The sequence below is a fragment of the Cherax quadricarinatus genome, chromosome 23, assembly GCF_038502225.1.
Source record: "Cherax quadricarinatus isolate ZL_2023a chromosome 23, ASM3850222v1, whole genome shotgun sequence".
NCBI classification, from domain to species: Eukaryota; Metazoa; Arthropoda; class Malacostraca; order Decapoda; family Parastacidae; genus Cherax; species Cherax quadricarinatus.
Window position 1 is genome coordinate 19,582,500 of NC_091314.1, and position 118,538 is coordinate 19,701,037.

At 43.1% G+C, this 118,538-nt stretch overlaps 2 protein-coding genes across 5 annotated transcripts in view; one reads left to right on the top strand and one right to left on the bottom strand.

Annotated features, from left to right (window-relative positions):
• The window catches only part of LOC128685582 (sporozoite surface protein 2-like), a 35,465-nt gene extending 26,771 nt beyond the window's left edge, over positions 1-8,694 (bottom strand). Inside the window, exon 1 of the mRNA XM_070088001.1 lies at positions 8,557-8,694. Within this exon, the coding sequence (XP_069944102.1) occupies positions 8,557-8,583 (27 nt within the window). The 5' untranslated portion in view covers positions 8,584-8,694. The remainder of the gene's footprint in view (positions 1-8,556) is intronic.
• A 47,692-nt stretch (positions 8,695-56,386) lies between these two features.
• mRF1 (mitochondrial translation release factor 1) lies at positions 56,387-110,963 on the top strand (the record flags this gene model as incomplete). 4 transcript variants are annotated; one of them, XM_070088003.1, is given in 6 exon segments in its annotated part: positions 56,387-56,522; positions 73,475-73,992; positions 77,111-77,245; positions 77,501-77,684; positions 92,458-92,621; positions 110,850-110,963. In XM_070088003.1, coding segments are annotated over 5 exon segments (1,029 nt in total), but the record flags the coding sequence as incomplete, so codon positions are not given.
• Between the last annotated feature and the right edge of the window lie 7,575 nt (positions 110,964-118,538).

The following is a 118,538-nucleotide window of genomic DNA, read 5'->3' on the forward strand; positions in this document are numbered from 1 at the left end:
GTAGTGGTAGCAGTAGTGTACATGTGTAGTGGTAGCAGTAGTGTACATGTGTAGTGGTAGCAGTAGTGTACATGTGTAGTGGTAGCAGTAGTGTACATGTGTGGTGGTAGCAGTAGTGTACATGTGTAGTGGTAGTAGTAGTGTACATGTGTAGTGGTAGCAGTAGTGTACATGTGTAGTGGTAACAGTAGTGTACATGTGTAGTGGTAGCAGTAGTGTACATGTGTAGTGGTAGCAGTAGTGTACATGTGTAGTGGTAGCAGTAGTGTACATGTGTAGTGGTAGCAGTAGTGTACATGTGTAGTGGTAGCAGTAGTGTACATGTGTAGTGGTAGCAGTAGTGTACATGTGTGGTGGTAGCAGTAGTGTACATGTGTAGTGGTAGTAGTAGTGTACATGTGTAGTGGTAGCAGTAGTGTACATGTGTAGTGGTAACAGTAGTGTACATGTGTAGTGGTAGCAGTAGTGTACATGTGTAGTGGTAGCAGTAGTGTACATGTGTAGTGGTAGCAGTAGTGTACATGTGTAGTGGTAGCAGAAGTGTACATGTGTAGTGGTAGTAGTAGTGTACATGTGTGGTGGTAGCAGTAGTGTACATGTGTGGTGGTAGCAGTAGTGTACATATGTAGTGGTAGTAGTAGTGTACATGTGTAGTGGTAGTAGTAGTGCACATGTGTAGTGGTAGCAGAAGTGTACATGTGTAGTGGTAGCAGAAGTGTACATGTGTAGTGGTAGTAGTAGTGTACATGTGTAGTGGTAGTAGTAGTGTACATGTGTAGTGGTAGCAGTAGTGTACATGTGTAGTGGTAGTAGTAGTGTACATGTGTAGTGGTAGTAGTAGTGTACATGTGTAGTGGTAGTAGTAGTGTACATGTGTAGTGGTAGCAGTAGTGTACATGTGTAGTGGTAGTAGTAGTGTACATGTGTAGTGGTAGTAGTAGTGTACATGTGTAGTGGTAGTAGTAGTGTACATGTGTAGTGGTAGTAGTAGTGTACATGTGTAGTGGTAGCAGTAGTGTACATGTGTAGTGGTAGCAGTAGTGTACACGTGTAGTGGTAGCAGTAGTGTACATGTGTAGTGGTAGCAGTAGTGTACATGTGTAGTGGTAGTAGTAGTGTACATGAGTGGTGGTAGCAGTAGTGTACATGTGTAGTGGTAGTAGTAGTGTACATGAGTGGTGGTAGCAGTAGTGTACATGTGTAGTGGTAGTAGTAGTGCACATGTGTAGTGGTAGCAGTAGTGTACATGTGTAGTGGTAGCAGTAGTGTACATGTGTAGTGGTAGCAGTAGTGTACATGTGTAGTGGTAGTAGTAGTGTACATGAGTGGTGGTAGCAGTAGTGTACATGTGTAGTGGTAGCAGTAGTGTACATGAGTGGTGGTAGCAGTAGTGTACATGAGTAGTGGTAGCAGTAGTGTACATGTGTAGTGGTAGCAGTAGTGTACATGTGTAGTGGTAGCAGTAGTGTACACGTGTAGTGGTAGCAGTAGTGTACATGTGTAGTGGTAGCAGAAGTGTACATGTGTAGTGGTAGCAGTAGTGTACATGTGTAGTGGTAGTAGTAGTGTACATGTGTAGTGGTAGCAGTAGTGTACATGTGTAGTGGTAGCAGTAGTGTACATGTGTAGTGGTAGCAGTAGTGTACATGTGTACTGGTAGCAGTAGTGTACATGTGTAGTGGTAGCAGTAGTGTACATGTGTAGTGGTAGCAGTAGTGTACATGTGTAGTGGTAGCAGTAGTGTACACGTGTAGTGGTAGTAGTAGTGTACATGTGTAGTGGTACCAGTAGTGTACATGTGTAGTGGTACCAGTAGTGTACATGTGTAGTGGTAGCAGTAGTGTACACGTGTAGTGGTAGCAGTAGTGTACACGTGTAGTGGTAGCAGTAGTGTACACGTGTAGTGGTAGCAGTAGTGTACATGTGTAGTGGTAGCAGTAGTGTACATGTGTAGTGGTAGCAGTAGTGTACACGTGTAGTGGTAGCAGTAGTGTACATGTGTAGTGGTAGCAGTAGTGTACATGTGTAGTGGTAGCAGTAGTGTACACGTGTAGTGGTAGCAGTAGTGTACATGTGTAGTGGTAGCAGTAGTGTACATGTGTAGTGGTAGCTGTAGTGTACACGTGTAGTGGTAGCAGTAGTGTACATCAACACAGTACCACCACTACACTGTGGTTGTCGCTGCCACCCCCTACAATGCACCAGTCTCAGTTTTGGAACATTCAAGATCATTATCACAATATACAGGGAAATAGTTCAGAGATAATTAAAATATGTATTTGTTTAGAAAGTTGGCCAATAAACAATACATTGACGTTTATCTGGCGTCAAAAAATATTTGCATATACTGCGAGAAATAGAGAATTATATACAAGTACGATGTAATCTTGATTTTAACATTGCAATAAATTTTAAAATTAATCTCTTTGCCCGAGTAAAATGTATATTTGCTCCTGTAAGTTAGCTTAAAAACTCTTAAACGTCGTAGATACACATTAAAGTTTCTTTGTGGCAGTTCATATTGGAGCGCAGATACAGACTTTCTTTGTCCAGACATTGTTGGAGGGAGAGGCTGGGGAGGGGCGAGTGATACTTGTGAAGGAATAATGAATTTGAGGTACCGTCCCCTTGCATGGATCACAAGACATAATGAAGGAACGCTACAGTAGTCCTAGTGGTCCAAGCTAGGCAGGTCTAACTCACACCCAACATTAGCCATGAGACATGCAACATATGGGAATCTTTACTGAGGAAACGTTTTGCCACACAGTGGCTACATCAGTCCAGTGCAGATCTGATCTGTATTGGACTGGTGAAGCCACTGTGTGACGAAACGTTTCCTCAATAAAGATTCCCATATGTTACATAAGTGTCTCAGTCTTCAACTTGTCGGTTTTTAAATCATTTATCACATAGCCATGAAGCCTGGTCACAGACCGGGCGGCGGGGGCGTTGACACCCGGAACTCTCTCCAGGTATACTCCAGGTATACAGCCATTTGTATACCCGTCCAATCTTAAAGCTACCCAAAGTTTTCTTTCAGTGATTCTGCTTGCGAGTTTCTTCCACTCATCTACAACTCCAGTGCCAAATCAGTACTTCCCTACATCCTTCCTAAACCTAAATTTACTTAATTTGAATCTGTTGCTGCAGATCATATCTTGGTCAGATTCTTTCAACACGTTATTTATATATCCCTTATTCCTTTTTTCCATTTGTACACTTCACATCCTCCCTACTTCTACATCTTTCCAGAGAGTGCACATTCAGTGCCTTCAGTATATCTTCGTAGGATAGATTGTTGACACATGGGATCAACGTCATCGTTCTTTTTTTCAGCTTATTTCCACAATGAGCATCATAATGTAAATGAGGCCTTATCGAAGATGTGTGAAGCTGTGATTCTTGATATGAAGCCGAGAATCCTGTTAGCTTTATTGCAAACACTTGTAATGGGCGTCAAGTGGGGACACGTTAGTCTAATGGATTCAAGTAAGGTCGCCGTCAACAGAATTTGAACCTGTTTCAATATTATATTAAAAAAAATGTGCTAAACCCTTATAGGTTATATAGTCACTTTCTACCAACATTTCATAATCCACGAGTCAATGTAATAATTTTGAGAATCTTGTCATCGTTGCCTCACACTGACCAAAAATAATGTTAGTAGAGTATAATAAATGATAATTACAGCACCGGAGAAGGCAGTGTTGTGTGGTCCACACCTGAATGACACCACTGAGTGTACTCACTTAATTGTGGTTGCAGGGGTCGAGTCTCATCTCCTGGCCCCTCTCTGTTGGCTGTTACTGGTTTCACTCCTGGCTGCGTGAGCTCTATCATACCTATTCTGCCTCTGGGTAGTTCCACTTCCTGTCCACTCTAAGGCAGAAGTATTTCCTAACATCCCTATGGCTCGTCTGTGCCTTTAAACTTCCAATTGTGACCTCGTGAACCCGAGACCCGCCTCTCAAACACACTCCCTGTCCGCCCTCTCAATTCCTCTCATTATTCTGAACGTCGTAATTATATCACCTCTGGTTCTTATGTCCTCTAGTGTCGTCAGCTTCAGCTCCTATAGCCACTCATCATATTTCATACCCCTTTGCGTGCATTACCGGTGGCCCGGTGGTCTGGTGGCTAAAACTCCCGCTTCACACACGGAGGGCCCGGGTTCGATTCCCGGCGGGTGGAAATTCCGACACGTTTCCTTACACCTGTTGTCCTGTTCACCTAGCAGCAAATAGGTACCTGGGTGTTAGTCGACTGGTGTGGGTCGCATCCTGGGGGACAAGATTAAGGACCCCAATGGAAATAAGTTAGACAGTCCTCGATGACGCACTGACTTTCTTGGGTTATCCTGGGTGGCTAACCCTCCGGGGTTAAAAATCCGAACGAAATCTTATCTTATCTTATCTTATCTTACCAGACGCGGATTCCACACTGGCGCTGCGTACCCCAAGATGAGCCTATCTTGCCCACACTGGCGCTGCATACCCCAAGATGAGCCTGACTTGCCCACACTGGCGCTGCATACCCCAAGATGAGCCTGACTTACCCACACTGGCGCTGCGTACCCCAAGATGAGTCTATCTTGCCCACACTGGCGCAGCATACCCCAAGATGAGCCTGACTTACCCACACTGGCGCTGCGTGCCCCAAGATGAGCCTATCTTGCCCACACTGGCGCTACATACTCCAAGATGAGCCTAACTTGCCCACACTGGCGCTGCATGCCCCAAGATGAGCCTGACTTGCCCACACTGGCGCTACATACTCCAAGATGAGCCTAACTTACCCACACTGGCGCTGCGTACTCCAAGATGAGCCTAACTTGCCCACACTGGCGCTGCGTACTCCAAGATGAGCCTAACTTGCCCACACTGGCGCTGCGTACTCCAGGATGAGCCTAACTTGCCCACACTGGCGCTGCGTACTCCAAGATGAGCCTAACTTACCCACACTGGCGCTGCGTACTCCAAGATGAGCCTAACTTGCCCACACTGGCGCTGCGTACTCCAAGATGAGCCTAACTTGCCCACACTGGCGCTGCGTACTCCAAGATGAGCCTAACTTGCCCACACTGGCGCTGCGTACTCCAAGATGAGCCTAACTTGCACACACTGGCGCTGCGTACTCCAAGATGAGCCTAACTTGCCCACACTGGCGCTGCGTACTCCAAGATGAGCTTGTCTTGCCGTGTACCAGTATAAGGTTGTGAATGCTTCCTTGTTGATGTTCCTGTAAACTGCCCGTAAATTTGGCAGTTCTGCGTTTACTGCAGCGATTTTGTTCGGATTTTTAATATATACCTGGAAAGTACTTGACAGCCTTGTCCTAAATATGCACACTTGCCGTAACAACATACTGGAGTGAGATATATAGGAGGAAGTGCAAAATAAACCCAGTGGAAAGCAGAAATGCAGTGGGCACAATAAGGGAACACTGTATCAACATCCCTGGCCCCAGACCATTCAACATATTACCAGAAGATAGAAACACTACTGGGATAAGTATAGAAGTCTTCCAGAGGAAACTGGATGAGTATCTTCACCAAGTGTCAGATCAACCAGGTTGTGATGGATATGTAGTTCAGCGGGCCACCAGCTGCAACAGTCTTGTTGACCAAGCAAGCGCCAGATAATCCGGCTCATGGCCGGACTTCGGGAGTAGAAAAACTCTCGGAGCTCATTAAAGGCAACGGTAAAGGAAGGGTAGCCACGCAGGATAACACAGTAAAGTCAGCGCGTCATCTGGGACTCTTATTTCCAGTGGGATCCTTTAATCTTGTCTCCCAAGATGCGACCCACAACAGTCAACTAACACCCAGGTACCTACTTACTGCTAGGTGAACTGGGGCAGCAGGTGTAAGGAAACATGCCCAACGTTTCTACCCGTGTCGGGATCGAACCACAGACAGTATGTAAGCTAAGTGCTCTATCAACCAAGCCACGGGCGAAATGTTAGGAAGTGTGCTCACCTCGAGGCCCACCACTTCCAGGGAGGTTTGTAGCTTGTGTGAAGGCAGTGTTGTGTGTTCTCAGGTCTAAGATGATAAGTCACACAGAAATCATACTTAAGAGGCACGTAAATTCCCCCGTCCTCTAATAATATGCTTATTTTTCCATAGTAATTATGGACAAGGTAGATTATAGTGGAAAATGAAAATATTAAAAGACAAGGGTACTTACGTGCCCCTTAAAGATTCTCTACTACTGTTTCATTCTCCTCTTTATTCTCTAATTGGGATGATTGTTCATCCTTCGGAGGGAGAGGGCCTTGATGTTGGTGGAATTGGAACCATTTCTCGCCTTCCTCGTATTAAACCTGATTACCTCCCATTCCCCTGCTGTATGTGTGTCCCATTCACTTCAAGGGTGTGCCTTGATATTGAAGGGCTCTTGATTCGAGGACTTTGTATTACCCTTCCCTTGAAACAAACATGATTACTCCCCCACTTCCATAGGCGCTGTACAACCCGTACAGGTTTATCGTTTCCCATATACTACTACTAATAATGTCAACATCGTATTATTATTCATGAGGGAGCGCTAAAGCTGTAGGGGTCCTATAGCGCCTAGAGGAGTGCGAAGCACTCAGATTCGAGCCAAAGAAAGAATAAGTCCAATCCCTTAAGTCAAGAACCCCTCACCACCATCAAGGACTGAGAGATGTAAACCTCCTATAGGTAGACCATCAACCAGGATTCCTGGTTGATGGTCTACCAATAGGATGGTTTACTAGTAGGGTGGTCTACCAATAGGATGGTCTTCCAGTAGGGTGGTCTACCAATAGGATGGTTTACCAATAGGATGGTCTACCAATAGGATGGTCTACCAATAGGATGGTCTGCCAATAAGATGGTCTACCAATAGGATGGTCTACCAATAGGATGGTCTACCAATAGGATGGTCTGCCAATAAGATGGTCTACCAATAGGATGGTCTACCAATAGGATGGTCTACCAATAGGATGGTCTGCCAATAAGATGGTCTACCAATAGGATGGTCTACCAGTAGGATGATCTACCAATAAGATGGTCTACCAATAGGATGATCTACCAATAAGATGGTCTACCAATAGGATGGTCTAACAATAGGATAGTCTAACAATAGGATGGTCTACCAATAGGCTGGTCTACCAATAGGATGGGCTACCAATAGGATGGTCTTCCAGTAGGGTGGTCTACCAATAGGATGGTCTACCAGTAGGATGGTCTTCCAGTAGGGTGGTCTACCAATAGGATGGTCTACCAGTAGGATGGTCTACCAGTAGGATGATCTACCAATAAGATGGTCTTCCAGTAGGATGGTCTACCAGTAGGATGGTCTACCAGTAGGATGGTCTACCAGTAGGATGATCTACCAATAAGATGGTCTTCCAGTAGGATGGTCTACCAGTAGGATGATCTACCAATAAGATGGTCTTCCAGTAGGATGGTCTACCAGTAGGATGGTCTACCAATTCGAACAAATCTTAGCTTTTATTACTCGGAATCCACACAGAAAAAACTTCTACTATAGCTGTCCTTCTAATGTCACTTACTGTACCTACCCGTAGTCGATTCCAGGGGTCATCGCGGGGGCGATGACCCCTGGAATCGACTACAGGTAACTACAGTAAGTGACACTACAGGGACAGCTGTAGGAGAAATTTTTTCTGTGTGGATTCCGAGTAATAAAAGCTAAGATTTGTTCGAATTTTTAACCCCGATAACCAAGATAACCCAAGAGAGTCAGTGCGTCATCGAGGACTGTCTGTCTGTGTATAAGGTAGACTCATTTTGTATACAGAGATGTATACCTCTTGGTATACATACCCTCTAAGCAACTCGGTAACGAAATTCACGATTTCACAATCAACTTAGTCTTTGCAAATTGAGTACAATGTTGTGTTGTCATTGGAAAGCGCTAAACCCGTTGCGGTGTCATACCATGTCCAGGCAACGGGAGGTAACCAGGTTTAATCCTAGAGGGAGGAGGAGGGCAATTCCTGCTCCTTGGATCAAGAGCCCTTCAACAGTGTATGTATATTCGTGTTCTTGCATCGACGTACGTTTTCTAACGCGTCTATGTGCGTCCACTTCTGAATGATTTAAGAAACAGGTTGAACTAAAGTAATTTTTAGTGTAATGTGTGTAGTGATGGAAGGTGGATGATGGTGGAAGGTGGATGATGGTGGTAGATGGATGATGGTGGTAGATGGATGGTGGTGGATGATGGTGGAAGGTGGAAGATGGTGGTAGATGGATGGTGGTGGATGATGGTGGAAGGTGGATGGTGGTGGTAGATGGATGGTGGTGGATGATGGTGGAAGGTGGATGGTGGTGGTAGATGGATGGTGGTGGATGATGGTGGAAGGTGGATGGTGGTGGTAGATGGATGGTGGTGGATGATGATGGTAGATGGATGGTGGTGGATGATGGTGGTAGATGGATGATGGTGGATGGTGGTAGGTGGATGGATGTGGTAGGTGGATGGTGGTGGAAGGTGAATGGTGGTGGATGATGGTGGTAGGTGGCTGGACAGGTGTAAGAGGATAGTTAGAAAGACTGACCGTCAAGAATGGTGTCCAGGGTGCCATGATCGTCGCTTACACCCACACTGCTGCCGCCTCACACACTCACTTCACATATATACCGCACTTTCACTGCGGCCGCGGGAGGAGCAGGTACTGCGAGCCCTCTGGTGGTACAGCAGAAGGTGCATGTTGGAACAGTACAGGTATGTGGAGAGCCAGGGAGTGAAGGAGGCAGACAGACAAATGGGTAGGCAAGCTGGCAGACAGGCAGGCAGGCGGACGGACAGAGATAGGCAGGCAAGCTGAATGGGCGAGCGGATAAAGCTCCAGATAGACAGGCAGGCAGGCGAATAGGGCTGCGGACAGGCAGGCGAACGGAAGAGCGATTAGAAGCAAGCAGGCAGGCGATCGAGGAAGTAGACAGACAGACAAGCATTCAGGCGAGCGGACACGCAGCCTGTGTGATTGGTAAGCAAGATGGCGGGCGGATAGGGCTGCGGGCTGTATAATCCTACGAGTTTAGCGCTCCCCATGATTCTAATAATAGAGCTGCGGATAGACAGGTAGGCGAGCAGGCGGACGAACGAACAAATGAATAGAAAACCGGGCAGACAGTCGGGCAAGCGGACAGATAGACGGAACCAGCCCGGCGAGCGGATAGGCAGCCTGTCTGGCAGGCGAGCAAGCGGGCGGGCAAACTGGTAGACGTATGTACACAGGCAGGCAGGAGGGTGGGCAAGCTGGTAGACGTATGTACACAGGCAGGCAGGAGGGTGGGCAAGCTGGTAGACGTATGGACACAGGCAGGCAGGAGGGTGGGCAAGCTGGTAGACGTATGTACACAGGCAGGCAGGAGGGTGGGCAAGCTGATAGACGTATGGGCACAGGCAGGCAGGAGGGTGGGCAAGCTGATAGACGTATGGGCACAGGCAGGCAGGAGGGTGGGCAAGCTGATAGACGTATGGGCACAGGCAAGCAGGAGGGTGGGCAAGCTGATAGACGTATGGGCACAGGCAGGCAGGAGGGTGGGCAAGCTGATAGACGTATGGGCACAGGCAGGCAGGAGGGTGGGCAAGCTGATAGACGTATGGGCACAGGCAGGCAGGAGGGTGGGCAAGCTGATAGACGTATGGGCACAGGCAAGCAGGAGGGTGGGCAAGCTGATAGACGTATGGGCACAGGCAGGCAGGAGGGTGGGCAAGCTGATAGACGTATGGGCACAGGCAGGCAGGAGGGTGGGCAAGCTGATAGACGTATGGGCACAGGCAGGCAGGAGGGTGGGCAAGCTGATAGACGTATGGGCACAGGCAGGCAGGAGGGTGGGCAAGCTGATAGACGTATGGGCACAGGCAGGCAGGAGGGTGGGCAAGCTGATAGACGTATGGGCACAGGCAGGCAGGAGGGTGGGCAAGCTGATAGACGTATGGGCACAGGCAGGCAGGAGGGTGGGCAAGCTGGCAGGCCGGTAATTCCTTTAAATTTTAATAAGACGAAATCGCTAAACCCATAGGGAAAAAGGGAGGCATTCAGATTCGATCCAAGGAAGGGGAGGATAAGTTCAGTTCCTTGGAACAAGAGCCCCCCCTCCCCCACCAACATGAAGGCACAGCCACTGAGGGGAGGCAGGTGGGCAGAGTACTCAGAATTCTGGGTTCTCAGTTTGTTTAATTATTATGCTCCCCATACCCATCCTGTGGGCGGTAGTCAAAATATTACAGCTGTACCTGGACCCATTATGGGCCCTCAAGTGTTGATAACTGAAGTTACAAAGGTAATGAACTTTAGATAGATCTGATCACAATTATGTTCTCAACGCTGACCACTTTGTATATATATTCACTGCTCATGTTTGTGTGTAAATCGTTCAAAGTTTTATTTGCGTATTATCCTGCGAGTTCTGAGAATTCTGTTCATGTTGCAGTCAGTAGGTACCTAGGTGTAAACCATCTGTTCTGGGTGGCATCCGGGGGGAGGGGGTAGTATATCCTACATGGGGTTGGTGCCTTAAAATTAACTGTAATAGAATAACATCCTTTTAGCCTGTATCCCCTCAAGGAAGGTTCCTTGATGTTGGTGAGGGGCTCTTGATTTAGGGAATTGGATCTGTGCTCCAGTTCCCCGAATTAAGCCTGAATGCCTTCCACATCCCCCCCCCCAGGCGCTGTATAATCCTCCGGGTTTAGCGCTTCCCCTTGATTATAATAATAATAATAATTTTAGCCTGTATACCAATTTTTTTTTAAGGGAATTAATGTTTACAATACCTATAATTTCTGATGCATCTTTAAATGTTACTATCACACGTATCGCTGTTTACTGTTATAATTCTTCATTATTCGCTGATTCGATGATATTTTTTTTAAGTTTTCTTGGAGTGGTTATTGTAACTCAGTGGAGAGGCAATACTCCAATAGAAATATGTCACTGACTCTTTTTGGGAGTTATCCTAGGTAATTTGCTCTACGTATGATATTTGTACTTATGTGTACCTGTCCCTAAATAAACTCTCTCGCTATCCGTGGTGTACTAGGTCGACACTGTGGTTAACTGTGGGGCGCAAAGGATATACACACCCAGAGGTGTATGTCTGTATATATATGCTAAGGGTTTACTCAAGTCCCTGTTTGTGGTATTAACGAATTTTAGACTTGTGGTGAACAGGTTATGTGCATAATTAATTAATGACCCCTTTCACCCTCGTCGGGTGACCAGCTTGTTACACCAGTTACTGCTGAATTACCCCTACGGATTTATTTTTTTTTTTTTTTTTTTTTTTTTTTTTGTGTGTGTGTGTGTGTGTACTCACCTAGTTCTCACCTAGTTGAGGTTGCAGGGGTCGAGTCCAAGCTCCTGGCCCCGCCTCTTCACTGGTCGCTACTAGGTCACTCTCCCTGAACCATGAGCTTTATCGTACCTCTGCTTAAAGCTATGTATGGATCCTGCCTCCACTACATCGCTTCCCAAACTATTCCACTTCCTGACTACTCTGTGGCTGAAGAAATACTTCCTAACATCCCTTTGATTCATCTGTGTCTTCAGCTTCCAACTGTGTCCCCGTGTTGCTGTGTCCAGTCTCTGGAACATCCTGTCTTTGTCCACCTTGTCAATTCCTCTCAGTATTTTGTAAGTCGTTATCATGTCCCCCCTATCTCTCCTGTCCTCCAGTGTCGTCAGATTGATTTCCCTTAACCTCTCCTCATAGGACATACCTCTTAACTCTGGGACTAGTCTTGTTGCAAACCTTTCCACTTTCTCTAGTTCTTTACATGCTTGGCTAGGTGTGGGTTCCAAACTGGTGCCGCATACTCCAATATGGGCCTAACGTACACGGTGTACAGGGTCCTGAACGATTCCTTATTAAGATGTCGGAATGCTGTTCTGAGGTTTGCCAGGCGCCCATATGCTGCGGCAGTTATTTGGTTGATGTGCGCTTCAGGAGATGTGCCTGGTGTTATACTCACCCCAAGATCTTTTTCCTTGAGTGATGTTTGTAGTCTCTGGCCCCCTAGACTGTACTCCGTCTGCGGTCTTCTTTGCCCTTCCCCAATCCTCATGACTTTGCACTTGGTGGGATTGAACTCCAGGAGCCAGTTGCTGGACCAGGTCTGCAGCCTGTCCAGATCCCTTTGTATTTCTGCCTGGTTTTCGATCGAATGAACTCTTCTCATCAACTTCACATCATCTGCAAACAGGGACACTTCGGAGTGTATTCCTTCCGTCATGTCGTTCACAAATACCAGAAACAGCACCGGTCTTAGGACTGACCATTGTGGAACCCCACTCGTCACAGGCGCCCACTCTGACACCTCGCCACGTACCATGACTCGTTGCTGTCTTCCTGACAGGTATTCCCTGATCCATTATAGTGCCTTCCCTGTTATCCCTGCTTGGTCCTCCAGTTTTTACACTAATCTCCTGTGTGGAACTGTGTCAAACGCCTTCTTACAGTCCAAGAAAATGCATTCTACCCACCCCTCTCTTTCTTGTCTTACTTCTGTCACCCTGCCATAGAACTCCAGTAGGTTTGTGACACAGGATTTCCCATCCCTGAAACCGTGTTGGCTGCTGTTGATAAGCTCATTCCTTTCTAGGTGTTCCACCACTCTTCTGATAATCTTCTCCATGACTTTGCATACTATACATGTCAGTGACACTGGTCTTTAGTTTAGTGCTTCTTGTCTGTCTCTTTTTTTAAAAATTGGAACTACATTTGCTGTCTTCCATGCCTCAGGCAATCTCCCTGTTTTGACAGATGTGTTGAATATTGTTGTTAGGGGTACACATAGCACCTCTGCTCCCTCTCTCAGGACCCATGGTGAGATGTTATCCGGCCCCATCGCCTTTGAGGTGTCTAGCTCGCTCAGCAGCCTCTTCACTTCTTCCTCAGTTGTATGTATTGTGTCCAACACTTGGTGGTGTACCCCACCTATCTGTCCTTCTGGAGTTCCTTCTGTCTCATCTGTGAACACTTCTTTGAATCTCATGTTGAGTTCCTCACATACTTCGTGGTCGTTTCTTGTGATCTTTCCTCCTTCCTTCCTTAGTCTGATTACCTGGTCCTTGACTGTTGTTTTCCTCCTGATGTGGCTGTACAACAGCTTTGGGTCAGATTTGGCTTTCGCTGCTATGTCATTTTCATATTGTCTTTGGGCCTCCCTTCTTACCTGTGCATATTCATTTCTGGCTCTACGACTGTTCTCCTTATTCTCCTGGGTCCTTCGCCTTCTATACTTCTTCCCTTTCTTAGCACACTTGGTTTTGGCCTCCCTGCACCTTTGGGTGAACCAAGGGCTCATCCTGGCTTTTATATTATTACTGTTACCCTTGGGTACAAACCTCTCCTCAGCTTCCTTGCATATTGTTGTCACATTTTCTATCATCTCGTTTACTGACTTCCCTGTCAGCTCTCTGTCCCACTGAGCCCCGTTCGGGAAGTTTTTCATTACCGGCGTAGTCCCCTTTCTTGTAGTTTGGCTTTATTCGTCTGGCTTTTCCTGCTTCTCCCTCCACTTGTAACTCTACTGTGTATTCGAATCTTTAGACCACATGACCTCTGGCCCCAAGGGGTTTTTCGTATGTGATGTCGTCAATATCTGCACTACTCAAGGTGAATACTAGGTCCAGTCTCGCTGGTTCATGTTCTCCTCTCTCTCTGGTAGTGTCCCTTACGTGTTGGTACAAGACGTTTTCCAGTACCACCTCCATCATCTTAGCCCTCCACGTTTCTTGGCCCCCATGTGGCTCCAAGTTCTCCCAGTCGATTTCCTTGTGGTTGAAGTCACCCATGATCAGGAGCATTGCATTGCTCGCATGAGCCCTTCTTGTCACTGCACCCAGTGTGTCAACCATCACTTCATTACTCTCATCATACTCTTGCCTTGGCCTCCTGCTGTTCTGTGTGTGTGTGTGTGTGTGTGTGTGTGTGTGTGTGTGTGTGTGTGTGTGTGTGTGTGTGTGTGTGTGTGTGTGTGTGTGCCAATATAATCTGGGAGTGCTTGTGAACAGGGTGGGTTTAGAGCCGGGTGTCCGCCAGGTCAACCTGGGGCATAAGTTTCTCTTGAGTAACGGGACAACTTAACTACCGCTTTTATTTGTTTTTTTACTTTGTGCCGCCTGAGTGGCTAGTGTATTACGCACCCTGTGTTCCTCTGGTGAGTGGTAGCGCCCTGTGTTCCTCTGGTGAGTGGTAGCGCCCTGTGTTCATCTTGTGAGTGGTAGCGCCCTGTGTTCATCTTGTGAGTGGTAGCGCCCTGTGTTCAACTTGTGAGTGGTAGCGCCCTGTGTTCCTCTGGTGAGTGGTAGCGCCCTGTGTTCCTCTGGTGAGTGGTAGCGCCCTGCGTTCATCTTGTGAGTGGTAGCGCCCTGTGTTCATCTTGTGAGTGGTAGCGCCCTGTGTTCATCTTGTGAGTGGTAGCGCCCTGTGTTCCTCTGGTGAGTGGTAGCGCCCTGTGTTCCTCTGGTGAGTGGTAGCGCCCTGTGTTCCTCTGGTGAGTGGTAGCGCCCTGTGTTCCTCTGGTGAGTGGTAGCGCCCTGTGTTCCTCTGGTGAGTGGTAGCGCCCTGTGTTCCTCTGGTGAGTGGTAGCGCCCTGTGTTCATCTTGTGAGTGGTAGCGCCCTGTGTTCATCTTGTGAGTGGTAGCGCCCTGTGTTCATCTTGTGAGTGGTAGCGCCCTGTGTTCATCTTGTGAGTGGTAGCGCCCTGTGTTCCTCTGGTGAGTGGTAGCGCCCTGTGTTCCTCTGGTGAGTGGTAGCGCCCTGTGTTCCTCTGGTGAGTGGTAGCGCCCTGTGTTCCTCTGGTGAGTGGTAGCGCCCTGTGTTCCTCTGGTGAGTGGTAGCGCCCTGTGTTCATCTTGTGAGTGGTAGCGCCCTGTGTTCCTCTGGTGAGTGGTAGCGCCCTGTGTTCCTCTGGTGAGTGGTAGCGCCCTGTGTTCCTCTGGTGAGTGGTAGCGCCCTGTGTTCCTCTGGTGAGTGGTAGCGCCCTGTGTTCCTCTGGTGAGTGGTAGCGCCCTGTGTTCATCTTGTGAGTGGTAGCGCCCTGTGTTCCTCTGGTGAGTGGTAGCGCCCTGTGTTCCTCTGGTGAGTGGTAGCGCCCTGTGTTCCTCTGGTGAGTGGTAGCGCCCTGTGTTCCTCTGGTGAGTGGTAGCGCCCTGTGTTCATCTTGTGAGTGGTAGCGCCCTGTGTTCATCTTGTGAGTGGTAGCGCCCTGTGTTCATCTTGTGAGTGGTAGCGCCCTGTGTTCATCTTGTGAGTGGTAGCGCCCTGTGTTCATCTTGTGAGTGGTAGCGCCCTATGTTCATCTTGTGAGTGGTAGCGCCCTGTGTTCATCTTGTGAGTGGTAGCGCCCTATGTTCATCTTGTGAGTGGTAGCGCCCTGTGTTCATCTTGTGAGTGGTAGCGCCCTATGTTCATCTGGTGAGTGGTAGCGCCCTGTGTTCATCTTGTGAGTGGTAGCGTCCTGTGTTCATCTTGTGAGTGGTAGCGCCCTGTGTTCATCTGGTGAGTGGTAGCGTCCTGTGTTCATCTGGTGAGTGGTAGCGCCCTGTGTTCATCTTGTGAGTGGTAGCGCCCTGTGTTCATCTGGTGAGTGGTAGCGTCCTGTGTTCCTCTTGTGAGTGGTAGCGCCCTGTGTTCATCTTGTGAGTGGTAGCGCCCTGTGTTCATCTTGTGAGTGGTAGCGCCCTGTGTTCATCTTGTGAGTGGTAGCGCCCTGTGTTCATCTTGTGAGTGGTAGCGCCCTGTGTTCATCTTGTGAGTGGTAGCGCCCTGTGTTCATCTTGTGAGTGGTAGCGCCCTGTGTTCATCTTGTGAGTGGTAGCGCCCTGTGATCATCTTGTGAGTGGTAGCGCCCTGTGTTCATCTGGTGAGTGGTAGCGCCCTGTGTTCATCTTGTGAGTGGTAGCGCCCTGTGTTCATCTGGTGAGTGGTAGCGCCCTGTGTTCATCTTGTGAGTGGTAGCGCCCTGTGTTCATCTTGTGAGTGGTAGCGCCCTGTGTTCATCTGGTGAGTGGTAGCGCCCTGTGTTCATCTTGTGAGTGGTAGCGCCCTGTGTTCATCTGGTGAGTGGTAGCGCCCTGTGTTCATCTTGTGAGTGGTAGCGCCCTATGTTCATCTTGTGAGTGGTAGCGCCCTGTGTTCATCTGGTGAGTGGTAGCGCCCTGTGTTCATCTTGTGAGTGGTAGCGCCCTGTGTTCATCTTGTGAGTGGTAGCGCCCTGTGTTCATCTGGTGAGTGGTAGCGCCCTGTGTTCATCTTGTGAGTGGTAGCGCCCTATGTTCATCTTGTGAGTGGTAGCGCCCTGTGTTCATCTTGTGAGTGGTAGCGCCCTGTGTTCATCTTGTGAGTGGTAGCGCCCTGTGTTCATCTTGTGAGTGGTAGCGCCCTGTGTTCATCTTGTGAGTGGTAGCGCCCTGTGTTCATCTTGTGAGTGGTAGCGCCCTGTGTTCATCTTGTGAGTGGTAGCGCCCTGTGTTCATCTTGTGAGTGGTAGCGCCCTGTGTTCATCTTGTGAGTGGTAGCGCCCTGTGTTCATCTTGTGAGTGGTAGCGCCCTGTGTTCATCTTGTGAGTGGTAGCGCCCTATGTTCATCTTGTGAGTGGTAGCGCCCTGTGTTCATCTTGTGAGTGGTAGCGCCCTGTGTTCATCTTGTGAGTGGTAGCGCCCTGTGTTCATCTTGTGAGTGGTAGCGCCCTGTGTTCATCTTGTGAGTGGTAGCGCCCTGTGTTCATCTTGTGAGTGGTAGCGCCCTGTGTTCCTCTGGTGAGTGGTAGCGCCCTGTGTTCATCTTGTGAGTGGTAGCGCCCTGTGTTCATCTTGTGAGTGGTAGCGCCCTGTGTTCATCTTGTGAGTGGTAGCGCCCTATGTTCATCTTGTGAGTGGTAGCGCCCTGTGTTCATCTTGTGAGTGGTAGCGCCCTGTGTTCAACTTGTGAGTGGTAGCGCCCTGTGTTCATCTTGTGAGTGGTAGCGCCCTGTGTTCATCTTGTGAGTGGTAGCGCCCTGTGTTCATCTTGTGAGTGGTAGCGCCCTATGTTCATCTTGTGAGTGGTAGCGCCCTATGTTCATCTTGTGAGTGGTAGCGCCCTGTGTTCATCTTGTGAGTGGTAGCGCCCTGTGTTCATCTGGTGAGTGGTAGCGCCCTGTGTTCATCTTGTGAGTGGTAGCGCCCTGTGTTCATCTTGTGAGTGGTAGCGCCCTATGTTCATCTTGTGAGTGGTAGCGCCCTGTGTTCCTCTTGTGAGTGGTAGCGCCCTGTGTTCCTCTTGTGAGTGGTAGCGCCCTGTGTTCAACTTGTGAGTGGTAGCGCCCTGTGTTCATCTTGTGAGTGGTAGCGCCCTGTGTTCATCTTGTGAGTGGTAGCGCCCTGTGTTCATCTTGTGAGTGGTAGCGCCCTATGTTCATCTTGTGAGTGGTAGCGCCCTATGTTCATCTTGTGAGTGGTAGCGCCCTGTGTTCATCTTGTGAGTGGTAGCGCCCTGTGTTCATCTGGTGAGTGGTAGCGCCCTGTGTTCATCTTGTGAGTGGTAGCGCCCTGTGTTCATCTTGTGAGTGGTAGCGCCCTATGTTCATCTTGTGAGTGGTAGCGCCCTGTGTTCCTCTTGTGAGTGGTAGCGCCCTGTGTTCCTCTTGTGAGTGGTAGCGCCCTGTGTTCATCTTGTGAGTGGTAGCGCCCTGTGTTCATCTTGTGAGTGGTAGCGCCCTGTGTTCCTCTGGTGAGTGGTAGCGCCCTGTGTTCCTCTGGTGAGTGGTAGCGCCCTGTGTTCCTCTTGTGAGTGGTAGCGCCCTGTGTTCCTCTTGTGAGTGGTAGCGCCCTGTGTTCCTCTGGTGAGTGGTAGCGCCCTGTGTTCCTCTTGTGAGTGGTAGCGCCCTGTGTTATTCTTGTGAGTGGTAGCGCCCTGTGTTCCTCTTGTGAGTGGTAGCGCCCTGTGTTCCTCTGGTGAGTGGTAGCGCCCTGTGTTCCTCTTGTGAGTGGTAGCGCCCTGTGTTCATCTTGTGAGTGGTAGCGCCCTGTGTTCCTCTGGTGAGTGGTAGCGCCCTGTGTTCATCTTGTGAGTGGTAGCGCCCTGTGTTCATCTTGTGAGTGGTAGCGCCCTGTGTTCATCTTGTGAGTGGTAGCGCCCTATGTTCATCTTGTGAGTGGTAGCGCCCTGTGTTCATCTTGTGAGTGGTAGCGCCCTGTGTTCATCTTGTGAGTGGTAGCGCCCTGTGTTCATTTTGTGAGTGGTAGCGCCCTATGTTCATCTTGTGAGTGGTAGCGCCCTATGTTCATCTTGTGAGTGGTAGCGCCCTGTGTTCATCTTGTGAGTGGTAGCGCCCTGTGTTCATCTTGTGAGTGGTAGCGCCCTGTGTTCATCTGGTGAGTTGTAGCGCCCTGTGTTCATCTTGTGAGTGGTAGCGCCCTGTGTTCATCTTGTGAGTGGTAGCGCCCTATGTTCATCTTGTGAGTGGTAGCGCCCTGTGTTCCTCTTGTGAGTGGTAGCGCCCTGTGTTCCTCTTGTGAGTGGTAGCGCCCTGTGTTCATCTTGTGAGTGGTAGCGCCCTGTGTTCATCTTGTGAGTGGTAGCGCCCTGTGTTCCTCTGGTGAGTGGTAGCGCCCTGTGTTCCTCTGGTGAGTGGTAGCGCCCTGTGTTCCTCTTGTGAGTGGTAGCGCCCTGTGTTCCTCTTGTGAGTGGTAGCGCCCTGTGTTCCTCTGGTGAGTGGTAGCGCCCTGTGTTCCTCTTGTGAGTGGTAGCGCCCTGTGTTCATCTTGTGAGTGGTAGCGCCCTATGTTCATCTTGTGAGTGGTAGCGCCCTGTGTTCATCTTGTGAGTGGTAGCGCCCTATGTTCATCTTGTGAGTGGTAGCGCCCTGTGTTCCTCTTGTGAGGGTAGCGCCCTGTGTTCCTCTTGTGAGTGGTAGCGCCCTGTGTTCCTCTTGTGAGTGGTAGCGCCCTGTGTTCCTCTGGTGAGTGGTAGCGCCCTGTGTTCCTCTTGTGAGTGGTAGCGCCCTGTGTTCCTCTTGTGAGTGGTAGCGCCCTGTGTTCCTCTGGTGAGTGGTAGCGCCCTGTGTTCCTCTTGTGAGTGGTAGCGCCCTGTGTTCATCTTGTGAGTGGTAGCGCCCTATGTTCATCTTGTGAGTGGTAGCGCCCTGTGTTCATCTTGTGAGTGGTAGCGCCCTATGTTCATCTTGTGAGTGGTAGCGCCCTGTGTTCCTCTTGTGAGTGGTAGCGCCCTGTGTTCCTCTGGTGAGTGGTAGCGCCCTGTGTTCCTCTTGTGAGTGGTAGCGCCCTGTGTTCCTCTTGTGAGTGGTAGCGCCCTGTGTTCCTCTGGTAAGTGGTAGCGCCCTGTGTTCCTCTTGTGAGTGGTAGCGCCCTGTGTTCATCTTGTGAGTGGTAGCGCCCTATGTTCATCTTGTGAGTGGTAGCGCCCTGTGTTCATCTTGTGAGTGGTAGCGCCCTGTGTTCATCTTGTGAGTGGTAGCGCCCTGTGTTCATCTTGTGAGTGGTAGCGACCTGTGTTCATCTTGTGAGTGGTAGCGCCCTGTGTTCATCTTGTGAGTGGTAGCGCCCTATGTTCATCTTGTGAGTGGTAGCGCCCTATGTTCATCTTGTGAGTGGTAGCGCCCTGTGTTCATCTTGTGAGTGGTAGCGCCCTGTGTTCATCTTGTGAGTGGTAGCGCCCTGTGTTCATCTGGTGAGTGGTAGCGCCCTGTGTTCATCTTGTGAGTGGTAGCGCCCTGTGTTCATCTTGTGAGTGGTAGCGCCCTATGTTCATCTTGTGAGTGGTAGCGCCCTGTGTTCCTCTTGTGAGTGGTAGCGCCCTGTGTTCCTCTTGTGAGTGGTAGCGCCCTGTGTTCATCTTGTGAGTGGTAGCGCCCTGTGTTCATCTTGTGAGTGGTAGCGCCCTGTGTTCCTCTGGTGAGTGGTAGCGCCCTGTGTTCCTCTGGTGAGTGGTAGCGCCCTGTGTTCCTCTTGTGAGTGGTAGCGCCCTGTGTTCCTCTTGTGAGTGGTAGCGCCCTGTGTTCCTCTGGTGAGTGGTAGCGCCCTGTGTTCCTCTTGTGAGTGGTAGCGCCCTGTGTTCCTCTGGTGAGTGGTAGCGCCCTATGTTCATCTTGTGAGTGGTAGCGCCCTGTGTTCCTCTGGTGAGTGGTAGCGCCCTGTGTTCCTCTGGTGAGTGGTAGCGCCCTGTGTTCCTCTTGTGAGTGGTAGCGCCCTATGTTCATCTTGTGAGTGGTAGCGCCCTGTGTTCATCTTGTGAGTGGTAGCGACCTGTGTTCCTCTGGTGAGTGGTAGCGCCATATGTTCATCTTGTGAGTGGTAGCGCCCTGTGTTCCTCTGGTGAGTGGTAGCGCCCTGTGTTCCTCTTGTGAGTGGTAGCGCCCTGTGTTCCTCTTGTGAGTGGTAGCGCCCTGTGTTCATCTTGTGAGTGGTAGCGCCCTGTGTTCATCTTGTGAGTGGTAACGCCCTATGTTCATCTTGTGAGTGGTAGCGCCCTGTGTTCATCTTGTGAGTGGTAGCGCCCTGTGTTCATCTTGTGAGTGGTAACGCCCTATGTTCATCTTGTGAGTGGTAGCGTCCTGTGTTCCTCTTGTGAGTGGTAGCGCCCTGTGTTCATCTTGTGAGTGGTAGCGCCCTGTGTTCATCTTGTGAGTGGTAGCGCCCTGTGTTCCTCTTGTGAGTGGTAGCGCCCTGTGTTCATCTTGTGAGTGGTAGCGCCCTGTGTTCATCTTGTGAGTGGTAGCGCCCTGTGTTCCTCTTGTGAGTGGTAGCGCCCTGTGTTCCTCTTGTGAGTGGTAGCGCCCTGTGTTCATCTTGTGAGTGGTAGCGCCCTGTGTTCATCTTGTGAGTGGTAGCGCCCTGTGTTCCTCTTGTGAGTGGTAGCGCCCTGTGTTCATCTTGTGAGTGGTAGCGCCCTGTGTTCCTCTTGTGAGTGGTAGCGCCCTGTGTTCCTCTTGTGAGTGGTAGCGCCCTGTGTTCATCTTGTGAGTGGTAGCGCCCTGTGTTCATCTTGTGAGTGGTAGCGCCCTGTGTTCATCTTGTGAGTGGTAGCGCCCTATGTTCATCTTGTGAGTGGTAGCGCCCTGTGTTCATCTTGTGAGTGGTAACGCCCTATGTTCATCTTGTGAGTGGTAGCGCCCTGTGTTCATCTTGTGAGTGGTAGCGCCCTGTGTTCCTCTTGTGAGTGGTAGCGCCCTGTGTTCCTCTTGTGAGTGGTAGCGCCCTGTGTTCATCTTGTGAGTGGTAGCGCCCTGTGTTCATCTTGTGAGTGGTAGCGCCCTGTGTTCATCTTGTGAGTGGTAGCGCCCTATGTTCATCTTGTGAGTGGTAGCGCCCTGTGTTCATCTTGTGAGTGGTAACGCCCTATGTTCATCTTGTGAGTGGTAGCGCCCTGTGTTCATCTTGTGAGTGGTAGCGCCCTGTGTTCATCTTGTGAATGTTAACGCCCTATGTTCATCTTGTGAGTGGTAGCGCCCTGTGTTCATCTTGTGAGTGGTAGCGCCCTGTGTTCATCTTGTGAGTGGTAGCGCCCTGTGTTCATCTTGTGAGTGGTAGCGCCCTGTGTTCATCTTGTGAGTGGTAGCGCCCTGTGTTCATCTTGTGAGTGGTAGCGCCCTGTGTTCATCTTGTGAGTGGTAGCGCCCTATGTTCCTCTTGTGAGTGGTAGCGCCCTGTGTTCATCTTGTGAGTGGTAGCGCCCTGTGTTCATCTTGTGAGTGGTAGCGCCCTATGTTCATCTTGTGAGTGGTAGCGCCCTATGTTCCTCTTGTGAGTGGTAGCGCCCTGTGTTCATCTTGTGAGTGGTAGCGCCCTGTGTTCATCTTGTGAGTGGTAGCGCCCTGTGTTCATCTTGTGAGTGGTAGCGCCCTGTGTTCATCTTGTGAGTGGTAGCGCCCTGTGTTCATCTTGTGAGTGGTAGCGCCCTATGTTCATCTTGTGAGTGGTAGCGCCGTATGTTCCTCTTGTGAGTGGTAGCGCCCTGTGTTCATCTTGTGAGTGGTAGCGCCCTGTGTTCATCTTGTGAGTGGTAGCGCCCTGTGTTCATCTTGTGAGTGGTAGCGCCCTGTGTTCATCTTGTGAGTGGTAGCGCCCTGTGTTCATCTTGTGAGTGGTAGCGCCCTATGTTCATCTTGTGAGTGGTAGCGCCCTGTGTTCATCTTGTGAGTGGTAGCGCCCTATGTTCATCTTGTGAGTGGTAGCGCCCTGTGTTCCTCTGGTGAGTGGTAGCGCCCTGTATTCCTCTGGTGAGTGGTAGCGCCCTGTATTCCTCTGGTGAGTGGTAGCGCCCTGTATTCCTCTGGTGAGTGGTAGCGCCCTGTGTTCCTCTGGTGAGTGGTAGCGCCCTGTGTTCCTCTGGTGAGTGGTAGCGCCCTGTGTTCCTCTGGTGAGTGGTAGCGCCCTGTATTCCTCTGGTGAGTGGTAGCGCCGTGTGTTCCTCTGGTGAGTGGTAGCGCCCTGTATTCCTCTGGTGAGTGGTAGCGCCCTGTGTTCCTCTGGTGAGTGGTAGCGCCCTGTGTTCCTCTGGTGAGTGGTAGCGACCTGTGTTCATCTTGTGAGTGGTAGCGACCTGTGTTCCTCTTGTGAGTGGTAGCGCCCTATGTTCATCTTGTGAGTGGTAGCGCAATGTGTTCCTCTGGTGAGTGGTAGCGACCTGTGTTCATCTTGTGAGTGGTAGCACCCTGTGTTCATATTGTGAGTGGTAGCGCCCTATGTTCATCTTGTGAGTGGTAGCGACCTGTGTTCCTCTTGTGAGTGGTAGCGCCCTATGTTCATCTTGTGAGTGGTAGCGACCTGTGTTCCTCTTGTGAGTGGTAGCGCCCTATGTTCATCTTGTGAGTGGTAGCGCCCTATGTTCATCTTGTGAGTGGTAGCGCCCTGTGTTCATCTTGTGAGTGGTAGCGCCCTGTGTTCATCTTGTGAGTGGTAGCGCCCTGTGTTCCTCTTGTGAGTGGTAGCGACCTGTGTTCATCTTGTGAGTGGTAGCGCCCTGTGTTCATCTTGTGAGTGGTAGCGCCCTGTGTTCATCTTGTGAGTGGTAGCGACCTGTGTTCATCTTGTGAGTGGTAGCGCCCTGTGTTCATCTTGTGAGTGGTAGCGACCTGTGTTCATCTTGTGAGTGGTAGCGCCCTGTGTTCATCTTGTGAGTGGTAGCGCCCTGTGTTCATCTTGTGAGTGGTAGCGCCCTGTGTTCATCTTGTGAGTGGTAGCGCCCTGTGTTCATCTTGTGAGTGGTAGCGACCTGTGTTCATCTTGTGAGTGGTAGCGCCCTATGTTCATCTTGTGAGTGGTAGCGACCTGTGTTCATCTTGTGAGTGGTAGCGACCTGTGTTCATCTTGTGAGTGGTAGCGCCCTATGTTCATCTTGTGAGTGGTAGCGACCTGTGTTCATCTTGTGAGTGGTAGCGCCCTATGTTCATCTTGTGAGTGGTAGCGACCTGTGTTCATCTTGTGAGTGGTAGCGACCTGTTTTCCTCTTGTGAGTGGTAGCGACCTGTGTTCATCTTGTGAGTGGTAGCGCCCTGTGTTCATCTTGTGAGTGGTAGCGCCCTGTGTTCATCTTGTGAGTGGTAGCGCCCTGTGTTCATCTTGTGAGTGGTAGCGCCCTATGTTCATCTTGTGAGTGGTAGCGCCCTGTGTTCCTCTTGTGAGTGGTAGCGCCCTGTGTTCCTCTTGTGAGTGGTAGCGCCCTGTGTTCCTCTTGTGAGTGGTAGCGCCCTGTGTTCCTCTGGTGAGTGGTAGCGCCCTGTGTTCCTCTGGTGAGTGGTAGCGCCCTGTGTTCCTCTTGTGAGTGGTAGCGCCCTGTGTTCCTCTTGTGAGTGGTAGCGCCCTGTGTTCCTCTGGTGAGTGGTAGCGCCCTGTGTTCCTCTTGTGAGTGGTAGCGCCCTGTGTTCATCTTGTGAGTGGTAGCGCCCTATGTTCATCTTGTGAGTGGTAGCGCCCTGTGTTCATCTTGTGAGTGGTAGCGCCCTGTGTTCATATTGTGAGTGGTAGCGCCCTGTGTTCATCTTGTGAGTGGTAGCGCCCTATGTTCATCTTGTGAGTGGTAGCGCCCTGTGTTCATCTTGTGAGTGGTAGCGCCCTGTGTTCATCTTGTGAGTCGTAGCGCCCTATGTTCATCTTGTGAGTGGTAGCGCCCTATGTTCATCTTGTGAGTGGTAGCGCCCTGTGTTCATCTTGTGAGTGGTAGCGCCCTGTGTTCATCTTGTGAGTGGTAGCGCCCTGTGTTCATCTGGTGAGTGGTAGCGCCCTGTGTTCATCTTGTGAGTGGTAGCGCCCTGTGTTCATCTTGTGAGTGGTAGCGCCCTATGTTCATCTTGTGAGTGGTAGCGCCCTGTGTTCCTCTTGTGAGTGGTAGCGCCCTGTGTTCCTCTTGTGAGTGGTAGCGCCCTGTGTTCATCTTGTGAGTGGTAGCGCCCTGTGTTCCTCTTGTGAGTGGTAGCGCCCTGTGTTCCTCTTGTGAGTGGTAGCGCCCTGTGTTCCTCTGGTGAGTGGTAGCGCCCTGTGTTCCTCTTGTGAGTGGTAGCGCCCTGTGTTCCTCTGGTGAGTGGTAGCGCCCTATGTTCATCTTGTGAGTGGTAGCGCCCTGTGTTCCTCTGGTGAGTGGTAGCGCCCTGTGTTCCTCTGGTGAGTGGTAGCGCCCTGTGTTCCTCTTGTGAGTGGTAGCGCCCTGTGTTCCTCTGGTGAGTGGTAGCGCCCTATGTTCATCTTGTGAGTGGTAGCGCCCTGTGTTCCTCTGGTGAGTGGTAGCGCCCTGTGTTCCTCTTGTGAGTGGTAGCGCCCTGTGTTCCTCTTGTGAGTGGTAGCGCCCTGTGTTCCTCTGGTGAGTGGTAGCGCCCTGTGTTCCTCTTGTGAGTGGTAGCGCCCTGTGTTCCTCTGGTGAGTGGTAGCGCCCTATGTTCCTCTTGTGAGTGGTAGCGCCCTGTGTTCCTCTGGAGAGTGGTAGCGCCCTGTGTTCCTCTTGTGAGTGGTAGCGCCCTGTGTTCCTCTGGTGAGTGGTAGCGCCCTGTGTTCCTCTGGTGAGTGGTAGCGCCCTGTGTTCCTCTGGTGAGTGGTAGCGCCCTGTGTTCCTCTGGTGAGTGGTAGCGCCCTGTGTTCCTCTGGTGAGTGGTAGCGCCCTGTGTTCCTCTGGTGAGTGGTAGCGCCCTGTGTTCATCTTGTGAGTGGTAGCGCCCTATGTTCATCTTGTGAGTGGTAGCGCCCTATGTTCATCTTGTGAGTGGTAGCGCCCTATGTTCATCTTGTGAGTGGTAGCGCCCTGTGTTCCTCTGGTGAGTGGTAGCGACCTGTGTTCATCTTGTGAGTGGTAGCGCCCTGTGTTCATCTTGTGAGTGGTAGCGCCCTATGTTCATCTTGTGAGTGGTAGCGACCTGTGTTCCTCTTGTGAGTGGTAGCGCCCTATGTTCATCTTGTGAGTGGTAGCGACCTGTGTTCCTCTTGTGAGTGGTAGCGCCCTATTTTCATCTTGTGAGTGGTAGCGACCTGTGTTCATCTTGTGAGTGGTAGCGCCCTATGTTCATCTTGTGAGTGGTAGCGCCCTGTGTTCATCTTGTGAGTGGTAGCGACCTGTGTTCCTCTTGTGAGTGGTAGCGACCTGTGTTCATCTTGTGAGTGGTAGCGCCCTATGTTCATCTTGTGAGTGGTAGCGACCTGTGTTCATCTTGTGAGTGGTAGCGACCTGTGTTCCTCTTGTGAGTGGTAGCGACCTGTGTTCATCTTGTGAGTGGTAGCGCCCTGTGTTCATCTTGTGAGTGGTAGCGCCCTGTGTTCATCTTGTGAGTGGTAGCGCCCTGTGTTCATCTTGTGAGTGGTAGCGCCCTATGTTCATCTTGTGAGTGGTAGCGCCCTGTGTTCCTCTTGTGAGTGGTAGCGCCCTGTGTTCATCTTGTGAGTGGTAGCGCCCTGTGTTCATCTTGTGAGTGGTAACGCCCTATGTTCATCTTGTGAGTGGTAGCGCCCTGTGTTCCTCTTGTGAGTGGTAGCGCCCTGTGTTCATCTTGTGAGTGGTAGCGCCCTGTGTTCATCTTGTGAGTGGTAGCGCCCTGTGTTCCTCTTGTGAGTGGTAGCGCCCTGTGTTCATCTTGTGAGTGGTAGCGCCCTGTGTTCATCTTGTGAGTGGTAGCGCCCTGTGTTCCTCTTGTGAGTGGTAGCGCCCTGTGTTCCTCTTGTGAGTGGTAGCGCCCTGTGTTCATCTTGTGAGTGGTAGCGCCCTGTGTTCATCTTGTGAGTGGTAGCGCCCTGTGTTCCTCTTGTGAGTGGTAGCGCCCTGTGTTCATCTTGTGAGTGGTAGCGCCCTGTGTTCCTCTTGTGAGTGGTAGCGCCCTGTGTTCCTCTTGTGAGTGGTAGCGCCCTGTGTTCATCTTGTGAGTGGTAGCGCCCTGTGTTCATCTTGTGAGTGGTAGCGCCCTGTGTTCATCTTGTGAGTGGTAGCGCCCTATGTTCATCTTGTGAGTGGTAGCGCCCTGTGTTCATCTTGTGAGTGGTAACGCCCTATGTTCATCTTGTGAGTGGTAGCGCCCTGTGTTCATCTTGTGAGTGGTAACGCCCTGTGTTCCTCTTGTGAGTGGTAGCGCCCTGTGTTCCTCTTGTGAGTGGTAGCGCCTTGTGTTCATCTTGTGAGTGGTAGCGCCCTGTGTTCATCTTGTGAGTGGTAGCGCCCTGTGTTCATCTTGTGAGTGGTAGCGCCCTATGTTCATCTTGTGAGTGGTAGCGCCACGTGTTCATCTTGTGAGTGGTAACGCCCTATGTTCATCTTGTGAGTGGTAGCGCCCTGTGTTCATCTTGTGAGTGGTAGCGCCCTGTGTTCATCTTGTGAATGGTAACGCCCTATGTTCATCTTGTGAGTGGTAGCGCCCTGTGTTCATCTTGTGAGTGGTAGCGCCCTGTGTTCATCTTGTGAGTGGTAGCGCCCTGTGTTCATCTTGTGAGTGGTAGCGCCCTGTTTTCATCTTGTGAGTGGTAGCGCCCTGTGTTCATCTTGTGAGTGGTAGCGCCCTGTGTTCGTCTTGTGAGTGGTAGCGCCCTATGTTCCTCTTGTGAGTGGTAGCGCCCTGTGTTCATCTTGTGAGTGGTAGCGCCCTGTGTTCATCTTGTGAGTGGTAGCGCCCTATGTTCATCTTGTGAGTGGTAGCGCCCTATGTTCCTCTTGTGAGTGGTAGCGCCCTGTGTTCATCTTGTGAGTGGTAGCGCCCTGTGTTCATCTTGTGAGTGGTAGCGCCCTGTGTTCATCTTGTGAGTGGTAGCGCCCTATGTTCATCTTGTGAGTGGTAGCGCCGTATGTTCCTCTTGTGAGTGGTAGCGCCCTGTGTTCATCTTGTGAGTGGTAGCGCCCTGTGTTCATCTTGTGAGTGGTAGCGCCCTGTGTTCATCTGGTGAGTGGTAGCGCCCTGTGTTCATCTTGTGAGTGGTAGCGCCCTGTGTTCATCTTGTGAGTGGTAGCGCCCTATGTTCATCTTGTGAGTGGTAGCGCCCTGTGTTCATCTTGTGAGTGGTAACGCCCTATGTTCATCTTGTGAGTGGTAGCGCCCTGTGTTCATCTTCTGAGTGGTAACGCCCTATGTTCATCTTGTGAGTGGTAGCGCCCTGTGTTCCTCTGGTGAGTGGTAGCGCCCTGTGTTCCTCTGGTGAGTGGTAGCGCCCTGTGTTCCTCTGGTGAGTGGTAGCGCCCTGTATTCCTCTGGTGAGTGGTAGCGCCCTGTGTTCCTCTGGTGAGTGGTAGCGCCCTGTGTTCATCTTGTGAGTGGTAACGCCCTATGTTCATCTTGTGAGTGGTAGCGCCCTGTGTTCCTCTGGTGAGTGGTAGCGCCCTGTGTTCCTCTGGTGAGTGGTAGCGCCCTGTATTCCTCTGGTGAGTGGTAGCGCCCTGTGTTCCTCTGGTGAGTGGTAGCGCCCTGTGTTCATCTTGTGAGTGGTAACGCCCTATGTTCATCTTGTGAGTGGTAGCGCCCTGTGTTCATCTTCTGAGTGGTAACGCCCTATGTTCATCTTGTGAGTGGTAGCGCCCTGTGTTCCTCTGGTGAGTGGTAGCGCCCTGTGTTCCTCTGGTGAGTGGTAGCGCCCTGTGTTCCTCTGGTGAGTGGTAGCGCCCTGTATTCCTCTGGTGAGTGGTAGCGCCCTGTGTTCCTCTGGTGAGTGGTAGCGCCCTGTGTTCATCTTGTGAGTGGTAACGCCCTATGTTCATCTTGTGAGTGGTAGCGCCCTGTGTTCATCTTCTGAGTGGTAACGCCCTATGTTCATCTTGTGAGTGGTAGCGCCCTGTGTTCCTCTGGTGAGTGGTAGCGCGCTGTGTTCCTCTGGTGAGTGGTAGCGCCCTGTGTTCCTCTGGTGAGTGGTAGCGCCCTGTGTTCATCTTGTGAGTGGTAGCGCCCTGTGTTCATCTTGTGAGTGGTAGCGCCCTGTGTTCATCTTGTGAGTTGTAGCGCCCTATGTTCATCTTGTGAGTGGTAGCGCCCTGTGTTCATCTTGTGAGTGGTAGCGCCCTGTGTTCATCTTGTGAGTGGTAGCGCCCTGTGTTCATCTTGTGAGTGGTAGCGCCCTATGTTCATCTTGTGAGTGGTAGCGCCCTGTGTTCATCTTGTGAGTGGTAGCGCCCTGTGTTCATCTTGTGAGTGGTAGCGCCCTGTGTTCATCTTGTGAGTGGTAGCGCCCTGTGTTCATCTTGTGAGTGGTAGCGCCCTATGTTCATCTTGTGAGTGGTAGCGCCCTATGTTCATCTTGTGAGTGGTAGCGCCCTATGTTCATCTTGTGAGTGGTAACGCCCTATGTTCATCTTGTGAGTGGTAACGCCCTATGTTCATCTTGTGAGTGGTAGCGCCCTGTGTTCATCTTGTGAGTGGTAACGCCCTATGTTCATCTTGTGAGTGGTAGCGCCCTATGTTCATCTTGTGAGTGGTAGCGCCCTGTGTTCATCTTGTGAGTGGTAGCGCCCTATGTTCATCTTGTGCGTGGTAGCGCCCTATGTTCATCTTGTGAGTGGTAGCGCCCTATGTTCATCTTGTGAGTGGTAGCGCCCTATGTTCATCTTGTGAGTGGTAGCGCCCTATGTTCATCTTGTGAGTGGTAACGCCCTATGTTCATCTTGTGAGTGGTAACGCCCTATGTTCATCTTGTGAGTGGTAACGCCCTATGTTCATCTTGTGAGTGGTAGCGCCCTATGTTCATCTTGTGAGTGGTAGCGCCCTATGTTCATCTTGTGAGTGGTAGCGCCCTGTGTTCATCTTGTGAGTGGTAACGCCCTATGTTCATCTTGTGAGTGGTAGCGCCCTGTGTTCATCTTGTGAGTGGTAACGCCCTGTGTTCATCTTGTGAGTGGTAGCGCCCTGTGTTCATCTTGTGAGTGGTAGCGCCCTATGTTCATCTTGTGAGTGGTAGCGCCCTATGTTCATCTTGTGAGTGGTAACGCCCTATGTTCATCTTGTGAGTGGTAGCGCCCTATGTTCATCTTGTGAGTGGCAGCGCCCTATGTTCATCTTGTGAGTGGTAGCGCCCTATGTTCATCTTGTGAGTGGTAGCGCCCTATGTTCATCTTGTGAGTGGTAACGCCCTATGTTCATCTTGTGAGTGGTAGCGCCCAGTGATCATCTTGTGAGTTAGCGTGTTCAGTGAGTAGCGCCCTAGCGTGTTCATCTTGTGAGTGGTAGCGCCCTATGTTCATCTTGTGAGTGGCGCCCTATGTTCATCTTGTGAGTGGTAGCGCCCTATGTTCATCAGCGCCCTATGTTCATCTTGTGAGTGGTAGCGCCCTATGTTCATCTTGTGAGTGGTAGCGCCCTATGTTCATCTTGTGAGTGGTAACGCCCTATGTTCATCTTGTGAGTGGTAGCGCCCTGTGTTCATCTTGTGAGTGGTAGCGCCGTATGTTCATCTTGTGAGTGGTAGCGCCCTATGTTCATCTTGTGAGTGGTAGCGCCCTATGTTCATCTTGTGAGTGGTAGCGCCTTGTGTTCATCTTGTGAGTTGTAGCGCCCTATGTTCATCTTGTGAGTGGTAGCGCCCTATGTTCATCTTGTGAGTGGTAGCGCCCTATGTTCATCTTGTGAGTGGTAACGCCCTATGTTCATCTTGTGAGTGGTAGCGCCCTATGTTCATCTTGTGAGTGGTAGCGCCCTATGTTCATCTTGTGAGTGGTAGCGCCCTATGTTCATCTTGTGAGTGGTAGCGCCCTATGTTCATCTTGTGAGTGGTAGCGCCCTATGTTCATCTTGTGAGTGGTAGCGCCCTATGTTCATCTTGTGAGTGGTAGCGCCCTATGTTCATCTTGTGAGTGGTAGCGCCCTGTGTTCATCTTGTGAGTGGTAGCGCCCTATGTTCATCTTGTGAGTGGTAGCGCCCTATGTTCATCTTGTGAGTGGTAGCGCCCTATGTTCATCTTGTGAGTGGTAGCGCCCTATGTTCATCTTGTGAGTGGTAGCGCCCTATGTTCCTCTTGTGAGTGGTAGCGCCCTGTGTTCATCTTGTGAGTGGTAGCGCCCTGTGTTCATCTTGTGAGTTGTAGCGCCCTGTGTTCATCTTGTGAGTGGTAGCGCCCTATGTTCATCTTGTGAGTGGTAGCGCCCTATGTTCCTCTTGTGAGTGGTAGCGCCCTGTGTTCATCTTGTGAGTGGTAGCGCCCTGTGTTCATCTTGTGAGTGGTAGCGCCCTGTGTTCATCTTGTGAGTGGTAGCGCCCTGTGTTCATCTTGTGAGTGGTAGCGCCCTGTGTTCATCTTGTGAGTGGTAGCGCCCTATGTTCATCTTGTGAGTTGTAGCGCCCTGTGTTCATCTTGTGAGTGGTAACGCCCTATGTTCATCTTGTGAGTTCTAGCGCCCTGTGTTCATCTTGTGAGTGGTAACGCCCTATGTTCATCTTGTGAGTGGTAGCGCCCTGTGTTCCTCTGGTGAGTGGTAGCGCCCTGTGTTCCTCTGGTGAGTGGTAGCGCCCTGTGTTCCTCTGGTGAGTGGTAGCGCCCTGTGTTCCTCTGGTGAGTGGTAGCGCCCTGTGTTCCTCTGGTGAGTGGTAGCGCCCTGTGTTCATCTTGTGAGTGGTAGCGCCCTGTGTTCATCTTGTGAGTGGTAGCGCCCTGTGTTCATCTTGTGAGTGGTAGCGCCCTATGTTCATCTTGTGAGTGGTAGCGCCCTGTGTTCATCTTGTGAGTGGTAGCGCCCTGTGTTCATCTTGTGAGTGGTAGCGCCCTGTGTTCATCTTGTGAGTGGTAGCGCCCTATGTTCATCTTGTGAGTGGTAGCGCCCTGTGTTCATCTTGTGAGTGGTAGCGCCCTGTGTTCATCTTGTGAGTGGTAGCGCCCTGTGTTCATCTTGTGAGTGGTAGCGCCCTGTGTTCATCTTGTGAGTGGTAGCGCCCTATGTTCATCTTGTGATTGGTAGCGCCCTGTGTTCATCTTGTGAGTGGTAGCGCCCTGTGTTCATCTTGTGAGTGGCAGCGCCCTATGTTCATCTTGTGAGTGGTAGCGCCCTATGTTCATCTTGTGAGTGGTAACGCCCTATGTTCATCTTGTGAGTGGTAACGCCCTATGTTCATCTTGTGAGTGGTAGCGCCCTATGTTCATCTTGTGAGTGGTAACGCCCTATGTTCATCTTGTGAGTGGTAGCGCCCTGTGTTCATCTTGTGAGTGGTAGCGCCCTGTGTTCATCTTGTGAGTGGTAGCGCCCTGTGTTCATCTTGTGAGTGGTAACGCCCTATGTTCATCTTGTGAGTGGTAACGCCCTATGTTCATCTTGTGAGTGGTAGCGCCCTGTGTTCATCTTGTGTGTGGCAGCGCCCTATGTTCATCTTGTGAGTGGTAGCGCCCTATGTTCATCTTGTGAGTGGTAGCGCCCTGTGTTCATCTTGTGAGTGGTAGCGCCCTATGTTCATCTTGTGAGTGGTAGCGCCCTATGTTCATCTTGTGAGTGGTAGCGCCCTATGTTCATCTTGTGAGTGGTAGCGCCCTATGTTCATCTTGTGAGTGGTAGCGCCCTATGTTCATCTTGTGAGTGGTAGCGCCCTATGTTCATCTTGTGAGTGGTAACGCCCTATGTTCATCTTGTGAGTGGTAACGCCCTATGTTCATCTTGTGAGTGGTAGCGCCCTATGTTCATCTTGTGAGTGGTAGCGCCCTATGTTCATCTTGTGAGTGGTAGCGCCCTGTGTTCATCTTGTGAGTGGTAGCGCCCTTTGTTCATCTTGTGAGTGGAGTGTTCATCTTGTGAGTGGTAGCGCCCTGTGTTCATCTTGTGAGTGGTAGCGCCCTATGTTCATCTTGTGAGTGGTAGCGCCCTATGTTCATCTTGTGAGTGGTAGCGCCCTGTGTTCATCTTGTGAGTGGTAGCGCCCTATGTTCATCTTGTGAGTGGTAGCGCCCTATGTTCATCTTGTGAGTGGTATGTTCGTCTTGTGAGTGGTAGCGCCCTATGTTCATCTTGTGAGTGGTAGCGCCCTATGTTCATCTTGTGAGTGGTAGCGCCCTATGTTCATCTTGTGAGTGGTAGCGCCCTATGTTCATCTTGTGAGTGGTAACGCCCTATGTTCATCTTGTGAGTGGTAGCGCCCTATGTTCATCTTGTGAGTGGTAGCGCCCTGTGTTCATCTTGTGAGTGGTAGCGCCCTATGTTCATCTTGTGAGTGGTAGCGCCCTATGTTCATCTTGTGAGTGGTAGCGCCCTATGTTCATCTTGTGAGTGGTAGCGCCCTGTGTTCATCTTGTGAGTGGTAGCGCCCTGTGTTCATCTTGTGAGTGGTAGCGCCCTGTGTTCATCTTGTGAGTGGTAGCGCCCTGTGTTCATCTTGTGAGTGGTAGCGCCCTATGTTCATCTTGTGAGTGGTAGCGCCCTATGTTCATCTTGTGAGTGGTAGCGCCCTATGTTCATCTTGTGAGTGGTAGCGCCCTATGTTCATCTTGTGAGTGGTAGCGCCCTGTGTTCATCTTGTGAGTGGTAGCGCCCTATGTTCATCTTGTGAGTGGTAGCGCCCTATGTTCATCTTGTGAGTGGTAGCGCCCTATGTTCATCTTGTGAGTGGTAGCGCCCTATGTTCATCTTGTGAGTGGTAGCGCCCTATGTTCATCTTGTGAGTGGTAGCGCCCTATGTTCATCTTGTGAGTGGTAGCGCCCTGTGTTCATCTTGTGAGTGGTAGCGCCCTATGTTCATCTTGTGAGTGGTAGCGCCCTATGTTCATCTTGTGAGTGGTAGCGCCCTATGTTCATCTTGTGAGTGGTAGCGCCCTATGTTCATCTTGTGAGTGGTAGCGCACTATGTTCATCTTGTGAGTGGTAGTGTTCATCTTGTGAGTGGCGCCCTATGTTCATCTTGTGAGTGGTAGCGCCCTGTGTTCATCTTGTGAGTGGTAGCGCCCTATGTTCATCTTGTGAGTGGTAGCGCCCTATGTTCATCTTGTGAGTGGTAGCGCCCTATGTTCATCTTGTGAGTGGTAGCGCCCTATGTTCATCTTGTGAGTGGTAACGCCCTATGTTCATCTTGTGAGTGGTAGCGCCCTGTGTTCATCTTGTGAGTGGTAGCGCCCTATGTTCATCTTGTGAGTGGTAGCGCCCTGTGTTCATCTTGTGAGTGGTAGCGCCCTATGTTCATCTTGTGAGTGGTAGCGCCCTATGTTCATCTTGTGAGTGGTAGCGCCCTATGTTCATCTTGTGAGTGGTAGCGCCCTATGTTCATCTTGTGAGTGGTAGCGCCCTATGTTCATCTTGTGAGTGGTAGCGCCCTATGTTCATCTTGTGAGTGGTAGCGCCCTATGTTCATCTTGTGAGTGGTAGCGCCCTATGTTCATCTTGTGAGTGGTAGCGCCCTATGTTCATCTTGTGAGTGGTAGCGCCCTATGTTCATCTTGTGAGTGGTAGCGCCCTATGTTCATCTTGTGAGTGGTAGCGCCCTATGTTCATCTTGTGAGTGGTAGCGCCCTATGTTCATCTTGTGAGTGGTAGCGCCCTATGTTCATCTTGTGAGTGGTAGCGCCCTATGTTCATCTTGTGAGTGGTAGCGCCCTATGTTCATCTTGTGAGTGGTAGCGCCCTATGTTCATCTTGTGAGTGGTAGCGCCCTATGTTCATCTTGTGAGTGGTAGCGCCCTATGTTCATCTTGTGAGTGGTAGCGCCCTATGTTCATCTTGTGAGTGGTAGCGCCCTATGTTCATCTTGTGAGTGGTAGCGCCCTATGTTCATCTTGTGAGTGGTAGCGCCCTATGTTCATCTTGTGAGTGGTAGCGCCCTATGTTCATCTTGTGAGTGGTAGCGCCCTATGTTCATCTTGTGAGTGGTAGCGCCCTGTGTTCATCTTGTGAGTGGTAGCGCCCTATGTTCATCTTGTGAGTGGTAGCGCCCTATGTTCATCTTGTGAGTGGTAGCGCCCTATGTTCATCTTGTGAGTGGTAGCGCCCTATGTTCATCTTGTGAGTGGTAGCGCCCTATGTTCATCTTGTGAGTGGTAGCGCCCTATGTTCATCTTGTGAGTGGTAGCGCCCTATGTTCATCTTGTGAGTGGTAGCGCCCTATGTTCATCTTGTGAGTGGTAGCGCCCTATGTTCATCTTGTGAGTGGTAGCGCCCTATGTTCATCTTGTGAGTGGTAGCGCCCTATGTTCATCTTGTGAGTGGTAGCGCCCTATGTTCATCTTGTGAGTGGTAGCGCCCTATGTTCATCTTGTGAGTGGTAGCGCCCTGTGTTCATCTTGTGAGTGGCAGCGCCCTGTGTTCATCTTGTGAGTGGTAGCGCCCTATGTTCATCTTGTGAGTGGTAGCGCCGTATGTTCATCTTGTGAGTGGTAGCGCCCTATGTTCATCTTGTGAGTGGTAGCGCCCTATGTTCATCTTGTGAGTGGTAGCGCCCTATGTTCATCTTGTGAGTGGTAGCGCCCTATGTTCATCTTGTGAGTGGTAGCGCCCTATGTTCATCTTGTGAGTGGTAGCGCCCTATGTTCATCTTGTGAGTGGTAGCGCCCTATGTTCATCTTGTGAGTGGTAGCGCCCTATGTTCATCTTGTGAGTGGTAGCGCCCTGTGTTCATCTTGTGAGTGGTAGCGCCCTGTGTTCATCTTGTGAGTGGTAGCGCCCTATGTTCATCTTGTGAGTGGTAGCGCCCTATGTTCATCTTGTGAGTGGTAGCGCCCTGTGTTCATCTTGTGAGTGGTAGCGCCCTATGTTCATCTTGTGAGTGGTAGCGCCCTGTGTTCATCTTGTGAGTGGTAACGCCCTGTGTTCATCTTGTGAGTGGTAGCGCCCTGTGTTCATCTTGTGAGTGGTAGCGCCCTGTGTTCCTCTTGTGAGTGGCAGCGCCCTGTGTTCATCTTGTGAGTGGTAGCGCCCTATGTTCATCTTGTGAGTGGTAGCGCCCTGTGTTCATCTTGTGAGTGGTAGCGCCCTGTGTTCATCTTGTGAGTGGTAGCGCCCTATGTTCATCTTGTGAGTGGTAGCGCCCTATGTTCATCTTGTGAGTGGTAGCGCCCTGTGTTCATCTTGTGAGTGGTAGCGCCGTATGTTCATCTTGTGAGTGGTAGCGCCCTATGTTCATCTTTTGAGTGGTAACGCCCTATGTTCATCTTGTGAGTGGTAGCGCCCTATGTTCATCTTGTGAGTGGTAGCGCCCTGTGTTCATCTTGTGAGTGGTAGCGCCCTATGTTCGTCTTGTGAGTGGTAGCGCCCTATGTTCATCTTGTGAGTGGTAGCGCCCTATGTTCATCTTGTGAGTGGTAGCGCCCTATGTTCATCTTGTGAGTGGTAGCGCCCTATGTTCATCTTGTGAGTGGTAACGCCCTATGTTCATCTTGTGAGTGGTAGCGCCCTGTGTTCATCTTGTGAGTGTTCATCTTGTGAGTGGCAGCGCCCTATGTTCATCTTGTGAGTGGTAGCGCCCTATGTTCATCTTGTGAGTGGTAGCGCCCTATGTTCATCTTGTGAGTGGTAACGCCCTATGTTCATCTTGTGAGTGGTAGCGCCCTGTGTTCATCTTGTGAGTGGTAACGCCCTATGTTCATCTTGTGAGTGGTAGCGCCCTGTGTTCATCTTGTGAGTGGTAGCGCCGTATGTTCATCTTGTGAGTGGTAGCGCCCTATGTTCATCTTGTGAGTGGTAGCGCCCTATGTTCATCTTGTGAGTGGTAGCACCTTGTGTTCATCTTGTGAGTGGTAGCGCCCTATGTTCATCTTGTGAGTGGTAGCGCCCTATGTTCATCTTGTGAGTGGTAGCGCCCTATGTTCATCTTGTGAGTGGTAACGCCCTATGTTCATCTTGTGAGTGGTAGCGCCCTATGTTCATCTTGTGAGTGGTAGCGCCCTATGTTCATCATATGAGTGGTAGCGCCCTATGTTCATCTTGTGAGTGGTAGCGCCCTATGTTCATCTTGTGAGTGGTAGCGCCCTATGTTCATCTTGTGAGTGGTAACGCCCTATGTTCATCTTGTGAGTGGTAGCGCCCTATGTTCATCTTGTGAGTGGTAGCGCCCTGTGTTCATCTTGTGAGTGGTAGCGCCCTATGTTCATCTTGTGAGTGGTAGCGCCCTATGTTCATCTTGTGAGTGGTAGCGCCCTATGTTCATCTTGTGAGTGGTAGCGCCCTATGTTCATCTTGTGAGTGGTAGCGCCCTATGTTCATCTTGTGAGTGGTAGCGCCCTATGTTCATCTTGTGAGTGGTAGCGCCCTATGTTCATCTTGTGAGTGGTAGCGCCCTATGTTCATCTTGTGAGTGGTAGCGCCCTATGTTCATCTTGTGAGTGGTAGCGCCCTATGTTCATCTTGTGAGTGGTAGCGCCCTGTGTTCATCTTGTGAGTGGTAGCGCCCTGTGTTCATCTTGTGAGTGGTAGCGCCCTGTGTTCATCTTGTGAGTGGTAGCGCCCTATGTTCATCTTGTGAGTGGTAGCGCCCTATGTTCATCTTGTGAGTGGTAGCGCCGTATGTTCATCTTGTGAGTGGTAGCGCCCTATGTTCATCTTGTGAGTGGTAGCGCCCTATGTTCATCTTGTGAGTGGTAGCGCCCTATGTTCATCTTGTGAGTGGTAGCGCCCTATGTTCATCTTGTGAGTGGTAGCGCCCTATGTTCATCTTGTGAGTGGTAGCGCCCTATGTTCATCTTGTGAGTGGTAGCGCCCTATGTTCATCTTGTGAGTGGTAGCGCCCTATGTTCATCTTGTGAGTGGTAGCGCCCTGTGTTCATCTTGTGAGTGGTAGCGCCCTGTGTTCATCTTGTGAGTGGTAGCGCCCTATGTTCATCTTGTGAGTGGTAGCGCCCTATTTTCATCTTGTGAGTGGTAGCGCACTATGTTCATCTTGTGAGTGGTAGCGCCCTATGTTCATCTTGTGAGTGGTAGCGCCCTATGTTCATCTTGTGAGTGGTAGCGCCTGAGTACAAGTTTAGAGGAAGTTACAGTGAGTCAGACCCCACTGAGAATAATTACATCGTTGAGTTGTTAGTCATTTTGTATCATACACTTTATTCACGTAGCTAATGTACACAAAGCATTATATAGATACTTTAGTTGTTTGATATTGTATCATTAGTGCTTCCCTTTAGGATGGTGCCTTGATGCAGGTGAAAGGCTCTTGATCCAAGGAATTGGATATACCCTTCACTTGGATCGAACTAGAATGGCTCCCATTTTCAAATAGCTAAATGATCCCTTCTAAGGGGAGGGGGAGTATCTTCATGCTGTCGAGGGGCGTTTGATCCAAAGGAGTGCTATTTTCCCATTCCTCGAATGAAACCTGTTTACCTTCCACGCGCAGCATGACTTAGGAAAAGGACAATTTCTCTCTGAATATTAGTGTAACTGGACGAATTATTTTAAAACCAACGTCATTAATACGGTTAATACGATGCAACAGTAATTGTAAACTGCTGTTACTTAGCCTCTGACCTCTAATGGAACCAGACTGTTGAACAAGTCTCGCAGGATTAAAACCTGTCATAAGATTTTTACTAACATGCAAAATACCAGCACACGCGTCGTCATTGGTGGGATCTTAAGAAATATATCATATTTGCCCTTGTTCCTTCAAGGGGTTGGAAGGGGTTACCTTGATGCTGGTGAAAGTGTTTCTTACAACCTGTGTATAGTTCTAAGTAGTCATATAACACTGGGATTGGTCTGCCCGACATACACCACATAATTGGGGCTTTCTTTTGGGCTTAAAAATATTTTATTAGATGTAAACTACATTTTGTATACTGCAGAAAAAAAAATTAAAGTGTTTTGTGTAAGGAATAGGGCTGCCTTCCCCTCCCTTACGAAGAATCATCCTGACTGCCTGCCTTCCTTTCCCCAGAGGCTGTATGACCCCTATGGGTTTGCCACTTCCTCGTGGATATAATTGAACCTGTCCCCTCCTCCCCCCCCTCTTCCTTGGATTGAAACTGAATGACACCAGTTTGTCCAGGTGCTGCTTGACTCCTACGGGTTTAACGCTCTCCCATGAAAGTACTCTGATAATACATTATAGTTAGTCACATAAACATTGCAAATGTAACCTTAAATATCTTAAGAGGCACACTGGCCTAGTTAACATACGATTTCGTTCGGATTTTTAACCCCGGAGGGTTAGCCACCCAGGATAGCCCAAGAACGTCAGTGCATCATCTTAGGCTGTCTGTCTTATTTCTATATTTCTATTGGAGTCCTCAACCTTGTCCCCCCAGGATGCGACCCACACCAGTCGACTAACACCTAGTGTGGAAAATACTGTATATATTTTCCAGAAATACAGTAGTTATATGTAAATAGATGGCCATACTGTATTTAATAAAAATTATGTTATAAAAAGTGGGAAATTCTGTGCCTGCGCAGAGGAGACTCGCCATGTTTGAATTGGTCAACACAAACGCTAGTGAATAATGGGAAGAATTTTCGTGCTCTAGAGGTAAAATTGGGCTGACACCTTTCAAATAGGAGCCGAAATTGTTGGATGTGCATTCCTGCATAACTTGAGATATCAGGCGACTGGACAAGACAGCTCCAGGAACATCAGGTAAGTTTGTTTATGTTGTAACTGGTCAGTGTTATTTTCATGAATAGACAGTGAGGCTTTTTGAGTATGATACAAATTAATCTCCAGTCAAATTGGTGAGTGATATTAAGATATATTCTCCTTCTGTTATGTAAATGTGTGTATATATAATCATTTATTAATTATAATATACAGTCCACAGATTTATATATTTACCAGAATTCCTGGTGTATGTACATTTCATTTGTAATTATAGGTCCAGAGCAACTTGTGGATATGACAGTGGTAGGTATTGAAGGGGGACATTTTTGCGACTTAGGTGTCCCAAATTCCTACTTGTCTAAGTAACTTTGATAAATAATAATTATCTGTGTTACAATTTACTGGTATGTACCTTATGAATTACATCCAGATAAATGCAATTTTCCACATTTAATTTGCCCATTGGTCATTTGAACCAGAGGTAATTAGTGAAGTCATTAATTAGTTAATTACTTAATAATTATATGTGAAATGACAGAAGGAGGTGGATGTTAAGTTCACAAATTTACTTAATATGTAGTGGATTATAATTATTACAATATTAATTTTGATGAGCCAAGTCTGGCTAAAGGTTTGTATTAATGTACATTTAAAATTTATATTATAATTTTCTTACATGTGTAATTACTAAGCTCAAGTGTATCTAACATTATTAATGTGTATTTAAAATGTATATTATAATTTTCTTACATGTGTAATTACTAAGCTCAAGTGTAGCTAACATTATTAATATGTATTTAAAATTTATATTACAATTTTCTTACATGTAATTACTAAGCTCAAGTAGCTAGGATTTATTCAAAGGTAAGTTGTATCAGTGTTGTAAGTTGTAATCAGTGTTATTAATAAAGTTGAATTTAATACATTGCATCATGGCTGAAAATGAGGAAATTAATATAGAAGACAAACATATGGAATATAGAGCAAAGAAATCATCACTAAAGGCTAGAAAATGTCATGTAACCAAGGCATATAATAAGTGCTTGGAATCAATGAATCAAGAAACTGTGAAAACTGATGATTTAAAATTGTATTTAGATGCTTTAGGGAATAGATATGATTCATACAAATTATATTACAACAAATATGAAGGAGATTTGTTAGTAAACTGTGTAGATGAGACTGAAGTAAGTCTTATGATTAATCAGTATTATGAATTAGAGGAAAAGATTCTTTCTTGTAAAAGTCAGGCCTTGAATAAATTAAAATGTGTAAACCAGGCAGTTAATCAGTCTGCTCCAACAAATAAATAATGTCTTTGCCAAAACTCCCAGAATTATGTTTACCTGTATTTAATCCTGGAGAAAATTGGGAGGAATTTTGGTCAATTTTTAAAGCAGCTGTGCATGACAGGAGTGACCTAGCCTGTGTAACTAAATTATTTTACCTCAAAGGACAGGTAAGAGGAGATGCTCACATACTCATACAAGCCTTTCCCAATGTAGATGACTCTTACAAGGAAGCAGTTGAATTGTTGAAGGTCACTTATGGTAATATAGAGCAAAGTAGGTTGGATCTAGTGAATATCATTGTTAATTTAAAATATCCAGATCACACTTACAAAGGTTTACAGCAGTTTAGAGTTAAACTGGAGAGCACTCTCAAAACTTTAAATAATAAATATAATCTGAAGGAATCAGACTGGTTATTGAGTGCCATGGTACAGAATAAATTAAGCTGTAAAACACTTGAATGGGTCTAAAACAAATATCACAAGAGTTATTTTGGTCTGGAGGAAATAAGACTAGGTCTACAAGAATTAATTGTGCAGTTGCAGACCAGCCAACTAACTCATTTTAAAGATGCAATACATAATAACTCTGAGGTATCTGTCAAGTTTCACAAAGGGAGAAATTATCCCAAGAGTAATAATCAAAAATTCACTTCCTAAAAAGAGTTGCATAGGTGCATATCAAGTAGCAAGAATCAGAAATAATGATTCTCCACTAGGTAAGAAGAATAAGTACCCTCCTAAGAGTAGCCCAGTTAATAAGAAACCAGTCAGAGAAAAGAGAGATTGTCTTTTCTGTAAGGGTACTCATTTATCTAAGAATTGCAATGCATACAATTCATGGAATGATAAAGTTGAAAGATTGGAGGAACTTGACAGATGTATCAGATGTTTATTTAATCACAATGTAAAGGATTGTTATGCCAAATTAAACTTCTGTTATCAATGTCACAAAGGAAGACACCATATAGTCATGTGTAAAGGTCTATATGATAATGTTGATAATAATGATAATGTTGACAATCCTGACACAACAGTGGCTAATGTAAAAATTGCTGCTAATGTTAATAATGATGGTTTTGCTGAAGTAGCCTTACCTGTGTTACAGGTAAAAATTGATGATAAAAGGCATGTCAAAAATTGTAAATGCATTATTGGACCAGGGATCCCAGCGTACTTTCATAAAACGTAAATGTCTTGATGGTATGAAAGTACAGATGGGAGATCTCACAACTCTAAAATTATCTGGTTTTCTCTCGGATAAAAGGGCTCAATTGTATGACACTGTTTATGTAACTGTCAGGTTGGGCAATGAGAAAAAACGTGTTAATGCAATAATTGTAGATAGACTTCCAGATAAAATATCTACAGTAGGGCTTAGTAAAGCTACAGAAAGACTTTCACATAATGTAAATTTAGCACCTTCTGGGGTAAGTGATGATTCTGTAGGCCCAATAAATATTTTGATAGGTAGTGACTATTATGCCTCCTTTGTAAAGGGTATGGTAAAGAAATGTGGTGTCACCCTTTTGAAGACTGCAGGTGGCCATGTAATGTATGGTAGGATTCCTCGTAATAATAATTCATGACTAGAGGAAACTACAAATACCATAACTGTGTGTCTTACTCATGAAGTCGTGCCCCAGTATAATTCTTTCATAGAGGATGGTGTTGAGCCAGTGCATAAATTGTGGGAATTAGACAGCATTGGAATAAATGTAAATGAAGAAAGTCCAGACGATTCTTTTACTCAAGAACAATACCTGAGAGATGTAAAATTTGAATCTGGACAATACTGGGTACGACTTCCGTGGAGACTGAACCATCCAGAATTGCCCACTAATTACAGAATGGCATATGGACAATTAAAGGCTCAGCTCCGCGAACTGAGTAAGACACCAGAATTGTTAACTATTATAATTGCTGAGCAGTTAATTAATAAATTTATAGAAGAGGTACCTCCTGAGCAAGCCAAAATTTATGGTCACTATTTGCCACAACACGGAGTGAAGAAGGATTCTAAGACCACTCCTTTGAGGATTGTGTTTAATTGTAGTGCCAGGAGTAACAAAAATGTACCTAGTTTAAATGACTGTTTGATGACAGGTCCGTCATTGACGGAAAAATTAGGAGACATCTTATTAAATTTCAGAGTAAAGAATTAGGCCTTTACGGCTGACATAAGTAAAGCTTTCCTAAGAGTGGGTTTACAAGAGGCTGACCGGGATTGTACCCGCTTCTTATGGCCTGAGAATCCTATTGACCCACTTAGCCCTCTGAAAACCTTTCGCTTTAGGAGCGTATTATTTGGTGCTACATCCAGTCCGTTCCTACTTCAAGCGACGATAAATGCACACCTTAAATGTACGGGAAGTCCATTGAGTAAAGTAAAGAGCAAACAATTTTATGTGGACAATTTCCTGGGTGTGACGTCAACTGAAGAGGAACTGTTAATGACTTATGGAGAGGCTAATAAAATAATGCAAAGTGCAAATATGCCTCTGAGAGAATGGAATAGTAATTCGTCCAAATTAAAGGACAAAATAAGTAAAGATTTCCCTGGAGATGAAGTGCCAAAATGTAGTAATGTATTGGGTTTAACTTGGGATACTGAGAGAGATTTGTTAATGTTAAAACCTAATAATTACAGTATGCCCAATAAATTAACTAAGAGAGTTTTGCTTGCTGAAGTTTCCAAATGTTTTGATCCACTAGGTTTAGTGTCACCCCTTACTATAAGAGGGAAATTATTAATTCAGGAAGCATGGAAACTTAAATGTGCTTGGGATGAAATTCTACCTGAGGAATTCATTAACAGGTAGGATGATTATGAGAAAATTCCAATGTTGGAGTTCCCACACCAGGTCGCCAATCCAAATGGAAAAAATGTACTCCACATTTTTTGTGATGCTTCAAAATTGGCATATGGAGCACTTGCTTACCTTCAATGTAATAGTGTTATCTCTCTTGTTATGTCTAAGGCTAAAGTGTATCCAATTAAATCACGTACCTTACCTCAGTTGGAATTAACAGCCATTTATGTAGGTGTCAAATTAGCTAATTATATAAGAAACAAGTTGCAGGAGATAAATATTAGCGACACTGTAATTTGGTCTGATAATGAGGTATCCTCTCTGGATTCGTAATGGAAACAGTAAAATTGTGTATGTACAAAACAGAGTCGCTGAAATTAATCAGATACAAGAGAAGTATAATAGTAGTTTGGGTCAGCATATGTTAACATTTAATCATATACCTGGTGAGGAGAATCCAGCTGATTTCTTGTCTCGAGGTTTACCTTATGCTAAATTTGTAAATGCTGTATCATGGTTTAAAGGACCGAGCTGGTTGGTAAATAAAGCTAATTGGCCTGTACAAAAGGCGTATATTGCTCCTGTTGAAATTACTGTGACCACCGCTCCAATAGTTTGTCCTTCCTTAGCTAATGATATAAATAGGTATTCTTCTTTACCCAAACTAATCAATGTAACTAAGTTGGTGTTTAAATTTCTAAACAAGATGAATATATCATATAAGTTTTGACATCCTCTTGAATATTGGATAAAGAGGGTACAGGAGGAAATCTATGGAAATGAAATTAAATTGATGATGGAAAGAAAAATTGTGAAAGGTTCCATAATAGAGAAATTGGGGCTGTATTTAGAGAACAGTGTAATTAGGTGCAGAGGTAGGTTACAAAATGCTGAATTGAGTAATTATGCTAAACACCCTATCTTACTGCCCAAAACTCATCATCTAACAAATTTAATTGTTCTAAATGCCCATAAAAATGTAATGCATGGTGGGGTACAAGATACCTTAAATTGTATTAGGGAAACTTTCTTGATTCCACAAGGACGGCAAAGTGTAAAAAGGGTGATTAAATCTTGTGTAATATGTCGCCGTGTGGATGCCAGATCCTATATGTACCCAGGTCCTCCACCATTGTCAAATGAGCAATTTGAGTCGTTTAGCAACGAACTCCGGCCGGCCGCAGTGTGGAAAATACTGTATATATTTTCCGGAAACATGGTAATTTATAGGTAAATAGATGCCCTATATTGTATTTTTAAAAGAAGTATGTTATCGAAAAAAAGAAGACTCGCCATCTTGGTTTTGAATTTTGTACAAACGTTGTTGTAATGGGAAGAATTTTTCATGCTCTAGAGGTTAAAATTGTGTTGACACCTCTCAAATAGGAGGCGAAATTGGTGGATGTGCATTCCTGCATAACTTGAGATATCAGGCGACTGGACAAGACAGCTCCAGGAACCTCAGATAAGCTCTCTAGATTTGTGTGTAATTCTGGCCAGCATTATTTTCATAGATTTAGTTAGAGTGAGGTTTTCTGAGTATGATACACATTAATCTCCAGTCAAATTGGTGAGTGATATTAAGATATATTTTCCTTCTGTTATGTAATTGTGTATATATATAACCATTTATTATTTTTAATATACAGTCCACAAATTTATATATTTACCAGTATTCCTGGTGTATGTATATTTCATTTAATTAATAGGTCCAGAGCAACTTGTGGTTATGACAGGGGTAGGTATCGAAGGGGGACATTTTTTGCGACCTAGGTGTCCCAAATTCCTACTTGTCTATGTAACATTGATAAACAATAATTATCTTTGTTATCATTTACTGTTATGTACATAATTAGTTACATTCAGATAAATGCAATTTTCCACGATGTAAATGTGTGTATATATAATCATTTATTAATTTTAATATACAGTCCACAAATTTATATATTTATCAGAATTCATGGTGTATGTACATTTCATTTGTAATAGGTCTAGAGCAACTTGTGGATATGAGAGTGGTAGGTATCGAAGGGGAACATTTTTGCGACCTAGGTGTCCCAAATTCCTACTTGTCTAAGTAACTGTGATAAATAATAATTATCTGTGTTTTCATTACTGGTATGTACCTTATGAATTACATCCAGATAAATGCAATTTTCCACACCTAGGTACCTATTTGATGCTAGGTGAACAGGACAACAGGTGTAAGGAAACGCGTCGTGAATCGAACCCGGGCCCTCCGTGTGTGAAGCGAGAACTTTAGCCACTAGGCCACCGGTATTCAGTTTGAGGATCCAAAGGTGTTGCGGACACTAAGTAAGTTTATTCAGGTATACACAAATACAGTTACATAGATTCTCATACATAGCAACATATGTGTAGAGAACCTAGGATAACCCAAAAAAAAAAAAAGCCAGAGTGACTTATTTCCATTCGGGTCCTTTCACTATATTATGTACATTTAACAACGTGACTTACATCCACAGTAATAAGTTAAGTCTAAGTAAAATCACTTTTTATTTGAAAAAATAACTTAATTTACCTTTTGAATTTGAGATCTTTACCTTCGTATATTATTGATGGGGAAACATCCTTGTTAAGCAAAGTATTTTGGACAGGTTACATAGTCAGTGAATTCAGAGATTAACTTTTTTCGTAACAAATTAAGTAAGTGAGCATTTTTTGTAAATTTAATGATTATAATGGAGTGGGGAGTAGTTCAGTGGCCAGAGTCTTGGGTTGACCACTGACAGGTCACCGGGTCAACACCTTTCAATACAATACAATTTTTATTTCTTTGCAAAGGTTACAATGTGTGAACTGCATTTTATAAAATGTTGTTAAGTACAAAGAAAGCCACTAACATGCCTGAGCATTGAAGATAGCAGTAATAATAATAATAATAACTAATAATAATAATCTTATTTCTACAAGTACATCATACAACTTATAAGAAGTATTCCCAGACGCTGTGTGACCCCTAAGGGTTTGTCACTTTGTCCCCCTCCCTAATTATAATAAATAAAAAATGTGTAGTATTTATTAATGCTAATTGAAAATAGATACGAACCATATTATTTTATTTTAATGATTTATCCTAGGTAACATCTGCATTATTTATCACCATTATATTTACCTGGAGTTTACCTGGAGAGAGTTCCAGGGGTCAACGCCCCCGCGGCCCGGTCTGAGACCAGGCCTCCTGGTGGATCAGAGCCTGATCAACCAGGCTGTTACTGCTGGCTGCACGCAAACCAACGTACGAGCCACAGCCCGGCTGATCAGGAACCGACTTTAGGTGCTTGTCCAGTGCCAGCTTGAAGACTGCCAGGGGTCTGTTGGTAATCCCCCTTATGTGTGCTGGGAGGCAGTTGAACAGTCTCGGGCCCCTGACACTTATTGTATGGTCTCTTAACGTGCTAGTGACACCCCTGCTTTTCATTGGGGGGATGGTGCATCGTCTGCCAAGTCTTTTGCTTTCGTAGTGAGTGATTTTCGTGTGCAAGTTCGGTACTAGTCCCTCTAGGATTTTCCAGGTGTATATAATCATGTATCTTTCCCTCCTGCGTTCCAGGGAATACAGGTTTAGAAACCTCAAGCGCTCCCAGTAATTGAGGTGTTTTATCTCCGTTATGCGCGCCGTGAAAGTTCTCTGTACATTTTCTAGGTCGGCAATTTCACCTGCCTTGAAAGGTGCTGTTAGTGTGCAGCAATATTCCAGCCTAGATAGAACAAGTGACCTGAAGAGTGTCATCATGGGCTTGGCCTCCCTAGTTTTGAAGGTTCTCATTATCCATCCTGTCATTTTTCTAGCAGATGCGATTGATACAATGTTATGGTCCTTGAAGGTGAGATCCTCCGACATGATCACTCCCAGGTCTTTGACGTTGGTGTTTCGCTCTATTTTGTGGCCAGAATTTGTTTTGTACTCTGATGAAGATTTAATTTCCTCATGTTTACCATATCTGAGTAATTGAAATTTCTCATCGTTGAACTTCATATTGTTTTCTGCAGCCCACTGAAAGATTTGGTTGATGTCTGCCTGGAGCTTTGCAGTGTCTGCAATGGAAGACACTGTCATGCAGATTTGGGTGTCATCTGCAAAGGAAGACACGGTGCTGTGGCTGACATCCTTGTCTATGTCGGATATAAGGATGAGGAACAAGATGGGAGCGAGTACTGTGCCTTGTGGAACAGAGCTTTTCACCGTAGCTGCCTCGGACTTTACTCTGTTGACGACTACTCTCTGTGTTCTGTTAGTGAGGAAATTATAGATCCATCGACCGACTTTTCCTGTTATTCCTTTAGCACGCATTTTGTGCGCTATTACGCCATGGTCACACTTGTCGAAGGCTTTTGCAAAGTCTGTATATATTACATCTGCATTCTTTTTGTCCTCTAGTGCATTTAGGACCTTGTCGTAGTGGTCCAAAAGTTGAGACAGACAGGAGCGACCTGTTCTAAACCCATGTTGCCCTGGGTTGTGTAACTGATGGGTTTCTAGATGCATGGTGATCTTGCTTCTTAGGACCCTTTCAAAGATTTTTATGATATGGGATGTTAGTGCTATTGGTCTGTAGTTCTTTGCTGTTGCTTTACTGCCCCCTTTGTGGAGTGGGGCTATGTCTGTTGTTTTTAGTAACTGTGGGACGACCCCCGTGTCCATGCTCCCTCTCCATAGGATGGAAAAGGCTCGTGATAGGGGCTTCTTGCAGTTCTTGATGAACACAGAGTTCCATGAGTCTGGCCCTGGGGCAGAGTGCATGGGCATGTCATTTATCGCCTGTTCGAAGTCATTTGGCGTCAGGATAACATCGGATAGGCTTGTGTTAATCAAATTTTGTGGCTCTCTCATAAAAAATTCATTTTGATCTTCGACTCTCAGTCTGGTTAGCGGCTTGCTAAAAACTGGGTCATATTGGGACTTGAGTAGCTCACTCATTTCCTTGCTGTCATCTGTGTAGGACCCATCTTGTTTAAGTAGGGGCCCAATACTGGACGTTGTTCTCGATTTTGATTTGGCATAGGAGAAGAAATACTTTGGGTTTCTTTCGATTTCATTTATGGCTTTTAGTTCTTCCCGCGATTCCTGACTCCTAAAGGATTCTTTTAGCTTAAGTTCGATGCTTGCTATTTCTCTGACCAGTGTCTCCCTACGCATTTCAGATATATTGACCTCTTTTAGCCGCTCTGTTATTCTTTTCCGTCGCCTGTAAAGGGAGCGCCTGTCTCTTTCTGTTTTACATCTACTCCTCCTTTTTCTTAGAGGAATAAGCCTTGTGCATACATCGAGTGCCACCGAGTTAATCTGTTCTAGGCATAAGTTGGGGTCTGTGTTGCTTAGTATATCTTCCCAGCTTATATCGGTTAGGACTTGGTTTACTTGGTCCCACTTTATGTTTTTGTTATTGAAGTTGAATTTGGTGAATGCTCCCTCGTGACTAATCTCATTATGGCGGTCTGGGGCTCCGCGCATACATGACTGAACCTCAATTATGTTGTGATCTGAGTATATTGTTTTTGATATGGTGATATTTCTTATCAGATCATCATTGTTAGTGAAGATGAGGTCTAGTGTATTCTCCAGTCTAGTAGGCTCTATTATTTGCTGGTTTAAATTGAATTTTGTGCAGAGATTTAAAAGCTCGCATGAGTGTGAGTTTTCATCAGAGCTGCCTCCTGGTGTTATTACTGCAACAATATTATTTGCTATATTCCTCCATTTTAGGTGCCTTAAGTTGAAATCCCCCAGGAGCAAGATGTTGGGTGCAGGAGCTGGAAGGTTTTCCAGACAGTGGTCAATTTTTAACAGCTGTTCCTGGAATTGCTGGGATGTTGCATCCGGAGGCTTGTAGACTATCACAATGACTAGGTTTTGGTTCTCGACCTTTACTGCTAAAACTTCCACTACATCATTTGAGGCATTTAGCAGTTCTGTGCAAACAAGTGACTCTGCAATGTACAGGCCAACCCCCCCCTTTTGCCTGTTCACTCTGTCACATCTGTATAGGTTGTAACCTGGGATCCATATTTCGTTGTCCAAGTGATCCTTTATGTGGGTCTCAGTGAAAGCCGCGAACATTGCCTTTGCCTCTGCAAGCAGTCCACGGATGAAAGGTATTTTGTTGTTTGTTGCTGGCTTTAGACCCTGTATATTTGCAAAGAAGAATGTTATCGGACTGGTGATATTGTTGGTACTGGGGGGGGATTTTTTTTCCGGCATTAGTATCTGTATCTGTTGGTTTGGAGTGGAGGCCATCGACTGTGGTTCCACTCCAGGAATGACTGGATTTGGTGTACGATTTCTGCCATTTCCTGCCAGTTTTTTTTTCCTTCCTGGCACTAAAAAACCTCTCCCTCTTGAGTGGCTGTGGCTACCCAGGTTTTCCCATGGCCTGGATGTTTTGTATCTTTTTGTCCCCTTTAGATGGTATGCCTGGCAATTTAAGTTATAGCACAGTCTTTCCTGTACTGAAGAGGTACACAGTTCAGGGTGAAAAAGCTTACAGGAAGGGAGTTTGCATTTTCCTGTTGTCATATGGGCATGGCATTTCCTAGGGTGGTCATAGTTGCACGTCCCATCTGTTTTTCCAGATTTCCCATGCCAGCAGATACCGAGTGCATAGTATGTGCACAGGCTTGGTTTCCGTTTGCTTTGGGTTTCTGTGACTGTATTCCCTGTTGGTGCATGTTTCCCTGTCTTACTTCTATCCTCCCTAGCACAAACAATGGAGCTCCCACCAGTTGTTTTTGGTAATATATCCTCACTATTGCTAGTGGAGTCCTCTTGTTTGCTATTTCCTGCGGTATTTCTAGTTTGCAATATTGGTTTTATCTTATCTTTGACTACACTTGTTTCCCTACTATGGCTCCTGTCCCTTATGAGGTCATTTATATGTATTCCTTCCTGCGTATAATTCCCGACTACCTGGACAAAATCTCCAGCTTCACCATTACTGTCTCCCAGGACAGCATCTCCAGCTTCACCATTACTGTCTCCCAGGACAGCATCTCCAGCTTCACCATTACTGTCTCCCAGGACAGCACCTCCAGCTTCACCATTACTGTCTCCCAGGACAGCACCTCCAGCTTCACCATTACTGTCTCCCAGGACAGCACCTCCAGCTTCACCATTACTGTCTCCCAGGACAGCACCTCCAGCTTCCCCATTACTGTCTCCCAGGACAGCATCTCCAGCTTCACCATTACTGTCTCCCAGGACAGCACCTCTAGCTTCACCATTACTGTCTCCCAGGACAGCACCTCCAGCTTCACCATTACTGTCTCCCAGGACAGCACCTCCAGCTTCCCCATTACTGTCTCCCAGGACAGCATCTCCAGCTTCACCATTACTGTCTCCCAGGACAGCACCTCTAGCTTCACCATTACTGTCTCCCAGGACAGCACCTCCAGCTTCCCCATTACTGTCTCCCAGGACAGCACTATCAGCCCCCCATTTACTGACTACCAGGACATCATCTCCAGCCTTACAGTTTCTGACTACATGGCCAGTATCAAGGGCAGTACCATTCAGCCCGGACTTTTTATGTTCCCATCTGTTGTAGAAAGCTTCCAGGTTTTCTATGAAAGCAGCTTTGATGTTGACCTCTTTTAATACCCTTGTGATTTTAGTCCACAGATTTATCTCATTTGGGCATACCCAAAAACACTTCCCTGTTTTAATACTGCTTGTAGCTAGTTCTTGGATATCTGCACAAGGGGCGTGACACCAATTTCCACAGAAATGACAATTTATGCATGTGGAAGCCCGTTTGTTTGACTGACCACAGACTACACACAGCTTCATAATGATTTGAATGGTTGATTTACTGCAATTCTACTAGCAACCTCTTGAATATTCTATTAATAACCTGCTAGGTGGTGCACAACGAAACCGTTTGAAACCAGTCCAGGGTTCGGACCAGTCAAGGGTTCGGACCAGTCAAGGGTTCGGACCAGTCTATCTGATCTGATCAGTGGGTCACTTATTTAAACCATACTGGTCGGTGATTTGAGCTAACACATGAAGGATCTACTGGAAATTATCTACCAGAGTAATATGTGATTTGATTGATACAAAAGTATAACTTGCGTGTTGAAGAGCCGGTGACTGCTGGCACTCCTACAATGACGAACGGTCGACCTCCACCCTTGTTTATCAATCGCTGTATCTAGCTTCTCTATTTTTTTTTTCTTCTCCACCACAATAAATGCTATATTATCACTATAGTTGACTGGTGCAAATTTTGGAGGAAGGACGCTTTTTCTGTAGTAATAATTGCTACTCGTTGTGTATATTGCGACCGCTGGTAACTACAGGTTATATGAAATTCACAGTAACGACTGGTATTTCAAGAAAAAGAAACTAATGAAAGTCACTCCACTCCACTAAGTACCATTATAATACTGGTTAGATGCTACTACAACACTGTATTCTGCTATTCACTGGTATCACTAGATTATATGCGAGTACACTAGCAGGCCAGGAAGATTATTAAAAACAGCTGACCTGTGGTAAGTTTCTGGCGACTTCTGGCACCTGCCTCTATAGGCTTATCACTTCATTTACAAATTCACCTGTTTTCAAATGACACTTTAGCCTTTATCATCAATATACTAGGGAGCCACTGTAGTATACACTATACACTATGTATACTCAATGCTTTCAGGGAGACTTTCTTTCCTCTGACACAAAGTTCAATTATTATTATTTTTTTTCACACGGGACACAGGCCTATGATTCCCCTCTGGCAGTAAACTCTGCTAGGAAGTGCACACTAATTCTCCTTTTTTGACTCAGTATATAATGTTTTCCGCCCAAGATTGGTTCCAGGCGCTAGAGGGATGTATCGTATAGGATTGATGACACAAATTAAAGTTCTAGCACGTAAGAGCGACCGTGAAAACACCAGAAAACCGGGAGCACAACGAGGCACGCTGACTCTGTCACGCTACACCTACACCCCCTTATAATACTTATAATAATCGAGTACATACGGAAACAATACATTATTTTAAAACCGTTTGTAAAATAAATGAAGAACCCCTGCCAATTTGGATTCAGGCCTAATAAAAATACTAATGATGCTATTATACACATGCTAGAACATATATACACTGCAATAGAGAAAAAAGATGTCCCACTAGGGATCTTCATTGACTTACGTAAAGCTTTTGATACAGTTGACCATGACTTGCTCCACGTAAAATTGTCACACTATGGTATAAGAGGGCACTCCCTCAACTACCTCAAGTCATACCTCAGCAACAGAAGTCAATATGTGTACGCAAACGGGGCAAGCTCTTCCGCACAACCAATTACAGTTGGTGTCCCACAGGGAAGTGTCCTTGGCCCTCTTCTCTTTCTCATATACATAAATGACCTACCAAATGCTTCGCAATTACTCAAACCCACACTATTTGCAGATGACACTACATACGTCTTCTCTCACCCGAGCCCAGTCACGCTTGCCAATACTGTAAATACCGAATTACAGAAAATATCTACCTGGATGATGACTAACAAACTTACACTAAACATTGACAAAACCTACTTCATTCAGTTTGGTAACAGAGCTACAGATGTCCCTCTTAACATAATGATAAACGGATCACCTATCACAAAGCTAACAGAGGGAAAATTCCTAGGAATCCACCTCGATAATAGACTCAAATTTCATACACATATACAACAAATTTCTAAGAAAATTTCCAAGACTGTAGGCATACTATCGAAGATACGGTACTATGCTCCACAGTCAGCCCTCCTGGCCCTATATCACTCTCTTATTTACCCCTATCTCACCTATGGAATTTGTGCATGGGGCTCAACAACAATTAACCATCTCAGACCATTAATTACCCAACAAAAGGCTGCAGTTAGAATGATAACAAATTCTCACTACAGGCAGCACACTCCACCAATATTCAAAACACTCAACCTACTCCCCATACAAAACATCCATACTTATTATTGCGCCTATTACATACATAGAACACTTAACTCTGATATTAACCCTCCCCTCAAACATCTCCTTGCCAACCTCAACAGAACACATGACCATAACACAAGGCACAGATCACTCTTTGATGTTCCTCGTGTCCATCTCACGCTATGCAAAAACTCAATGCACATAAAAGGCCTAAAATCTGGAATTCATTACCTGTAAATATAAAAGAAACACTACCTGTTTATAAATTCAAGTCTCTTCTCAAAGATCACTTACTCACCCAAAACCAAATAAATACTGAATAACTGAACCTTATAAATTGTATATCTTAAATGTTTCTCACAATTATATCACATAAATGTTAAACCTAAAACCCAATCTAACTTTATTATTTTTTAAATACACTACCTAACAGAATACTCCATTCGACTGAATGTACAGCAATGCATGCAACCATATGACCTGTGTTTGTAATACTCATTTGTGCTTTATAGTTATCTCTTTACAATAATGTTTTATCACTGATTTCCTCATGCCACCGCTATGTACACAGATGGCTCTAAGTCTTCAGACGGCGTCGGATTCGCAGCAGTGTTTCCGGACAGCGTCGTGCGGGGGCATTTACTATCTTCGGCTAGCATTTTTACTGCTGAACTGTATGCCATTCTTGCAGCACTTATTCGTATCGCATCTATGCCTGTGTCATCATTTGTGGTAGTCTCAGACTCCCTTAGTACTCTACAGGCTATACGAAAATTTGATACATCTCACTCAATAGTTCTCCGTATCCAACTTTGGCTACGCCGTATCTCTACGAAGCATAAAGATATTATTTTTTGTTGGGTCCCTGGTCATGTCAACGTACAGGGCAATGAACAGGCAGACACTGCTGCGCGGTCAGCAGTACATGACCTACCAATTTCCTATAGAGGTGTTCCATTTCTGGACTATTTTGCTACAATAGCTGCCCACCTTCGCGCCCGTTGGCAACAACGTTGGTCAACTCTGCTTGGTAACAAACTTCATTCTATTAAACCGAGCATAGGTTACTGGCCGTCTTCTTGTCATCAGTGCCGTGGTTGGGAGACCACTCTCTCCCGTCTTCGCATTGGCCACACTCGTCTTACTCACGGGTATCTCATGGAGAGGCACCCTGTACCTCTCTGTGAGCAGTGTTAAGTTCCAGTATCGATTAGCCACATTCTGTTAGACTGCCCTCTCTATCAACGAGCACGCAGAATTTACCTCCAATGCCGTCTTCGTTCTACTACTCTCTCTTTACCTTTCCTTCTTGCTGATGGACCCTCCTTTAATTCTGACTCTCTCATTGACTTCTTGACAACGACTGATTTACTCCACAAACTCTGATGATGATACCTTACGCACTCCCCTCAGCCCTTTCTAGCTCAGTCTCTTGCTGCCCTTTACCCTTTCACCATCCACTGCTCCGCTGTTATCCGTAACCTATTACTCATCCACCTCCCTTTTGCCATCTGATGCCCTCGCTTCCTTCCTGCCCTGCAGCGCTGTATAGCCCTTGTGGCTTAGCGCTCCTTTTTGATTATAATAATAATAATAATCATTGCTTAGTTAATCTTAAGTTAATTTTAAGCCAGCCCGTAATGCTATGCATATAAGTGGCTTTGGCATGCTGCTCTTACCTGTATTTTTTTGTACCTCTGTATGTATGCTCAAATTACATAAAGGTGGTGACCCTACAGACTTAAACAACTATAGGCCAATATCAAACTTACCATTGCTATCCAAAATCTTTGAGAAACTCGTGCACAGGAGACTATATTCATTTATAACAGCACAAAACATACTCAACCCCTGTCAATTTGGATTTAGGAAAAATAAAAGCACTAATGATGCAATCATAAAAATGCTAGATCTGCTTTACACATCATTGGAAAATAAGGAATATCCACTAGGAACTTTTATTGACCTAAGAAAAGCTTTTGACACAGTACACCACGACATCCTACTCCACAAACTTGACCATTACGGTATAAGAGGCCATGCGCTTGCTTATTTCAAATCTTACCTTACTAATAGGTATCAGTATGTTACCATTAAATGACACAGCATCAACAACACGGCCACTTGATACTGGAGTTCCGCAGGGAAGTGTCCTTGGTCCCCTGCTCTTCCTCATATACATCAATGATCTTCCAAACGTATCCCAACACCTGAAACCCATTCTCTTTGCTGACGACACGACTTATGTCATCTCTCACCCTAATCTTGCCACCCTCAACACCATTGTTAACGAGGAGCTGATCAAAATATCGACTTGGATGACAGCCAATAAACTTACGCTTAACACTGACAAAACCTACTATATTATGTTTGGTAGCAGAGCAGGAGATGCACAAATTAACATTAAGATCGACAACACTCTAATTACCAGACATAATGAGGGCAAATTCCTAGGCCTATACCTTGACAACAACCTGAATTTCAGCACCCATATCCAACACATAACCAAAAAAATATCCAAAACAGTTGGGATCCTCTCCAAGATACGATACTACGTGCCGCAAAATGCCCTTCTCACACTATACCACTCACTTATTTATCCATACCTCACCTATGCTATTTGTGCTTGGGGATCAACTGCAGCAACACACCTAAAGCCAATAATAACCCAACAAAAAGCTGCAGTAAGAATAATCACTAAATCCCATCCCTGGCAACACCCCCCCCCCCCCACTCTTCATAGATCTAAACTTACTCCCTGTTCAGTACATCCACACTTACTACTGTGCAATCTACATCTACAGGACCTTAAACTCCAATATCAACCTTGACCTAAAACGCTTTCTTGATAGTTGTGACAGAACCCACAGGCATAACACCAGACACAAACATCTCTACGACATTCCCCGTGTCCGACTAAACCTTTACAAAAATTCAATGTATGTCAAAGGCCCTAAAATCTGGAACACCCTACCTGAGAACTCTAGAACTGCAGACACATTCATCACCTTCAAAACTACCATTAGAAAACATCTTATCTCCCTGATAAACCCCATCAACTAACTACACGAATACAACCTGGTGGTTCACACTTACACTCACTCACCCATTTGACCATAAACAGAAATATTAATCTCAATCTTAAAATAATGAATCCTATGATACTCCAATACTGAAAGTATGTACTGTGTCAAAACAAAAGCATTCACATTGCTAAACTCACAAACTAGTATTTAGTCACTTAGCCATAATACCAACTTACCTCATAATTTGTAATATTTTAAAATAAAGAATTAAACTAAGTCTGCCCGAAATGCCTAGCCATGCTAGGCGTTCTAGTGGTACATTCTGTAATCATTATTTAACTACATGTAAACCACACAACAACCAAATTCTGTAAATTCAACATTGTAATCTTTATAGAGAATAAACTTTGAATTTGAATTTGAATTTGAAAATAAATAAATTAATTAATGTGCAACTTGTCAGTGGCAGGACGGCTCAGTGTGCAGCCACCCCTTTACTACAACAATAACAAGTAACAGCTTCAGCCTCCTCTCGCCACCATAAATTATATTTTTCATTGTTATTTATAAAGGTAAGTCTTCCAATACACAGGCAATTACATTACAAGTAAAATTTTTACGGGACTAACCAAAAGCTAGTCTTGTACAAAAATTCAATGTATTTCAAAGGACCTAAAATCTGGAACACCCTACCTGAAAACTCTAGAACTGCAGACTCATTTATTTTTATTTATTTATTTATTTGAACATGATACAGAGAAGTACAAGGAATACAATTTTTAAAGTGCAGCATGCCAAAGCCCCTTGTATGCAGAACATTATGGGCAGGCTTAAAATTAACTTAAGATTAACTAAGCAATGATATATTCAGTGGCACAAAAAAATATTATAAAACAGATAACAATTTAGTACAAATGAGTATTACAAAGACAGGTCATGTGGTCATTACTGAGTTGCTGTGTAATCAGTATTTACAGGTTTAGCGCTCCTCCATTATTATAATAATAATGTGTAATCAGTAGAATGGAATATTCTGTTAGGTAATGAAGTTAAATAGTAACAAAGTTTGATTGGGTCACAGGTTGACATTTATGAGATACAATAATGAGATACATATATGAGATACAATTTATGAGATACAGTTATTCAGTATTTATTTAGTTGTGGGTGAGTAAGTGATTTTTGAGAAGAGACTTGAATTTATAAACAGACAGTGTTTCTTTTATATTCACAGGTAATGAATTCCAGATTTTAGGGCCTTTTATGTGCATTTAGTTTTTGCACAGCGTGAGATGGACACGAGGAACATCAAAGAGTGATCTGTGCCTTGTGTTATGGTCATGTGTTCTGTTGAGGTTGGTAAGGAGACGTTTGAGGGGGGAGTTTATATCAGAATTGTTCTATGAATGTAGTAGGTGCAATAATAAGTATGGATGTTTTGTATTGTGAGTAGGTTTAGAGTTTTGAATATTGATGGAGTGTGCTGCCTGTAGTGGGAATTTGTTATCATTCTGACTGCAGCCTTTTGTTGGGTGATTAGTGGTCTGAGATGGTTTATTGTAGTTGAGCCCCATGCACAAATTCCATAGGTGAGATAAGGGTAAATAAGTGAGTGATATAGGGCCAGGAGGGCTGACTGTGGAACATAGTACTGTATCTTCGATAGTATGCCTACGGTCTTCGAAATTTTTTTGGAAATTTGTTGTATATGTGTTTGAAATTTGAGTATTATCAAGGTGGATTCCAAGGAATTTTCCCTCTGTGAGTTTTGTGATACGTGATCCATTTATCATTATGTTAAGAGACACATCTGCAGCTCTGTTACCAAACTGAATGAAGTAGGTTTTGTCAATGTTTAGTGTAAGTTTGTTGGTCCTCATCCAGGTTGATATTTTCTGTAATTCGGTACTTACAGTATTGGCTAGCATGACTGGGCTCGGGTGAGAGTAGACATATGTAGTGTCATCTGCAAATAGTGTGGGTATGAGTAGTTGCGATGCATTTGGTAGGTCATTTATGTATATGAGAAAGAGAAGAGGGCCTAGGACACTTCCCTGTGGGACACCAACTGTAATTGGCTGTGCGGAAGAGTTTGCCCCATTTGTGTACACATATTGGCTTCTGTTGCTGAGGTATGACTTGAGGCAATTGAGGGAGTGCCCTCTTATACCATAGTGCAACAATTTTATGTGGAGCAAGTCGTGGTCAACTGTATCGAAAGCTTTACTTAAGTCAATGAAGATCCCCAGTGGGACTTCTTTTTTCTCTATTGCTGTATAAATATGTTCTAGCATGTGGATAATAGCATCATTAGAATTTTTATTAGGCCTGAACCCAAATTAACAGGGGTTGAGTATTTTGTGGGAGATGAGGTAGGAATAGATACGCTTATGGATTAATTTTTCAAAGATTTTAGAGAGAGGGTGTAAGTTGGATATTGGCCTATAGTTATTCAAGTCTGTGTGGTCTCCTCCTTTATGGATCGGGGTGACCCTTGCTATTTTGAGAACTGTAGGAAAGGTAGAGGATTCAATGGATTTGTTAAAGAGTGTTGCAATGATTGGTGATAGCACCTGTGACACTTTTTTGTATATAATGGGTGGTAAGGTATTTAAATCTCCTGTCTTGTTTTTTAGTTTGTTGATAATAAGGGAGACTTCAGTTGGGTTAGTCGGAGCTAGGAACAGTGTGTTCGGGTAGTTGCCAGTGAGGTAGTCATTGGGTGGGGTATCTGAGCTTGGGATTTTATTGGCAAGGTTTTTTCCTATAGTGGAGAAGAAATCATTGAGTCTGTTTGCTGTTTCAGTAGGTGGGAATTGGGGTTCATCTGGTTTTGTTAATTCAATTTCACTATTTCGTGTTATCTTTTTTGTTCCTAGTATTTCGGATAGGGTTTTCCAGGTCTTTTTTTTTATGTCACCTCATAAGTTGGATAATCTGTTCTCATAATACAATTTTTTAGCCCTTCTTATTAGGCTGGTTAGGATTGACGAGTAACGTTTTGTTTCGTCTCTGATTATGTGGCCCATTCTGTACTGTTTTTCGTATAGGTGCTTTGTAATTATGGATTTGAGGATACTGGGTGTTAGCCAGGGACTGTTCAGTCTCTTTGCAGTCATCTGTTTAGTTTTTTAGGGCAGTGCTTGTTATAGAGGTATTGGGTCTTTTTTAGAAAATTAATACATTCGTCAATATCTGTATAGATTTCTAGCTCAGTGTGCCAGTCAATGTTTGCCACTGCTGCTGTGAAGTTATTGATAGCTGCCTCATTGTGACGTCTGAAAGTGACTTTAGTAGTGTCTAGGGGTAATTTGCCAAGGTTTGTTGTGAGGAAGGTAGGGTAATGGTCTGTGGTATTATCTGTGATTATGCCTGATCTTAAGGGGGATATGGTGTTTGTCCAGATGTGGTCTAGTAGGGAAACACTAGTCTCTGTAACTCTTGTAGGTTTTGTTACTGTTGGTAGCAATATGCAGTTACTCATAGTGTTTGTGAATTCAGTAACATGTGGGTCTTGGTCTTGTAGGAGATTTATATTGAAGTCACCTACAGTTAGAAAACATCTTATCTCCCTGATCCACCCGACAACTAACTACATGATAACCACCTGGTTATCATGTAGGCGAGTTTAGCATTCACATTGCTAAACTCGCAAATTATGATGTAGTCACTTAGCCTTAATACCATAATCTGTAAGGATTTAATATTAAGATTTAATCTAAGTCTGCTTGAAATGCCTAGCCATGCTAGGTGTCCTAGTGTAATTAGTATTTTATAACATGTAAACCACACAATACCCAAAACCTGTGAACCCCACATTGTAACCCTTATAGAGAATAAATTTGAATTGAATTGAGGACCTCTTGACTTGTTTGGGTTAGGGGATTTGGAAGGATAAAACCATTGATTAAACCTTTCTGGTCTACCAGAATGTAAAGGAGTTAGAAGTTAATAGGTGAAACCGGACTGTGAAGTGAGGCGGGAAGGCGAGTGTGTAATAAGGGGTTAACTGAAAGGGGTTTGTGAAGTTAAGGGAAAAGTGAGCAGTGAAGAGGGGTTTGAAGAAGAAAATTTACTAGTAACTCAGTGGTGATTGCTAAAGCAGATACTAGGGTGTACTAGATTACTGGAAAAGAGAAATAAATATTATTGTATATGAGTAAAAGAGCGAAGAGTGAAAATGGCAGGCATTAGGAGGGTACAGGCTGCCATAATTATATTTATCTTTCTCCTTCAATTTCATGAAGAAAGAAATCAGTCATGGGGGCTGGAAAAGGTGAATGGAGTAACAGCACCCTGGACAGTAAAAGCCCAACAGTTGCCATCCTACCAGAAAAGTAAATGTCACTATCGCCGCAAGGTATGGCAACACCGCATACCCAAACAAAAACAGTGGCACAAAGCTCTTATTGTAGCGCTCTTAAATGGTGAAATCCAAATTAATCCAGGACCTCAAACTATTGTGCAGAGGCAAAACAGACAGATAAATGACGCTGCTAATGACAGTCTAGTATCTAGGAATGATAACCTTAACTCCATATGTAATGCATACATAGGTCAATGTGAGACAATACAGCCATTATTATCTCAAACACTACCAAACAGGTGCATACACTGTACAAAAGTATGCATGAAAAACAGAAAAGGCACCTTATGTAAAATGTGTAAGGGGTGGGTGCATGATGGATGTATGTACAATTATAGTAATGGTGCCAGAATTCACTTTGTGTGTAACAAATGCACTTTATCACAGTTACCCTTTGGCAAAGATGACATTGATTTACCTAATTTTAATACATATGACCCATTGCTATATATTGATGGTTATAATTGTTTTATGAAAACAGGCCTTCACTTTATTCATGTCAGCGCAAGATCACTTCTTCCTAAATTGGCAGAGATTAGGATTCTAGCTAACAAAATTAGGGCAGCAGTTATAACCATTTCTGAATCCTGGTTGGATGATACGGTGACTGACGACGAGGTCAAAATGGAAGGTTACAATATAAAACGCTTAGATAGGAACAGAAAGGGTGGTGGAGTATGTGTCTACATTAGAAATGACTTAGCTTGCAACCCAAGACCTGATTTAAATAACAATAAATTGGAGATTCTATGGTTTGAAGTGCTGCTTCCCAAGACCAAACCCATGTTAGTAGGAACTAGTTACCGCCCTCCTACCCAGGACCAGTTCTTAGAAGACTTTTCCAGAGTATTGTCCGGACTTGAAAATAATTGCGAGACAATAATACTGGGCGACTTCAATATCTGTTTTCAGCAGCAAAATAACGGGCTATGCAAAAGCAAATTCTATGTTTAAATAGTTACACTCGACTAATTAATACACCAACCCGGATCACACAGTTCTCAGCCACCCTAATTGACCACATACTTTGTAACCGCGCTGAGAACATTAGTCAGTCAGGCGTCATTACCACAGGTCTTAGTGATCATTTCATCATTTACTGCACCAGGAAAATCACTAGGGATAGGATAGGCCTACACAGGACAATAAAAATGAGGTCAACTAGAAACTACAGTAAAGAAACACTGGTAAATAGGCTACACAATTGTGACTGGACAGAGATAACAAGTTGCACGGACGTAAACGATGCCTGGGAAAAATTCAAAACAATGTTCACTACCATCCCTGATAATATTGCACCAGATAAAGAGGTTAGGATTAAACGAAGAACTGAACCCTGGATGACTACTGAGATATTAGATAATATGAAATTCAGAGACCAGCTGCTAAAAAGATTTAAAGCAAACAGACAGGATATTGCAGCACCAAATGAATTCCAAAGGGTGAGGAACAGAGTACAGAGACTTATAAAAGGAGCAAAGGCAAAGCACTATTGCTTAAAAATTGAAGAGTATAAGCATAACCCCAGAAAGCTCTGGCAACAACTAAAACAGTTGGGGTATAGCCATAAGCCAGTAGATAGGTCTAACATAGTACTCACTATCGATAATGAGGTATGCCACGAAACATCTAAGGTGGCAAATTGCTTTAATTTCTACTACACATCTGTTGCATCAACACTAGTAAGTAAACTACCAGCTGCATCAAATACCTTTAACACAGACTCTGATAAGTTTCAAACATACTATACCAATAAAGGGGTAACCCCAAACAGTTGTCAATTAGTAAGTGAATCTCATGACTATTCAAAAAGAACTAAACAGGTTAAACCCAACTAAGAGCACTGGCCTGGATAACATCCCGTCTAAGTTCCTAAAAGATGGTGCTTCTGAACTGTCAATCCCTATTGCTCACATAATAAATCTATCAGTCACCACTAATACCGTACCGTAGGAGGTCAGAGTTACTCCTATCTTCAAGAAAAATAGTAGGTCTGATGTAAGCAACTATAGACCTGTTAGTATACTCGGTATAATATCCAAAATTCTAGAGAGGGCAGTGTACTCTCAAGTAGTTAAGTACCTTAATGACAACAACATTCTCCATAGCTATCAATCGGGCTTTAGAAGATCTTACTCAACCGACACCTCCCTAATTAATCTGATGGATTACCAGAGAACTGAAATGTCAAAGGGGAACCTCATAGGTATGGTAACCTTAGACCTGCAAAAGGCCTTCGATACTGTCAACCACAATATATTATGTAAGAAACTTCAAGCTATCGGTATAGGTTCTGTAGACTGGTTTAAGTCCTACCTTAGCAACAGGAGACAAATTGTCAAAATCAACAAAACAGAATCAGAACCCCTGCCGATAGCATGTGGAGTTCCCCAAGGTAGTATTCTGGGTCCCTTATTATTCTTATGTTATGTCAATGACATGCCTATCAGTGTCAAGTGCAAACTCCTACTGTATGCAGATGACAGTGCTCTGTTAGTGTCAGGTAAAGACCCACAAGATATAGCTAATGTTTTAACACTGGAACTGGAGTCCTGCAGCAGATGGTTAGTAGACAACAAACTATCATTACACCTCGGGAAAACTGAAGCCATTCTCTTTGGCACAAAACATAAACTGAGAAGGGTAAATAATTTTAATGTCCAGTGTAATGGGGAGCCCATCACTTTGGTTTCATCAGTAAAATATTTGGGAATCCCCTTTGACCCATGCACGTCAGGGGAATTGATAGGGAACAGTGTAGTAAAGAAAACGAATGCCAGACTGACATTCCTGTATAGACAAGCACAGTGTCTACGTACTGAGGCTCGCAGGACCCTATGTCTAGCCCTTATACAATGCCATATGGATTACGCTTGCTCTTCATGGTACTCTGCCTTGACAAAAAAGCTGAAAGATAGACTGCAAATCACCCAGAACAAAATCGTAAGATTCATCCTGGGGCTGGGACCAAGAGAGCATGTAGGCCAGAATGAATTACAGCAGTTGGATATGCTGAATGTTGAAGACAGAGTAAAACAACTGAAGCTAAATCATGTTTATAAAATTGCTCACAAACAGTGTCCAGAATATCTTGCTGTCAATTTTGTCAAGGTTGGGAACCAAAGCAATCATAGTACTAGGGGGAGAGAGCACAACTTTGTAGTACCCACAGTCATTGGCCAGGCTTCAAACCCCTTTTATTGTACAGCAATAAAGGAATGGAACAGACTGCCCACACATGTCAAAGCTAGTCATAGCATGAACCAGTTCAAGAAGAGTGCCAAAAGGTGTCTGATGAATGTAGCTACAGAAAGGGAGGGGAATGATTTTCTATTTTTTAGCTAACATACGTGTAAACTTTACCTTATTCCTAGTAATGACCCTCGTATTGTAGATAGTCTTTTTAGTATGATAATAAGATGTTATCTTCATTATAGAATAATAAGAAAATATTATAACCTTTATATTATAATAATAAGGTAAAAGGACCCCAATGGAAATAAGTCACTCTGTCTGACTTTTTTGGGTTATCCTAGGTTCTCTACACACATGCTGCTATGTATGATAATTCTATGTAACTGTATTTGTGTGTACCTGAATAAACTTACTTACTTATTCTACACATGCTGCTGTGCATGATAATCAGTGTAACTGTGTATACCTGAATAAACTTATTAGTCCTGGCCCGTGGCCTGATGGCAAAAGCTCTCGCTTCACACGGTGAGATGTCTGGGTTCGATTCCCGGCGAAAGTTGAAACATTGGACGTGTTTCCTTACACCAGTTGACTGTGTTCACCCATCGGTATAGAATGGGTACCTGGGTGTTAGTTGACTGGTGTGGGTCGCATCCTGGGACAAAATTGACTTAATTTGCCCGAAATGCTCTGCATAACAAGCAGCTTTCTATATAGCAGTATGTCATTAAGTCAGCTAGGACTGTATACCTTGTAGAAATAAAGATGTTATTACATAAGAGTGTGAGTTTTGGATTTGCCTAGCATAGGCCCGTAGGCCTATCGCAGTGTTTCTTCATTCTTATTTTCATACGTTCTTAACCCTTATACTGTCCAAACGTAGGTCTATGTTTTCACGCGTAGTGCTCCAACCTTGATTTTCCCCACAAGAAAGCATGTAAAAAAACGTAAATATACGTTTGGAGTGCTAGTGGTGCAAACGTAGATATACGTTTGGACAGTTTAAGGGTTAAATAATTATGAACAACTAATTCACGAATGAAGCAGGATTATATGCATTTCTCACCACCACATGTAAGGTCAATATCGAGTTTGGTACTAATTGAATAAGATAAGATTTGCATTTGATTAGTTGAATGTTGCCAATTTCTAAACATATTTCATGTGAAGATACAGTGGAACCTCAGTTTTTGTCATTAATTTATTCCAGAAAGTCTAGCTAAAACCGAATTGTACGAAAACTGAAGCAATATTTCCCATAAGAAATAATGTACATGTATGTATATCCAATTAATCCATTCCAGACACCCAAAAATATTAACAAAAAATCTATTTTATAGAGAATATAGTTTTACATACACAAAACAATGATAAATATAAATGACTAATAAAATGGATAAATGAATATTTAACATCACTTTCACCTTTATTGAAGACTCTTGTTGGCGTATGGAAGATGGCGAGGAGGGAAGAGGGAGGAGGAGAGATTATTGTTTGGAAAGGGAATCCCCCTCCATAAGGACTTAAGGTATCAAAGCCCTATCTGGGATTACTTCTCTTCTTTGTGTTTTACTGGCACTGGGACCAGCTTGAGAGTCACTGGACCCCTGTCGCACAAAAAATACATCCAGAGAGGTCTGTTTCTGGGGTCTCTCTAAAATTTGCCTAAAATGGGCAAGGCATTGTCACTGAACATGTTGCAGATACAGCTTGCAACAGCTTTGTTAAGGTGATATTTCTCCACAAAACTTTGCATTTCATTAAACTTTGCACACATATCCTTAGCCCTTTGACTCGCAACTCCAAATCCTAAAGTGTGTGTCTGTGTTGCAGAATTTTTGAAAAAAAAAAAATTGTTATGAAAGGATAGAGAATCTTTTCCTGATGTTAATGATGCCAAAAGTACAAAATTTGATGGAAAACTTACAGAATTATGCTCTCGTGAAGTTAGTGATCTCGGCGATATTTATGCATCGGCGATTTCGCTCACTTTGAGCCCTATTTTCGGCCAATTCCAGTGTTCCAGTCGACCAAACTCATAGCTATTTCTTTAGAACTCCATTTGTTCTATTGATTGAGTACCAGAAACTGCCCATTTGCCAATTTCAGCTACCCAATAAAGTGGTCAGAAATTGGCAATTTGGCCAATTTCATGCAAATTAAAAAAGATGCCAGTTTCAAAACAGGGTCCAGAATGAACAATGCAAACATTCCTGGCACTAAAATAACATTTTCTCTGTTCATCAGTCACATCTCCAGGCCCTTCTTGTATTACTCTTGCTTTCAATTTTGAGTTTTTATTCACACAAAAAATAGAAGATTTACTGTTATGCAGACTACTGCATTATTATTATTGTATAAATAATGTCAACCCATTCATGACTGTGTATTAGAATGGCTAATTGGACTTTTATTGGACAGTGACGTCATTTGTTTACTCTTGAACATCGGCAAAAATTGAACATTTCCGCCGCTACTTTGAGTTCAATTTCAAGGTCCTTTTCATCGTGAAACCAATCAAAATCATCTCTGTTTCTGTAATATGTCTTCAGTTCTATCAAATGAGACCAAGAAAACGAGAATACAACCATAAATGCCTTACGAAAATACGCCTCATAGGCATTTTAATCCAGAAACATGGTCGGAGTTTTTTTTTTTCTCATTATGCACTGCGTGCTGCAGGATTTTTTTTGCACCACGCACACTGACCACACAGACCCATTTTCTCACATGTGGGCCTACCAGCTTTCTCCCGCTTGATTTGAAGCCACTAGAATTTTGGAGTATAAATACGTCAAAAACACTGGTTTGTAAGGCTTATATATATGGCCGAAACAGTCAAAGGGTTAATCACTGTAGAAGGCATATTCTCCCCTCTCTCTTGCTCCTTCTCTGAAGCAATTTCCGCAGCTGCAATCTGTTGGTGTTCCAGTTGAAGGTGTTGCAGCTCTTCAGTGGTTAGCTCTTCCCTGTGGTCATCCACCAACTCTTCCACATCCTGGCCACTCACATCCAACCCCATGGACTTCCCCAAAGACACAGTACATTCCACAATAGGCATAGGGTCATCAGGGTCAACCTCAAACCCTTCAAAATCCTTCTCGAGAATGGGGTAATGCTCGCTCAATGAGAAACAAAGCCAGACTGAGCGTGCGGATGCGTTTGGAACGGCGGGCCACTGTCAACTTGATGAAAACCGAGCAGATGAACGAAAATTGGGACAAAATTTTGATGAAAAGAGTCATCGAAAACCGAATTTGACGAAAATCAGGGCAAACGAAAACTGAGGTTCCACTGTATGTAGTTATTTTTATAGATATGAACAGTGTAAATACTGTTGAGAGGAATATTGTATGCTATTAAATTCATACTAAAATGTGTTTTTAGTGTTCTTTAAGGTTTAGCAATAGTTATATTCTTTCGCGAGTTATTCACACTAGTTTTTGGGTGTTTGTCGTCATTTTAAGGCATTATATCCAGTTTACATAAAAAACCGGGTTACGTCATGGCTCTTGGAACCAGGGTAGGGTATGACTATTCTAAGCTAGTACATACATACCAATCAGTGGCTAGTATTGAAACTCTGCATTCCAGTAATGTACTCGATTGAGAAACAGTTGAGAGCTGATTATTGTCTAGTGTTTTAATTTTAAGTTACAACTTAATTCAAAACTTATTTAATAAGATAGGTGTGGAATACAGTTGCTTTAGTACCAAGGAGTGATTCCTGCATCAAAAACTGCTCCAGAAAAATTGCAAGTATGTATGTATTAGCTTAGAATAGTCATACCCTACCCTGGTTCCAAGAGCCATGACATAACCCAGTTTTTTATGTAAACTGGACATAATGCCTTAAAATGACGACAAACACCCAAAAACTAGTGTGAATAACTCGCGAAAGAATATAACTATTGCTAAACCTTAAAGAACACTAAAAACACATTTTAGTCATATTTTTAAAGAATAATGAACACAATTAAAAAATTTTGATGTAGGTGATGTTGCTGAGTGATGTAAAGTCAGACATAATGATGTTCAAAGTCACGGGTTTTAAATGTTACAATGAGGAGGTTTGAGATGATAGAAATGTCATGTTTGCGAGTAATGTGTTGTGTGAATATTGTGCATGGAATTTGGAATGTAGAAATAAGAAGATAGAGTTGAGTTTCCAAAAGTTTAATTCAGGTTGCTAAGAAGGGCTGCTGAGAAAATGGAGCAGAATAGGATGACCAAGAGGGTGAATAAATCTGGGTTGGAAGGAAAGAAGGGTATGGGTCATTACAGGAATGGTTGGAGAGAGGAATGTCGAAGAGGATTTAAGTGCTAGGGCCTTGAGCATCTAGCCTGTTTGTGAGCCTATTAGATGAAAGTGAATGGAGATGAGTGATTTTTTTTAATGGTTTGACATGTGAGCAGAGTAACATTTATGAAGAGATCCAGGGAAACCAGTCAGGCTAGACCTGAATGGAGGCTCAAGGAGTCATTTAAATTGCGATGTCCACTTGCTTCTGGCAGGACATCTATTGAATGAATGATGGTGAATGTGTTTCCCTTTTCCTTTATACACAGCATTTCAGATAAACCCAAAGCTAGCAGATATATTTATGAATGTAATCTTTCATATTTTATTCAGTTTACAGCAGTTAAGACTATTTCAAAGAGGAAAGTAGCAGTTTTTTAGTTTAGAATAGTCATTACACTGTACAAAAACATGATTATACTGAGACTACTGTTATAAAAGATAATTGCAAAACAGTTCAGTAGTAAAGTCTTCAGATACAAAAATTAAGATTACATGGACTTTGTAATTTAGTAATTATGATCAGTACTTCAGAATGTAAATTTGACAGTACAGGTACCATATTACAGTGGACCCCCGCCTTATGATATTAATCCGTTCCTGAGAGCTCGTCGTAAGCCGAAATTATCGTTAGCTGAATTAATTTTCCCCATAAGAAATAATGGAAATAAAATTAATCTATTCCTGACACCCCAAAGTATGAAAAAAATTTTTTTTACCAATGAAATACAGTAAGGCCCCACTTTATGGCGTTTTGCCTTACATCGTTCTGCTAATACGGCAATGTCAAATTATGACCAAAATTTGCTATACGGCAAGCGGTCTTTTAAATACGGCGCCCCCTACCCGGTTTGTTTACATTTTCCGTGACCACATCTATTATGTCAGGAAACTTTCCAAAATTTCAAGAGTTTTAAAGTTACTGCATATTTTATATGGACTCTGATAATTATACTTATGTGTACCTGTACCTAAATATACTTACACACTGTGCTGGTGTGCAGGTACACATTAAAATCGCTAAGTCTCTCTCTACTCATGACGCCAATACTACGTAATAATAATCACTCTTGGGCACACTAAATGACTTATTTTACATCAATATAGGCATTTTCATTAATCCATCTATGATATTTTCCTCAAAATTATACATGAAACCCATTACCCATTACCCATTGCTTAGTTAATCTTAAGTTAATTTTAAGCCAGCCCGTAATGCTATGCATAGTATAAGTGGCTTTGGCATACTGCTCTTATCTGTATTTTTTTTGTACCTCTGTATGTGTGCACAAATTGGAAATAAATAAATAAAAATAAAAATATAAACATGATACATACACTCAGAATAAAAATTGATGTAAATATGAGATTTGTTTACAAATCAGATGTGTAGGTAGTGTCGGAAGAATTACGTTTTCTCTAGTCAAACACTGGGGGGGTAACTGTAGAAAAATATTCTTTTCGTATGCCTTTACTCTATGTATAGCAATTCACGACCCTTGTGGGTTTAGTGCTTTTTATAATAAATAATAATTATTATTATTATTATTATTATTATTATTATTAATATTAATAATAAGATAAGATAAGATAAGATTTCGTTCGGATTTTTAACCCCGGAGGGTTAGCCACCCAGGATAACCCAAGAAAGTCAGTGCGTCATCGAGGACTGTCTAACTTATTTCCATTGGGGTCCTTAATCTTGTCCCCCAGGATGCGACCCACACCAGCCGACTAACACCCAGGTACCTATTTGCTGCTAGGTGAACAGGACAACAGGTGTAAGGAAACGTGTCGAAATGTTTCCACCCGCCGGGAATCGAACCCTGGCCCTCCATGTGTGAAGCGGGAGCTTTAGCCACCAGGCCACCCATATTATTATTATTAATATTAATAATAATATTATTATTATTATTATTATTATTATTATTATTAATATTAATACTAATAATAATAATAATAATATTATTATTATTATTATTATTATTATTATTATTATTATTATTATTATTATTATTATTATTATTATTATTATTATTATCTTCATTCACTCTAAAAATGGTGTGTTGCTGTTTGTTTATTCTGAACTAACTTGTACAACTTGTACACAATGTAAGAGTATTTGTATTGAGGTAATTATTATTAAAATAAAAAAAATTGAGGTGAATGTTTTACAAACTCTTACAAATGGATGTGAATGAACTAAAAGTAGACACATATTAATACGCATTTATTTCGCCTGACCAAGTGATTGTCCACTGCCTGTTCAGTTTGTGCTCTTACATTGTCTCAACTCTGTATCTCGTTCTCTCTCTCATTTACTCTTTCGTTAACTAGTTGGCTCTCATTGACGATGGCGTCTAAGGTTAGCTGTAATAAAAAGAGAAGTCGTAAGCCTCTTGCTTTAAGTGCCAAGTTAGAGGATGATGGTGTGCCATTCTGATTTTATTCAATAAACACCCTGCCACTCACCTCTCACACATTAATATTAATATTTTAAGGTAAGTAATAAGTGTACTCTGTGTGTATCTTACCTTTTATTGTGTTTTTAATGCCTATTTCTATTGCTAACTTAATATAAGTTAGTGTAAACTTGTTGTCTGGCATTTATTGCATATTTTATATGCTCTGATAATAATACTTGTGGAGCCGGGTGGAGGGACAACATTACGTTTTCTCTGCTCAGCCATCAGAGAAAACGTGTATGAATCTGCGTTTGGCCCAGCCACTCCCCCACTCCACTTTTGTTTACAATTTTCGGCATGAATTATTCATTACTTCTACCTTCGTTTATGATGGCATCTAAAGGTAGTTGTTAGAAATGATTAAATTCAGTGAACAAGGCATGTCGATGTTAATAATATGGCTCTGGGCCACAGTGTAGGTAGCCGGTAGGTGTAGCCCAGGCTACACCTACCGGCTACCTACACTGACTTTTTACAAATAAATACTACTCACCTCTCTTCCTATATTAAGACTACACATATTTTAAGGTAAATAATGAGTGAACATTAAAATGGTATAAAATACCGACAGGTTGTTAAGTAAGACACACATGCAACAGTTATGGAACAATAGTATTGTTCCATAGTCTGAAACAATATTGTTTCAGACTATGGAACAATACTCTTCTCCAGACTGAGGGACTGACCACCTCAAAACTTCAAGGGTGATGGACTGATTACTTCGTCTTCAAGTATCTTCTGCTTCTATCAACTTTTCTGTACTCGACTGAAGAAGCCTACTGTGTAGGCGAAACGTTTCGAAATAAAGATACCTAACTGTTGCATATGTGTCTTACCTAACAAATAATGAGTGTATTGTATGTGTATTTTACCTCTCTGGGATGTTTTAAATATCGTATATTAAGTATGAGATGGGGAGCCAGTGCTACCTACACCTAGGCTACCTGCACCTGACTTCCTACAAATAAGTACTACTCACTGTTTAGGATAAGTAATGAATTTACTGTGACTGTATTTTACTTTGTGTGTTTTTAATGCCTAGTTCTATTACTAACTTAATATAATTTAGTGTAAACTTGTTGTCTGGCATTTATATGCATTTATAAATGGAAAAAAATGGAGTTTTGCCTTCCGGCGATGTCTGCTTTCCGGCGACAGCCTGGAACCTAACCCGCCGTATAAGTGGGGCCCTACTGTATTAGTTTTAACACACACAAACTGAAGAAGACATGCACAATTGCTACTCTACTAAGAATAGAATACATGACACTTACCTTTATTGAAGATTGGTGAGGATTGATGGGATGCGAGGAGGGGAGAGTGTGGAAGTTATTGTTTAGAAGGGGAATCCCCTTCCATTAGGACTTGAGGTAGCAAGTCCTTTTCCAGGGTTACTTCCTTTCTTCTTTTAATGCCACTAAGACCAGCATGAGAGTCACTGGACCTCAGTCGCACAACAAATCTGTCCATGGAGCTCTGTACCTCCCGTTCTTTTAAGACTTTCCTAAAATGGACCATAACATTGTCATTGTACAGGTTGTCAACACGGCTTGCAGTAGCTGTGTCAGGGTGATTTTCATCCTTAAATGTTTGCAGTTCAACCCACTTTGCACATATTTCCTTAACCCCTTGACTATCGCAACCCCCAATCCTGAGGTGTCTCCTGGTGTCGCAAAATTTAAAAAAAAAAAAAATTATTTTTTCTTATGAAATGATATAGAATCTTTTCCCGATTGTAATGACACCAAAAAAAAACGAAATTTGATGGAAAACTTATGGAATTACACTCTCGCGAAGTTAGCGACCTCGGCGATATTTACAAATCAGCGATTTCGCCCACTTTGAGCCCTATTTTCGGCTAATTCCATTGTTCCAGTCGACCAAACTCATAGCTATTTCTTTAGAACTCCGTTTTTTCTATCGATTGAGCACAAGAAACTGCCCATTTACCAATTTCAACTACCCAATAACCTGGTCAGAAATTTGCAATTTGGCCAATTTCACGAAAATTAAAAAATATGACAATTTCAAAATAAGGTCCAGAATGAACAATGCAGACATTCTTGGCTCTAAAATAACATTTTCTTTGTTCATCAGTCAGGTCTCCAGGCCCCTCTGATATTACTCTTGCTTTCTATTTTTAATTTTTATTCAAACAAAAAATAGATTTACTATTATGCAGACTAATGCAATACTGTAATAATTGTGTAAATAACATCAACCCATTCATGACTGCATATTAGAATGGCTAGTTGGACATTTATTGGACAATAACATCATTTGTTTACTTTTGAACATCGGCAAAAATCAAACATTTCCCCTACTTTGAGCTCCATTTCCAGGTTCTTTTTATAGGAAAATCAATCAAAATCACCTCTATTTCTATAATATGTTTTCCATTCTATCAAATGAGACCAAGAAAACGAGATTACAACCATAAATACTATACGAAAATAGATCACAAAGTCGGCATTTTAATTAAAAAACGGTCGGAGTTTTTTTTTTCTCATTATGCACTGCGTGCTCCAGGTTTTTTTTTATATGGTGCACACTGACCACACAGACCCATTCTCTCACATGTGGGCCTACCAGCTTTCTCCTTCTTGATTTGAAGCCGCTAGAATTTATGAGTATATATACGTCAAACACGGTACCTCGTAAGACGTATACGTATATACGGCCGTGACAGTCAAAGGGTTAATCTCTTTTTTCAATTCCATACTAATTCTCACCCTTTTTACCACAGGGATGGCACTAAAACCTTTTTTGGGGTCCATAGTGACTTATTTTGCAGTTACAAGCACTAAAAACACTGGGATAATGTTAAATGTACTGAATGTATGCATAGATGTGACTGCACTGGCTGGCTTGTAAACACTGGCACTGAGGCCACATGTGGGATGCGTCCTGGAAGAGTCACGTAAGGCGAGTTTTTTATCGTGAGGCGAGGCAAAACTTTTGCGTTCAAATGCTTCGTATGGCGGATTTAATGTAACGCGATGCGTTCGTAAGGCAGGGGTCAACTGCATTTATTATTTTCTGTTCATTACAGTCTTGTTATAAAAAAAATATTCACTATTGTTACTTGCCTTGTAGTGGAAGGGTGCCATATTGTTTGTTGATAATTATTTTATTCTTGATATATCAACTTGTAGAGTACATCAAGCAGCTTTCATGAGATGGGATTTTCTCTTGCAGATACTGAATGGTACTTAACCACCTCAGCAGACATCATTGTCTGCCATTGGATACACCATAATTAGTTATCTCATGACTAGCAAAAAATGATGTACTGCCATTTCAGGGGATCAGGAAGGATGTGGCTTCCAAGGTTTCTGTCACAAGTGTGTTGTAGGGACGGAACATTTTTGACTTCCCGAGACCGTCTTCCTGTTACATTACATAAAATTCTCGCCCACAAACCCCAAATTCCTAAAATTTGTTTAACTTCGCTAACCAGTACTACAAAATTAAGTATGTGGAATTTGCATTATATGTGTAGATGTTTACAAAGAAAAGAATATGGTGTTAATAAAGTACTTTTTCATTATCCATATTCAACAAATGCTTTCGATGACTTGTCAATTTCGAATGCCAGAGTTCGGCAGTACTTAGATGTGCTCAAAAGCAAGTATATAAATGCACTGAATTATGTGGATGAAGGGAACCTGAAGACAGTGAGATCATTGAAGCCGGTTATGCAGTTACTTGAGGAGGTGAGTAACAAATCATACTTTCATTACTCATTCTTTTAATGTATGCATTTATAAATACTTATAAGCAATATTTTCTTAGATTATTAAATTTTTAATGCATTTTAATAATTTTTTTAAAATACAGTATTACTGTACATGGGCACAGAAATATAAAGATATTAGCATTGATTTGATACTGTATAATGTAATTAAAATGTGATTTAACCCTTTGACTGTTTCAGGCCCCTCTCTGAAACTGTCATTCTATGTCGCTCAATTTTTGAAAAAAAAAAAATTATTTTTTCTTATGAAATGATAGAGAATCTTTCCCCGATGGAAATGACACCAAAAGTTCGAAATTTGGTCGAAAACTCGTGGAATTATGCTCCCGCGAAGTTAGCGGTCTCGGCGACATATGCGTATCGGCGATTTCGCCGACTTTGAGCCCAATTTTCAGCCAATTCCATTGTTCCAGTTGACCAAACTCATAGCTATTTCTTTAGAACTCCATTTTATCTATCAGCTGAGTACAAGAAACCTCCCATTTACTAATTTGGACTACCCAATATGGTGGTCAGAACTTGGCAATTTGGCCAATTTCACGCAAAATAAAAAAGATGCCAATTTCAAAATAGGGTCCAGAATAAACAAGGTAGACATTCGTGGCACTAAAATAACATATGCTCTGTTCATTAGTCACATCTCTAGGCCCCTCTTATATTATTATTGCTTTCTATTTTGATTTTTTATTCATACAAAAAAATACAAAATTTACTGTTATGCAGACGACTGCATTATTGTAAAAATGGTATAAATAATATCAGTGCACTAGTGAAAGAATATTAGACTCCCCAGTTGACGTGTATTAGACGTGTGGTGTGATTTATGTACTCTTGAACATTGGTAAAAATCGAACATTTCCGCTACTTTGAGCTCAGTTTCAAGGTCGTTTTCATCGTAAAAGTAATGAAAATCATCTCTATTTCTGTAATATGTTTTCCATTTTATCACCTAAGACCATGAAAACGCGAATACAACGATAAATACTATACGAAAATACACCTCAAAGTCGGTGTTTTATTCCAAAAAAACGATCAGTTTTTTTTTTCTCATTACGCAATGTGTGCTGCAGGATTTTTTTTATGTGGTGCACACTGACCACACAGACCCATTCTCTCACATGTGGGCCTACCAGCTTTCTCCCACTTGATTTGAAGCCGCTAGAATTATTGAGTATATATACGTCAGAAACATTGGCTCGTAAGACGTATTTATACGTCGAAAACAGTCAAAGGGTTAAGTAATAGAAACTTGTTAGATAACATACTAAGTTGTTTATATAATGGGTTATGCTTTCTGTTTTTATTGATGCAATTTATTCATTTTTTCAGAAACATTACAGTGGAAAAAATTAAAGGCTGTTAACACCCTTTTAACTTAATTTGTACACCTTGTAATCTGAAGCAGTGCATAATTGATCTCCCTATATTTCTTTACCTCAAAGGCCATCTCCCATCTCCTTCCCAAAAAGACCCCTATCAATAGTTTTGATGCTATTCTTAGTTTGACATAACCCATTGATTATTCACCTATTATAATAATTGACCTCGCTAAGATCTGAGGTGTGTATAATAGATTGAACCATTCATGCATGATTAGGTAATGATTACCATACTTGTTTTTCATGTGGTTGGATATTAGAATTTTTTTTGACTTTTGGGTACAGTAGTCAGATATTTTATCCCAGCAAGGGAAGACGATAAATAGACTGCCAAGTTGGATAACGTATTTTAACTGAACTCGGGACTTCTAAGATCAGATAATTGAATACTGGTAGCTAGTGAATCATTGATTACTTAAGTACAGTACACACTTGGAATATACATGTCAGCATACAGTAAGAAAATGTTGTATATAGTACTGGTAGCCACTTGTACAATCAGCACTCTTCCTGCAGTATTCATTTTTTAGTAGAGTAGCCTAACAGTAGAATTTATCTTGATATTTATATTGGTTTAAATCATTTTTGCTGTCACTGTATTTCTTATTAAGAATTTATTTACAGCATATTGTTTCATCTTGCACGTAAACAGTGTAGGTACATAATGACAAGGGATAATTTAAGTACCAAGGTTTTGCCTAAAAACAGGCTTAATATCATTGAGGTTTCAGTGTTGATCCCAGACCTTTTGCTGTAGTAGTTTAAGCATTTTCTGAAGAATTTCATATGCTGGTTATGCTGCCACTTAAGATGAAATTACCAATTGCTAGTCATGAAGGAAACAAATGTATGGAATTTAGAATAAACAGAGTGCACAATTAAATACAATGGGAAAAAGTGGAGGAAAATTATGAAGTCCCTTGATTTGTATTCCCTGGAATGCAGGCGAGAGAGATAATATACACTTGGAAAATCCTAGAGGGACTAGCGCCAAACTTGCACATGAAAATCACTTGCTATGAAAGCAAAAGACTCAGCAGGAGATGCAACATTCCCCCAATAAAAAACAGGGGTGCCACGAGTACACTGAGAGACAACACAATAAGTGTCAGGGATCCAAAACTGTTGAATTGCCTCCCAGCATACATAAGGGGCAGTACCAATAGACCCCTGGCTGTCTTCAAGAAGGCACTGGACAGGCACCTAGAGTCAGTACCTGACCAGCTGGGCTGTGGTTTGTACGTCAATTTGCATGTGGCCAGCAGTAACAGCCTGGTTGATCAGACCCTGATCCACCACGGGGCCTGGTCTCAGCCTGGGCGTTGACCCCTGAAACCCTCTCCAGGTATACTACCAGTACAATAATGCTACAGTATGAATATCTACTTAAAAAAAGTGACCATTAACAGGAGAGTTTGCATTTTACCTCTCACTTAACTTATAACCCTAATTTTTAAAAAGGGTGGACCAGTAAGCCAGTGGAAGGCCTTGGTCAAATGAATAAAAGCTCCAGCTGTGGGTATCACATGGCTAAGACCTGCGTCCAGAAACACATGTCCTGTTTCCTGATTAATCCGCCTAATCTCTCACTTAATTGCTGTGATAACCAGTCAACTTGTCTACATAACTACAGTGTATTGTGAAAAGTCACTATGAATGAAAGCTTGTACTTAGAGAAGATATGAATATCTTTTCCAGGCAGAGAAAATACAGTTAGACATCAAAGAGCTGGAATCCCTGGCAGATGAATCCAAGGAGGATCAGGAGATGCTAGATATGACTGTTCAGGACAAAAACAAAGCCCAGACCAGATTGAAGAATTTGGAAAAGCAGGTAAACAAGTTAAAAAAAAAATGTGCTTTAGTATTTGTTTCATAAGTGCAGAACTTTTTCTCAGGAGCTATTTCTCATTGATGTTTATAATAAATAAATAAATGTTTATCTGCCCTTTCTGGTTCTTCCTTTTGTCACACCACTGTGTTTGTGTTTATAATCCTGTTATATAATACTGTGCTCTAATATTTCACTTAATTTTTGCATTTATATTTTTTCATGCAATGTGTAATTTGCTGTCTGATATTTTTCCAGTTATTCAACACATTAGTTGCCGAGGAGAATATAGATAGTAATGAAATTATTATTGAGGTCTCTGCTGGAGTTGGGGGTCAAGAGGCAATGCTGTTTTGTCAAGTAATATTTGATATGTATCAAGCATATGCTGACTTTATGGGCTGGGAGTTCCAGGTCACTGAATATGAGACAACCGACATTGGTAAGAGTTTTGGTTAAAATTAACATTTAGTGATTATTAGTGAATTGCGTATTTGTTCTCCTGAAGATGGCATTTGTCGTGTATATATACAGTGGTACCTTGGGATACAAACTTAATTCGTTCCAGAAGGCTGTTCGAGTGCCGATGCCAAACGAATTTGTTCCCATAAGGAATAGTGTAAATTTGATTAATCCGTTTCAGACCCCCAAAAATACACTTACAAAAGCACTTACATAAATACACTTACATAATTGTTCGAGTTTTCAGCTGTTCGTATCCCGAGGTACCACTGTATTTGGTTTTGTATTACTGGGCAGCAGACATTTAATCTGTTTTTGGTTCTGGGGAGAAATTTGTTTTTTAGTACAGTGGACCCCCGCCATTTGGCGGCCGCAACTTTTGTGAAATCCGACTTTCAGCAAGTTTTTTCAGCAAAATTTAGTTTCGTGGTTCGTGATTGGACTCGTGATTCGGCGACCTTCTGGTATGCGTCTGCCCGTCAGCGTGTACACAAAGCAAGTCTCCCACGCTATTCACACTCAGTGTGCCATTGTTTACCAGCATGTGACCATCACCCCATGGGTTCATACACCACATTTCATAATAATTCATTGTTTTTTGTGCTTGCAACTGCTAAATAAGTCACCATGGGCCCAAAGAAAGCTCCTAGTGCCAGCCCTTTGGTAAAGAAGATGAGAAACACAATAGAATTCAAGAAAAAACTCATAGCAAAGTACTAAAGTAGAGGAGGAAGTGAGAGGGGAGAATGTGCCTTCTGCAGTGATTCAGTGATTCTACAATATGTATGATACTAAAGCAGCAGGTATCGATAAAGGCTATAGCTCCAGCCAGCGATGAAGTGTAGAATTAACAGTGTAGCAAGTAAGTTAAGTGAGTAAGCTATAGAAAAACAACACGAGAGTAACTCTCCGACCGCTGAACATACACTGCCCTGCTATCTTCCACCACCCTAAACCTCTGCCAACATCTTCATCAAACTAATTAAACTAACATCTCCTCCAAGGTAAGTGTAAATATAGAAATGTAAGTATAAAAGTAAATATAAGTGTAAATATAAAAGGACACCAATGGAAATATGTCACTCTTGAATTTTTTGGATTATCCCGGGTACTTTACACATGCTTCTATGTATGATAATCTATGTATGTAACTCTATTTGTGTATACCTGAATAAACTTACTTATTTATAAATTAAAATGTAAATATTTCTTATTTATAAATTACATACATTGTTTAAGTGTGATGATGGTGGTGGCCAAAGCCTCCACCGCCACCAGCATGGCTTCTCTCAGTGGCGTCAAAATGGTATACAATACCGACAGGTTGTTAGGTAAGACACATATGCAACAGTTAGACAACTTTATTCCGAAACGTTTCGCCTACACAGTAGGCTTCTTCAGTCGAATACAGAAAGTAGGCAGGAACAGTAGAGATGTGAAGACGATGTAATCAGTCCATCACCCTTAAAGTCGTAGAATTTGAGGTTGTCAGTCCCTCGGCCTGGAGAAGTTCAGTTCCATAGTCAGGAACTATCTGAAGATCAAGCGACAGTGCGGAGACTTAAATACTGTCGGAAGGAGAGGTGCAGGGTAGTAGTAGTAGTAGTAGTAGTAGTAATAGTAGTAGTGAGAGGCAACTGAGAGGTCATGTCCCTCTCAGATCCAACCCTTCTCACTTGAAAAGCTTGTTCAAGGTGTTTTCTGTACCAAGATGCCACGTGTTGCAGTGTCTGACAAGATGAACATCAAAATGGTATACAATACCGACAGGTTGTTAGGTAAGACACATATGCAACAGTTAGACAACTTTATTCCGAAACGTTTCGCCTACACAGTAGGCTTCTTCAGTCGAATACAGAAAGTAGGCAGGAACAGTAGAGATGTGAAGACGATGTAATCAGTCCATCACCCTTAAAGTCGTAGAATTTGAGGTTGTCAGTCCCTCGGCCTGGAGAAGTTCAGTTCCATAGTCAGGAACTATCTGAAGATCAAGCGACAGTGCGGAGACTTAAATACTGTCGGAAGGAGAGGTGCAGTGTAGTAGTAGTAGTAGTAGTAGTAGTAATAGTAGTAGTGAGAGGCAACTGAGAGGTCATGTCCCTCTCAGATCCAACCCTTCTCACTTGAAAAGCTTGTTCAAGGTGTTTTCTGTACCAAGATGCCACGTGTTGCAGTGTCTGACAAGATGAACATCAAAATGGTATACAATACCGACAGGTTGTTAGGTAAGACACATATGCAACAGTTAGACAACTTTATTCCGAAACGTTTCGCCTACACAGTAGGCTTCTTCAGTCGAATACAGAAAGTAGGCAGGAACAGAAGAGATGTGAAGACGATGTAATCAGTCCATCACCCTTAAAGTAGTAGAATTTGAGGTTGTCAGTCCCTCGGCCTGGAGAAGTTCAGTTCCATAGTCAGGAACTATTTGAAGATCAAGCGACAGTGCGGAGACTTAAATACTGTCGGAAGGAGAGGTGCAGGGTGGTAGTAGTAGTAGTAGTAATAGTAGTAGTGAGAGGCAACTGAGAGGTCATGTCCCTCTCAGATCCAACCCTTCTCACTTGAAAAGCTTGTTCAAGGTGTTTTCTGTACCAAGATGCCACGTGTTGCAGTGTCTGACAAGATGAACATCAAAATGGTATACAATACCGACAGGTTGTTAGGTAAGACACATATGCAACAGTTAGACAACTTTATTCCGAAACGTTTCGCCTACACAGTAGGCTTCTTCAGTCGAATACAGAAAGTAGGCAGGAACAGTAGAGATGTGAAGACGATGTAATCAGTCCATCACCCTTAAAGTCGTAGAATTTGAGGTTGTCAGTCCCTCGGCCTGGAGAAGTTCAGTTCCATAGTCAGGAACTATCTGAAGATCAAGCGACAGTGCGGAGACTTAAATACTGTCGGAAGGAGAGGTGCAGGGTAGTAGTAGTAGTAGTAGTAGTAATAGTAGTAGTGAGAGGCAACTGAGAGGTCATGTCCCTCTCAGATCCAACCCTTCTCACTTGAAAAGCTTGTTCAAGGTGTTTTCTGTACCAAGATGCCACGTGTTGCAGTGTCTGACAAGATGAACATCAAAATGGTATACAATACCGACAGGTTGTTAGGTAAGACACATATGCAACAGTTAGACAACTTTATTCCGAAACGTTTCGCCTACACAGTAGGCTTCTTCAGTCGAATACAGAAAGTAGGCAGGAACAGTAGAGATGTGAAGACGATGTAATCAGTCCATCACCCTTAAAGTCGTAGAATTTGAGGTTGTCAGTCCCTCGGCCTGGAGAAGTTCAGTTCCATAGTCAGGAACTATCTGAAGATCAAGCGACAGTGCGGAGACTTAAATACTGTCGGAAGGAGAGGTGCAGGTAGTAGTAGTAGTAGTAGTAGTAATAGTAGTAGTGAGAGGCAACTGAGAGGTCATGTCCCTCTCAGATCCAACCCTTCTCACTTGAAAAGCTTGTTCAAGGTGTTTTCTGTACCAAGATGCCACGTGTTGCAGTGTCTGACAAGATGAACATCAAAATGGTATACAATACCGACAGGTTGTTAGGTAAGACACATATGCAACAGTTAGACAACTTTATTCCGAAACGTTTCGCCTACACAGTAGGCTTCTTCAGTCGAATACAGAAAGTAGGCAGGAACAGTAGAGATGTGAAGACGATGTAATCAGTCCATCACCCTTAAAGTCGTAGAATTTGAGGTTGTCAGTCCCTCGGCCTGGAGAAGTTCAGTTCCATAGTCAGGAACTATCTGAAGATCAAGCGACAGTGCGGAGACTTAAATACTGTCGGAAGGAGAGGTGCAGGGTAGTAGTAGTAGTAGTAGTAGTAATAGTAGTAGTGAGAGGCAACTGAGAGGTCATGTCCCTCTCAGATCCAACCCTTCTCACTTGAAAAGCTTGTTCAAGGTGTTTTCTGTACCAAGATGCCACGTGTTGCAGTGTCTGACAAGATGAACATCAAAATGGTATACAATACCGACAGGTTGTTAGGTAAGACACATATGCAACAGTTAGACAACTTTATTCCGAAACGTTTCGCCTACACAGTAGGCTTCTTCAGTCGAATACAGAAAGTAGGCAGGAACAGTAGAGATGTGAAGACGATGTAATCAGTCCATCACCCTTAAAGTCGTAGAATTTGAGGTTGTCAGTCCCTCGGCCTGGAGAAGTTCAGTTCCATAGTCAGGAACTATCTGAAGATCAAGCGACAGTGCGGAGACTTAAATACTGTCGGAAGGAGAGGTGCAGGGTAGTAGTAGTAGTAGTAGTAGTAGTAATAGTAGTAGTGAGAGGCAACTGAGAGGTCATGTCCCTCTCAGATCCAACCCTTCTCACTTGAAAAGCTTGTTCAAGGTGTTTTCTGTACCAAGATGCCACGTGTTGCAGTGTCTGACAAGATGAACATCAAAATGGTATACAATACCGACAGGTTGTTAGGTAAGACACATATGCAACAGTTAGACAACTTTATTCCGAAACGTTTCGCCTACACAGTAGGCTTCTTCAGTCGAATACAGAAAGTAGGCAGGAACAGTAGAGATGTGAAGACGATGTAATCAGTCCATCACCCTTAAAGTCGTAGAATTTGAGGTTGTCAGTCCCTCGGCCTGGAGAAGTTCAGTTCCATAGTCAGGAACTATCTGAAGATCAAGCGACAGTGCGGAGACTTAAATACTGTCGGAAGGAGAGGTGCAGGGTAGTAGTAGTAGTAGTAGTAGTAGTAATAGTAGTAGTGAGAGGCAACTGAGAGGTCATGTCCCTCTCAGATCCAACCCTTCTCACTTGAAAAGCTTGTTCAAGGTGTTTTCTGTACCAAGATGCCACGTGTTGCAGTGTCTGACAAGATGAACATCAAAATGGTATACAATACCGACAGGTTGTTAGGTAAGACACATATGCAACAGTTAGACAACTTTATTCCGAAACGTTTCGCCTACACAGTAGGCTTCTTCAGTCGAATACAGAAAGTAGGCAGGAACAGTAGAGATGTGAAGACGATGTAATCAGTCCATCACCCTTAAAGTCGTAGAAATTGAGGGTGATGGACTGATTACATCGTCTTCACATCTCTACTGTTCCTGCCTACTTTCTGTATTCGACTGAAGAAGCCTACTGTGTAGGCGAAACGTTTCGGAATAAAGTTGTCTAACTGTTGCATATGTGTCTTACCTAACAACCTGTCGGTATTGTATACCATTTTGATGTTCATCTTGTCAGACACTGCAACACGTGGCATCTTGGTACAGAAAACACCTTGAACAAGCTTTTCAAGTGAGAAGGGTTGGATCTGAGAGGGACATGACCTCTCAGTTGCCTCTCACTACTACTATTACTACTACTACTACTACTACTACTACCCTGCACCTCTCCTTCCGACAGTATTTAAGTCTCTGCACTGTCGCTTGATCTTCAGATAGTTCCTGACTATGGAACTGAACTTCTCCAGGCCGAGGGACTGACAACCTCAAATTCTACGACTTTAAGGGTGATGGACTGATTACATCGTCTTCACATCTCTACTGTTCCTGCCTACTTTCTGTATTCGACTGAAGAAGCCTACTGTGTAGGCGAAACGTTTCGGAATAAAGTTGTCTAACTGTTGCATATGTGTCTTACCTAACAACCTGTCGGTATTGTATACCATTTTGATGTTCATCTTGTCAGACACTGCAACACGTGGCATCTTGGTACAGAAAACACCTTGAACAAGCTTTTCAAGTGAGAAGGGTTGGATCTGAGAGGGACATGACCTCTCAGTTGCCTCTCACTACTACTATTACTACTACTACTACTACTACTACTACCCTGCACCTCTCCTTCCGACAGTATTTAAGTCTCTGCACTGTCGCTTGATCTTCAGATAGTTCCTGACTATGGAACTGAACTTCTCCAGGCCGAGGGACTGACAACCTCAAATTCTACGACTTTAAGGGTGATGGACTGATTACATCGTCTTCACATCTCTACTGTTCCTGCCTACTTTCTGTATTCGACTGAAGAAGCCTACTGTGTAGGCGAAACGTTTCGGAATAAAGTTGTCTAACTGTTGCATATGTGTCTTACCTAACAACCTGTCGGTATTGTATACCATTTTGATGTTCATCTTGTCAGACACTGCAACACGTGGCATCTTGGTACAGAAAACACCTTGAACAAGCTTTTCAAGTGAGAAGGGTTGGATCTGAGAGGGACATGACCTCTCAGTTGCCTCTCACTACTACTATTACTACTACTACTACTACTACTACTACCCTGCACCTCTCCTTCCGACAGTATTTAAGTCTCTGCACTGTCGCTTGATCTTCAGATAGTTCCTGACTATGGAACTGAACTTCTCCAGGCCGAGGGACTGACAACCTCAAATTCTACGACTTTAAGGGTGATGGACTGATTACATCGTCTTCACATCTCTACTGTTCCTGCCTACTTTCTGTATTCGACTGAAGAAGCCTACTGTGTAGGCGAAACGTTTCGGAATAAAGTTGTCTAACTGTTGCATATGTGTCTTACCTAACAACCTGTCAGTATTGTATACCATTTTGATGTTCATCTTGTCAGACACTGCAACACGTGGCATCTTGGTACAGAAAACACCTTGAACAAGCTTTTCAAGTGAGAAGGGTTGGATCTGAGAGGGACATGACCTCTCAGTTGCCTCTCACTACTACTATTACTACTACTACTACTACCCTGCACCTCTCCTTCCGACAGTATTTAAGTCTCTGCACTGTCGCTTGATCTTCAGATAGTTCCTGACTATGGAACTGAACTTCTCCAGGCCGAGGGACTGACAACCTCAAATTCTACGACTTTAAGGGTGATGGACTGATTACATCGTCTTCACATCTCTACTGTTCCTGCCTACTTTCTGTATTCGACTGAAGAAGCCTACTGTGTAGGCGAAACGTTTCGGAATAAAGTTGTCTAACTGTTGCATATGTGTCTTACCTAACAACTTCTCTCAGTGGCGGCCCTTAAACCCAACAACAACACTTACACCATTTACTCCTCTCATACATCATGACATATTTTATTCATTCTAGAGTATGTATATGTATATCATGTTTCTATGTTATTAATATTGTTTATAATGTCATATTAGATGAATTGTGATTAGATAAATAAGCCATAGAGATGATAATAGCATCATATTGAAGCATAATAAACTTGCCTTCCTCTTGCCTCCTACCTACCTCCTACACCAACAAGAATCAATAAAGGTAAAGTGTGACGTTAAATGTTCATTTATCCATTTTATTAGTCCTTTATATTTATTTGTCATTGTTTTCTGTATGCAAATCTATATTTAATCTTTAAAAAAATTATTTTTTGTTAATACTTTTGGCTGTCTGAAACAGATTAATTGGGTTTCCATTATTTCTTATTGGGGAAAATAGATTCGCCAATCGTGAATTTCGCCAGTCAGCAGACTCTCTGGAATGGATTAATCACGAAACTCGGGGGTCCACTGTACTAACCTTGATAACTAAAATAAAAAAAAAATGAGTTGAAGATCACATACTAAGAAATTCAAACTTAATATTTGGAAACAAAGCTAAAAATGTTCATTTGAACATAAACAATATACTAACTAATAAACAGGATGAGGGTAAATTCTCACAATTATACCTGAACAGCCAACTAAAATTCATCATACATCCTGATTTCCGAAAAAGTGGGCATTATCACAAAAATTTGCTATTATGTTCTCTAAACATCTCTGCTCACTTTATACTACTCTCTGATCTTTCCATACCTCATCTATGGTATGTGTTTGGGGATCAACAGCAGCTAATCACTTCAAAAAATCAGATCAAAAAATAAAAAAATCAGCGTGCTGTAAAAGTCAACTAAAATGCCGGGAACAAAGGGCTAGTAACCCCTTTTCCTGTAAAGATTACTAAAAAGAATAAGAAGAAGAAAATTGTCAAAGTGGGAAGTCTGAATGTGTGTGGATGTTGTGCAAATGATAAGAAAGAGATGATTGTGGATGTTATGAAAGAGAAGAAGCTGGATGTCCTGGCTTTAAGTGAAACAAAGCTGAAAAGGGTGGGAGAGTTTCAGTGGAGAGGAATAAATGGGATTAGGTCAGGGGTTTCAAATAGAGTTAGAGCTAAAGAAGGAATAGCAATAATGTTGAAGGATAAGATATGGCAGGAAAAGAGGGACTATAAATGTATTAATTCAAGGATTATGTGGAGTAAAATAAAGGTTGTATGTGAAAAGTGAGTTATAGTAAGCATATATGCACCTGGAGAAGAGAGAAGTGTAGAGGAGAGAGAGAGAGAGAGATTTTGGGAAATGTTGAGTGAATGCGTGGGGAGTCTTGAACCAAGTGTGAGAGTACTTGTGGTTGGGGATTTCAATGCTAAAGTGGGTAAAAATGTTGTGGAGGGAGTAGTAGGTAAATTTGGGGTGCCAGGGGTAAATGTAAATGGGGAGCCTTTAATTGAGCTGTGTGTAGAAAGAGATTTGGTAATAAGTAATACATATTTTATGAAAAAGAGGATAAATAAATATACAAGATATGATGTAGCACGTAACGAAAGTAGTTTGTTAGATTATGTATTGGTGGATAAAAGGTTAATGGGTAGGCTCCAGGATGTACATGTTTATAGAGGGGCAACTGATATATCAGATCATTATTTAGTTGTAGCTACAGTTAGAGAAAGAGGTCGATGGGACAAGAGGAAGGTGGCAACAACAAGCAGGAGGGAAGTGAAAGTGTATAAACTAAGGGAGGAGGAAGTTCGGGTGAGATATAAGTGACTATTGGCAGAAAGGTGGGCTAGTGCAAAGATGAGTAGTGGGGGGTTGAAGAGGGTTGGATGAGTTTTAAAAATGCAGCATTAGAATGTGGGGCAGAAGTTTGTGGTTATAGGAGGGTGGGGGCAGGAGGAAAGAGGAGTGATTGGTGGAATGATGAAGTAAAGGGTGTGATAAAAGAGAAAAAGTTAGCTTATGAGAGGTTTTTACAAAGCAGAAGTGTTATAAGAAGAGCAGAGTATGTGGATAGTAAAAGAAAGGCAAAGAGAGTGGTGAGAGAGTGCAAAAGGAGAGCAGATGATAGAGTGGGAGAGGCACTGTCAAGAAATTTTAATGAAAATAAGAAAAAAATTTGGAGTGAGTTAAACAAGTTAAGAAAGCCTAGGGAATGTATGGATTTGTCAGTTAAAAACAGAGTAGGGGAGTTAGTAGATGGGGAGAGGGAGGTATTAGGTAGATGGCGAGAATATTTTGAGGAACTTTTAAATGTTGAGGAAGAAAGGGAGGCGGTAATTTCATGCACTGGCCAGGGAGGTATACCATCTTTTAGGAGTGAAGAGCAGAATGTAAGTGTGGGGGAGGTACGTGAGGCATTACGTAGAATGAAAGGGGGTAAAGCAGCTGAAACTGATGGGATCAGGACAGAAATGTTAAAAGCAGGGGGGGGGGGATATAGTGTTGGAGTGGTTGGTACTTTTGTTTAATAAATGTATGAAAGAGGGAAAGGTACCTAGGGATTGGCAGAGAGCATGTATAGTCCCTTTATATAAAGGGAAGGGGGACAAAAGAGATTGTAAAAATTATAGAGGAATAAGTTTACTGAGTATACCAGGAAAAGTGTACGGTAGGGTTATTATTGAAAGAATTAGAGGCAAGACAGAATGTAGGATTGCAGATGAGCAAGGAGGTTTCAGAGTGGGTAGGGGATATGTAGATCAAGTGTTTACATTGAAGCATATATGTGAACAGTATTTAGATAAAGGTAGGGAAATTTTTATTGCATTTATGGATTTAGAAAAGGCATATGATAGTGGATAGGGGAGCAGTGTGGCAGATGTTGCAAGTACAGGAGGGCCCCGCTTTACGGCGTTTCGCTTTATGGCATTCCGCTAATACGGACATTTCAAATTATGACCAAAACTCGCTATACGGCTCCCCCACCTGTCTTTCTAATACGGTCACAGCGGCCCACCGAGTTTGTTTACATTCTCCCTGAGCACATCTCCTTATTATGTCTGGAAACTTTCCAAAATTTCAAGTGTTTTAAAGTTATTGTATACCTGGAGTTTTACCTGGTAATTAATTAAACTTGTGTACACCTGTACCTAAATAAACTTACACACTGTGCTGGCATGTAGGTACACATTAAAATCACTAAGAGTCTCTCTACTCTTGATGCAATAATAATAATAATAATAATAATAATAATAATAATAATAATAGTAATAATAATAGTAATAATAATAATCTCTTGGGCGCATTAATGTCGCATATTACGTTAATATAGACATTTCCCTTAATCTATCTATGATATTTTTTTTCAAAATTATATAAGAAACACATTATGTAACACACAAACATGATACATGCACCCACAGTATAAAAATTTATACAAATATATACGAGATGTTTACCAAACGGTTTGTAGAAGTGTCGGAAGAATTACGTTTTCTCTAGCCCGTCACCTGTTACTAGGGATAACTGTAGAAAAATATTCCTTTCGTATGCCTTCACTTTATAGCTATAATTCTGTACTAACTTGTACACAGTGTAAGAGTATTTGTTTCGTGATTTAATTATTATAATAATAATAAAAATATTATAAGGTAAAAGTTTCACAAACTTTTACAAATGTACATGAATGAACTAAAACTGGACACGTATTAATACCGTCTATTTCGCCTGACCGAGTGATCGTCCACAACCTGTTCAGTTTGTTTACGCTGTCTGAGCTCGGTGTATCATTAAATGTTGTATATTACGTTAATATACACATTTTCATTAATCCATCCATGATATTTTTTTCGAAATTATATAATAAACACGATACATAACATAAATACATAACATATGTGTAGAGAACCTAGGATAACCCAAAAAAGTCAGAGTGACTTACTTCCATTGCCTTCACTCAGAGCATCATTTCTTCTCAAAATGATGTTACATGAGAATGGGAGTGTTCTTCTTTATTTATTCTACCGTATCAATGTAGAGACAACCTGTACACAATGTAACTTGTACACAAACCAGACGTGTACACTGTTTACAAAACTTACCTTCGCCTGGTTTGTTTGCATAACTCTGCGCCTGTCCTCTCTCATGTACTCATTCTTTCTCTCTGGAATGGTAGCCTGGCTGACTACCATACATACCACACTTGATTTTTTACAATAAATACTACTCATCTCGCCCTATATTTTAAGGTAAGTAATGAGTGAACTGTATATACATTTTATCGCTCTGGGATGCTTAAATATCATAGAATAGTATGTGTGGGTGGGGTGGCCTGGCATGGTAGCCTGGCTGACACCATACATACCACACTTGATTTCTTACAATAAATACTACTTGTCTCACCCTAGATTAAGACTATAAATATTTTAAGGTAAGTAATGAGTGCACTGTGTGTGTATTGTACTTTTTTATTGTTTTTTGATGCCTGGTTCTATTGCTAACATAATATATGTTAGTGTAAACTTGTTATCTAGTGTTTGTATGCATTTGTAAGTGGAAAAAAAGGGTGTTCCACTTTACGGCTGTTTCTGCTTTATGGCGGTAGCCTGGAACCTAACCCGCCGTATAAGTGGGGCCCTCCTGTATATGGAATAGGTGGTAAGTTACTAAATGCTGTAAAGAGTTCTTATGAGGATAGTGGGGCTCAGGTTAGGGTGTGTAGAAGAGAGGGAGACTACTTCCCGGTAAAAGTAGGTCTTAGACAGGGATGTGTAATGTCACCATGGTTGTTTAATATATTTATAGATGAGGTTGTAAAAGAAGTAAATGCTAGGGTGTTCGGGAGAGGGGTGGGATTAAATTATGGGGAATCAAATACAAAATGGGAATTGACACAGTTACTTTTTGCTGATGATACTGTGCTTATGGGAGATTCTAAAGAAAAATTGCCAAGGTTAGTGGATGAGTTTGGGAGTGTGTGTAAAGGTAGGAAGTTGAAAGTGAACATAGAAAAGAGTAAGGTGATGAGGGTATTAAATGATTTAGATAAAGAAAAATTGGATATCAAATTGGGGAGGAGGAGTATGGAAGAAGTGAATGTTTTCAGATACTTGGGAGTTGACATGTCGGCGGATGGATTTATGAAGGATGAGGTTAATCATAGAATTGATGAGGGAAAAAAGGTGAGTGGTGCGTTGAGGTATATGTGGAGTCAAAAAACGTTATCTATGGAGGCAAAGAAGGGAATGTATGAAAGTATAGTAGTACCACCATTCTTATATGGGTGTGAAGCTTGGGTTGTGAATGCAGCAGTGAGGAGGCAGTTGGAGGCAGTGGAAATGTCCTGTTTAAGGGCAATGTGTGGTGTAAATATTATGCAGAAAATTCGGAGTGTAGAAATTAGGAGAAGGTGTGGAGTTAATAAAAGTATTAGTCAGAGGGCTGAAGAGGGGTTGTTGAGGTGGTTTGGTCATTTAGGGAGAATGGATCAAAGTAGAATGATTTATATTATTATTATTATCACACTGGCCGATTCCCACCAAGGCAGGGTGGCCCGAAAAAGAAAAACTTTCACCATCATTCACTCCATCACTGTCTTGCCAGAAGGGTGCTTTACACTACAGTTTTTAAACTGCAACATTAACATTAGCATTTAAATCTGTAGGTGAAGGAAGGCGGGGTAGGGGTCGTCCTCGAAAAGGTTGGAAGGAAGGGGTAAGGGAGGTTTTGTGGGCGAGGGGCTTGGACTTCCAGGAGGTGTGCATGAGCGTGTTCGATAGGAGTGAATGGAGACGAATAGTATTTGGGACTTGACAATCTGTTGGAGTGTGAGCAGGGTAATATTTAGTGAAGGGATTCAGGGAAACCGGTTATTTTTATATAACCGGGCTTGAGTCCTGGAAATGGGAAGTACAATGCCTGCACTCTAAAGGAGGGGTTCGGGATATTAGCGGTTTGGAGGGATATGTTGTGTATTTTTATATGTACTATATGCTTCTGAACTGTTGTGTTCTGAGCGCCTCTGCAAAAGCAGTGATTGTGTGTGAGTGAGGTGAAAGTGTTGAATGATGATGAAAGTATTTTCTTTTTGGGGATTTTCTTTCTTTTTGGGTCACCCTGCCTCGGTGGGAGACGGCCGACTTGTTAAAAAAAAAAAAATTAAAATTATTTACTTCTTTGTATGCTATGTATACAGAATACTCGATAAAAACATTAACCTAGAGCTTAAACTCTATCTGGAAAGCTACAGCAGAATACATGGACTAAGAACAAGCATCTCTTTGATATTCTATGTGTATAACTTGACCTGTTCAAAAACTGTGATGATAACAGGCTCCAAAACATGGATCTCCCAACATTTTTACTTGTTACAAAGCAACTGTTAACTCTTACATTATTAATGTTATATCCATTAATTGTTTGTGAATTCTCAAATTCAGTGTAATTTATCTTAATGTTATTGTCCATTTCATTTGCAACTTTCCTCAAGCTGTAATGATAAACAGTGACTAAAATTATATGCTAGATCTAGATTCAGATATGGTAGTATGTAAACTATATAATTAGTTTGCTCAGAATATATTGCAAAATAAATAGCTTTCTTCTGAGCTTGCAATTTTATCAGATTATATTTGTAATTTTTTTTTTTAACACAACAACCATCTCCCACAAAGGTAGGGTGACCCCCTCAAAAAAAGAAGAAGAAACGATGTTTTTCTTTGTTTTACTTTTAGTAATTTATACAGGAGAGGGGGTTACTAGCCCCTTGCTCCCAGCATTTTAGTCGCTTCTTATGATACACATGGCTTACAGAGGAAGGATTCTTTTCCACTTTCCCATGAGATTTATATTATAATTATATAAAAATAAAAAATGTAATTAGTTGAGATGTACAACTAACTACTGTAACTTCTTTATATGGCTCATAAGAAATAAAAATTTATATGGCTCATAAGAAATAAAAATTTATTTTTTTTTGTGCAAGAGAGAGTGAGAGTGAGAGTGAGAGAGAGTGAGAGTGAGAGAGAGTGAGAGAGAGTGAGAGTGAGAGTGAGAGTGAGAGAGAGTGAGAGTGAGAGAGAGTGAGAGAGAGTGAGAGTGAGAGTGAGTGAGAGTGAGTGAGTGAGAGTGAGTGAGAGTGAGTGAGAGTGAGTGAGAGTGAGTGAGAGTGAGTGAGAGTGAGAGAGAGTGAGAGTGAGAGAGAGTGAGAGAGAGTGAGAGTGAGAGTGAGAGTGAGTGAGAGTGAGAGTGAGTGAGAGTGAGAGAGAGTGAGAGAGAGTGAGAGTGAGAGAGAGTGAGAGTGAGAGTGTGTGAGAGTGAGAGTGTGAGAGTGAGAGTGTGTGAGAGAGTGTGAGAGAGTGAGAGTGAGTGAGAGAGAGTGAGAGTGAGTGAGAGTGAGTGAGAGTGAGTGAGAGTGAGTGAGAGTGAGAGAGAGTGAGAGTGAGAGAGAGTGAGAGAGAGTGAGAGTGAGAGAGAGTGAGAGTGAGAGTGTGTGAGAGAGTGAGAGTGAGTGAGAGAGTGAGAGTGAGTGAGAGAGTGAGAGTGAGTGAGAGTGAGTGAGAGAGTGAGAGTGATAGAGAGAGTGATAGAGAGAGAGAGAGAGAGAGAGAGTGATAGAGAGAGAGAGAGAGAGAGAGAGAGAGAGCATGTGTGTGAGAGAGAGGGAGGGAGGGGAGGGGATGGGATGTATGGAAGAAGCACAAGATGCTATTGTACAGAAATGTTCAAACGTGGAAGTAAAGTTGAAAAACTTTTATGTAAGAATATACATTTTGCAGTGGTTTACCAGTTTATATTCATTCAACAGGTGGCTTACGTCGTGGTGCAGCAAACATCAATGGGGAATCAGTTTATCATTTACTAAAATATGAAGGGGGTATTCACCGTGTCCAAAGAGTTCCGAAGACTGAGAAGGCTGGTCGCATTCACACTTCCACTGTCTCGGTTGCTGTCATGGTTCAGCCATCAGAAGTAAGCTCCGTTCATTGCCTAGTAAAACCCACATTTGCTTTCACTTGCGAAATAATTTGCTATATGAATTTTTTTTTTTTGCAAACCCATTTCATAGATGTTTTTTATACTAAGAGGAAACATGCTTTCCAGTTTTGTTATCATTTATATGTACAGTAAGGCCCCACTTATATGGCATGTTAGGTTCCAGGCTACCACCGGAAAGTGAACATTGCTGGAAAGCAGAACACCATGTTTTTCCACTTTTAAATGTACAGTGGACCCCAGGTATTTGATATTAATCCGTTCCTGAGAGCTCATCGAATACCAAAAATATCGAAAAGCGAATCAGTTTTCCCCATAAGAAATAATGGAAATCAAATTAATCCGTGCAAGACACCCAAAAGTATGAAAAAAAAAAATTTACCACGTGAAATATTAAGTTTAATGCAATAGAATAATTACAATAACAATAGAATAATTGACACTTACCTTTAATGAAGATCTGGTGATGATGGGATGGGAGGAGGGGAGAGTGTCGAAGTTGTTACTGTTTAGAAGGGGAATCCCCTTCCATTAGGACTTGAGGTAGCAAGTCCTTTTCCGGGGTTACTTCCCTTCTTCTTTTAATGCAACTAGGACCAGCTTGAGAGTCACTGGACCTCTGTCGCACAACATATCTGTCCATAGAGGCCTGTATCTCTCGTTCCTTTATGACTTTTCTAAAGTGATTCACAACATTGTCAGTGTAATAGTCACCAGCATGGCTTGCAATACCTATGTTAGGGTGATTGTCATCAAAAAAGGTTTGCACTTTAAGCCACACTGCACACATTTCCTTAATCTTTGAAGTAGGCAACTTCCTCAATTTCTCTATCCCCTCCTCCGAAGCAGTTTCCTCAGGTCTGGCCTCTTGCTGTTGAAGATGATCTAGCAGCTCATCAGTGGTTAGTTCGTCATTATCCTCCTCCACCAACTCTTCCACATCCTCCCCACTAACCTCCAACCCCAAGGACTTCCCCAATGCCACAGTGGATTCCTCAACTGGCATAGGATTCCCAGGGTTAGCCTCAAACCTTTCAAAATCCCTTTTGTCTACACATTGTGGCCACAGTTTTTTCCAAGCAGAGTTCAAGGTCCTCTTAGTCACTCCCTCCCAAGCCGTACCTATAAGGTTTACACAATTGAGGATATTAAAGTGATCCTTCCAAAACTCTCTTAGAGTCAATCGAGTGTCTGAGGTCACTACAAAGCACTTTTGAAACAGCTTTTGTGTACAGTTTCTTGAAGTTGAAAATGACCTGCTGGTCCATGGGCTGCAGGAGGGGAGTGGTATTAGGAGGCAAAAACTTGACCTTAATGAAGCTCATGTCCCCAGAAAGTCGCTCTTGCCAAGTCTGTAGGATGACCAGGGGCATTGTCTAATACCAGGAGGCACTTAAGGTCTAATTTCTTTTCAATTAGGTAATTTTTGACAGTGGGGGCAAATGCATGGTGTAACCAGTCATAGAAAAAGTCCCTAGTGACCCATGCCCTATTATTTGCCCTCCACAGCACACAAATTAGCCTTGAGGACATTGTTTTTCCTGAACACTCTGGAAGTTTCAGAGTGTTACACCAATAAAGGCTTCACTTTGCAATCACCACTAGCATTGGCACACATCAACAGAGTAAGCCTGTCTTTCATAGGCTTGTGTCCTGGGAGTGCCTTTTCCTCCTGAATAATGTAGGTCCTGCTTGGCATTTTCTTCCAAAACAGGCTTGTTTCATCGCAATTAAACACTTGTTCAGGTTTAAATTCTTCACTGTCTATGTAATCCTTGAATTCCTTCACATACTTTTCAGCTGCTTTTTGGTCCGAACTGACAGCTTCACCATGCCTAATCACACTATGTATGCCACTACGATTCTTAAATCTTTCAAACCAACCTTTGCTGGCTTTAAATTCACTCACATCAGCACTAGTTGCAGGCAATTTCTTTACCAAATCGTCATGCAGCTGCCTAGCCTTTTCACAAATGATTGCTGGAGAGATGCTATCTCCTGCTATCTGTTTTTCATTTATCCACACCAATAACAGTCTCTCAACATCTTCTAACACTTGCGGTCGCTGTTTCATAATCACAGTTGCACCTTTTGCAAGAACAGCTTCCTTGATTGCCGTTTTCCTGGTCACTATAGTAGAGATGGTTGATTGGGGTTTATTATACAACCTGGCCAGCTCCGACACATGCACTCCACTTTCGTACTTTGCAATTCTCTCTTTCTTAATTTTAATAGTCATTAGCACCTTTTTTCTCGAAGGGTTGGCACTAGAAGCTTTCTTGGGGCCCATGGTGACTTATTTTGCAGAAACAAGCACCAAAAACAGTGATAATATGGAATGTACCGAATGTATCCTTAGATGCGCGCACACTGCCTGACTTGTAAACACTGGCACACACGGAGCAGTTCAGGCCACCCGTGGACACGTCTCGTACGAATCGCATCGAGTACCGGGTTTTTAATCGGATACCGAGGCGGAATTTTTGCGTTAAAATGCATCGAATACCGGATTTATCGGATACTGTTGCCATCGAATACCGGGGGTCCACTGTATATAAATGCCAGATAACAAGTTTACACTAACATATACAGTGGAACCTCGGTTTTCATCATTAATTCATTCCAGAAAGTCTGACGAAAACCAAATTCAACAAAAGCTGAAGCAATATTTCCCATAAGAAATAATGTAAATCCAATTAATCCATTCCAGACACCCAGAAGTATTAACAAAAAATACATTTTATAAAGAATAACTATAGTTTTACATACAGCAAACAGTGAGAAATAAATTCTTTCTTTCAACACACTGGCTGTATCCCACCGAGGCGGGGTGGCCCAAAAGGAAACACGAAAGTTTCTCCTTTTACATTTAGTAATATATACAGGAGAAGGGGTTACTAGCCCCTTGCTCCCGGCATTTTAGTCGCCTCTTACAACACGCATGGCTTATGGAGGAAGAATTCTGTTCCACTTCCCCATGGAGGTAAGAGGAAATAAACAAGAACAAGAACTAAAAAGAAAATAGAAGAAAACCCAAAGGGGTGTGTATATATATGCTTGTACATGTACAATGGTACCTCAAAAATCGAACTTAATCCGTTCCAGGAGCTAGTTCTAAATTCGAAAAGTCTGAAATTCGAAGCAATATTTCCCATAAGAAATAATGGAAATACAATTAATCTGTTCCAGAAACCCAAAAATATTCACAAAAAACATTTTATAGAGATTAATTACAGTTAATCTCTGTTTCTGTCTCACAAAATAACTGTCCACAGTCGTCTGTTTCTGTCTCACAAAATAACTGTCCACAGTCGTCTGTTTCTGTCTCACAAAATAACTGTCCACAATCATCTGTAAGGTAGTAGGTTGGTAGACAGCAACCACCCAGGGAAGTACTACCGTCCTGCCAGATGACTGTGAAACAGAAACCTGTAACTGTTTTACATGATGGTAGGATTGCTGGTTTTCTTTTTCTTTTTCTGTCTCATAAACACGCTAAGATAACAGGGATATCTTGCTACTCCTACTTACACTTTGGTCACACTTCACAGACACGCACATGCATATATATATATATACATACATCTAGGTTTTTCTCCTTTTTCTAAATAGCTCTTGTTCTTTTTTATTTCTTTCTATTGTCCATGGGGAAGTGGAAAAGAATCTTTCCTCCGTAAGCCATGCGTGTCGTATGAGGCGACAAAAATGCCGGGAGCAATGGGCTAGTAACCCCTTCTCCTGTATACATTTACTAAAAAAGAGAAGAAGAAAAACTTTATAAAACTGGGTTGCTTAAATGTGCGTGGATGTAGTGCGGATGACAAGAAACAGATGATTGCTGATGTTATGAATGAAAAGAAGTTGGATGTCCTGGCCCTAAGCGAAACAAAGCTGAAGGGGGTAGGAGAGTTTCAGTGGGGGGAAATAAATGGGATTAAATCTGGAGTATCTGAGAGAGTTAGAGCAAAGGAAGGGGTAGCAGTAATGTTAAATGATCAGTTATGGAAGGAGAAAAGAGAATATGAATGTGTAAATTCAAGAATTATGTGGATTAAAGTAAAGGTTGGATGCGAGAAGTGGGTCATAATAAGCGTGTATGCACCTGGAGAAGAGAGAAATGCAGAGGAGAGAGAGAGATTTTGGGAGATGTTAAGTGAATGTATAGGAGCCTTTGAACCAAATGAGAGAGTAATTGTGGTAGGGGACCTGAATGCTAAAGTAGGAGAAACCTTTAGAGAGGGTGTGGTAGGTAAGTTTGGGGTGCCAGGTGTAAATGATAATGGGAGCCCTTTGATTGAACTTTGTATAGAAAGGGGTTTAGTTATAGGTAATACATATTTTAAGAAAAAGAGGATAAATAAGTATACACGATATGATGTAGGGCGAAATGACAGTAGTTTGTTGGATTATGTATTGGTAGATAAAAGACTGTTGAGTAGACTTCAGGATGTACATGTTTATAGAGGGGCCACAGATATATCAGATCACTTTCTAGTTGTAGCTACACTGAGAGTAAAAGGTAGATGGGATACAAGGAGAATAGAAGCATCAGGGAAGAGAGAGGTGAAGGTTTATAAACTAAAAGAGGAGGCAGTTAGGGTAAGATATAAACAGCTATTGGAGGATAGATGGGCTAATGAGAGCATAGGCAATGGGGTCGAAGAGGTATGGGCTAGGTTTAAAAATGTAGTGTTAGAGTGTTCAGCAGAAGTTTGTGGTTACAGGAAAGTGGGTGCAGGAGGGAAGAGGAGCGATTGGTGGAATGATGATGTAAAGAGAGTAGTAAGGGAGAAAAAGTTAGCATATGAGAAGTTTTTACAAAGTAGAAGTGATGCAAGGAGGGAAGAGTATATGGAGAAAAAGAGAGAAGTTAAGAGAGTGGTGAAGCAATGTAAAAAGAGAGCAAATGAGAGAGTGGGTGAGATGTTATCAACAAATTTTGTTGAAAATAAGAAAAAGTTTTGGAGTGAGATTAACAAGTTAAGAAAGCCTAGAGAACAAATGGATTTGTCAGTTAAAAATAGGAGAGGAGAGTTATTAAATGGAGAGTTAGAGGTATTGGGAAGATGGAGGGAATATTTTGAGGAATTGTTAAATGTTGATGAAGATAGGGAAGCTGTGATTTCGTGTATAGGGCAAGGAGGAATAACATCTTGTAGGAGTGAGGAAGAGCCAGTTGTGAGTGTGGGGGAAGTTCGTGAGGCAGTAGGTAAAATGAAAGGGGGTAAGGCAGCCGGGATTGATGGGATAAAGATAGAAATGTTAAAAGCAGGTGGGGATATAGTTTTGGAGTGGTTGGTGCAATTATTTAATAAATGTATGGAAGAGGGTAAGGTACCTAGGGATTGGCAGAGAGCATGCATAGTTCCTTTGTATAAAGGCAAAGGGGATAAAAGAGAGTGCAAAAATTATAGGGGGATAAGTCTGTTGAGTGTACCTGGTAAGGTGTATGGTAGAGTTATAATTGAAAGAATTAAGAGTAAGACGGAGAATAGGATAGCAGATGAACAAGGAGGCTTTAGGAAAGGTAGGGGGTGTGTGGACCAGGTGTTTACAGTGAAACATATAAGTGAACAGTATTTAGATAAGGCTAAAGAGGTCTTTGTGGCATTTATGGATTTGGAAAAGGCGTATGACAGGGTGGATAGGGGGGCAATGTGGCAGATGTTGCAAGTGTATGGTGTAGGAGGTAGGTTACTGAAAGCAGTGAAGAGTTTTTACGAGGATAGTGAGGCTCAAGTTAGAGTATGTAGGAAAGAGGGAAATTTTTTCCCAGTAAAGGTAGGCCTTAGACAAGGATGTGTGATGTCACCGTGGTTGTTTAATATATTTATAGATGGGGTTGTAAGAGAAGTAAATGCGAGGGTCTTGGCAAGAGGCGTGGAGTTAAAAGATAAAGAATCACACACAAAATGGGAGTTGTCACAGCTGCTCTTTGCTGATGACACTGTGCTCTTGGGAGATTCTGAAGAGAAGTTGCAGAGATTGGTGGATGAATTTGGTAGGGTGTGCAAAAGAAGAAAATTAAAGGTGAATACAGGAAAGAGTAAGGTTATGAGGATAACAAAAAGATTAGGTGATGAAAGATTGAATATCAGATTGGAGGGAGAGAGTATGGAGGAGGTGAACGTATTCAGATATTTGGGAGTGGACGTGTCAGCGGATGGGTCTATGAAAGATGAGGTGAATCATAGAATTGATGAGGGAAAAAGAGTGAGTGGTGCACTTAGGAGTCTGTGGAGACAAAGAACTTTGTCCTTGGAGGCAAAGAGGGGAATGTATGAGAGTATAGTTTTACCAACGCTCTTATATGGGTGTGAAGCGTGGGTGATGAATGTTGCAGCGAGGAGAAGGCTGGAGGCAGTGGAGATGTCATGTCTGAGGGCAATGTGTGGTGTGAATATAATGCAGAGAATTCGTAGTTTGGAAGTTAGGAGGAGGTGCGGGATTACCAAAACTGTTGTCCAGAGGGCTGAGGAAGGGTTGTTGAGGTGGTTCGGACATGTAGAGAGAATGGAGCGAAACAGAATGACTTCAAGAGTGTATCAGTCTGTAGTGGAAGGAAGGCGGGGTAGGGGTCGGCCTAGGAAGGGTTGGAGGGAGGGGGTAAAGGAGGTTTTGTGTGCGAGGGGCTTGGACTTCCAGCAGGCATGCGTGAGCGTGTTTGATAGGAGTGAATGGAGACAAATGGTTTTTAATACTTGACGTGCTGTTGGAGTGTGAGCAAAGTAACATTTATGAAGGGATTCAGGGAAACCGGCAGGCCGGACTTGAGTCCTGGAGATGGGAAGTACAGTGCCTGCACTCTGAAGGAGGGGTGTTAATGTTGCAGTTTAAAAACTGTAGTGTAAAGCACCCTTCTGGCAAGACAGTGATGGAGTGAATGATGGTGAAAGTTTTTCTTTTTCGGGCCACCCTGCCTTGGTGGGAATCGGCCAGTGTGATAATAATAAAAATAAATAATCATCTGTCTCACAAAATAACTCCACAGTCGTCTGTTTCTGTCTCACAAAATAACTCCACAGTCGTCTGTTTCTGTCTCACAAAATAACTCCACAGTCATCTGTTTCTGTCTCACAAAATAACTGTCCACAGTCGTCTGTTTCTGTCTCACAAAATAACTGTCCACAGTCCTCTGTACATCCTGGCAAGCTCAACAAGTCTCGCTCCAATCTCATACTTCTGTATTATTTCCTTCTTCACATCTATGGTGTTTCTCACTTTTTTTACCACAGGGGTACCGCTAGCAAGTTTCTTTGGGCCCATGGCAGCTTATTTCACAGCCCCACAAGCACTAAACACAATTAAATAATCGTAAAATGTGTGAATGAGATCACAGGTTAGTGTTCACTCAAGCATAAACAAAGCTAGACTGCTCACGGCGCCTGCGCGGGGACGTGGACGGAGCGGGCCAGCGGACAGGTCCCGTACCCGGCGGTCCGAAAATAGGGGTGCATTCGATAATATTGACACAGTTTGTCTGAAATAATGGTCTTATTTTTGAAACGTTCGATATGTGATATGTTCGATTTTTGAGGTTCCACTGTATGTGTAGTGTGATCTAAGTGTAAGTAGAAGTAGCAAGACGTACCTGAAATCTTGCATGTGTATGAGACGGAAAAAAAAAAAAGACACCAACAATCCTACCATCGTGTAAAACAATTACAGGCTTCAGTTTTACACTCACCTGGCAGAACGGTAGTACCTCCCTGGGCAGTTGCTGTCTACCAACCTACTACCTAGGTGAGAAATAAATATAAAGGACTAATGAAATGGGTAAATAAACATTTAATATCACCTTTATTGAAGACTCTTGTTGGTGTATGGAAGATGTCAGGAGGGGAGAGGGAGGAGGAGAGGTTATTGGTTTGAAGGGGAATCCCCCTCCTTAAGGACTTCAGGTATCAAGTCCCTATCCGGGGTTACTTCCCTTCTTTGTCTTTTACTGGCACTGGACCCCTGTTGCACAGAAAATTGTCCAGAGAGGTCTTTTTTTTGGTATCTTTAAGATTTGCCTAAAATGGGACAAGTCATTGTCATTGAACATGTTGCAGACATGGCTTGCAACAGCTCTGTTAGGGTGATATTTCTCCACAAATCTTTGCAACTCATTCCACTTTGCATACATGTTCTTAATCACTGAAGAAAGAACCTTCTCCCCTCTCTCTTCCTCCTCGTCTGAAGCAACACAACACTATCTCCACAACGCTGTCTCCTGATAACTGTTTTTTGTTGATCCACACCAACAACAACTTCTCAACATCTACGATTCCTTGTGATCTCTGTTTCGTTAACACATTTACCTCTTTCGCAACATCAGATTCCTTGATTTCTTTTTTTTTCGCCAGGATGGAACTGATTGTTGATGAGGATTTCCCATACATCCTGGCGAGATTGACCACATGTACGCCACTTTCGTACTTTGCTATGAGTTCTTTCTTGAATTTTATTGTGTTTCTCGTCTTCTTTATCAAAGGGTTGGCACTTGGAACTTTCTTTGGCCCCATGATGGCTTATTTAGCAGTCGTACTTAATAAACAAGCATAAAAAAACGTGGATTACAGGTCCACATCCCTTTATCCGAAATTCTGAAATTCGACAAGTTTCAAAAACCAAAGTTTTTTCATGGAGGTGTATATATGGAAAACAGGGATTAATAAAGGGGATGTAAATAGCATGATAAGAATATCTAGCTTAACCAGGACTCGCAGCAATGGCTTTAAGCTGGAAAAATTCAGATTCAGAGTACCGTTATAGAAACTAAGACATTGTGTAGTTTTAAAAATAGGTTACATAAATATATGAGTGGGTGTGAGTTGGACCTGACTAACTTGTGCTACTAGGTCAGATGCCATGCTCCTTCCTTGGTTTGATAAACGTATTAGGTTGGATACACATATTAGGTTGGATAAACACATTAGTGAGAGGGGTTGGATTTGAGTGGGACTTGCACATGAGTAAATAGAATTACCAAAGCTTATTGCTTGGGTAGCACTGAAAACTGGGTTGGGCAAATATTTTGTTAGTGGGATGGATTGTGAAGGACCTGCCTAGTATGGGCCAACAGGCCTGCTGCAGTGTTCCTCCTGTCTTATGTGTGGAGCATCAGTCTTCTCTACATAAGTGTAAATAAGTTACAGGAAGCTGACATCGAGGATATGCTGAACATTGACAATGATGCACCTGTTGTGCATTCCTTGAGTGATGGTGAAATTGCTGAAATGGTGTTAAATACAAATAAGCATGAGAACAGTAGTGATGATGATGACATTGTGAACACAGGTGAAAAAGTCCCCATAGATGATATGGTGAAAATGTGATCAGTTGATTGCTGGCCTTGAACAACATGCATTTATCAGTGAGCAAGAAATTATGGCAATTTACTCAGTTAAAGAGAGATTGCTTAGATAGAACCCTATGTTAATAAGACAGATGACACTTGAAGAAATCTTAAGAAATGCCGTCTGTCAATCATCTTGAGAATCATGTTCCTGGTCTATAATTATCCCATTATTTCATTTATTTATTTATCCCACTTAGTGTGAGTATTCATACACATTTGCTGTAGTGTTAATGTTTAATTATGGGGTGCTGCCCTAGACCCGACCTTCATTCTGAAATTCGAAAAATTCTGAAATTCGAAACACTACTGGCCCCAAGGGTTTCAGATAAAGGGATGTGGACCTGTATTATGAAATATTTCGGATGAACGCTCAGGGTAATGCTCACTCGATGAGAAACAAAGCCAGACTGACTCAGAATGCGTGGAATGCTTTGTGTGGGCTTGGGCAGGCTGACACGTTTGGTACTGCAGACTGATGAAAACCGAGGTGAACGAAAACTGGGACAAAATTTTGACGAAAAAAGTCGTCGAAAGCCAAATTCGACAAAAACCATGGCAAACGAAAACCGAGGTTCCACTGTATTAAGTCAGCAATAGAACTAGACATTATAAACAATAAAAGGTAAAATACACACACAGTATACCCATTATTTACCTTAGCCCTTTCAGGGTCGCCAGGCCCTCTCCGAGACTTGTTCTCAAGGTCGCCAAATTTAAAAAAAAAAAATTTCTTATGAAAAGATAGAAAATCTTTTCCCGATCATAATGACACCAAAAGTATGAAATTTGATGGAAAACTTACGGAATTATGCTCTCGCGAAGTTAGCGGTCTCGATGATGTTTACGCATCGGCAATTTTGCCCACTTCGAGCCCTATTTTCGGCCAATTCCAGTGTACTAGTCGACAAAAATCATAACTATTTTGCTAGAACTCCATTTTTTCTATCGAATGAGTACAAGAAACCACCCATTTACCGATTTCAACTATCCAATAAAGTGGTCAGAATTTAGCAATTTTGCCAATTTCACACAAATTTCAAAAGATGCCAATTTCCGAATAGGGTCTATAATAAACAAGAAAGACATTCCTGGCACTAAAATAACACTTCCTCTGTTCATTAGTCACGTCCCCAGGCCCCTCTTACATTCTTTTGCTTTCCACTTGAATTTTTATTCTCACAAAAAATAGAAGATTTACTGTTATGCAGACTACTTTATTAGTGTAGAAATGGTATAAATAATATCAGCGCACTTGTGAAAGAATATTAGACTCACCAGTTGACGTGTATTGGACGCATAGCATGATTTGTTTACTTTTGAACTTTGGTAAAAATTGAACATTTCTGCTACTTTGAGCTCAATTTCAAGGTACTTTTCATTGTAAAGCCAGTCAAAATCATCACAATTTCTGTAATATGTCTTCCATTCTATAAAATGAGACCAGGAAAACTAGAATACAACAATAAATACCATACAAAAATACAGTGCAAAGTCGCTGCTTTAATCCAAAAACATGGTCAAAGGTTTTTTTTCTCATTATGCACTGTGTGCTGTAGGATTTTTTTTATACTGCGCACACTGACCACATAGACCCATTCTTTCATAAGTAGGCCTACCAGCTTTATCTCGCTAGATTTGAGGGCGCTAGAATTTAGGCGTTCTAGTACGTCAAAACCCCTGGTGCATAAGCCGTACTAGTACGTCCAAACCTTGAAAGGGTTAAAATATTTGTAATCTTAATGTAGGGTAAACCAGGTAAAACGAATAAACGAGACTAAGTGACAGAGAGTGAGAGTGACAGAGAGTGAGAGTGACAGAGTGAGAGTGACAGAGAGTGAGAGAGTGAGAGTGAGAATGAGAGAGTGAGAGAGTAGAGAGATGTGGAGGATGTAAACAAACAGACGAACGTGTCTGGTTATGGTTGATACACATTCATCTACACAACATCTCATATTTATGTTTATTTATTCTACTGTAGGGTGTATTTATCATGTTTATATGTTACGTAGCGTGTTTATTATATAATTTTGAAAAACGTATCATAGATGGATTAATGAAAATGTTTATATTAATGTAATATATGACATTTAATGCTCCTCAGAGTGATTATTATTGCTTACATATTATTATTATCATTATTAATATGGCATCCTCAAGACTAATAAGGCAGTCTTAGTGATTTTAATGTGTACCTGCATGTCAGCACAGTATGTAAATTTATTTAGGTACTTGTACACATAAGTATAATTATCAGAGTATATACTGTATAAAACATGAAATAACTTTAAAATACTTGAAATTTTGGAAAGTTTCTGAACATGATGGAAAGACACGGCACTCACGGAGAATGTAAACAAATTATGTGGGGTGCGGTGACTGTATTAGAAACTCAGGTAGGGGAGCTGTATAGCAAGTTTTGGTCATAATTTGAAATGTCTGTACAGTATTAGCAGAATACCGTAAGGCAAAATGTCATAAAGCACGGCCCTGCTGTATTGTATTTCCAAGTAATCTAGAATTGAGGCACCCTAATACTTGAAAATTATAGCTTAATCTGAAGAAATATACATGTCTGCCATCACTAATCCGGGAATCAGTAATCCGGTACTAATTTTGGCTAGCATAATTTCAAATTTCCGGGTTCGCCACACCAACCTGCTGCTACTGTTTGGTGGTGCTACTTGCTGCATAAGTCATTCAGATTTCTTTTTCTCCATTTATTGTTATAACCTGCTCACTTTTAGCCCTATTCATGGTTCCAACAAATAAAAGAAATGCTTCTTGTTGTGGAAAGCAAATACACAATGCACAATGTCCATAAAAGATACAGTGGCTTTGGAGCCACTATCGGTCGCCATGAGTTCAGCTCACTCAGATAAGCTGTGACTGGTAAATTTGGGCCTACATGAGAGAATAGGTCTGTGTGGTAAGTGTGCACCATATAAAAAAAAATCCTGCAGCACGCAGTGCATAATGAGAAAAAACGGCAACTGTGCTTTTGGTATAAAACAGTGACTTTGCTGTGTATTTTCGTATGGTTGTATTCTCATTTCTTTGTCTCATTTGATAGAATGGAAGATATATTACAGAAATACCGTATTTTACCCCTTACAAGACTTGTTTTAGTTTCAATGGCTCGGCATTGGATGTAACTGGGAGAGCTACAGCCCACCCCACACCCCAGACTTACAGCTCCCGTCACTGACCTTCAGTTTATAGGACACAGGGTGGTTTTTGGAGACATTTTATGGAAAAAATGTGTCTAATAAGCCACAAATACGGTAGATGTAATTTTGATGAGTTTCATGCCGGAAAGTACAGTGGACCCCCGGTTAACGATATTTTTTCATTCTAGAAGTATGTTCAGGTGCCAGTACTGACCGAATTTGTTCCCATAAGGAATATTGTGAAGTAGATTAGTCCATTTCAGACCCCCAAACATACATGTACAAACACACTTACATAAATACACTTACATAATTGGTCGCATTTGGAGGTGATCGTTAAGCGGGGGTCCACTGTACCTTAAAATTGAGCTCAAATTAGTGGAAGTGTTCGATTTTTGCCGATGTTCAAGAGTAAACAAATGACGTTACCGTCCAGTACATGTCCAACTGACCAGTCTAATACGCAGTCACAAGTAGGTTGACATTATTTATACAGTTATTGCAATATTGCAGTAGTCTGCATAACAGTAAATCTTCTATTTTTTGTGTGAATAAAAATTCAAAATGGAAAGCAAGCGTAATATAAGAGGGGCCTGGAGACACGACTGATGAACAGAGAAAATGTTATTTTAGTGCCAGGAATGTCTGCATTGTTTATTCTGGACACTATTTTGAAACTAACATCTTGAAATTTGTGTGAAATTGGCCAAATTACCAATTTCTGACCACTTTATTGGGTAGTTGAAATAGGTAAATGGGCAGTTTCCTGTGCTCAATGGACAGAATAGAAGGAATACTAGGGAAATAGCTATGAATTTGGTAGACTGGAACAATGGAATGGGTCAAAAATAGGGTGTAAAGTCGGTGAAATCACCGATGCGTAAATATTGCCATTGGGTTAAGCGTATTCTAACCTAACCACTCTAATCCAGCAAAATCTGGTGCTCTACAGGTCCCGATGATTCTAGATTAGTGATGGTCAACCTGTACTAATTCTGTTTTGTTTAGTTTAACATCACTTAGGCATTTGTTTAACACAGTATACAGGTGTCCCTTTCTTTATGCAATATATGGACTCCTAGTCAATGACACATAAATCAGAATGATGTATAGCAAACCCATTATAATATATAGAAAATTGGGATTTGTTCTCAGACTTCAGACTCCTTATTTTTCTCAGTTTTTTACCAAATGTATTCATACTTTGTAAATGTTCATTTCAAGTACATGTACAAAGTATGCAGGCCTAGCTAATATCAATGACATACTACAATATAAAAAGCCCCTTGTTATGCAGTATGCAGAGCATTTCAGGCAAATTAGGTCAGTTTTGTCCCAGGATGTGACCCACACCAGTCAGCTAACACTCAGGTACTCATTTTACTGATGGGTGACAGGGACAGCAGGTGTCTTATGGAAACATACTGGGGGATCAATCCCCAGACCTCAGTGTGTGGGCTGAGTGCATCGGCGATTGAGCTATGGGACACCTTAAATGCATGTATAAAGACTTCACATTTCTTATTTGGTAAAGATAGGTTAAGAATTGTAGATTTTTATATAAGTTGTTGGCTGGGAAAAGAGTGGAGTGGTTGGTGAGGCACAGTGGTGGGTGGGTAGTCAGTGAGTCAAGGAGGGAAACCCTAGCTACTGCTGTGAGGAACATGGGGTAGTGGGTTGAGTAGGATCCAGGGAGGGAGGGCCCAAGCACTGACAGAGAGAAGACAGGGGTTGATGGGCTGGGCGACCAGTAGAGTAACTCAGGCTTGGACTGGTGGCCATGTTACTCGCTGCCTCTTGCTACCTCCCTCATAAATTTACTGCCTCCCAGCATTCTTGTTTCCCTTCACTGATTCACTGCTTCCCTCACTAATTCACTGCTTCTTTCACTCTCCATCAGTGCCCCTCTCATTGCTTCACTGCCTCCCTCACTGATTCTTGCCTTCTTCACTGATAAGTAAGTAAGTTTATTCAGGTATACACAAATACAGTTACATAGATTATCATACATAGCAGCATATGTGTAGAGAACCTAGGATAACCCAAAAAAGTCAGAGTTACTTACTTCCATTGGGGTCCTTACTACCTTCCCCTCACTCTCCCTGCATCCTTTATTGCCTCCTGCACTGATTCACAGCTTCATTCACTCTCTCCCTCAATACCTTACTACCTTCATTTTATTCATGTACAGTAGACTGTCATTTAACATGGTAGTTACATTCCTGAAAATGCCGTGTTAGGTGAAACTGTGTTAGACGAACTGAAGAACTTATGAGAAAAATAGGGTTAAATTCCTGGGAGCCCCCAAAAAGTCAAACATCTTTTCTTTAGACCAACAGATCTTGCAAAAATAAAAGTGCATGTGTAATTGTAGTTCATTGTCATGATATATTACTGCTTAAGACTACAAATGCAATAGAAATAATAGTATTTCTTACCTTAAATTGTGGGTAATGGTGTTTGTGGATGATTGAGAAGAGAGTGGATATGCATGGTATGGCCCTACTGGGCTGAGGTGAATGGTTGTTGGTTGTTGTCAGAAGTGGATGGTAGAGGTTCTGGTTGGTAGGTAAGACACATGGGCAACAGTTAGGCAACTTTATTCCGAAACATTTCCCCTACACAGTAGGCGGCTTCCTCAGTTGAGTACAAAAGTAGGCAGGAGCAGTAGAGATGTGAAGACGATGTAATCAGTCCATCACACCCTGTATCTGTACCATATGGTACAGGACACCATATGGTACAGATAAAGGGATCCTTATGGAAATAAGTCACCCTGACTTTTCTGAGTTATCCTAGGATTTTATACATATGCTGCTATGTATGATAATCTGTGTAACTGTATTTGTGTACACCTGAATAAACTTACTCAAGCACATGTGGCATTGTAAGTTTATTTAGGTATACACAAATAAAGTTACGTAGATTATCATACATAGCAGCATATGTTTGGAGAACCTAGGATAACCAAAAAAAGTCAGACACTTATTTCCATTAGGGTCCCTGTACAGGGTACAGGGTACAATGTACCATGTGGTACATTATACCATGTGGTACATTATACCATGTGGTACATTATACCATGTGGTACATTATACCATGTGGTACATTATACCATATGGTACATTGTACCATATGGTATAATGTACCATATGGTACAATGTACCATATGGCACATTGTACTGTATGGTACATTGTACCATATGATACTATTGTATGACATGGCACCATTGTACCATATGGTTCAAAACCATAGAATTTCTCTTCAGCTCCACTTCCATCAGTCTTAGGACTGTAAGTTGTGAAGAGGAGAGTCAGAATTCGCCAGGAGAGTGAGTGGGGAGTGAGAGCTTCCTTGCCACCAGGCATGATGAACAAAGCTACTTTGGCGACATTCCTATAATGCCATGCAGGCGTCCAGATTTTTTCTATAGTGCGCACACTGACCACCCAGACCCATTCTCTCAGATGTAGGCCTACCAGCCTTCTTGCGCCAAATTTGACACCACTAGAATTTTGGCGTAAATCTACGGTTTGGACCCTCAACGCAAAGCCATAGATCTACAGCACAGACCCTGAAAGGGTTAAAAAAAAAAACTATTTTTTTTTTTATTTTTCAAAATATTCGGGGCACTGGGGTAGTGAACTTATATATAGGTTTGGACCATTTAGGTGTTAAGGCCATAGGCCCTCATTATATCCACCACACGGGAGCCACTCTTAAGCTTGTCTAATATCTCGATTTTCTTAGTAACTCCTAGACCTAAACACTTAAACCTTTTCTTGCCACTTTCAGCAATACTTATATGCCTACTGGGTGCCATGATTGCTTGGCAGATTTAAGATATGGCAGCCATCCAGGGAGGTACTACCATCCTGCCAAGTGAGTGTAAAACAAAATCCTATAATTGTTTTACATGATGGTAGGATTGCTGGTGTCTTTTTTCTGTCTCATAAACGTGCAAGATTTCAGGTACGTCTTGTTATTTCTATTTACACTTAGGTCACACTGCACATACATTTTATTATTATTTTATTTATTATCACACTGGCCGATTCCCACCAAGGCAGGGTGGCCCGAAAAAGAAAAACTTTCACCATCATTCACTCCATCACTGTCTTGCCAGAAGGGTGCTTTACACTACAGTTTTTAAACTGCAACATTAACACCCCTCCTTCAGAGTGCAGGCACTGTACTTCCCATCTCCAGGACTCAAGTCCGGCCTGCCGGTTTCCCTGAACCCCTTCATAAATGTTACTTTGCTCACACTCCAACAGCACGTCAAGTATTAAAAACCATTTGTCTCCATTTACTCCTATCAAACACGCTCACGCATGCCTGCTGGAAGTCCAAGCCCCTCGCACACAAAACCTCCTTTACCCCCTCCCTCCAATCTTTCCTAGGCCGACCCCTACCCCGCCTTCCTTCCACTACAGACTGATACACTCTTGAAGTCACTCTATTTCGCTCCATTCTCTCTACATGTCCGAACCATCTCAACAGCCCTTCCTCAGCCCTCTGGACGACAGTTTTGGTAATCCCGCACCTCCTCCTAACTTCCAAACTAAGAAATTCTCTGCATTATATTCACACCACACATTGCCCTCAGACATGACATCTCCACTGCCTCCAGCCTTCTCCTCGCTGCAACATTCATCACCCATGCTTCACACCCATATAAGAGCGTTGGTAAAACTATACTCTCATACATTCCCCTCTTTGCCTCCAAGGACAAAGTTCTTTGTCTCCACAGACTCCTAAGTGCACCACTCACCCTTTCCCCCTCATCAATTCTATGATTCACCTCATCTTTCATAGACCCATCCGCTGACACGTCCACTCCCAAATATCTGAAAACATTCACCTCCTCCATACTCTCTCCCTCCAATCTGATATCCAATCTTTCATCACCTAATCTTTTTGTTATCCTCATAACCTTACTCTTTCCTGTATTCACTTTTAATTTTCTTCTTTTGCACACCTTACCAAATTCATCCATGTTTATATATTCACACACATCTGAGTTTTCTTAATAGTTCTTGTTCTTATTGCTTTTCCTCTTATATCCATGGGGAAGTGGAATAAGAATCTTTCCTCTGTAAGCCATGCATGTTGTAAAAGTCATCTAAAATGCTTGGAACAATGGGCTAGTAACCCTTTTTTCTGTATAGCCTACTAAAAAGAAAAAGAAGAAAACAATCAAAGTGAGATGTTTGAATGTGCATGGATGTTGTGCGAATGATAAGAGAGAGATGATTGTGGATGTTATGAATGAGGAGGAACTGGATGTCCTGGCTTTAAGTGAAACAAAGCTGAAGGGGGTGGGAGAGTTTCAGTGGGGAGAAATAAATGGGATTAGGTCAGGGGTTTCAAATAGAGTTAGAGCTAAAGAAGGAGTAGCAATAATGTTGAAGGGTAAGTTATGGCAGGAAAAGAGGGAATATAAATTTATTAATTCAAGGAGTATGTGGAGTAAAATAAGGGTTGGATGTGAAAAGTGGGTTATAGTAAGCATTTATGCACCTGGAGAAGAGAGAAGTGAAGAGGACAGAAATTTTAGGAAATGTTGAATGAGTGCATGGGGACATAGCTATGGATTTATAGTGAGCAAGTAAGCATTTTTTTTAATGGATTTTGGGGTGGGTGGAATCTAAAGAAAACCACTGTCTTTAGAATCACTTTTTCCTTTTCAGATTGATGTGCAAATATCAACCAAGGACCTAAAGATTGAGACTAAACGAGCAAGTGGTGCAGGTGGTCAGCATGTCAATACTACTGACAGTGCTGTAAGAATTGTCCACTTACCCTCAGGTAATTACACTCTTTGTGGAAAAGGACACTTGGTTACAGTTAGGACTACAACTCCACCAAAGTCCCCAGTAGCATAACCTCTAAAACTGCCACAACTTCACTAAACTTCCTAGCTTATGCAACTGAGAAATGCTCAGATTCACTCTGTTTAATTCCATCACTCTCTTCTAATTCCTTTAATTAAGTCACCTAAGAATAATCAAGAAATATTCCTTCCAGTGAGCCAGACATTACACAAGATATGTTTGGCATTCAAGGTAAGTATTGTACTCATTCATTCATTAGTGATTTGCCGGTACTTCTGGCCTGGGTCTTCTCCAGATGGCGACCCGGCAGTGGCCCCCAGGTTGGGGGTGTCGTTCGTCTTCTTCTTTCTTCTGTCTTCTTTCTTGGGGCCCTCTGGCTGGAGGGTAGTATTGTACTATACACAGCTAATTTTAAAGTAATTTGCTTATACAGTGGACTCTCAACCAACGAAGGCATCATCTAATGATAAAATTGACTAACGAAGCATTTTAGCGTAAAAATTTTGGCCCAACCAACGATGAAAAACTTGACTAACATCATTTGTTCTGAATGCGTCCGTCTCAGCTCAGCTAGTGTGCCATTGTTTACAAGCCAGGGCAGATGGTTGTACGCATACATTCGATAAATTTTGTATTATTTCATTGTTTTTAGTGCTTGTAACTGCTAAATAAGCCACCATGGGCCCAAAGAAAACTTCTAGTGCCAACCCTGTGGTAAAAAGGGTGAGAAATACTATCGAAATACTATTGTACCATGGTCAGCTGCTTCTGCACCACCATCAGCTGCTGCTGCACCACCGTCAGCTGCTGCTGCACCACCGTCAGCTGCTGCTGCACCACCGTCAGCTGCTGCTGCACCACCGTCAGCTGCTGCTGCACCACCGTCAGCTGCTGCTGCACCACCGTCAGCTGCTGCTGCACCACCATCAGCTGCTGCTGCACCACCATCAGCTGCTGCTGCACCACCATCAGCTGCTGCTACACCACCATCAGCTGTACTACTCGAAGATGTGGAGAGACTTGTTGGTGTTGCTTAATGAGAAACAATTAACCCCAGAGGGTTAGCCACCCAGGATAACCCAAGAAAGTCAGTGCGTCATCGAGGACTGTAACTTATTTCCATTGGGGTCCTTAATCTTGTCCCCAGGATGTGACCCACACCAGTCGACTAACACCCAGGTGAACAGGAAAAAATGCCTGGAACTAGTGCTCATATTGGTGAATTTAAGGTCAGCAAAGGTTGGTTTGAGAGATTTAAGAATCATAGTGGCATACACAGTGTGATAAGGTATGGTGAAGCTGAAAAATTCATCCCCCAACAAATGTTCAATTGTGACGAAACAGGTTGTTCTGGAAGAAAATGCCAAACAAGACCTACATTACTCAGGAGGAAAAGGCACTCCCAGGACACAAGCCTATGAAAGACAGGCTAACTCTCATGTTTTGTTGTAATGCTAGTGGGGATTGCAAAGTGAAGCCTTTACTCGTGTATCACTCTGAAAATCCCAGAGTGGTCAAGAAAAACAGTGTCTCATCACTCATCACTACATCTTCAATAAAGGTGTCATTTATTCTTCATTTAGTACAGTATTTATTGTGCATGTGTCCTTTTTCTGTGTAGGAAAATGTATATTTCATGTGAACTTTTTTTTTTTCATACTTTTGGGTGTCTGGAGCAGATTATTGGATTTCCATTATTTCTTATGGGGAAAATTAATTCGACTAACGATAAATTTGTCTAACTATAAGCTCTCTGGAACGGATTAATATTGTTGGTTGAGGGTCCATTGTATTATTTGATTGTTTAATTCAAAGTTACTCATTGTAGGAATATTGTTTTGATATACTTGCAATTTAGAAAAAAAGATTTGAGGTAAAAGATTAGGTAAACTTTTTTGTGGGGAAAAAATTAACTGACATTAGATGCAGAAAATTAGGACTTGGGAACACATTAATCCATTTTACATTATCTCTCATTGGAAAATAGGTTCCGAGTACTGAGCAGTCATTGAATTTTCAGTAATGCATTAACACTGTAAGCTGGGGCCCTGCTGTACCATATTGCCTAGTCTTTCTTCTTAAGAGCTTTCTGTATCTGCAGTATGACGAGTGCTCTTGCCTCAAACAGATCTTCAGAAGATTACACTACTCTCAGAATTTTACCAAGGATTACAGATGTGCTCATAACATCAACTTGCCCAGAACTGGTGGTGCCAGGAAGCAATACATAGTCCTCCCTAGCAACTCGGTTGCCAAACACATCTCTAAGATCTCCAGTTGCTAACTCAGCATGGCCACCACTGCCTCTACTACAGTCAGACATCAGCAGACAGAAACACAGCTAATGTAACTACTGCAGGAGTATACAACAACTGTGACAAAATTTATGTAGGTGAGACATCCAGAGAACTCAATAAATACATATCAAACCACCAATATACCAACAGAATGTGCAGCCTAACACCTGTGTAACATCACAATTTCCACAACTACTTAAAAAGCTGGAATAGCACTACTTGTTTCCCCAAAAAATGACACTCGAGTCAAGAAATGATGATGATGATGATGCCTTGAATCTGTACTCATTGGTATCTCCAGCAGCTTCAAGCAGGACATTGGTTGTTACAACTTAGCTCAACCTCTTGCCTGAAAATTATTTGGATGCTTAGTAATCAATGTGACCTGATGCGCATTCTGTTTGCTCTTCACCTCACTACTGTTAACTATTTCCACATTTACTTTCTTTTAACAGGTTTATATGTTTGTGACTTGAAGCCTACCATATGGGTAAAGCAGCATTAATAAAGGGTTCCATATAAATGCATTTGTGTGTGTTTACTGTTCTGTTGGCTCGTACAATTACCTGTTCAGGATAGAGTGTGAGTGTGTGTGAGTGTGAGTGTGTGAGTGTGTGAGTGTGTGAGTGTGTGAGTGTGAGTGTGTGAGTGTGAGTGTGTGAGTGTGAGTGTGTGAGTGTGAGTGTGTGAGTGTGTGTGAGTGTGAGTGTGAGTGTGTGAGTGTGTGTGTGTGAGTGTGTGTGTGTGTGTGTGTGTGTGTGTGTGTGTGTGTGTGTGTGTGAGTGTGTGTGTGTGTGTGTGTGTGTACTCACCTATTTGTACTCACCTATTTGTGGTTGCAGGGGTCGAGTCCTAGCTCCTGGCCCCGCCTCTTCACCGGTTGCTACTAGACCCTCTCTCTCCCCGCTCCATGAGCTTTATCAAACCTCGTCTTAAAACTGTGTATGGTTCCTGCCTCCACTACGTCATTTTCTAGGCTATTCCACTGCCTTACAACTCTATGACTGAAGAAATACTTCCTACTATCTCTCTGACTCATTTGTGTCTTCAACTTCCAATTGTGGCCTCTTGTTTCTGTGTCCCCTCCCTGGAACATCCTGTCCTTGTCCACCTTGTCTATTCCACGCAGTATTTTATATGTCGTTATCATGTCTCCCCTGACCCTCCTGTCCTCCAGTGTCGTCAGGCCGATTTCCCTTAATCTTTCTTCATAGGACATTCCCCTTAGCTCTGGAACTAACCTTGTTGCAAACCTTTGTACTTTCTCTAGTTTCTTGACGTGCTTTATCAAGTGCGGGTTCCAAACAGGTGCTGCATACTCCAGTATGGGCCTGACATACACGGTGTACAGTGTCTTGAATGATTCCTTACTAAGGTGTCGGAATGCTGTTCTCAGGTTTGCCAGGCGCCCATATGCTGCAGCAGTTATCTGATTGATGTGTGCTTCCGGAGACATGCTCGGTGTTATACTCACCCCAAGATCTTTCTCCTTGAGTGAGGTTTGCAGTCTTTGGCCACCTAGCCTATACTCTGTCTGTGGTCTTCTGTGCCCTTCCCCTATCTTCATGACTTTGCATTTGGCAGGATTAAATTCGAGAAGCCATTTGCTGGACCAGGTGTCCAGTCTGTCCAGGTCTCTTTGAAGTCCTGCCTGGTCCTCATCAGATTTAATTCTCCTCATTAACTTCACATCATCTGCAAACAGGGACACTTCTGAGTCTAACCCTTCCGTCATGTCGTTCACATATACCAAAAATAGCACTGGTCCTAGGACCGACCCCTGTGGGACCCCGCTCGTCACAGGTGCCCACTGTGATACATCATTACGTACCATGACTCGTTGTTGCCTCCCTGTCAGGTATTCTCTGATCCATTGCAGTGCCCTTCCTGTTATATGCGCCTGATGCTCTAGCTTCTGCACTAATCTCTTGTGAGGAACTGTGTCAAAGGCCTTCTTGCAGTCCAAGAAGATGCAATCAACCCACCCCTCTCTCTCTTGTCTTACTTCTGTTATTTTATCATAAAACTCCAGAAGGTTTGTGACACAGGATTTGCCTTCCGTGAATCCGTGCTGGTTGGCATTTATACTCCTGTTCCGTTCCAGGTGCTCCACCACTCTCCTCCTGATAATCTTCTCCATAATTTTGCATACTATACACGTCAATGACACAGGTCTATAGTTTAGTGCCTCTTTTCTGTCTCCTTTTTTGAAAATGGGAACTACATTTGCTGTCTTCCATACCTCAGGTAGTTGCCCAGTTTCCAGGGATGTGTTGAAGATTGTGGTAAGTGGTACGCACAACATATCTGCTCCCTCTCTAAGGACCCATGGAGAGATGTTGTCCGGTCCCATTGCCTTTGAGGTATCGATGTCCCTTAGCAGTTTCTTCACCTCCTCCTCATCTGTATGTATGTCGTCCAACACTTGTTGGTGTATTCCTTGTTGGTGTCCCCATCTGGTCTGTCCCCCCAGAGTCCTTCCTGTCTCTACTGTAAATACTTCCTTAAATCTCGTGTTGAGCTCCTCACATACCTCTTGATCGTTTTTTGTGAGTTCCCCACCTTCTTTCCTCAGCCTTATCACCTGGTCCTTGACTGTTGTCTTCTTCCTAATGTGACTATACAGCAGTTTCGGGTCAGATTTGACTTTCGATGCTATGTCGTTTTCATACTGTCTCTGGGCCTCCCTCCTTATCTGCGCATACTCGTTTCTGGCTCTTCTACTAATCTCCTTGTTTTCCTGGGTCCTATGCCTCCTGTACCTTTTCCATTCTCTGTTGCACTTAGCTTTTGCCTCCCTACACCTTCGGGTAAACCAAGGACTCGTCTTGGTCTTCCTATTATTTCTGTTTCCCTTGGGAACAAAACTTTCCTCTGCCTCCTTGCACTTTGTTGCCACATATTCCATCATCTCGTTTACTGATTTTCCTACCATTTCTCTGTCCCACTGAACCTCCTGCAGGAAGTTTCTCATACCTGTGTAGTCCCCCCTTTTATAGTTTGGCCTGTCCCCTTCAGTTCCTGTTACCTTCTCCACTTGTAACTCTACTATATAGTCAAAACTCAGAACCACATGATCGCTAGCTCCAAGGGGCCTCTCGTAAGTGATGTCCTCGATGTCTGAACTGCTCAGGGTGAACACAAGATCCAGTCTTGCTGGCTCATCCTCCCCTCTCTCTCTGGTTGTGTCCCTGACATGTTGATGCATGAGGTTTTCAAGTACCACATCCATCATCTTTGCTCTCCATGTTTCGGGACCCCCATGTGGCTCCAGGTTTTCCCAGTCGATCTCCCTGTGGTTGAAATCGCCCATTACCAGTAACTTTGCTCTGCTCGAGTGAGCTCTTCTTGCCACCTCAGCCAGTGTGTCCACCATCACCCTGTTGTTTTCTTCGTACTCCTCTCTTGGCCTCCTGCAGTTCTGTGGTGGGTTATACATCACTCCAATGACTACTTTATGTTCTCCGGACTGAATTGTACCTACAATGTAGTCTCTTTCTCCAATCATGTCCATGCCTTCCATTTCCTCAAATCCCCATTGGTGTTTTATGAGCAGTGCAACCCCTCCTCCCCCTCTACTCCTTCTATCTTTCCTCAGGATCTGATATCCTGTTGGGAAGATTGTGTCTGTTATTATCTCAGCGAGTTTTGTTTCTGTGACTGCTATGATGTCTGGGGATTTTTCACTGATTCTTTCATTCCACTCCTCATGTTTATTCATTATTCCATCCGCATTTGTGTACCAAACCTTTAGTTTCTTTTCTATCATTGTGGTCATGCAAGTATATTGGGGTTGGGGGAGGGAGAGCCTTGGTGGGGGCCTATATGGGGCTGTGGTGTAGGTGGGGTATGTGTTGATGGGGGTGGGGTCAGAATGCCCATAAGGGACAGCTGTTGGGGTGAGGTTTGTGATATGGGGGTTGGTGGCAGAGGGAACAGTGAGTGGGTTGGAGTATAGGTTGCTCAGTTGCGTTGGGAATGTCGCGGGTGGGGTCTTTTGGTGGGAGATTCTGTGGGGTGTGTTTGCCCTTCCTCCTGTGTCTGGGTCCTGCTCATTTTCATTGCTTCTCGTTCCTCCTTGCGTCTCTGTACCCTCTCTTTCAGTGTAGTCCTTTCTTCTTGTGTTCTGTCGCGGTCGAGGTATACTCTCTGGTACCCCTCTTTGTCTCTCAGTCTTGCTTTCTCTTGCAGAATCCTGATTCGAACTGATTCTTCCTTGAAAGTTACTCTGACAGGCCGTATCCTTCCACTCGCAAACCACCCAATTCTCTGAAAATTTGTCACCTGGGTCATATTGCCCTCCCCTATTGTTTTCATGATGCCTTCAATCATTTTTTTCTCCTCCTGTTTTATTTCTTCAAAGTTGGCCCCCTTGGCTTCTTGGAGCCCGTACACAAAAACTGACCTCGCCCTTTCCTCCTCCCACTGAGTCTCCATCTGCTTCCTCTGAGGCATTTTGTTTCCTTCCATTGACATGTTCTTGCCTTCAGTCCCTGTCATATCTGAAACATCTATTCTTAGTGGACTGTCTTTCCTGGCCAGCTGTCCCTTGCTACTGCAGTTGGCTGTTAGAACCTCTGCATATAACAAACCTTCATTTTCTTCGGACCTGTCGCTTGATCTTAGTGTGCTCATCGTCTTTTCCCTGGCCCCACGTGGGTCTGATAGGTCCTTCGTGTGTGGCATGTCTCCGTTGTTGCTTACCATCCCCTTGTCTGCGCCTGACTCTGAATTTCCATCATTGTCTTCAGACCTGTCGTTTGATCTCAGTGTGCTCGTCGTCTTTTCCCTGGCCCCACGTGGGTCTGATAGGGCCTTCCTGTACGGCATGTCTCCGTTGTTGCTTACCATCCCCTTGTCTGCGCCTGACTTTGAATTTCCTGATGTCACGTCTGAATTGTCATTTGTCTCTCTAATCTGTTTCAGGCTTTGCAGTTTCTCTTCTAAGCACTGTATCCTAGCTTCTGCTGCTAAGGCCTGTACTTCCCACTTCCTGCACTCTTCAGCTATCCGCTCCTCCATTTTCTTACCAAGCTCTACTATCTTCCTTCCCCACTCTTCCTCCCTTTTTTGGAGCTCTAACTCCCAGTCTTTCCTCCCTGGTTCTTCTACCAGATCTCTGGTTTTCCGTCCTCTAAGGCCACCCATATTTTTTTTTTGTTTTTTTTTTTTTTTTTTTTTTTGTTTTTTTGTTTTTTTTGTTACCGCAGACAGAAGGCTAGAGGAGGGGGGGGTGTGGGGGGAGAGA